The sequence below is a fragment of the Eublepharis macularius genome, chromosome 9 (assembly GCF_028583425.1).
Source record: "Eublepharis macularius isolate TG4126 chromosome 9, MPM_Emac_v1.0, whole genome shotgun sequence".
In the NCBI taxonomy this organism is placed as follows: Eukaryota; Metazoa; Chordata; class Lepidosauria; order Squamata; family Eublepharidae; genus Eublepharis; species Eublepharis macularius.
In genome coordinates this window covers 43,121,409-43,265,587 of record NC_072798.1, presented here as the reverse complement: position 1 = coordinate 43,265,587, position 144,179 = coordinate 43,121,409, and the positions used below count along the sequence as shown (strand labels likewise).

Sequence of the window (144,179 nt, the reverse complement as noted above, 5' to 3'; positions counted from 1 at the left end):
TTTTAAAAATCAAGTTACTAGCTTAGTGGTTCAAGAGAATGGTGTGGATGTAATATATCTTGATTTTCAGCAAAGCATTTGACAAAGCTCCCCATAATATCTGCTAATTGATTTTGTTGTTGTGTGGGTTTTTTTCGGTTTCGTAAGTCACTGAAAATATCAGGTTTGGTGGGAGGGTGCATAACAGATTTTAAATAAATAAAATATGCATGTTGGATTTTACCAGCTTCAAATGCAATGCACTTCTGGATATGGTCTATACCTTCCCCCCTCTCAGTAGCTCCCCTTTGACCACCAACAAGTTGATGCCAGGGAGTCAGGGGAGTCCTATGAATAAAATGCCAAGGGGCTGGAGTGAGGCACTAGGTGAAACATGTCCTCCCAAACACATGCCTCTACTGCCACTTTTTACATCCGTGGAAGAAAGCATGGGAGCAGGGGGAGGAATTTTATTCAACTGCACCCTCCTCCCTGTAGCCACTTGTACCACATAGCATTTTGTCCTCAAGGCTCACCTGACCCTCAGCACCAGCTTTTTGATAGTCAAAAGGGACTGCTGTGGGAGATGGGAAAGAGCTAACCCAACCCAATGCTTCTCCTATATATACAAATATAAAACCCTGTAAGTAGAAAATTAGCAGCAAAGAGAACAGGCTGGCCTAGGACTTAGCACCTGGATGTGTTTATTCAAGAGAACTTTTTACTAAGTTAGGAGGGCTGTACCGTAAGGAAGTGCTCTCAAAAGAGATGCATCAGTAAAGGGATAGGGACTATAGACTTTAATACTACATACTGTCTATTGTTATAAGCATGATCTTACTACATAGTTTCTATGTTGTTGTTTTAGTATGTCAGTCTTAGAATTACTTATACTATGTTTTAGCATTTTCAACTCTATTAGATTTTGCTAGTTTTAAATCTTTGCAAATTACATTCATGTACCCTTTTACATTGTTTATTAAAATGTCTTTGAAATTGACTGTACTGGCTCACACTGTGTCATCTGCCTTGAGTCTCGGTGAGAAAGGTGGACTATAAATAATGTAAATAAATAAATAAATAAACTCCCTTCCCTGTGTGGAAGACCACTGCATCTCCATGCTGGGGAAAACTCTGCTGTTCATTTCTGCCCTTAAAAGGGATGCAGGTGCAGACACTTGGACGTAGTCATAAGGTCATAAGGCTCAAAAGTATCACTGACATCTCAAATGAAAACAAAAAAAGCGTATACAGACTTTGAACTCGCTCCTGAAATATGTATGGCAGACATCTCGATTTTTATGAGCGGGAAAGTGCCTACAACGCAAAGGAGGCTGGCCAGTCTTCTGCCAGGGCAAGGTCCCTCATGATCCAAGACGTTCTTGCCTGTGGCCCAGCCTCCCCCATTTTCGTAGTCGAGAGGCGTACTGAGGGGATGTACCTGCCTGATCCTGGTGGCTTCACCGGGATGCCTGAAAGATATTGCAGCCCGAGCAGCCACGAGGTAAAAGGGGCCTCTTATGAGCCCGGTAAACCAGACCTCGCAGCGGCGCCTCCACCAGCCACCCCGCCCCCTCCCCGCCTAAGAGGCTGAGCCAAGCGACTCTGCCCTCCCTTCCCGCCTGGCCCCAGGCTGGCCCCCGCCCCCTACCTTCTCCCCCTTGCTCAGCACCCGGCAGGGCCAAACCTCCGTCGTGCCAAAAAGGGCATTCCGGATCATGCCAAACATACTGCAATCCTCCTGCTGGGACGCGAGCGCAGAAAGCCTTCCGGCTGGGCTTTTGTGCTCGCACGTAGGCAGCGTCAGACCCCGCCCTCGTAGCGCTTCCCTGCTATGGGACGGAATAGGGCAGCGGTGCCGCAGCTGGATTCGCCGCTCTCGCCCAGGGTCCCCCAGCCTCAGCTGCGGGCGGAGAAGGAAAAGTTGCTGGCTCTTCCATTAGGAAGCAGTGAAACTGGGGAGACGGAAAGTGGCCGCAGAAATATGTGCAGTTTGGAGATATTCAGAAAATGCCTTTCTTAAACTCTGCACATCAGGCTGCTATGAGCACAGGAGTAGGATCTGTGTGGTTTTTTTAAAAAAAAAGCCATGTCAGCTCCATGTTTTAGACTACATACACCACAACTACGCTTATCACAACTACTTGCTAAGTAGCAACATGTAAAGGTTTCACAAAAAAGTTCAATTTGCTCTGTAGCATTAATGGGCCTGCCCCCTAATTATTATTTTCAGAAGTAGTTGGGTAACCTTTGCATCAGGTTCAAGGATGAAAAGAGATGGTGAGGGAAAGAGGGGTGGAATTATACAGCCAGAGACTGAACAAGGGAAAGTCAACCTTTAGCTAAGAACCCTGGAAAAAGGGCATTCTGTGAACAGAAAATGTGGCGCTAGGCACGTGTGTGTTTGTGCAGAGTATGCAGATACTTACGTTTGCAAGAACTGGACAGTACAAGCCAAAATATGTTCTGTGGGGCTCTATAGGGCTTTTCTATGGGCAAGAATATCCAAACTGCACACATTTCTGAATACTGCACATTTTAAATCATGCCCCAGTAAAGATAATGTGAAGTGTCTGAAAGTGTTAATTCAGCAGGCACCATTAGCAACTATTTCCTAGCAACAATTAGATGCAAGTAAATCCAGAACAATTCTGAACACGTGGCAAAAACTGAGATCAGATCAGTGAGGAACTTGCCTGCAGCTTGCATGATTGGAACAAGGAGTATCATTCTTATAAAACAGATCTCAGAATAAAACAGGTGAGTCATGATAATCACAAAAAGCAACAAAACCAGACCACCCACAGACTAGGTAAGAGTTCGTGTATACTTAAGGGACTTAACAGTTATGGAGAAAAATATGTCTTTGTAAATTAATTTGGGAGGTATGGGATGTTGTGGGTATTAGAGAATCAGTTGGGGGGGGGGGCAGACCAGACAGAGGTGGGTTAATTGGCCTGTTGAAGTCCTTGAGTGCTTATAGACTCATGGGAGGTGAGATTGGGGTGAGTGTGTGTGGGATTTTCCAAAACATTTACCCTTCCTTGTGAGTCCTCGCTGGCCTTTGATTTGTTCCTTTTAATAGCAAATCTCATGGCCATCATGTGTCTCTTATGAAGGGAGTGAAAGAGACATGTTCACAAATAAGTTTGTTCCCTAAATATACAGAAATGCCATTCTATGTATGCAGAAAAATACTAGTTTGTAAATTAAAAGGGGGAAAAATCTACCTCCCAGTAGAAGACTGAGCATAGTCCTTGCTCTTGGAATATTGAGAGCAGTTAAGGGGCGGCGGGGTAGAAGAGAGATAATCTGAAGTAGGAAATTGGCCCGCTCATCTTTTACACTTTTATAGTGGCCTGGAGGGAGAGATTTAGGGTCTGGTGCTATTTTCCTAGTAATTTACTGCCTACTGCTGTGATTCCTCTGAGCTTCCTAGAGTTGTTTCTCATGAAGGTGGAGGGTAGCATGTGTGCCAATCTATAATAAGCCTTTCACAGGAGTATTATGATTAATTTATTATGTCTTTAAAGGGGGGAAAGTCTATTGATATAAATGCATATAGTGGCTATGGCTTAGGGAAGAGAGACTTTCTATGGACCTAAAATAGAGGAATGATTGAAATTAAAGACATAGGAATGGGAAAACTAGCAAAAGCTTGGGTTTCTAAGGATAAAATCATAGAACAAGTTAAGGACCTGTTGGAATTCATCCAGAGTCAGGGAGGGTGTGTGTAAAATGCTGTCAAGTCGCAGGCAACTTATGGCAACCTCTGCTGGGGTTTTCAAGGTAAGAGACTAACACAGGTGGTTTGTCATTGCCAAGTACTAACCAGGACTGACCCTGCTTATGAGATCTGATGAGATTGGGTGTGCCCAGACCATCCAAGTCAGGGCCAGGGAGGATATAAGAAACGGATAATATGAAAAAGTGATAAAAAGATATGATGTATAATGGAGAAGGTAACTGCTTAAAGATTACAAAATCATTATTTTTTTTTCTTTGGAGTCCCAGGAGATGCTGGCAATTTCTTTCTATGCCAGTATCTATTCCATTCAGCTCCATACTATGAATTTCACTGATCATTTGGAAGTGTAATCCATTTGGAAGTGTAATCCAAAAATCCAAAAACTTTAGAAGTGTAATCCAAAAAGAAGGGGAAAGCATATAAAAGACACAACTGCAGGAAATTAACAAAGATTTCCTTTCATTTTTCTCTTTAAAAAAGACTAAAGCTTTGTGAATAAGTATGCATATAAATCTGTGTATCATAGTTGTACCTTTTTCCAAAAAAACAATCTGGATAATTTCAAAGCCAGTCTCGCAATGCATAATCAGAAATACTCACATTCTGAGCAAATTGCCCTTCAAATGACCCCTTCAGTTTTAAATTCTGAACCAAGAAAGCTCAGATGATGTGCTCAAAATAAATTTTGCGTAAAATATAGCAGGTGCAGCTTATCTTGACATGATTCAGATCTGTACTTTATTTGGAGCCTGGTAACTTTTTACAGAATCAGACCCCCCAACATATACAAGGAGTAGAAAAGTTATGTATAAATGAAAGGTCCTGGGCATATATGGTTTGAAGAACATTCCTGAAAGCTGTAACTGAAGGGGAAGGAATTAAGTATGACTCCCATTTTCCTTCACTTCCCTCTTTTGTAAACATTGGTTGTGATCTGAGACTTCATGTGTGCATACTAAACTCTGACTCATCTGTGTGGGAAGGAGGACAAAATATGGCATGAACTGAGCCCCCTCCCCCACTATTGGCAAACCTCTGTGGGTGTGTCCATCTAGTCTTCCATAGATGCCATCTGTGCAGCCGCAATGTGCTAAATGAAGATTTCTTTTTCACACATTATATCACTTGTACATATCCTTCTGATCTACAACTGGATCTGCCCTTGCTGAGAAAGGCAAGGGCCTTTACAACTTTAGACAGAAGACAGGTGGATTTGTCTTCTTTTTGTGAGATAAAAGGTTTCAAGCATGCTGAATCATAAGAAAACGCAAACAATGCTTGCCTATATGTATCTACTATGAGGAAAAGAGAAACCAATAACGTTGTACAAATTAGTCAGTCGAATATTGTGCTGTTTTAATAAGGATCAAGGGAAAAGAAGCAGAATCTCTTCCTCATTGGAAATAAGCTAATTCTTCTGAGTTTGTCTCTGTGGGTACATCCTTCTTCTCATACGTGGCAGCCTTCTCAGCTGGATGCTGCTGAGTTTCTGGCTCCGCAGGGCCTTGTATCGAATGGGGAAAAGGGCTCTGCTCAAGCTGTTCAGTCGCTCATTCAGAGATGCCAGCCTCTTCTTAATGGTATGCACTTGCTTCAGGAGGTTGTCAATTGCCTCAGAGATAGGCCCGAGGCTGCAGATAGAAAGGAACAATGCTGACTACTATGTGCCAATATAAATCCTTGAGTTTGTCTACATAAATTTTTAGACACTGGAACGTGAGTTACATCATCTGAAAGGAGATGGAAATCTATAAGCTGTGTGTACCAAATAATATTTACTAGGGTGGCTCATAGTTTTGTTCATAAAATAATGTCAATAGTAACCAAGAAGCTGAATCTCATAAAATGCAAAAAGAAAGATGAACCCCTAGTATTACATTGAAGACTCATCATGAACACCAATGATAGTTATATTGAATCCTCGGACTTTGATATTTCTCCTTAGTTATAGCCAGGGATCTATTCCACATGTTCCAGTATGGTGGTAAACTGGAGATCAAGAACTGTTTTGATAAGAACTGAACTTTACATGATAAAAGTTGCTTGGATCTCCAGAATAATTTGCAATAATTTGCAAGTGCTACAATATTTATAAAAGAGTAGGACTGCAGTTTGGATGTAGTCTTCGGTCATATGCAGAAAAATCTGCCCTAGTATGAAGATGAAGAAGTTACTCACATACATATTACTTTTTGTCAGTAGTGCTTCATTGGTTCAGTATTGTATTTAATCAGTGACTTGTTCTTCTCTTTCCCCCCTTTCAGTCACTGCTTTTTTTTTTCACACACAGATGGAGATTAGAGAGGGGGAAATGGCACATGTCCTTGGAATGCAATGCCTGATGTGACTGCCTTCTTTCACATCACTGTAAGAGTAACTTTGGTGTGAGGACAAAAATAACTGTGAATGGTTTTGTGTTAAACTATACTTAAATGAGGCTCTTAGCTAAGATTGAGTCTTGTTGAAACTGTGAGATTTTGGTTCTAGGGTTGTTGTTGTTTTGTAATATGGTAGAATGTAACATTTAAATAAATAAATAAGCAAGCAAGCAGGATGTAGAGAAAAATGAAATGATCACATAACACAGGAGTTTTATTCTCAGCTATTGCATTGTAAGTGACTGTTCCCACTGCCACTGGTAGCAGGTGTTAACCAACTGATAATTTTTGTGATGGTAGGAGTGTCCCCTGCTGCTATCTTATGATAAAAGTCCTCAGGAGAACACATCAACATGGAAATTACAGGCCGTGTGTGTGTGTAGGCAATAAGATACAGAGGCAGTAAGAGTCTTCTAAATTAACACTGTATGCTGTAGATGAGAGAAACCCTCAGAGATGTGTGATGAAGACATTTTTTCCCCTAATAGGCAGATACTTGGATCCATTTTTTAATTAGGTAAAGCTACAGTGATGTGATTTTTCTCCCCACACTTGCTCTGGACAAGTACTCTCACATGATGACTTCTGGATTTACTGCAGCATAGATCATTCTAATGTTTACTTTCCCTCATGTCAGCCAGGGGGTAGAAAGTTGGATTTCGACCGGGGAGACTTCGGTCTGAAGCTCATTGGGAGGCTGTGTGCCAGTCACTCTCTCTCTCAACCTAACTTACCTCATAGTTGTGAGGATAAAATAAGATAATCCACATGTTAGCTGTTGTTGTTATAAAAGCAATATATAAATGTGAGAATTTAAAAAAAATATATATTAACAGTTAAAACAAAGCAAGCAATATAAAACATTCCTAGAACATGTTGAAAAATAAACTGCCTCCAGGATGTTGCAAGTCACAGACCCCATTTCAAAAGTGTGCAACGAGTTTAGGTAATAGTCACACTGAAGGATTTTCACACATACTGTCAACCGTTAATATACGAAACTGGTCCTAAGACTTGCTGTATCAGTGCTTACTTGTGCCAGTAGCTTGTGTCATTCAGCAAGACATTTTGTTGACATTGCAGAAGCATCACAAAAGGGTTGCAGGTAGTTCAACTAGTGACTACAAGCTTCTTATGGCAAAGTTGTATACTAATAGCCAAGTGTCCCTGATCTGAGGTTATGTAATCTGGAGACTGGAGCCATGAATGGACAAGAGAGCCAGTTTGGTGTAGTGGTTAAGAGCGGTGAGACTCTAATCTGGAGAACCGGGTTTGATTCCCCACTCCTCCACTTAAAGTCAGCTGGGTGACCTTGGGTCAGTCACAGCTTTCCGAAGCTTTCTCAGCCCCTCCCATCTCACAGGGTGATTATTGTGGGGATAACAACAATCACTCTGAGTGGGTGTTGTCCTGAAGGGCGGTACATAAATAGAATATTGTTGTTATTAAGACAGATATGACAGGTTGCTCCCAGGATTGTGCAATGACATCACTTCCAGGAATGATGGAAGCTGGTTTGGATCCCCCTTATGGAGACAGTATATACATGAAGTAAATTAATAATAATAATAACATTCTATTTATATACCATCCTTCAGGACAACTTAACAAAGTATGTCATTATTATCCCCACAACAAAACACTCTGTGAGGTGGGTGGGGCTGAGAGAGCTTCTAGAAGCTGTGACTGACCCAAGGTCACCCAGCTGGCTTCAGGTGGAGGAGTGTGGAATCAAACCCGGTTCTCCAGATTGGAGTCCTGCACTCTTAAACCACTGCACCAAACTGGCTCTATAAATATAGATGAAGGGGGGGCAGATAAAAGGTAAGTTGTTTAGTGGGTTTGAAGGGAAGGGCATAAGGAAAGATGAACATACAGAGTCTGCTAGGAGAAGGGAAAGAGGGAATACAGGGAAAATTGAAGTACCCACAGCAAGTCCTTGCAGGTTTCCCATCACACAACTGGGCCATAGGGGAGAGGTTTCTGGGACTGGGGGAGGTGATGATGGGGGGCAGACAAAGGTGGGTGAGAGGAAGTGAAGTAAGCAGGAAAAGGGGAAGAGGCTATGGCAAGCAGAAAAGGGAAAAAGGAAAGCGTGAAGAAGGGGGAAATGAGATGTCCCCTGCGAGTCCTTGCAGGTCCCCACTTATATTATAAAGTAATACATTTTGGGAAGCTTGTGGTTTGGCCCAAATAGCTTCTTGATAATTATCCTTATTATTCTGGTAATACTGGACATTGTTAACAACAGTGGCAAACATATACAGCACTTTTGGGGTGTCAAAATGCTTCACATATCTTGTCTTAGCACCCTGACCTGGATAGTCCAGGTGAGCCTGATCTTGTCAGATCTCAGCAGCATCAGCCTCAGTTAGTAATTGGATGAGACTTCTAACGAAGACCAGGGTTGCAGAGACAGGCAATGGCAAACCACCTCTGATAGTCTCTTGCCATGAAAACCCTGCCAGGGGTCGCCATAAGTCAGCTATGACTTGAGGGCACCAGACACACATCTTGTCTTAGTAATAATCTTTACACAGCCTATAAGGTTGGCCAGTGGCCTTGTTAACCTTATATTGCAGGTGGGAGGTACAGAGAACTAGCTTGCTTAAAGCCTCCTGATTCTGAACCAAGGAATTCCTGGCCCCCAGGGTTCTCTTAGTTATTATGCTGGAATAGTTATGGGTTTCAGTCTAAATGCAATTTGAACATATAAGTGAAGACAAACCATCACTGAAACCTTTTTAATTTAGCAGCAAACTGTGTTTATTATAGATTTAGCCCGATAACTGCTCCTGCATTAACAACCATTTAGAAACTCATGAATGTCTATGCTCAGTTTTGCATACGCTTTGAAAGTGTCTTTTTCACATGGAAATATTCTCTGCACACAGCCAGAGTTTTAAATGTTGCAAAGTGCAAACAAAGGAATATGAACGATTCCGATATCTTTCTCCAGTCACCTCCCCTTTGTTTCGGTCAGTTACAGAAAAGGTTGATTTCTCTCTTTTATACCTTGCAAATTACAGAGATTTTCAAAACCACCCCCCCCCCCCCACTGCTTTAGCTTCCCAGCATTTCTGGGCAGCTGCTTCAGTTTAGACAGGAGTCTGAATTATCAATGAGAATTTCTTGCTCTTCAGGGGAAGGGACTGTTTAAAATAGATCTTTACAGCTCTGATTTGCTAAGCAGTGAAACTGAAGTAGTTGAATGCAAGCCAATTTAGACCTTTGTGCAGGAGACACAGCCATGGTTACTCAGAAGTGACGCTCAATGAGTTTACAGGGACTTGGTTCCTAGTAAATATAACAGCCCAACTCTATGCATTGTTCCCCAAAGATAAATCTCATTAAATTCGCTGGGCCTTTCCCCCACATAGATGTGTGTAGCATTGTAGCCTAAATAATAAAAAAAATTACTTGGATTGAAGAGGTTTCTCTTTTCCCTATGGGTATGTTGTTCCCCCCACCCCCTCCAGTGGGTACAAAGCTAATGCATTTTTAGAACACGGGGTACTGGGAAAACCACAAAAAAAGTTGTATTTGAATGGTGAAAGTGTCATCATTTAACAAAATAATAATGATGCCTATTGAAGTAAGGAGCCCTTTAAGTGCATTTTGTAGAGCTAGCCACATAGAATGTGTAATGTTTTAAATCATAAGGATACACAGATGGAGGCCGGGAGGGGTTTGAAATGGCACTGCAGCAGACACTCAGCCAAAATAGCCCAGTGCTTTCCAAGCAGGGTGGGTTCTAGAGACTCTGGCAGGGAGTCTGAAGTAGACATTGAACACAGGGATTTGTAATGTTACCCAGATGGTCACTTTTTAAACAGAAAAGTCACTTCCAGAAGGATGATTAAGATCTGAGAAGTGACAGAGCAGGAAGTACTTAACCATTTTCTCTGCAGGAGTCTGACCCACTTCCAATCATGTCGTTAATTTCTTTTTCTTCATAAAACTCCAGAAGTCAGCGAATCAACATGTGACTAATGCGTCCGTCAGAAAAGTCTGGCTGCTTCAGATGTAGGCTTTGAGTGACTCCCTAGAATATGAAAATTATATATTCTAGGCCAGCTAGGGTTGCCAGCCTCCAGGTGGTGGCTAGAGATCTCCCGGAATTACAACTGATCTCCAGGCAACAGAAATCCATTCCCCTGTAGAAAGAGACTGTTATGAAGGATGAACTATACGGCCTTATACCTCACTGAGGCCCCTCCCCAAACCCCACCCTCTCCAGGCTCTACCCCCAAAATCTCCAGGAATTTCCCAACTTGGACCTGGCAACCCAGCCCTGAGGAAGGATGGAGAGGGCAGACTATTTATTTATCTATGTACTTACTTGCCTTGGCCTGGATAGCCCAGGAAAGCCTGGTCTTGTCAGATGTCAGAACCTAAGCAGGGTCAGCCTTGGTTAGTAATTGGATGGGAGACCTCCAAAGACGACCAGAGTTGCAGCGATGGGCAATGGCAGAACATCTCTGTTAGTCTCTTGCCATGAAAACCTCACCAGGGTTCACCATAAGTCAGCTATGACCTGACAACATGCTCTACCATTTACTTACTATATTTATGTTTCTGGAGCTAATTCCACCCCCCCCACACACACACACAAGAGTCTTGAGAGCCCCCAGTCATAAAATGGCATATCAGTGGATAGAGCCAGTCACAAAATGTGTTTGCACAGAGCAGGTCCGGCGTACTCTGGTAGGGAATCTTTCCCCTGCAGTTTTCCTAGAGCAAACCATCCCCGCCCTGAAATGTAACCTGTCCTGCAGGACTAAAATACAGTTGCCTTTCCGTTTTCCCCAGAAGAGGCAAATTGCAGCTTCAAAGCAGAGAGGAGGAGTCAGGGCAACATGTGTGCATATATGAAGGAGAAGGGAGAGGAGAGGGAGAGGGAAAGAGGACAGCTGCTGGTGCTGTCATTAGAGCAAAGGTCCACGAGTCTCCTTCTCCTCTGTCCAAAGAAAAGGAAAAGAGAAGCTGCCGAAGTAGCTTTAAAGAGAAGGATAAGGTAGCGATGATGACAAGAGGGATGACTGGAAGAGGGGTTGAGAGGTATTTTTAATTGCTTGAAAAGTGACCTTTTGCCTGTCCTGCTCTACTGGATCAAAGCAAGGTGTACATATCTGTTTGGCGCTGGCCAAAAATTTTTTTCCCAGCAGGCCTTTGACAAAACAAAAGCATATCCCATAAGGAAGAAGACTGGGGTGGGGTGGGGGCTTACATCGACCCTTACCTGGATAGTTCTGGCAGTAGACTGTTAGGGTGACTCAACAACGAGTATTTCATTTGCCAGAAGATGCTGTTCCCCCACTTCTCCAGCATACGTGTGATACTCTTAAGGCCTTCAGTGTTCACCCTGTCTGCTATAATAACAGAAGTCCAGTGAGGATGAAAAACAAAATAGTGAGGAAAAGCAACTCAGCTAATTAGCCTGTTGTCTTATTTGTATCTGCTACTAAAATATTTAGATCTTCCTAGATTAAAGCACAAATGTGTATTACTGCTCAGGTGGCTATTTTGGTACATTCGGTTTCTGAAAATGTTAACTTTAGTTTCTCACCAAAGAAATGACAGCCTTGCACAGTGGTTAGAGTGTTCCAGCTTGGGCTGGTCACAGTCTCACAGCAGAACTGTCACAGGGTTATTGTGAGGGTAAAATGGAGGAGAGAAGAACAAGGTCAGCCACTTGAGGTCCCCACTGAGGGGAGAGGAGGGGTATAATTAATCAGGTAAGTAAGTAAATTTGATGCCCTTATGGGATTAGGCATAGATTGTTGAAATGAGGGAGGGAGGAGGATATTCAGTCATCAGAAACATGGCGAAATCTCCTTTTCCAGACTTGATTCAGCACCAGTAGCAAGGGTATCTGATCCTTATGCAGAAGAAAGATGGACTGCTACAGAAAGATATGCCTGCCATAGCGATTGCAATTCTTGTGTTCATCAAGTTGATAGAAATGTGTCTGCTTCAGCTTGGGGGCCAGGCAGGACCGGCTCCAGTGTTGCTGGCACCTGAGGCAGCTTAAGGGGTGTCGCTGAGCGCGCATGCGTGCATGCTGGACTGCATGATGATGTCACTGCATGTGACGTCATCACACAGGGCTGGGTGCACGCATGGGGGGCCTTCTAGCCCTCCCGTTCAGTTGCTCTGCGGGCCAGGCATGGCTGGTCGCCCTGGCCGTTGGCTGCGCCTGGCCCACAGAGCAACTGAATGGGAGCCTGCCCGCTCAGCTGCCCCATGCTGCTGCCGCCAGCACGCACTCTGGGCTGGGCACAGCAGTTCCAGGCCGGGCACAGCAGCTGCAGGCCAGGCATGGCAGGCAGCCGGGGTGGTGCACAGCAACGTGCATCCTCCCAGCCCTCCAGCTCAGATGCTCCACGTGCCACCCTGGCCGCCTGCTGCACCTGGCCTGCAGCTGTGTGTTGGCAGCGGCAGCCCAGAGCAACTGGGCAGGAGGGCTGGGAGGCTGTCCACTCAGTGGCCCCGCGCTGCCACTGCCAACACATGCTCCTGGCCAGGTGCAGCAGCACAGGGCAATTGAGCTCCGTGGTGCGTGCCCCCGACCCTGGGCTGGCGCCCCCTCCGGCACCTTAGCACCCGAGGCAGCTGCCAGGCTAGCCTCAACGGGCGGGCCGGCCCTGGGGCCAGGAAGTCCACATTCTTCAATGAGTAATAAAGGGGGGTGGGTAGAAAGTCAAAAGCATTATTATGAGAAAAGGAGAGGGGCCTGGCTGAAGTCTGGCATTCAGTGCTCAATTGTTATGGGGGAGACGGACCTACCCTAGGTTGCAACTATTCATTATGAAGTCCTTGTGTTTGTTGAAGAACCACCTAAAGGATTTGTATTACATACACAACATGAACTTTGTGCTTCCCAGATGCACACTGGCTCTTTTCTGTTTGCAACCACAGCATGCAAGGGAAAGTGGCTGTAGAGCCCCTCCACTGGGGCCGCCAATCTCCAGGTAGGGCGTGGAGTTCTCCTGCAATGACAACTCATCTCCAGACTACAGAGCTCATTTGTCCTGGGGAAAATGGCAGCTTTGGAGGCATCACAACCCTGCCGAGCTTCCTCCCTCTTCCAGACTCCACCCTGCCTAGGCTCCACCCCCACATCTCCAAGAACTTCCCAACCCAGAGCTGGTAATCTTACCCCGCAGTGGTTTCTCAGCTTTTGTCTGCCTTGTGGAGTTGCTGTTGGCTCCATTGTAAAAAAAATCACATTACTTACATGGCAACACGTAATTTTCACAACAAATCCAACAGCAGCTCTGTGGGGCCATTTGAGGAGGTGACAATAGCATGTGGCGGTGAGGCTTACAGTTGCTTCTTCCTATGCTCTGTGATCACAAACAGAAAAGAGCTGTTGTGTCTGAGAGGCACAAAACTCCCATTGCACGTTGTCAGGGCTTGTCACTGCCACCGCTGGGCAGGGCCCCAGCTGGGCCAGCCCTGACATCAGAGGGGCACCAGGGATGCTGCAGGACCCTGCTATGTGGAAGGAGGGGCAGTATACATCACCCTGGCTCCCTCTCAATCCACTCGCTGGTCTGCTCAACCTGGTCTGCTTACCCTCTGCATCCTCCATCATCATCTCCTCCTCCTCCCAGAACTCTCCCCCCCCCAAGCCTCCACTCTCACACTGCTCTGCTCTCACTCCACACCATCTCTCCTTACTCACACCCACCACCTCAGAGCTCTTCCCAGCCACCTTATATAGGGTTTCCTTTCCCCGCCCCGCCCTCCTCCTAGGCTTGTTCCCTCTCCTGACTTAGCCCAGCTGTGCCTTCCCTCAGGTGTTTCCCTCCTACCACTAATCCCTTCTTGGCTTCCTTGCCTTGCTGGCAGGGTGGGGTGGAATGTGAGCCATTCCCAGCTGAGGTCTCCTTGGCCTTGCTCATGAGGAGCTGCCCAAGTAGGCCTTTGAACTGCTGAGCTAGCCTGACCTTGCTCACAAGGAACTGCCCCAGCCAGCTGCTGTGCTGCTGAGCCTTCTTGGCCTTGCTCGCGAGGAATTGCCCTGGCCAGCTTCTGGGCTGCCTGCTCATTGCTGCTGGGTGTGGCTACCCATCTCCTCCCCCAGAATGCCTGTGGCAGCGCCACCTGGAGGGGCTTGGCTCCTAGCAATTCCTGAGCCAGGCTACTGTCCTTTCGCCGGGCGTGGCTCTGGGCTGTAGTGGCTGCTCCTCCTCCTTGGCTGGTAAGGGCTCTGTTTGGGCTGTTGCTGGGTCCCTATTCCCCCTGCCTTGGCCCTTTTCCTCTAGCCTGTTTAGCCCCTCTCTTCCCCCTGGAGGGTGGGACTAGCTGGCCTCTCCCTGCTCCCCCCAGCCTTCTGAGGCTTTGGCCTTTCGCCCCTTCCCCCAGGAGTAGGCAGGTTCTGGCTCTGTTTGCCAGTCAGAATGGTTGAACTGCTGTCTCCCGGCTGCCCCCCGCCGCTGCCTGCCAGCAAGTCTGGGGGCTGGGCTGCTGACCCCGGACACACATGTCACATGAAGATCTTGTTGTGTTCCCAATAAACACAATGACTTTGAAATGTGTAGATAGTCCCCAGCCTCTAAAGCACTTACAGGGCAGTCCTAAACAGAGAGCCATGCCTTCTAAGATCAGTGCTTTTTAAATTTTTTTTAAAAGATGCCAGTACTCATGAAGGTTGCTGCCTTGGGGGCTGAAAAAGGTGCTGGTACTGCAGAAAGTGGCGCTGGTACTGGCGCATACCACCAGGAAAAAAAAAAAAAACCTTAAGACTTCAGTGTACTTAGAAGGATGTAACTGCTTAGGATTGCACTATTAGTCATGCAACTGCAATCCAAATAGTGCTAATTAGTGAAAATTAACACAATATCGAGGGAAGACATTGCATTGGCTCAGTGTCAAGATACTGCTGGGAAGATGTGGTATCACTGCAGGGGAGGTAACCCATTAAGGAAAAACATCAGGATCACCTACAACAAATGTATTTATTTATGTTATATAATGATATTCTGTCAGGAAAGAATTTAACCCTCAAAACCTAGACCTCCAAACCAGGAAAAAACATAAACCATACATATACACAAACTTTGAATGAGTGTGTATGTGTTGTGTGTGTATACACCACTTCCAAGAGGGGGAAAATGCAGAAGCAGCACTACAGCTGTTTCCTTTGGCTCAGAGAGCATTGGAGGCTTAGGGTGCTTTGTAATATTTATCTCTGAAAATATAAGCAGAGCATAACTGAAAACAAACAGTTACTCCAACACCAGGCAGCTGACTCTTGTTCTGTTTTGGCCCTCCTGCCTTATGGCTGCGCTCCCGTTCCCCGCTAACTCTAGCAAGATATTCTCAGCTGTCAGTCTACCTCTCTCTCTCTATCCCTTTCAGTTCCCACTTCAGAACTGTAGTTTCCCCGGCCGTTTCCACATGTCCAATTGTAGCACCATACTAACACATCGTATCGCAGTTCTTCTGTTATACTTTCACATCTACCCGTGAATACCTCTTATCCTCCTGTAATCATTGCGTTTTCCTCTAAGAAGCGATTTTCTATTTATTCCACTTTGTGATGCTTTTTTAGTGCTTTTTTCACCTGTATGAGAATGCTGGGTAACACTTGTTAACGCTTCTCCAGAGACCGCCCACACAACCCCGCCTCCTTGTTCGTTTTCTGAAGCCTAGGGAAAGATTTCCCCGCCCAAGACCAGGAATCCTGCAAGCCTTTGCAGGCTCCTTACAACAGTGATGCTCAACTTTTTTTTAAAAAATGGACACACTGTGCTGCTCTTTCCAGCCATGGGAGGGGGAGGAGGGGGTCCCTCTTCCCCATCCCATGGCTGGAAAGAGTAGACAGCCGCATGGGGCGTTTAAAAGCAGCACTGCTGCTGCTGTCAAACACCCTGCGCCCCTTTCCAGACATGGGAGGAGGAGGAGGGACCCCTTCTCCCAGCACACACCCCAAGTTTAATGTGTACTGTTAAAGATGCAGTTTGCAAATGACTGAACACTCCCCCCCTTTTTAAAAAAAATCTTAGAGTGAGAGCACAATAGCGCAGATCTCGGTGCCTGTTTTTTTTTTTTAAAGGGGGAAATGGGTGGGAATGTGCTTTCCTCAACTGTGACTCGAGCAAATCCACTGCCTACTGTTGCACTTTTTCTGTGGAATGTGAACTTTTGGAAGCACAATGAAGCGCAACAAGTCAAGACAATACATCATGATAACAGGACTGCAGCTAATGGAATCATAGTGCAAAATTAGCAGAATATTTGTACGTGTGGAAATGGCCAAACTATACAATAGATCTTCTGCATGGTTGCCATGGGGACTTACAGGCCTATACCTGCTGCAAGTTCCCCATAGAAACTGTATTTAAAATTGCCACAGGAGTCCAATTCTGGTCAGGAGAGGCTCCTCTTGTCTTCCCCCAGCAAATAACACCGCTGGTGCCATTTCAGTTCGTAAAAATGGTGCAGGTAGAAGGCAGGAGCCCTCCCCCCACAAAGCACATTATTGTTGTGATAAATTATCCCTGTACTTTACAATAGACAGGTACCCAGTCCCTAGAAGCTTACAAAGGACCCCACAAATGCTGTATCTGACTTGCCTTATAGGTACCTCTTACCTCCATCTCTGTAGTTCCACCCCTGGATTTCATTCAGAAACTCCTTCTGACAGATGCTGGGGGGCAGAAGATGGAGAAGCACGAGGAGTGGAAGAGCACATGTGATAGGTAATATCAGAGTTTTCATCTTAAGGCTGTAAGAAGGAATAATAAAAACCCATTGTTTGGTTTTCCATGCTTTCAGACCTATTTCGAATGTGCAGAAATAAGAGGTGGTATAGCCCTGCCAGCATTTAAAGGACTTTATGCAGCATGTTTGAATACTACTCTATAGGCAAAACTTTCTATCTATAGAAAGACAGTAATGTTGTTTGTGTGATTAAAATATTGGAAAACAGACAGAACTCAGCGGCATAGACTGTTGGTGAATTCAGTAATCAATCCTATTGATTGTGGCCCTGGCTCAGTGGAAGAGTGTCTGCTTTGCATGCAAAAGGTCCTAGATTCAATCCCTGGCACCCCCAGTTTAAATAGATCAGGAAGTAGGGCCGAATCCACACTTCCTTTTTGTTTGCGCACCTTTTTCGCTGTTCATGCAGATACTCACACGCTTTCCCATTCTGCGTGTTCCCCGCCATCACTGCACCACGATTGCACCTTCCTTCCAAACCACGTGATAGTGGCGGAAATCTGTTTTCTCCCCGCCTTTTTTTTTTGTGTGCACGGTGCAGAAAGGTCGGTATACCAGTAAACCAACTGTAGTGAACAGCGGTTTACGCGGGAAAAGAAACAGTCACCGGAGCATGCGCATGTCACACGGGGACCATTTCCCTACTGTGTCCCGCCATTTTTAAGAGCGCGAGGAGCCAAGCCGAGCAATCCTGTATTTCCCACAACGATCATCTCCAGTGAACGGCAGGTACGGAAAACAAATATATTCCTGAAAGCTTAAGATGCAGGTGGGAGGTTCTGCCATGTGCGAAAGACAGAATGCATCATCTCGTGGTGTCGCGTGGCTGTGCTGTGAAGAATGCCAACCACAATCTGAGCCATCATCACAAATATCACACTCTGAGCATCCATGTTGTTAACTACTAAAAGCAGAAAACCACTCTGAGCAGCAGAATTTCCAGACAATGCCTTGAATGTGACAATCTAATTTCAAATTTGCCCGCCATACCAACCAGCCAATTGTTAGAAAGTGGTCTGTGACGAGCAAAAAATGAGCCAATCAAAGATGAGGGGGAGGGTACATTGCCATTTCTTAAAAGTCGGAATATCGGTATACCGGAAAATTGACCTTTTTTTTTTTTTTTTTTTAAGGGAAGTGACGTGCACCGTCAATTCTGACGGCGGAGGATGGAACCACCCACTGTAATGCTTTACCCAGTGGCGTGTGGAGAAATGATTGCGCCATGAAGACGCACTGGAAGGGTGAATGTGATGATGCACAGCATGGTAGCGGAATGAACCCGATTGCCACGACTGCACAAGATAAGCGGATGGTGAGTGAGTGTGGATTCGGCCTAGGTGTTGTGAAAGACCTCCGCCTGAAACCCTGGAGAGCTGCTGCCAGTCTGAGTAAACAAAACAGACCTAACTGACCTTGATGGACCAATGGTGTAATTCAGTATCAAACAGCTTCCTGTGTGTTCACAGAGATAATTGTACAATATCGTGATGAGGACAGAAAGAGGAGAAGAGATTATTTTTTTTTAAAAAAAAACTTTGTAAATTGGTATTCTATTTTTTTTTTAAAGAATTTTTATTGGATTAGAAACATATAATAACAATTATAATCACATTCTTTAATTTTTTCTAATTCTAACCCCCTCCCTTTCCCCCCCTTTTTGTTGACTTCCAACAGTTTTCCAACCCCCTATCCACTTTCCCTCTACTCCCTTCATACTTATTTTATTTATTTATTATAATATACTTTCAGATTCTTCTAAGCACTATTTCCACTTCCTTTCACATATAGATTGTCATATAAATTGTCATATAAATAAAATCCTCTTAATCTATCTTCTTCATTAAAACTACTAATAATATTCATTTTGATAACCTGTGTTTTATCTTACTCCTTCTATTCTCTTCGATATGGGACAAACAATTTGCCCCCCTTTATACATCAATTCCAATACTGCTATACACATACTTATTATACACACTTATTGTCATTTACTTAGGCTTCTATTCTATATATTGTTCTTTATCTATACATATACCATAAGTCTAACAATTAGACCTATCTTTAAATTTACGTATGTATGTATATATTCACTCTATGTTATACGGTTATCTTTCCAAAAAATATAGATTAATGTAAATGTAAATTGGTATTCTAGATTGCTTCTGAATCCTCATGATTTATTTGTAAAATTAAACTCCAAAGTGTAATGGCACATCTTGAAAAGTGCTGCCAGTAGGCAGGAACAATCCTTAAGTAAGGCCCCAGAAAAGGCACAGTGGTGTCCTGATGGTAGAAAGGCTGTTTCAGTTATTGAACTAAACTGAACTGAACTAAGCAAAGAAAGCAACTCTGTCTGAAAAGGACTCCCCTTGTTAATGCTACCGTAGCCCTGGATGATATAAGCTCCACGCTTTTAATATAAAGGTAGGACAGGAAATGTTGCCAGTGGGATCAGCTATGGCCCCTCCTCCTAGACATCATAACACCAATAATCTTCTCAAAAGGGCACTAAGGGAAACCCTATCAAGCACATTTCTTTCTCCTGACCATGATAGCCCTGAGTCCTCTCAAGAAAACCATGATGGAAGGGATCCCTATCAGGGTATGGTGGAAATGGAGGTAAAGGTAATTCAGCTAGTATACCACCTCCCTTGAAATTTCCAAGCCTAGCTGGGAAGAGACAGAGACTTTCTTAGAGATACACAGACAGCATGTTATGACTTGGGGTTGGGTACATCTAGGGGAAATGATAGGGCTTTTGTGAAGAATTATGCATTGTTAATTTAGACCAAATAAGCTTGCACTTCCCTCCCTCACAGCTTTAGCAGGCATATACAGTGTGATGCGGCAGATTCTGTGATGGAGCAGCCAACAGTCTTTTCATAGTTAGAAGAAATAATATCAGTAAAATAACATCAATGTATGTGGTGATACACAACAAAGACTGTGTGAAGGTATCAGATAACACCATCATTTTCAGAGCCAGTTTCCCTATCACTCATGCCTGCTTAAGGTCTCCACAGTTTATTAGACTGCAAGAGCAAAGACTTAGCCATGACAGAGTTCTTTGATATTTGTCAGACAAGAAGTGGAGGGAAATTTTGCTTTAGGGGACTACTCAACAGTGAACGTCACAGAATCTTGTCTCTACCACCCTGAAGATACACAACTATTTCCTGCCCTGAGGGACATGGTAAAGGGTATTCCTTTGAACACTGCCAGGAGTTGAAAGATGATTGTAGAAAGATTTAAGACTTTTCCCTAAGGGGTTTGAAATGGAAAACCAGTGGTAGCAATTCTAGCAATCCTAACAACAGTGGTGAGAAGTTTTATATAAAACTGTCTCAGGCAATGCTGGTAGTATTCTTTCTTTTATGCCTATAAATCTTTTCCGAAGCTACTATTTTGGTAGCTTTTGAGAAAAGAACTGTTATGTAAATATCCCTTTTTCAATTCTCTGTAGAGCTTGCCTCAAACCTTTAATGATGATTCTGTCTGTCTCACATGATTTCTATGAACAAGGACATTCTTCCTGGATAAGCTTATAATATTATTTTTTTCCAATCAGCACTCTATAAAATACATTTTAATTGAGTTTAAATCAAATCACCATCTGCAGTTGCTGTTTGATTTCTGGAGGATGATTTGGGGGTAAACAAAGAAAGACAGCACAATTTCTTTCCAAATGCCCCAGGGTCACTTTACTGAGAAATAGCGTTATTACACCTGCTTCAAAATACATAGGCTTGGATCTGATGAAATAGACTTGGAATGGACTTGGACTCATGCTTCTTGTTTTACAAGCTACAATATCATTTGATCATTCCTTAATACAGTTCCTATTTTAGGTCTGCACTAAAGGCCTTCCCTTACTGCAATGATACAGAAAAATAACACACAGTGGAAATTGTGATAAAGTTAGGAGCTTCTAGTTGCTTGGGTTGAAATACAATATTGTTGGCATTTCTTACACATCATGACAACACTGGGAGAAATCCATAAGAGTAAAATAACTCTTTGTAGTTGTTGTTGTACAGGAATAGAGTAAGCCAGCATTCTTTAGGAAGGCTGGAAAGGTGCCCACTGACCATAGAGCCCACGGGTCTTTAGCGCAATTTTTCTTTGGGGAGCCTGTCACAGCAGGTAGGGATGCTTGAATGCCCACCAGTTCAGTTCATGTCCTGTTTGCCAGTTACAGATAGCCAATTTTTCAGTGGACACAGCCCTTGCGCTTGCTGTGTAACAGCTCCACTCATAGATCCAGAGGAGTTAGCTGTGTTAATCTGTAGTTGCGAAATAGTAAAGAGTCCAGTAGCACCTTTAAAACTAACCAACTTATTTGTAGCATAAGCTTTCAAGAACCACAGCTCTCTTCATCAGCTCCTCTCAGTAGGCAATTGTTTAAACAGTTAAATCAGCCACCAATCATATAAACAGGTCATAAATAAATTCTGTGTTTTTGAAAAACCCTACAGTTCCATGTTCATATTCTTCAGTAATCTCAGGCCTTTTTTGCTCTGGCAATTTTTGCTGCTTTTGACTCTTAACCTTGTCAGGTTTTCTTCTGAATTCCGAACACTAAACTGTCCCATCAGATTTCAGTGTGGTGTTTCAAGGGTTCTCTTATGAATTTTCTGCCTTTGCTTTTCCTGCACTGGCAGAAAATTCAGAAGAGAACCCTTGAAACACCGCACTGAAATCTGAAGGGACAGTTTCGTGTTTGGAATTCAGAAGAAAACCAAAGAGGTATGGGGCCAAAAGCAGCAAAAATCACCCATGCAAAAAAGGTATTAATGGCTGCTGAACTATTTGGATCACTAGCATTTTTTCTGTATGTGCTGTTTTGCAACAATCTGATGAAACCTATTTGGAAGGCATTTGAGTTGTTTTGTGCATAACTGAACAAAACATCTGTGACAATCAGATGTGATGATCAGATCACATCTGATTGCCACACTCAAACATGGCATGTTTGACTCTTGAACATGTTTGTCTTGAAATTTGTGGCATCTGAAATCACAAGTAAATACTCCAGAGAAAGTCTTTCTGAAGTCAGGTTTGTGGATAATGTATGTATCAGCACTACATTGTCAGTATTATGTTTAGTCAAACAGGACATCTTTATGGTGATTTCTCTCTATTATTTGTCAAAATCACTTTCCTTTGGTATATCAGTTAAAGAAAATACATTATACACCAAGGAAAGGTAAAGAAGGGTGAAATCACTTTTTAATAAAAATATTTTGTTTTAATAGTGTGTGGCTGACATGGCAAATCAAAGAGGTTGTAATCTCTTTGGATCCACAGTGTCTTAACTGTCAGATGTCAGGCTTTAAACAGTACGTGCCCAAGGAGGGGAGAGGGAAACCTTTTCCTAGGACAGCTTTTATATTATGTCAAAATGTTACCATTAATCCACAGCAACCAGATGTAATCCAATAATTCAGTTTCAGGACTCCGTTCTTAATCACTCTCCTATTAAAATTAAAACAAACTCTCCTCTCTCACGCTCAGCTTTCAGTCTCTAACTGTGGTTGCCAGTCTATAGGTGGGACCTGCTGATCTCACTGAATTCCAGATTACAGTTATAAGTTCCCTGGAGAAAATAGCTGTAGGGTGGACTGTTAGGCATTATACTCCACTGAGGTCTCTCCCCTTCCCAAACCCTGCCCTCCCCAAACTGCACCCACAAATTTCCAGAAATTTCCCAGCTTGGAGTTTTTAACCCTACCTCTAACTGTCAAATGTAACCCCCATTTGCCAAAACCTTAACTCCCTCTTTCCCAGTACTCAGATATGTCTGGCTTTTTCTATCAAAAAGAGTCCAGTAGCACCTTTAAGACTAACCAATTTTATTGTAGCATAAGCTTTCGAGAATCAAGTTCTCTTCGTCAGATGCCTGATACAGAGACTGTCTCTGTATCAGGCATCTGACGAAGAGAACTTGATTCTCGAAAGCTTATGCTACAATAAAATTGGTTAGTCTTAAAGGTGCTACTGGACTCTTTTTGATTTTGCTACCACAGACTAACACGGCTAACTCCTCTGCATCTATGGCTTTTTCTAGGAATTCTCAAATACCAGTTTGGTTCACAGCCTCTTACCCATTTGCAAATAAGAAGCGGATGTTTCAATTATTGGTTTGGCTATTTATCTGCTTGTTTGTGGCTGTTTGGCAGGTTGCTTCATTGTATGCCTTCCTAACCATGCAGAACACCGCAAGTGGCTTTTTGTGCATGAGCATTCTCACTCAGACCAACTGAGTTTTACTCCTCCACCCCCATACTTGCTGCACGAGTGCTCCACTCAGCAGGCAATTGTTTAAATAGATAGTTAATTTAGTCACAAATCATATAAATCATAAATAAATGCTGTGTTTTAATAAAATCCTAGCAGCCCGATTAACCTAGTTTGGCTCAGGCTTGTCAGGCTTTGGGAGCTAGGCCTTAGTTAGTATTTGGAAGGGAGATTGCCAAGGAAGACTGGAGTTGCTACCTGAAGGAAGGAAATGGTGACTCCCCCCACTTATCTCATGCTTGGAACATCCTGTGGAAAGGATTGCCATGGGCCAGTTGTGACTCAACAGTACATTCTTCTTTAATAAAATCTTTCCCTTCAATATTCATCTAAGAGCCAAGCTACAAGTGATGCCTGACATGAGTTGGACATGTGTCAGTTTCCCGCAAGTTTTGATGGGAAGTGTACGCATCCTGTCTGACTGCCACTACCATTGCCTCTGGGGGGCCAGGGGGGGTGTCCGTCCAGGTGCCTGGTTGCCTGTGTCTGTCCTGTGGCCCCGAGCCTGCAGCGGAGAGTGGGTGCCTCAGCCCACGGCTCCATCGAGTGGCATGCACACTTGCCCCACAGCCTTTTAGTAGGACAGGGGCTGAGCTGTGGCCCAGCGGCAGGCTGCGCATGATCAGTTGGGCTGCACCCGACCTCCACCCGCTTCCAGAGCCATGTGGTGTCAGGCTGCAGCCTGGGCTGGGTGGCGCGGGCTCGCCCAGCGTCTGTCTCATCCTTCTACAGCCTGGCTCACCTGGTGTCTTCCTCCCCACCCCCTCTCTTGAAGCCATGCAGTGTTGAGCTGCAGCCTGGGCCAGACAGTGGGCTCACCCAGCATCTGCCCTGTCCTTCCATGGCCTGGCTCACCCAGCGTCTGCCTCATCCCCCCACCCTCTCCTGGAGCCATGCAGTGTCAGGCCACAGCTTGGCTGGTAGCACAAGCTCACTTAGCAGCAACCTCACCCTACCATGCCAAGAGGAGCTGGGAGTGCTGCTGGGGCCACGGCTGCCCATGCTCCCTAAGTGACTGCCTCTGAGGTGCAGCAGCGGATGAGGCCATGGCTGCGGGGGTGGTGGTCCCTGCAGTGAGGGGCTCTGCCCATGCTCCAGCACCCGGGCGGGTGAGCTGGGGAGCCGGAAGGACTGCATGGCGGGGTCCTCTCTTGGGTGTGTTGGGGGCTTTCTGTCTTGCCTGCGGGCAGCACAGCCCAGCAGCCCATTCTGGCAGAACCCTACCCAGATCAACTGTTAGAGCCAAGCTACTAGTCAGACAGGATGCCTACACTTCCCGTCAAAACTTGTGGGAAACTGACACATGTCCAACTCGTGTCAGGCGTCACTTGTAGCTTGGCTCTAAGGAAGTCCTAGCAAGGGTAATGGATGCTGATTGGTTTGAATTGGCCACATGTTTTTGTGCATATTGATTTTTTTCCTGAGTTATATATCTGTTGTTCTTTTTTGTGAGTGCTAACCTTCCTTTAAGGGAATTTAAGTTTTTCTGCAAACCTGGGGGTTTCCTCTAGATTGGCAGAAACATCTGCCCTGGTCTTGGGTGGCCCCACTGTGTAGTATTTTTGATCTGCACAGAGGAGTTGTACTTGGGAAATACATGTATGATACTATTTTAGCATGCAGTTAAAGATTTTCACAGCATATCAAAGGCATTTGTATCTAATTAAATTATAAAATAAACTTCAAAATTCCACAGCCAGACACAGCCAGATGCTATTGTTCCAGTTAGGAGCGTACTGATTTTATATGCATTTTAGAAATTGCTGAACAAATTAGATATTATCGGACTAAGATAATTAAAACAACTGATGTAAGACTGATACTGCCATTCTCTGTATTACTCTTTTCTAATGCTGTTCTTCTAACCAAAACTTTATAAGATGGCTGGTAAGTTTCTTATTACCAAAAGAATTAATATAGTCAAAAACTGAAAAAATAAATATTCTTACTATTTCAATTTTGACTACATAAATGCTTATTTCGAACAGAAATAGTTTGTCTAACTAAAACATTATATATTGCATTAATGACTGTCTACTGGATAAGAAAACAACCACATTTTCTTTGTATCTATTTTTCTACTGTATTCTGTGTTAAAAAAACATTTTCAATGCAAAATAAGGAGTTTTGTTAGGTACAAACATTGGGCCTTCTGATGGTTGTTGTGGGTTTTCCGGGCTGTATTGCCATGGTCTTGGCATTGTAGTTCCTGACGTTTTGCCAGCAGCTGTGGCTGGCATCTTCAGAGGTGTAGCACCAAAAGACAGAGATCTCTCAGTGTCACAGTGTGGAAAAGATGTTGGCAGGTCATTTGTATCTACTCAGGAGGGGTGGGGTTGAGCTGAGTCATCCTGTAAGAGTTTCCCAGGGTGTGGAATGCTAATGGCGGGAGGCTTCACTGTATCCTGAGGAGGTTCTTTTGCATATGGATTGGTGCTTGATGTGCTAATCTTCTCTGCAGGGCTATTGTCGTGTATAGAGTGTTTTGTTAGCCTGGTGTTTTTCAGAACTGGAAACCATGCTCTGTTCATTCTTAAGGTTTCTTCTTTCCTGTTGAAGTTTTGCTTATGCTTGTGAATTTCAATGGCTTCCCTGTGCAGTCTGACAAAGTAGTTGGAAGTGTTGTCCAGTATTTTGGTGTCCTGGAATAAGATACTGTGCCCTGTTTGAGTTAGGCTATGTTCAGCCACTGCTGATTTTTCAGGTTGTCCAAGTCTGCAGTGTCTTTCATGTTCTGCAGACTTGGACAACCTGAAAAATCACTGCAGACTTAGCCCCTTTCTCTGGGGCTAATGCAGCTAACACACATTATCACAAAAGTAGAAAGAAAAAAAACGGTATTTTGATCCACTGCTGCTAGAGTATGATTTTACACCTCTAAAGCTTTGTGCTGCACTCTTTAGCTCCATTGTGCCAATAAGAGTCATAAGAAAGCAACACAATTAGCAAGCAAGGCAGACTGCCTCTTCCCAAAGTATTCAGGGAGGGCCACCTCACCCCACTCAGTCCCACCCTTTTTCTGTCTGTTTGCCTGATTGTCTGTGTCTCAACATTCTGCCACACTCTAAAGAATCTGGGACGGTGCTATGTAGACCAGGCCCTAGCGCCACCCACCCCTCTTCATGCAGTGATTGAAAACGGTGGACTCATCATGGAGTGGAGTTGAAGAAGCAGAGAAATATGACTGGGAAGAGGACTGAAACCAAGAGTGAAAGTAAGCTGGCACAGGCAGGTAGGCAGTACCTGTAAAAAGGGGCCAACTGAATGGAATGTGTGCATGCAGCACATGGACTGCGCCTCTCAGATTGTCCCCGTGTCCCTGGCTGCCATGGCTATCTCCTAGCGCCTCAGACTCCAACGCTGCTGAGGGGGGCAGGTGAGTTTCCTGCATTTGGGGAAATCTCAGGAGCTAGCCAGTTTGGTGTAGTGGTTAAGAGCACAGGACTCTAATCTGGAGAACCGGGTTTGATTCCCTACTCCTCCATTTGAAGCTAGCTGGGTGACCGTGGGTCAGTCATAGCTTCTAGGAGCTCTCTCAGCCCCACCCACCTCACAGGGTGCTTTGTTGTGGGGATAATAATAACATACTTTGTAAAACCGCTCTGAGTGGGTGTTAAGTCATCCTGAAGGGCAGTATATAAATCAAACGTTTTTGCTTTTGTTGTTGTTGTTGTTATTATGTATATCCCAAAATCATGTACACAGTCATGCATGCAACTTGGACAAAGGGTTTTAGGAGAATAGGACATAGAGTTTCTGAATTTCTGAGTATGAAGTATTAGGACAGATAAGCAGGAATGGTGAACTGGAAGTTATGATGTGATTTATCACGACTCTTGCATTAGTTGTTTGTCTGAAAAAGGTATTTCAGATTTCAATGCGGTGTTTCAAGGGTTCTCTTCCGAGTGTTCTGCCTATGCTTTTTCAGCAGGCAGAAAATTTAAACTCTTGAAATGCTGCATTGAAATCTGAAGGGGGAGTTAAGCATCTGGAATTCGGAAGAAAACCCAGAGAGGTATGGGGCCCAAAGCAGCAAAAATCACCTGTGCAAAAGAAGCCAATTTGTGCAGAAATTCATCATGGGCACTTAGCACACTCCAGCTGCCCCATCCTGGTGTGTAGTGCTAGGGGTCCACAGCTTTGCAATTCTGTCTTTGTGTATCTGTGTCTTGTTGTGTATTTTTGGTTATTCTGAACTTTCTCTTGTTCTCTAATAAAAGTTTCTTTCACAGATCACTCTTTTTAGGTTCCTGTGTTAAAACCACCACAATAGTAAACATTTAAAAATAAATGAGATAAATATTATCTCAATGTTTAGTTGGTATGAAATCCAGGACCACTAATCAGCTTGAAACTCTCACTGCCATAAAGTGATCACATTAGCAGTTCCATAGAAGCCATTGAATTCAGTTGGCTCAGCAATGGTTGACTTCACAAGAAAGCCTATATGAGATCATATCCTTTGAGGAAACGTATCGAGCCAAATCTTGCTTGGGAAGATTCTCATTATCTTTTCTGTGGTTTGAATCAGGCCCAGCATTTGCTTTTCAGAAAAAAACATTGCCACTGTGCTAACGCACTCTTAGCAATAAGGATCTATCATTCGTGACACAAGCCACTGAGCACAGTGTCTACTCAAGTTCTGCTGAAGTGAATCTGGACTACAACTGTGCTCTACAGATGTCTCAGTGGAAAAATTTATGTGTTTAAACATAAATCTCAATCTTTTAGAAAGGGGGGGGGGAAGGTGAAGATCTACAAAAGCAAAAGACTAGCAGAGCTGTGTGCTAAATCCCCCTGCTGCTGCAACCAAATGCATTTTATCCCCCAGGCGCTTTCCTCTTTAAGACCAAGGGTTTTCAGTGTGTTGGGTCTAGGTTGTTCAAGCTGAGTCCCCTTTAACCACACAGGACGGAGCTGGGGGGAATGGCTTTAAAAAATAAAGGAGAGCCCCAAAGAGCTCAGAACACCTCTGCGGGGAGGGGGGGGGAGGGCTCCTGCTTCTCCCTCAAGCCATTTCCCCTGTGGAAACAGTGCAGCGGGGAGTTATTTCCCAGTGGAGTATGTACTGCATATAAAACACCAAAAAAGGGAAATACCTTTGCCCTAGTGTTGTTTTTGCACAGGAAAACAGCTGCGGGGAGGCAGGAACTCTTCCTCCTCCTGTGGTGGCATTCCAAGCCCATTTGGGCTCTCCTTCATTTTTTAAAAAGCCAGTCTCCTCAGCTGCTTTGTGGCTATAGGGAACTTGAGTTGGGTCTGAGAAATATTGACCCAGCTCATTAAAAACTTGAATGTGTAGTTTGGCCCTTAGTGGAGGTCTAACACTGGAATTGTGCTCAGGGGAGAGAAAAATGCTGGGGAGGAGGGGGAGGGGCTTAAGGGGGATAAGTCATATTCCTCACTGATTTCGCTGTAAACCAGGGGTCCTCAATGTGGCACCCATGGGCACCATGACACTGCCAACACCTTTCCTGGGGTCTACCAAGTGCTTTTAGAAAGTGGATAGGGCAAGGAAGGGGCTTTTGCCAAGCAAAGCATCTGATTGGCTGTGCATTTCTTAAAAATAGTTGCTTTGGCAACAGCTGCCATCGCAGCACAAGGATCTCTTCACTGCATGACTGAAGGTAAACTCTGTGTATGCAAGAAAATATTTTAAACAATATGTTCATTTTTAAAGGCATCCTGTTAAACAGAACTTCTACCCGAAATGTTGAAGAGTTACTATTAGCGCAATGCATACCCTCACTCCCGGACACTGTGAGTTACTCTACCTCCTGCAGCAGCTATTTTGTGACTGTGCTCATCGCCACCCTCTGTCAGAATTCCAAAGGTACCTGCAGGCTGTAAAAGGTTGGGGACCTCTGCTGTACACAGCTGACTCCACCTCCTCTTTCTGCATGATTGGGGCGGGTCCATGTTTAAACCCTGTCACATTTGATGTCACTCTCATAATGGTGGTGGACACTGCCTGTGCCCAATATGCTTTTAAGTTACTCTCAGAGCCTTGAATGTGGCCTTTGTAGTGATGGCAAGTAGCCATTCTTTTATTGGTTGAATAGCCAAACTATGTATTGGCAGGTAACCAATACTGATATGTGAAAAGCCCATAAATTTCAAAGTCAACCCTACATGTTATCTTTGGTTCTTTGGACCCTCTGGAACATCAGGTCGTCTCTGTGACTTGGCAGGTTTTCCTGGCTGTATCCCTGGGGGTACTGCAGGTTTGAAAATAGCTCAATCTACCAATTACCTTCAATATTCTGCCAGGCTCCACCAAGATGGACTCACTCACTGAATCCTTACCCTTCTTGACCCAACTCTAGGCCCTGGACCTGCCAAGGGAGTCAATATTTTTCAGATTAAAATTGTGTAACTGTTTTTATAGGACCAGAAGCCAGTTTACTCATATAAATTAATTAGTATGTAGCCTAGCATGGTCCAGACTGATGCTACGGGTTGAGAAGTAAGGAAATGAAATAAGTCAAATTAGAGAGAGGAAAAAATATAATGAAGATAATTAAATCATTAATGATGATTAAAATATGAGTCAAATTTTACAATAGCATCACCAACCTCTTCTTTATCTTTGGTAATAAGAGACAGGGAAACCAGAGTAAATCAGCTAACAAATCAGGATAGGATATGGGGAAAGGTTGTCTTGAGTAGATATAAGGATTTGATCAGAGGTAATGTTGTTCCTTAGGAAATTGTAAAGATAGCAAGCAGGAATAAAATATCTGTCTTTACTTATTTACAAGTTAAGAGTTGTACTTATTTAAGAAGGACAGGATACCCAAGAGAGCTTATAGAATTTGAAAAATTATTAGTAGTACTAGTAAATATATCAGGATGTCTTTCAAAAATGTATTTCCTGCTATAAAGTTGGAAAGGAATAGATCTAAAAGTCATGAACTGAAATGGATATAATCTTGGATTGAATGTATGGCGATATGTGGAAGGGATCTTTGTTTTTAGTAAACTTGCAAACAAGAGAGAATTGCTTTAAGATATTACATCAGTGGTATTTATCCCCATGGAGACTGTCAAATATTTATCAGAGTTTATCTGGGAAGTGCTAGTATTGACCTCATGAAAAAAAGTTGACTTTTTTCATATGTTGTGGACATGTGAAAAGGCCCAGGCATATTGGATAACCGTGAGTCAAACTATTGCAGACGTTTTAAAAATAATTCTATTTTTCAAGGCTGTTCTTATTAAACGATGTAGCGATGTTGCAAAATTTATATCAGGAAGTGGTATTAAACCTGTAGGCTACTACTGGAATCATGTATGCACTGTTCTAGAAATCCTGGTATACTCCAGGGAAAGATGATTGGCTAATCAAAATATGGGGGATAATTGGAATGGTGAAGCTCACTGCACTTCAGAAGTCTGGACAGAGATTGAAACTGGTAGATATGCTGGCACCCAGTGTTGCAATATATTGAGCATGAATGGATTGACTAATAATAGGATGTTGATTGTGCACAGTTTTTAAAGCATGTAATTTGTATTTGTAATTAATTGTTTTTAGAAAAAAGAAACCCATGCCCCTTGAGAAAAAGTTCAACTGGCTTAGGACAAGGCGTCACTTACAAGAACTACCTAATAGACACTTATTGATCTGTAAGCCTGAGGAGCCCCTCCCAATCAGAGTTTTAGATGTGGGTGATGTCCATCACTATTTAAGTAAGTAGGCAATGAATGTGGGTTTCCTAGAAAAAAATGAAGGGAGGTTGTAGTTATTAATTCCTCCCCACACTGCCGGCCTCAAGTCCCTGGTTAATACAGGCTGCTGTACTTTCCTCTGCAACAAGACTAGACTTTCCAGCATGTGCTTTCACACTCTCAAATCTCAAGGATTCCATCCACTACAGCAAAATAATGTTCCAAAATATCAGGTTCCAACCTCAGATTTCCCTCCAATTCAACAATTTCTATTCGTTTTGACATTTCTCCCCAAGGTACTATATTTCCAATATATATTTTATTCATACACATGACAGATAAGCAGAGGCATAACTTGAGTAATTTTATATGCATCTGTCCTAAATCCTGCATGTGAAGGAAATGTATTCATCCCCCTCCTGCCCTGCCCGTTTAAATACTGGACCGAATGCTTGTATTTTCCTAGCACAGCTGCACATTTTCAGCCCATTAAGTTCCACTGCCAAATATGGACTCCATTTCCGAGAGGTCACGACCTTCTTCAGTTTCATAAGAAAATGTTGTATTTAGTACAAGAATGTGAGGAAGTCAGTTTTGGGTTGTTGTTGTTATTACTTGCTTTGATTTGCTTTGTGAGTAAAATGGGAGAGCTTCAGTACAATCCCAAGAACTCTATCCTAGAAGTAAGCCCCATTGAATAAAATTGGAGCAGGTCTGCTAAGAATTGCTTATCTGATACCAAATGGATGCTAAAGCTAAAGGAGATTGTTTCAAGAAGATCTCTCCAAATTAGCTGATTGGCCGGCATTGTAGCAAATGCAGTTTAATGTAGCTAACTACAAGGTGATGCACATTGTAGCAAAAAATCCTACCTTGAAATATACACTGATAAGAGTCTGAAGAAATCTGGGGGTTGTAGCAGATAGCTGTCTGAAAGCATTGAAAAAGGCAAACTACATGCTGGGGATTATTAGGAAAGGGAATGAAAATAAAGCAACCAATATTGTAGTGAGCTACGGTGCAGCCTCTTTTGGAATGCTGTGTGTGTGCAGTTTGGTTGCCATATCTCAAAAAGACATTGGAGAGTTGGAGAAAGTGCAGAGGAGGACATCGAAGATGATTAAAGGATTGGAGTGCCTTTCCCATGAGGAGAGGCTGAAGAGTTGGGAGCTAAATGGACATGATGGAGGTTTATAAAATTATGCACGGAGTGGAGAAAGTGGCAGTGAGAACATTTTCTCTCTGTCCTGTAGCACTAGAATTTGGGGGCGCCTGCTGAAATGGAGAGGTAATAGATTGAGAATGGATAAAAGGAAATACTTCTTCACTCAGCAAGTGATTAAACTGTGGAATTCACTGCCAGTTGAGGTAGTGATGACCATTAGCATAGATGGCTTTAAAAGGGGGTTAGAGAAATCCATGCAGGATAGGACCTGCATGGCTACTAGTTATGGTCACTAAAAATCAGAGGTGTCAAACTTCTGAATTCTAGTGCTAGGAGGCAACATTTGGGGACAGCCCTGGCCTCTACGCCCTGTTTGTCGTCCTTCTGGGGCTACCAGTTTGCTGCTATGTGAAATAGGCCATTGGACCAGATGCATCATCGGCCTGATCCAGAAGGGCAGCTTTTATGTTCTAATTACCATGTTGTATTTGAATACAGTCTGAAAAGTCAATGAAAGACTTTCCATTAACTTTAAAAGGATTGGAATTAAGGGTTTCATGATGAGAATTTCAATGATTATAGGAGTATTCCCAGTAGCATCTGTACTCTTTTATACCTTCTGCCCTTCTTAAATCTTGGTGCAAAAGTGTATTATTGCATCCATCCTAATTTAATTGCACAATATTTCACTAAAATATGATACTATGATTTAAACTGTGTTCATCTTGATCATAAATATGTATTGTGTAGATCTGGGGTAATGTCCTTTCAATGTTGGCAATTTTGCCTTGTGATGTGCTGTGATGTGTCAGTATGCACAGTCCTAAGAATGTATATGTTGGTGCAGCAATCCTCAGGATCAGGCGTTATATAGTTTATTTGATAGACAGGCCATAAAGGAGTTACAAGCAAGTGTTTTATACACAAATTTCGGCTGAAGAGTGAAGGGAGAAAAAGCCAAGCATGAACATCTTGTGTTTAGTAACATTGCACAAATGCACAAGAATTAATTAATTAATGCCTCAGAATCAGCTCAACTGATAGATATATCTAAACTATTGAAATATAAATTTAAGTGTGTATGCATGAGAAATTGTAGGGGTTTTTTTTTTAAATGAAGCTATTCAGCTCTTTATATCTTTCAACTTTTAAAGCATTTGCCCAGTTTTCCTCCAATATGATGAAAATTGATACCTTTCTCTGGTTATGTAGTATTGCATACACTTAGTTTACCTCCAATTATCAAGTGATACAGGCTCCTTGCTGCGTTGTTAGTTTCCCTAAATTAGAACTTTTTAAACATTTGGCAATGTGTTGTGTTATACAAACCCAAGAATGGAGAGTTCTGGCAAAACAGAAGATTCAGACAGATATAGCTGTTGCTGGAATGCAGCATAAAACTGGATCTGTACTTGTGGGGAGATAGGATCAATTAAGGAGTTGCTTCTGTAAGAACATATTATTGCCTTGGTCCTTTGGACATGACTCTACAGATGCACAGTAACCTCAGAAGACCTTTCATTCAGGCACATGTACTTTCATGCTCAGAACATCTATTCAAAGATTGTCACAGAAGTTTTCGCTTTCTTTCTTTTTCTTTCCTTCTTTCTTTCTTTCCCTCTGCCCACAATATCATCCTTTCCCACTTACTACATTAATGAAGAAACTTACCTAACATTTATGTGCAAAAGCCCGAGCTATTTCCAATAGTTTGTTCATCACATACTCCCTACCAGCCCTTTAAAATGCTTGAATTTGTCATATATCCATCATACAAAGAAGGTCCAACTTAATCTTTGCCTAGATATGACAGTGAATGAAAACATTACCTGGATTCCACGGGACAGTCCTCCTGAGATGAAGCTTCCAAGTCTCTGTTGCCTTTCCTCCTCTCTCATTGCCATCCCCCCTGGACCTCTGCTCATAATGAGTGACGTGTCCCACTTCTCCCCGTTCCACATGTTTCCCCAGTCTTTGTTTGGAGCCTCTTCCAGCTGCTCCTTTCTCACCCTCCCCTTCCTCCCATTCAAGCTGAACATCTCCCCAACACATGGAAGCCGTATGCAAGTGCAATCATCCATCATTGGTACTAGAGTGAGTGCCTTTTTAAAGCTGATGCTCCAGTTCAGCAACACCTTCTGAGCCACAGCTCTCTTAGGTATCAGCACAGTTCTTTGGCAACCAGCATCATTAGGTAACCCCTCCCTTGGTTTCCACTCTTTCTATGTTGTTTTCCTTGTGGAAGACAGAGCTCCAGCCTGCTCGCAGTGAATTTGTTCCCGGGGTTGTGTCTGCTGGTTGCCAATTAATTCTCGGCTGATTACTTCATCCATGATATATTATGCCAGAACTATTTCTGTCGACATAAACAAGGAGAATTAACTTTTTTTGCCATGCATTCCTCTACTCCCTAGTTTCTGACCAGCCAAACTAAACACAGACCTACACTGTGGTTGAATATGGGACTTCCAAAGAAGCACGAAGTGTTGCAATAAGCCATATTAGTGACTGAGCTGGTGGTGATCTTGCTCTGGATGAAAAAATTAACCAGCACATCCACTTGTGGATTGCAGGAAATGATGCAAGCCCAATAATTTTTGAGGGCTTTTGAGGGTAATTGAATTGGTAGTGTTGCCAGCTCTAGCTTGGGAAGTCCCTGGAGATTTGGGGACAGTGCCTAGGAAGGGCAGAGTTTAGAGAGGGGAGACAGCTCAGTGGGGAGGTAATGCCATAGAGTCCACCCTTTGAAGCTGCTGTTTCCTCCAGGCGAATTGATGTCTATAGTCTGGAGATCACTTTTAATTCTGGGAGAACTCCAGGCCCCACTTTGAAGGTGGTACCCTGTTAATGAGGTTGGTTTAATCTTGTGTTTCTCTGGATGTTCTAATGTTTTAGAATGCTGTTCTAAGCAGAGTTACACACTTCTAAGTCCATTGACTTCAATGGACTTGAAAGAGTGTAACTCTATTAATGTATTTTATTATTTGGTATGTTGAATTTCTTGATGGCTGTTAGTTGCTTCCTTATGAGCTGCTTTGAGTCCTCCCCAAAAAGAAAAAAAAACTGATCAGAAGTATTTTAAATAAAAATGTACTTATAAGTACAACCTCGAGGTTTATAAACATGTCACAAACTTGTCCGTGCATTATGGATTAAATGGCTTATTTCTACCAGTACTCTGGCTATATTCACTTGCTGTCAAGTGTCCCTCCAGAGGTGACAACTGGCTATAATGCTATTGATTTTCATCTGGATTTGGGATTTGTTGTTTTAATAGTTTTATTGATTTTATTTTTGTGTGAGATGGTTTTTTTGTTGTTTTTTTAAGCATTTTTTGTAAACTGCTGCATGTATTTGTAGGGGATAGTTGGCAGGATATAAATATTAGCAATCACAGTCAGCCACTATTGCAGCTCCTTCTATAAAAGCAAAGTTTGCAAAGTCTCCCTCAATGCTTGTATAAATACTGTTTTGATGTCTTACCTAAATTACTTAATGCAGTGTTATATCTGTGTTCAGACACAGTGAGTTAATCTCACAGAAGTGACTTGCATTCCACCGAAGGGTGAACTTATTTTCTCAACTGAAAGAAAACAATTTAGAAACATCAATTTAAAAAATCATTCAGAGCAAGTGGTAGACATGATGTATTATTGTATAGACCCAGGAGGATACATGAAAAGAAGCAAAGGAGCAGAGTACCATAGCTTTATTGGAGTTACAGTTATTTATGCCAGATGGGGCTGTAGTCCATCATTTGTCAATCTGTATCATGCTCTAAGATTCTTCTGAGTAAAATCATCTCTCTGTAAATGTCAGTTATTCTTAGCAACATTTAGATGAAGCTTCATGGGCCCAAAGAATGTTTACTCTCCTACAAGGTGTGTGTGGGGGGGTGTTGCCCAGCTAGGAATAAGCTCACACCTACCATTAATGGTGGCTGTATCTTTATGGCCGAAAAACACTAGAATTTACCCATGTGGCACTGACTTTTTAAAAAGGCAAAAAGCCCTCAATTGGCAAAGAGGTGGGTGGAATCAAGAGTCCTAGAAAATGACATTAATGTGGGTGGGCTAGTATGAAAATACACAGCTGCTCATCTACACAGAATGAGCAAACCTGCTTAGGATACAGTCTTTCAGGAAAGATAGTACCAAAGCAGATTTGAGGAACCATGCAGAGAGGCAGTGGAAAACCAGGAAGTGTTTCCACAAGTGCACAACAGTGGCACTGTGTGAAAGCTGTCAGAAAATCTGCTGCTATTTGGGAGGCAGGACAGAGCAACTTGTCTGTGAGCAAGCAGCCTAGATCCCCACACTGCTGCTTCTGTCACTTCTCCTTCTCTACCACCTGTGTCATTTTCAGTCTCCTCTTCCTACCTGGTGGCTCCCAATGTAGCCCCTTGTAATTATCTCACTGGTGCCTCCTTTTTCATACACAATTTCTCAGTCCCAGAGTGAGACTGCAAGAATGGAAAAGGCAGAGGCAACCAGTCCTTTATTCAGACTGTCTGCTAGCCACACTCAAACCGCTTGCAAGCCTCAACCATTTTAGTTTTTGTTACTACGCTGAACTCTCATGGCACAGCATTATTTCAGAGTGGCTTAGCACACTATGCTGAGGATCTTTTTGTTGTTGTTAGAGCAGTATGGTGGAATATACCTCAGTATATACCTCAGTATACCTCAGTAGAATCTGATAGCTTGGCATAATAGACTTCATAATATAGCACAAAATGTTGTGAACTAGCATGAAAGCATAGGATCCAAACTACATAAAACCACTGTTATTAAGAAGCACTCTTCCTGTTCCAGATATGTTAGCAATTCAGGTTGCCAAAGCAAAGACAATAAGGGGAAAAAAGCAAACATAAATAATTTTAAAGTAAACCCAAACAATAATCTGGATCAAATGGATTTCTCACAGCTGCTTTCATTTCAAAAAGGGCAAACACAGCGCAGTTTTCTTGATCATCATTCAATGGAAAGAAGAAGAAACAAATTCCTGGAAGCATCTGAATTTATGAGAACAGGATGAAAGCCCTTGATGAAGCAGCAGAGATGAAAAATGCAGTCCTCTTGATCAGCAATTCACTTGTTTTAAGACTCAATTAAATAATGTGTTCATGGGTACCAGAAAGTGTGAACTTTTAAGACTCATCAGCCAAGAAGCATCAGCTCAAAGATTCCAAAATAGCCATCTAATAGTAGTCAGGGCTGTGTTTTTGTTATCCTATAGAGACTATTTATTTCAATGAATGAATGTGTGTACACATAAAAGAGTCTGCAACCATAACTCAATCATTTTGATGCTAGTTAATAGATCATGGTTGCAGTACTAAAACTGCACAGCTTGCCACAAATTAAACAACTTCAGAATGAGCCTTTAGAATGGCACCCCAGCATAATTAACTAGCGGGCAAAAGTCCCATTGATTTCAGTGGTGCAAAGTTTTTAACTGTTGTGCTGCCACTTTTACCGACTGGCTAGATAGTATTTCTACTATAATCCATTTCTCCATGCCGTTTGTCTAATGCAGACTATCAGGTTGTGGCATGTAGGTTTGTGTTGTTATTAATTGAATCTGGGCTCCCCACACTGATATTAGCATTTTAAAGACAAAAAGGTTCTTTCAGAATCCAAGTTATTTTCCTTTAAAGTGCTACCCACAACACAGGGAGCCCTGTTTTGAGTAACAGAACTGACGGGGTGTGTGGCTGAAGAGGTGAATCTTTTCTCCTTTTACCTTACGGTCCTGGTCCAAATTGGGGCTGAGTACATGTACCGTTTAGCTTCTACAGTGTGATGGTGATCCACCGTGACCTTCCTCGTCTTTTTTTGGTTGTATGGGCATCTACTTGCAGTTCTTGCAATAAAGAGAACAGAAACTGGAAAACTCTTCAAGGTACAGGATTGTTATGAAAATTGTCTGTTTATTGAAAAAGATTGCTGTTTAAAATTTCTCTGGCTCATCTGGGAGTTGAAATGCAAGATTGATTGGAATATGCATTAGTGATATGCACAGACAGTTTATGCCGATTTGTATTTGGATAATTCTGTTCGTTCAAAATTTTGTTCAGATTTTTAAATAATGTTATTATATGTCTGCAGTTATAATATTCAGATCACGTCTCTATTTAATTCAGTCCAGAACATATTTTTGCCTGAAGATAGTTTTTTGGCTTCTAACAAACTAGGGTGAGGGGAGGGATGGGGTGGACATAAACTTTCCCAGCAAAGCTCCCTTCCAGCAATGTCATACAGAATTTATATGCAGTTCTCTCAGGCAAACATATTCCACCAATAAAGACCTCCTAAGCACCTGAATTTATTCAATGGCTACAGGAAATACTTGCTGTGCATGGGATGACAAAAGGGGGCAATTTTGTTTTGATATAACCATGGGCAAAGGGTTTTGGTTGGACAGGGGCCCTGTCAAGTATTTATCTGCTGAGTCACTCTAATTGCTGCCCTCCCCTTCCTGTTGTTACCCGATAGAAATGGAAAATTAAAGATAACTCAGGAAAATAGAAACTGAAAGCAGAGTTCAGCCACTGATACCATATTGCTGTAAAGCAAATTAGATGTGGTCCTTCAGTTCTTTTAGGAAATTCAGAATCAGAAGTATCTGGATTAGTTACCTTTCTGAGGTTAACAAACAGCATATTTGGATTAGATTTTGATTAGTTGTCTTCTAAATACACTTACCTAATATGCATTTCCATCCATTTGGTGTACGGACCCAGAGGAAGATTGCACTGTTGATACACAGCCACATCTGATTAACATGTATTTCAGGAGCATGCAAAGGCAACAAATGGATGGACCTTGCTGGATCAACGCAAGAATTTGTAGAATGTAAATACTTGTCTGTACTGGTTTTTAACTGTAAATAAATCTGACTGACTGACTGAAACACTTTCTCGCTGTTTTCTGTTTATACTGCATCATCTTCAGTTGGTATAGCACCACTAAATCTTTAATTTCTATAATCAACACTAGATGTAATGTAGTGGCTAAAAGGAATAGGAGTGAGAAGTCCCCACTTCAAATGGCCCCTTTCTACCGTGAACAAGTTATCGTTCCTGCAACCACTGCTCTCTCTCTGTAGAGATGATCAGACTTTTTTTCAGTTTTAAATAATGTTGTTAAAACAGAGAAAAATTGTACAATAACAGCTTAAAAACAATATACATCAGAAGTCAGAAATCAAAACATTGAAAGATGGTAAATACTAAAGTATACACAAGAATTATGAAGTATTTAAAGAACAAATGGTCAACTAAATTTAGAATCATAGAACTACAACTAACGACATATCTACGTCATAAAAGTAGGAACTATTTGGGGTGGGTGAAGTGCAATGTTGCCTCATTTCTTGCTATTATTACAGGCAAGGTTTTTGGATAAACAAAACTCTGTTCTATGTGTATCCAATCTAAAGTTGGAATTGGATTTAGGGTTTTTAATAGACTTACTAGGAGTGATGCATCCCAATATAATTTTATATCTGGGTAACCTAGTCCTTCCTGATTTACTCAGCATGCTAAAACTAATTCTAGGTTTTTTGTTGTTCCATACAAATTCATTAACAGATTGTTGAACTTTCAACTCCTTTGAACTCAAAAGAGTTTGAGAGAGGTATTGGTAAAGTTCTAAAGAAAAATAAATAAATTTAGGTAGGATAAATAATTTAACCAATTGTTTTCTCTAGCCAGGAAAATTGTAGATTGTTCCAATGCTTAATGAGGGACAATGTCGAATGGTACAAGTCCAGGAAATTATGTTTAAACAAAACATTTAAATCAAGGGGGATCTTGATCCCCAAATGATGCCAGAATCTAGAGATCCATTTGTAATTGTAGGCCTTCTTGATCTGGAATGTAGTCACTTGGGAAAGATGTATAGGAAATATTTTTGGTTTCATTCAGTTAACTTGAAGACCTGAAATTGCTGAGAATTGGGTCAGTTCTGTGTCAACAGCCAAAATGGTTTGTCATGGGTTAGACAAGTATAATACTACATCATCTGCAAACAGGCTGAGTTTCATCCCCTTATCTTTTACTTCAATACCAAGGATTTGGGGGTTCTTGCAGATAACTATGGTTAGTGGTTCAATAGAAAGGGGGGGAAACAATGGTGAGAGAAGAGAGCCTCATCTGGTACCCCATGACAGCAGAAAGCCTTTCAAAGATAAGTTGTTTATTCGAATAGAGGGCTTAGATGGTGCACAAAAAAATTCCCCAAATTCCATGAGAGGAGTGAGATTAGGTATTTAGGCTCTAATTTGTCAAAGGCCTTTTCTGTATCAATTGACAGTATAAGGGATTCAATTTTCTTTTTCCTATTATAATTTATGATGTCAAGTGATTTACAGATATTATCTGCTATATTTCATTTTGGCATGAACCCTGTTTGGTCTCGGTGGTCATAATGTGTGATGAATGAGTTTAGCCTATTAGTGATGGTGGCTGTAAATATTTTTGCATCTTGATTTATTAATGAAATTGGTCTGTAAAAACTTGTGTTAGTTAGGTCCTTATCCGGTTTTGGTATGACTACTATTCTGGAAAGCAGCCATGATTACGGAACCCTGCCAGAGAATAAGACATCATTGCAAACCTTGGCTAGTGGATCTATAAAGATATCTGTGTATTTTTTGTAAAAGTCACTTGGGAATCCATCTCTGCCCGGGAATTTATTGTTTTTCAAGGATTTGATAGTAGTTAGATGCAAGAGTAATTTGTCTTTCCTCCAAAGAACACAGGATATGGAGGGGAAGGTCTGTAAAACAAGTAACAAAGCAGAGGACGTGATGTCCAAGCAGACCAAATCCTCTTGAAAAGCAGGCATGGAAGTTCAAAACAATGTACACTCAGAGAATCCACATGTTCCTTTTTCCCCAACTTTGTTCTTCTCATTTCCAAAGTTATAAATGTAATCCATATTCTGTCATGCAGTATAATCATCCCGCCGTGCTGCCCCAACTGGAGCTCCTGGTGGGAGATTGGCAACAGGTTTGCAAGCCTCGGTTTTTCCCATTTCGCCACCACCGCTTCTTCACGGCCTTTCAAACTGCCTGAAAGATGTAGTCACATACAAAGTAAATATATGGATTCCATGCCCACTGGACTAAACTAATTTCAACATAAACACTTAATAAACGGGTAATTTACACGGATTATGCATTTATACACAATTACAATTTACACACACATTTACACAGTATTTACAGCATTTCACAAGGGTTGCAAGATTCAGACTTAAGGACTACTTGTAGTTTTCCTTTCGCCTTAGTCTGAAGAGGTGTGTTCAGACCTCTATTTATGCTTAACATTAAGCAATTCAGAAGCCTGACTGACTTAAAGGGGCCAGTGCCTAACATAAAAGTTTCCAAAGGAGTTCACAAAAAGGAGGAAAAATCCATTTCATGATTTAACCCATTAGGTGTCATGGTGTTCAACTTAAAGATCCACTCTGTTTCCAACTGAAGGAGCACCCTTTGAGCATTGGACATCTTTTTCCCTTTTAAAAAGAGAATCTACAATTTTTGGAAAGTAGGATTGCCACTCCACACGATTTAATGGACCCCACTGCATGAAATTGCTGGGTGAACCATGAAGTCTTAAAAATCTGGCTAGAACCAGGCTTAAGATGTGATTCTTGGAGGAATACAATGTCTGGGGAGATGATCAAGCTTGACTAACTCACAACACTGTGAAGTTCTTTGAAAACTGTAAGTGTTCTGCACAAATGATAAGTATTAGTATTAAATAAAAATACTTTCTTTAGAGGGTGCAAACTGTCATTCAGCTATGTTATTTTCAGTCATACATACTATACACTTCTTAAAGCCCGGGAAAACTAACAGTACAGTCCTAAGGTGAGTTACATCCTTCTCAGTCCCTTAAAGTCACTGTTTAAGGTTAATCTGTAAGAAGGCAGCCAGATGTTAATGATATTTTAAAAGCTATTGGTCCACAGGGATTCTTTTATAGAACTTTGGGGTGTCATAATAATTCCTTTGTAGTTTACAGCCTCTGAGAGGATGAAAATATCCCAAGAACTTTCCAAAAGTTTATAGTTCACAAGCATATTGATCCCATATATTTGTCCACGTAGTCATTCTATGGACATCAGTGAAACAGTATATATATATATATATATATATGAAAAAACCCACATAAAATGTTTTTAAAATGTACATTTAAAATATTCTGCTAGGATTCTACTAGCAAACAAATGATATTCCTCTTTAATCCTTTGAGGGAAAAATTAAAGGTAGTATTTTAAAACCATGTACAACCTGATCTTGTGCATGCTTACTTAGAAATAAGTCCTGTTGAACTGACACTCCTTAAAAAAAACACATATAAGTAAATATTATTCTATTACTGTTGTTGTTGTTGTTGTTGATTTATAGTCCAATTTTCTCACTGAGATCCAAAAATACAATATGATCAACAGTATGTATGTGTGAGGACTGTAGTAAATGAGGAGAGAAAAGCACTCTGCCCATCCTCAAAGGTATTATTTTCTTTATTAAAGAGATGGCATGAATCCAGACCAGGAATATTTGTGCACTTTAATAGAACATGACTAGTGATACATGAAAGGGGATATAAACTCAAATGGAACATACAACATCAAAATGCAGAGAACGATAGATGCAATCTAATAGCAAATTGTAGAAATGATTATCTTGTGTGCCCCTTCATATGCCTGCTAGAGGACATTATGTTTTCATATGCTAATTAAACAGAGATGGATTAATGTTGCAGAAGGAGGAGAAAGAAGAAAAGGGTGAACTGCGAGAAGAGAACGGCCTGGAGAAAAAGGTCCTGTGCCTTTAATACAAAGTGAATGGGATGTTATTATTTACAATGTGATGTTATCCTGTGACAAGTTTTTGCTGCCCATTTCTACACATTAAATCTCTATTAAAGGAACAGGACATTTTTCTTCGGGACTGTTGGCCCCCCTAGGTATGCCCCAGCAACAACTGGAATGATGGGAAATATTGTTCCACCATACCTACCACTTCTCCAAGCTGTGAGAACTTCCAGAGGGAGCATTTTCTGAGTTTGGTGTACTACTTGCCTCTACTGGGTGGGGAGAAAACATTTGGATCCCTCTAACAGCCAATTTACTGTGCAATGAAACAATAATTTGGATAGACTCTTCATGTCTTTCCACAGACATTATCTTTCATCCTTTCATTTGACAAGGGATCAGGGGGAAAACGGTTAGGGTTTATGTCTTTAGGGCATGATTCTTCTGTCACTGCATCAAGGCAGATTAACAGTTAATTCACTAAAGACTGAAGTCCCATTGGCTTTGTGTTAACAGTTAACAACAAGTCAAAATGGTGCTTCATGTTGTCTAATGTCAGTCCTAGAACTGATTATGTTCTGTTTCAGCATTTCTTTAACTCTGTATTGGATCCTTGCTAATGCTATGTCTTTGTAAACTTGTATTTGTTTACCCTATGTCATTGTTTATGGAAATGTCCTTGATACTGATTCTACTAACACCGGGACCACAAAGTGTAGCATCCAGACAAGAATAAAAGAACATGAAAGACACTGCAGGCTTGGACAACCTGAAAAATCAGCAGTGGCTGAACATAGCCTAACTCAAACTGGGCACAGTATCTTATTCCAGAACACCAAAATACTGGACAACACTTCCCACTACTTTGTCAGACTGCACAGGGAAGCTATTGAAATTCACAAGCGTAAGCAAAACTTCAACAGGAAAGAAGAAACCTTAAGAATGAACAGAGCATGGTTTCCAGTTCTGAAAAACACCAGGCTAACAAAACACTCTATACCCGACAATAGCCCTGCAGAGAAGATTAGTACATCAAGTACCAATCCATATGCAAAAGAACCTCCTCAGGATACAGTGAAGCCTCCCGCCATTAGCATTCCACACCCTGGGAAACTCTTACAGGATGACTCAGCTCAACCCCACCCCTCCTGAGTAGATATAAATGACCTGCCAACATCTTTTCCACACTGTGATACTGAGAGATCTCTGTCTTTTGGCGCTACTCCTCTGAAGATGCCAGTCACAGCTGCTGGCGAAACGTCAGGAACTACAATGCCAAGACCAGGGCAATACAGCCCGGAAAATCCACAACCACCATCATGATTCTACTAACCTCATACTATGTAATCTGCCTTGAGTTTCAGTGAGAAAAGTGGACTTTAAACACACAAACAAACATCAAATGTTCTTGTTGTTGTTGTTATTTCCTAGGGAAAGAGATCCCTTTGAAAGGAATGCATTGCAGATTTTTAGAATGGAATTGGGCTGAGTTGCCAGCTGCCTGGAGGAAAAAATGTCCTAATAGCTTTAATGGAGGCTTAAAGGGATGCTATTGACCAGCTGATGTTATTTTCCTACATGTCAGGAAAAGCTTCAGCTGCCTGTTCCACACGTTAAGCCTCTATTAAAAGGGCAAGACACCCCTGCCCCAACCTGTTGGCAACCCAAATCCCAGGCAAGAATGCAAAGGACACTACAACACAGGGCGCGCTCCAGAGCCAGCTCTGTCACATTGAAGAGGGGATGCCGGGGTTTAGCACTTGGACCATGCTTTGCAGCCCCTTGAGAAAAAATATATCTCCGGCTTATTGGAAAGCTATTCCAGAAACAGACAGTCGTTGCCTTTTCTAAGTGCTCAGCGACCCGCTCTCCGCTCCTGCAGCGCAATTCCTCTTTCTGCGCAAGGTGCGCTGAACAAGCGCTATAATCAGGGTTCTTTGCAGAACTACGTTTCCCAGGAATGCTGCACAGTTGTGCGCATGCGCACCTTTAATCGCCAGCATGGCTACGGTGCTGTCACGGGCGCTGAAGCTGCCAGGTAAGGGGTCTTGGCTCGTAGCGCGTTGCGCGTTGGACGCGGGGACGAAGCGCGGGGGAGGCAGTAAGCAGCTGGCTGGCAATCCCCAGTGCGCGAGGAGCGGGAGCGCCGCGGCTTTGCGCTTCCTCATGGGGAGAGCATCCGGGTCCCAGCCCGGGAACAGACCACCACGCACCTCTCCAATCCACCTCCCTCGCATCCGGGCACCAGCAGGTGCCCCTCATCGCTTACCGCGAAGAGATGGTTGATCGTTGCACCTTTTGCAGGGTGTGTGTTTTGGGAGTAGGTCCTTGTGAGGCGAGCAGGGAAGATAAGGGGTTGCCATAGCAATACACATTTTATGTAGCGGCTGCTGTTGGGAAAGGAGCGGGAGCGGGGTGGGAGCTAACCTGGATGGAGGGGAGAAGGATTTATTGGTCTGCAGGGAAATGATGGGGCGAGTGTGAGACTGGAGGGCAAATTGTTATCGAAATGAGAAGGGGAGTTTTTGAAGAGGAGAATGCTGTTATTGGACTCTGTGTTCCCCTGGTTCAAAATCTCACCCTCCTAAAATGTTGCAAATGTTGGCGTTTTTCACTGGGAGCAGAAAATTTACCTGAGGAGCTGGGAACATGGGGCTTTAAAGACTCAGCCCTTAAAATTCACGTTGATGGCTGTGTTTGTCGGGTCAGCCTCCTTTTTAGTTTCCTCATCCTTTTCTTAAACAGCCCTAGCTTTCCCTGTAATTAAAGAACTGTTTTAATGCCTGCCTTGGTTGTGTCAGACAGCCTATCATGTTGTGTACAAAGGTTAATGAAGAATACATTTCTTTTTGAACCATTGTACGGTGCTCCAGTTGTACTACATAACCTGTTCATCATCTTTTGCATTTTAATTGTTGCTTAAAAATAAATGTTGCAATCTTGCCTTCAACTACACGGGCAGTTTTTTTAAACTGACCATATTATAGGTTTGTGCTTTCTTTTTAAATAAAGGATTCTCATTGTGTTTCAGAAACATGTCATCATCACCCGCACTATACAAGCATAATTTGTTTTCATCAATAACATACATGTACTTAAAATTCACATGTGTGCGCATACATACGCACATGGTTAAGTAAGGAAATCCTAGATTTTTAAAATATATTTTCAAGCTGCCCCTCTTTTTACCATCAAGGTGCACTGCTGATACTAGATCAGTCTTTCCATACAGAAGTAATACTATATAAACAGGAGAAAACAAATGTGGTTTATGTTCTATATGCCCACTTGCTGATCAACTAGTGATTTTCTAAGAAACCAGTATTTCAAAGATGTAGGCACAGAAAGTTGAAGAGTTAGGACTTTCATTGCAATTAGATTTTTCATACTTACTTGGCCAGAAAAGTCCCAAATCAAAGGGTTTGATACTAGAAATTTGATATGGGAATCTACAAATTTAACTGTTTTCTTTCAGCTCTAAGTGGGTTTTAAACTTGATGACAGTTAAGCAGTTGGAACAGTTATTTGATCCAGATAGTCATTTTTAAGATGAAGGAAGTTGAATCTGAAGGAAAGACAGAGTATGGGACCACATTAAGTGAGTTGGAGAGAGATCCATCACTCTCACACTGGAAAAGCTCAGCTAGCCCCAAATGCTGCCTTTTTTCTCTCAAGTTTGTCCTGGCAGGGTTCTTCAAATACCTAGCAAAATAGAGCCTAGAAGAGAGGAGATGTGGCACTCTTCCATTGGCTTCATGTGCCATCACACCCACAAGGCCCTACAACAGCTGCTTAGCCATCCACCATGAAACCATGCAAACGAGTGGAACAATTATGCATTCCTTTTTATTTAATTTAAAGAACAGTGTGTTCTCAGTCATATCCCACAGAGGCCTTTCCTAGCTGTTACTTTTCTTCTAAGAGCTTACCTACGTAATCTACAATGTGTGCTTCAAATGCATTTTTCCCTTTGTGTAGACTACCCAAAAGTGCCTCACAGCATAATATCCAGCCAGCATGGCAATCATTAAAGTCTTGGGCTAGGACATCTGAATTCGAATGCCATCTTGGTCCAGTCATTCTTTTGACCTTACATGATAGTTTTGAAGGGGGAAATGGGCATCTGCACTCTGAGCTCCTTGAAATTTTAAAACAATTATAATTATGAAACATATAGCACAGGCAGCAAGTGTTTCTTGTTATTAGTGAACTGTAGGGCACTAACTAGTATTTATTTTATTTACTAAATGTATATAGTATCATTTAGTATCAGTTTCTGTACATATAGAGAGAGAGAACCATTCTTTATCTTTATTGCATTCCTTTCACTGTCTCCACAGGTGATGGCAAGTTTAAACAGATTCTTTTATTTTCATTTGAGAAAATACAGTAATAACTGCAACGTTTCCGCCAGCATAATTCATTGTAAACCTTTAGTTATGGAGATCTACTGCTCCTCCATCTGCCTTTTAAAATCTCCCTCCTCCGTGGTTTTTTAGGTAGCTACTAGCAAAAAGCTTGAACAATGCGATCATTGTTGGTTCTCAAATAGGTTGATTAATTCATTCATTCATTCCATTGTTTAACCTGCTCAATCTTTTAGGCACAAAGCAATTTACTTTAACATTTCCTTATACTTGGCTTATTCCATCCTCTTACAACCATTCCAACATAGCTTTTCCTTTTTAAATAGTGAAAGCAAACCCCCAACCAAATGTTCTCCTTCCCATTCCTTTTTATTTATACCAAAATGAAGAACTCCTTACTTGGCTCATAGCCAACACATACTCCTCGATCTACATACAACCCAAACATTCTCAAAAAGAGCAGCAGCAATCTCAGCAATATAGGCAGTATGGTTTCTCAACATCCAGGTGGCGGCTAGCAATCTCCCGGAATTACAACTGATCTCTAGGTAACAGAGATCAGTCCCCTTGGAGAAAATGGCTGCTTTGGAGGGTGGACTTTATGGCATTACACTCTGCTGAGATCCCTCCCCAGGCTGTACACCCCAGGTATTTCCCAATCCAGAATCGGTAGCCGTAGTAGGAAGAAAAGTATCTTTCCCAGTACATTCTTGTAAGGTTTTTGTTTAAACTGCCTGTACATTTATTACATCTCCTCCTTATGTTACCTTAGACTTTTACCTCAGGAGGACTCTGGTCACAACCAATACTTCCCCCTCCCAAGTTTCAGGTGTTCTCTACTTTACCCAGGCCTTTTACTCAGGGCCGGCACGCCCATTGAGGCCAGGTAGGCGGTGGCCTCAGGGCGCGAGGGCACCGGAGGAGCGCCAGAGGGGGTGTCGGGGGCAGAGACGCGCGCTGTGGAGCTGGCGTGGCTGGGCTGCAGCTGCTGCAGCCAGCCAGCCCCGTGCCGCCGCCGCCACCACACGCCCCCAGCCGGGCGCAGCAGCCGCGAGCCGCTGCTGGGGTAGCGTGTGGAGCGCAGAGCAGCCTGCGCCCGCCACCCCACCCATCCACCGGCCAATGCTCCTGGCTTGCACCGCGTGATGATGTCATCGCGTGATGATGTCATCACGCAGTCCGTGGTGCGCGTGTGCACTGCACGCGCACGTGTCGGGTTGGCCGCAGGCGCCAGAAACCCTGGCGCTGGCAGTGCTTTTACCTCAAGAACACTTTTCCTTGGGGGTTTGAATCCCTCTGCTAACACCATCTGTAGCATTTTGCCCTTATTGAGTGACCTATATATTGCTGCTTCCCAAAAGGTTTTTGCTGCTACTAAAGGCTTTCACCTTATCTGTTTAACTTGTATGGTAGTATGACAGAACCATCAGCACACGGGGTGGCTGTGAGATAAAAAGGGATCCTCTTTTGCTTAACCAAAAATAGAATTAATTTATTTATAAAGAAGTAAGTATGATGGCTGCAGAGTATTGATCAGCATATTGGCTTCAGAATAGCTTCATAAGCTTGGTGGTTTCGAAAAGGGTATATTAAAGGTATATTCACAGACCCAGTCACAAAGACTAAAGACTAATTTTCCACACAGATCTTCACTAAATAAATGCTCCTTTCATCCACATAAATAGATTCACTCAGGCTTTTCCACACAGCTTGCCTGGCCTAGATAGAATACTCTTTCTCGGGTTGCCAACTTCCAGGTGGTGACTGGAGATCTCCCATAATTGCAACTATTTTCCAGGCCACAGAGATCAGTTCCCATGGAGAAAGTGGCTGCTTTGGAAGGTGGGGCCCTATGGCATTATATACCACTGGGGTCTTTCCCCTCCCCAAACCTCCTCCTTCCCAAGCTCCACCCCCAAACTCTCCAGGAATTTCTCAGCCTGGAGCTGGCAAACCTATCTCTCTCAGATACACACAGAGGAACCCAAGTTTCCACACAGTTTGCCTAACTTAGCTGGAATGAATACTTATCCTTGGCACTCTGATTAAAAACTGCAGTTCACTCACCCCCCTAGGGTACAGCTGCCGTTGAATCACAGCATGCTTCACTAACCCATCCAGTTCCCCCCTTCTTACATTAGAGGCCTGCATTTTAACTCACAGTAACAAATAGATCTATCAGTCCCCTGGTTGGGGTGTGGGATCCCTGCTCCCAGCCTCCACCCTCCGCGACCACTCACCTGGCCAGCAGGAGGAAAGGTGTGGGAAATGGGCAAAATACCTTCCTGGCAAGCCCACAGTGGGAGTGCTCCTGGTGGGGTGTGATTATTTCACTTCCAGGAGTGACATCATCGCTCTGGCTGTGGAAATGCTCCTACACTTCACTTGGGCCTGGAAGTGTACACTGGTACAAGGAGGTGTATCAAAAATAGAGTTGTATTTTAAACTACAAATTGAAAACGCTACAGGAATATGAACAAACGTGCATACATCTATAAACAATATTCAATGCACCAATAACAAATGTGTAACAATATGCAGAAAAATAAACAGTATAAGTATATAATTAATCAAAAAGAGTTAACACAGATTGCCAGCCAAACTCCATTTCTAGTATATCTTCATCAGACCGTTTTTATCATATTATTGGCTGCCTTGGTATTGAGTCAGACATTGGCTCTGGGTTGCTGATTGGACTTGATCTTTAAAGTCTGTCATAATTCCTAAAACCATTGATACTTATAGATGTCTATACTAGCACTTATAGTTTACTGCCAGAGGAGCAAGCATGGACTTTCACAGAATGAAAGAGCTATACTTGAGCAGCTGTTAGTAATGGAAATTGTATTCTTTCTTCTCTTTGAGTTAAAATGGAAATGAGGGAAGATACAGATGAGAATTCAATCAACTGTAGGAGAATTTTAAAAACAGATATGTATGAAGCTGATCCTGCCTTGAAAAATTTTTTGTATGAACTCTTGTGGCTGTATCTAGATCCTTTGAAATTATTTACTTGACCATATCAAGGCATAGAATTGAGGGATAAGCATTTTTTATTGGAAAGGCATTGAGTAACTAAGGAAGAAGTCTGTTAATTATAGGATGTTTTGGAAGTCTTTCATTCATAGGGTTGCCATGGGTCGGAAGTGACTTGATGGCAGATAATACACACACAACTAAGGAAGATGTTTAGGGATAATATTTGTGCTCTGTAGTTCAAAGACTGTATTACATATAAATGTAGGCCTTTCCAGTACAAATGATCTCTTTTTTGGTGATGCAATGGTTATTCAGCGCTTTTGGCTCAACTGTCAACAATGGGATGGTGACATGTAGCCCATCAACTATTCCTTGGCATTCCTCCAGAATATAATTATTATTCTGGGTCAAAGGGAGAACATATAAATGCATCTTGAATTTTATTACGGAATCTATACACAGCCAGTACAGATTTTTGAACTGTGGTATATGATGTGCAACCAGCTGACCTATTGAATCTCTTCATGAGATGATAAAGTTGAGGTTTTAAAAAATTGAATCGAGGACCTGAGTTTTTGGATCCCTTTAATCTCTTTCATCCAAGGGCAATTGTTTATGTTAAAATAATAGTATCTTTATAGTATCTTCAAAAGTTAGACGTAAGTGGATGGAATTTACTATTCTTGGCAGTAGCATGCTAGCTTCAGACTCAGAGTCACTTGATTTAGTGTTCAAATGAGATCCCCTGTTCACATAACAAAATACAAAATGAAAGAAATAATAAGAAATTATCATGGATAGTATGTTACCAGAACTGCTCTTTATTATAATGGGGAATTAGCTATAGCAGTCTGTAACCTAATATTAAGCGCGGATCATAACCTATGTTTACGGAGGTCCCGATCCCAGACACTCTAGTGAAAAAGAGGCAGACAACAAATAAGTTCCAAACACGTGTATTTAGTGTGGCGTAAGCCTAACTTGCACAATCATACAAGGAACACACAAGATCTAGGAAATACAGAGTAGGAAATACAGAGACGTTCGCATTAGCTGGTTTCCAACGATGATAGGGGGAATACTCACTTATCCTGGAGCGAAGCAGAGACACAGCAGCGAGGGTGGCCCAATGCCAGCACTGGGACCACAGACGGACAGCAAGGAGGTCTGGATAGGGAATGGCCTGAGCACCGAGTGGTCTGGGAGACCAGCTTAAATACCCCAAAATGTACCCTGGGGCTGGTGCTGTACTTGGTGGTTCTCACAGATTAAAACAAAGGTTCTAATGGGCTACTGAATGGCTTGGATGGGCCACTTTAGTAATCAGATTGTGATAAGTGACACCTCAGGAAGAGGGGACAAAAGAGGGAGGGGGAAATCCAGGTGGGCTGAAAGGATGTTCCAGCGGACAGGGCTTGTCCTGATGTCATCAGCTTCTGGAATGCGGAGGTTTCTTTGAGATGCATTCTCTAAGTGCTTGGGATGGTCAGCACTTAGCTCTTCTCCGGGGCGGCTCCTAAGATATGCAGAGCGGGGCGAGGGGCTCTCGCTGCGGACGTGGTGTGCCCGCTTCACCGAAATGGCTTCTCAAAGCAGTCTTCTTCCTCTGGGTCTTCTGGGTGCCTGAGAACATGGATGCCGGCTGGGCATGGCTGGGGCTGGATAGCAGGCTGCCCGGTAGCGAGGGCAAGCTCGGCGACCGGCTCGCGGGAGGCTCCAGGCGGGAACTGACCAGGGAGCGCCTAGCCAGGCTCGCTGGAGGTTTCCCCGGCAGGCGCCCGGCTGCTAGCAGCGGCTTGGGCCCATATGAGGCAGGCTTCCATGGAGGCAGGGGGAACAGCACACAAAACACAGTCCAAAGCAGGGAACAGGCACGGTCCGTGGCAGATGGCAATGCAGGCACGGGGCACACTTGTGACACAGTCCAAACACACACTTGGAAGTCCAGATACAGGTCAGGGCAGGGCTGCCCAGAAAGAGAGTCCTTTGTGCAGTTATCCAAACATGGAGTCAGTAACTACACAGTCTATAGCAGCAGCAAGGCAATTGACACGCAGGCAGGAAACTGACACGTGTATCAGAACACACACGTGCAAAGCAGTCTTTGTGCAGCAGTGAAACAGTAACGCAGGAAACTTTAACACAGTTCATAGCAGGCTTTAAAGCAGGGGAGGGGGCCTACTTGGCAACAATTCCCCCCCTCGGAGACCCCGTGACGTCAGGCGCGCGGGTCTCCGAACTTGACTTCAAAGGCGAGGTGGTCGGCAATGTCCGGTGGTCGAGCTTCGAGCGAAGAAGGAGTGGGAAGGGAAGGAGGGGGAGGCGTCACTCAAAAATTTAGTTTGGAGAACCACCTAACCAAATAAGTGCAATTTAGATCAGCCAATGGGCTGCAGGTCTCTGGGTTCACACCAGGGGGTGTGCTGAGTGCAATCGTCAGAATAAATAGCAATAATTCATAAGTAATAGCAATTCATAGTAGTAGGCAGCAATGAGCAATTCATGCATATAAATAGCAATAATTCATATTTGTGTACATTGATTAATTCATGGATGAAGGTAGTTCATACGGAATTCATGGTGGGTTAAAAGTACTAAAAACCAGGGGCAATTAATATGCATGGATCAATTCATAGATAAGTAAAACCATAAATACATAGGATTAAAAGCAGGGATAATTCATACAGGGTAAAGTGAAATGTGCAAGCATGGCATAATTCATTGAGGGTAGGCTAATTCATAAATGGTTAAAATCATAAATACATAGATACATAGGGTTTAAAATGATAATTCAGGAAGTTAAAACCGATTTCATAGATGATAGCAGCCATAGTAAAAGCAAGTGCGAAGAAATAATTCATGAGGGGTAAGCGGCGGAAGGGCTCATAGGGGACAGAAAAATAAACTCTGCAATTAAAAGACCAACTCATATAGTCAGATTAAAACCAAATTCATCGAACTTAAAATCAGAAATAAAATAACCTTTGAAAGAGACCGTTCAGGAGGGGTCCCGGTTAAAACCAAATTCATAAAAGGATAAATAGGCTAGAATTACCTCGGCGGAGGGAGTCAGGTTAAAAAGGCAATTCCTAAGGTTAAAATCAAATTCATAGGGATAAAGTTAATAGGGGGTGATAAAAGGGTCCCAGTTCATGGGAAGATCATGGGCGCACTTGCGGTAAATAGATGGAGGGACTAGTTCGGGGCTAAATTCATGGGAGCACAATTCATGAAAGCAATGCAAAGGAATTCATAAAACAATAGAGTTACAAAGATCACAGACGGCTCAGTCCGCAGTACAGCTGCTGGACTGGGTTGCATATATACAGGAGCAAGCAAACTTAGTCCATGTGTTCCAAAACACACTTCCACCCCCCCTTGCTGTCTGCGTCAATCCGCAGAGCAGGGTCGGCAGGCGGCGAGAAGGGCTTCAGACACACAGTTCTAGTCCTCATGGAGGTGGCGCTGCTGGCGGTCGTTTGGAGACGGGCCGTGGGCCGGGAGGCAGAGTAATATGTCCCCCCCCCTAGTCCACAAGAGGGCCTCGGAGCGGTGTCCGGCAGCAAAGCGTCCATGGGGCTGGTTCAGGATCCATACATATAATAAAATATAGTCATAGTTCATAACAACGCAAGCAAATAAACAAGGGTTAAAGGAGGGCGCCAAGAATAACCCTTAAGGCAGAAGAAGGTCGGGGTTATAGTGATCCAAGCGGTGAGACAGCTGGAGTTGCTGGAGCTGTCGGCGGCTCCAACAGCCCAAATAAAGCAGTGAGGCACATAGTAAAACTTGAAAAGCCAAAATAACAATAATCGGGTGCAAAGCCAAATTGTAAATTCCAGTGGCGGTGGGGCTCCAGCCAAAGAGGGTTTCCCACCACGAGTGCTCACCGGTGGTCTTAATCCGCTGGACAAGATCCAAAATCTCCTTGCCGTTGTGGGACACAACCAAAGCAGTGGTATCCCCGTCCCTCTGGATGCTCTGGAGGGTGCGGTGGAGCTGCGGGTGGGTCAGGAGCTCGTGGATTAATTCCAGACCGATGCCAAGGGGAATGGGCTTCACATAACGATAGATGGAGGGTGCCATCAGGATCTCTTCTTGGGTCCAGACCGGTACCGTGTAGGTGAAGTCGCAGGCTGCCACCGAAGACAGGTTGCAAAAGCAGCGATTGACTCCCGGGATCACGGGCTTCAGCTGGAACGAGTTCAGGACCACAAAATCGCAGGCCGTTCGCACGCAGGCACATCCTTTCCCAATGTAGACGACAGCGGAGCTGTTCTCCCGGACGACCTCGAAGGGGCACTCGTTGAGGGCGTCGACTTGCGGGGCTACACAGGGGTGTTGTGGTGCAAAGGCTTGGTCTTGGCAGATGAAGCCGGTCTGGTCTCGATGCTGGCACCCTTGGAGGCTGACGAGCTGCCATCCGGTCGGGGTGAAGCGGGCCCAATGGTCGGGGTGGCTGGTGTAGAGAACCTCGGTGTCGCTAACTTGGAGTCCCAGAGGCACGACTGGATACACGTGGAATGACTCATGCGCACTGGCCGTTAACAAAAATAATTCAAGCTCCTGGGTGGTCGGTGAGAATGAGGAATTTACGAGAGACCACCAGGATTCAAGCTCCAGTTCAATGGGTGACAATTTGGGCATAATCAATCTTTTAATTTCCAGGGGCAAGTGCCCGTCCGTGGCTTGCCGAATTAGCCCCATGGCCACAGCCTGGTTTAATTGTTGGGCTTGCATACATGCCATGGCTATTGACACGTTGCGTTCCAAAGACTGTGTTCCTTTGAGCAGCAGAGAAAAATCTCTTTCAATTTGACTCTCCCAGTTAACTAAAATGGAGCTGATCTCGTGTTGCCCATTCGAAATGGAATTTAGAGACTGCACCACCGGTTTACCTAAGTCGGAGATGCTAGTCGTGACATGGGCAAACTTATTAGCGAGAGTCTCAATATTGACCGAATCCATGATTGCTAAGCCTCCGGCTGCAGGAGCAGTCCAGTCGGCAATGCTTCGTCTGGCACGCGAGAGAGAGGGGGAGGGATCGATCCACAGTTGTAGCCATGCATTCCAACCCTTGCTACCGGCCTCCAGATAGGGAGCGCACTGCGGCAGCCTCTGGGTTATATTTAGCTCAGCTAAGTCTATGCGGATCTCTTTTAAAGACATTTGCGGGCGGACTAGAACTCTCTCTCGAATGTCAGTTTTCAAAACGTGGGAGCCCACTATATGCGTGCCGCCTTGGCTTAATTGTTCATTGCTAGCAATCAAAGGGTCAATTTGGATGGTGTGGGTCTCCTGGGTCCGGATCAGCAGGGAATAATTGCCTGGTTCGTGAGTCAAATTTACAAAGAGCAGCCCAAGCCGGTGAAATTTCTCTACTAGGGGCTTGGTTTGGCATTCGGGCGTCTGTTGAACCAGTATCCAATTGGGTGGGCCGTGTTTGGCTAGGTCTTCCTCCTTCACAATCCAGGTCAGGTTCTCCCAGCGCTCTATAGCAAAGGAGAGAACTGTGCCTGAAGGGGGCGTGATAGTGACTGATGCAGACTCAGTGGTAGTAGTGCCTAGTAGGATGGTCATTCTAAAGGGGTCTCCTGCCTTCCATACTGCGGCCGACACTAAAATAACTTCACAGTATGGTCCGAAAGCCTCAGTAACAAATGGCAAGGTTTCGACATTGGCAGGGGTGGTATATTTGTCTACCACCGGGACTGCGGTGGGGGCTGGCCTTATACGGGGAAGAAACATACATGGGATTGGAGCAAGTGGTGAAACCGTATCAGTAGGCGAGTAACAGACTAATTCTTGAGACAGAGTTTTCACTCCCACACATAAAATAACAAGCTCTGGGGGTCGGATCCACTGCTCTTCGCAACTGCGGAAGTTAGTGCGATCCATGGGGGTGGTCATATTAATCTGCTGCACAACCTTGCAGACCATCATTTCATTTCCTGCCAGGGTGTTGATACATCTCCAGTGGGGGTAGGGCATTAATTTGGACGGGCGTCCCTCTATTAGGGTGCCTGCCAGCACGAGCAAACACAGAGTAGCCAGGTGCCTCATCTCCTGGCCTTCCTTTTCCTTCCTGGGGAGACCTGCGGATATAAGTACAGGCTCCCTGAGTTTCTTGCAGCAAAATAAGTGAAGTAAAGCGGGGGGAAAAAGGAGGGCGTATTTCTGCCAGCACTGTATGTTCGGTGGGGCTCGAACGAGAAGTCCCGGAGCACTAAGCGAGCCTTCCAGCTTGTTGCTCTGGGGAACTCCTATACGAAGATTTCTTTCTAAAGCGTGTATATTTCAGGGGGGACGTCTTTGCGTCGGGCAAGGGTCGGCTGTGCGTTAGGCGGGATTATGCAAACTCGCCCCAGGGGTCCCTGGGTGCCTAGACTATGTGGCCTTCAGGTGCCCCTTGCTCGGTGGCGGGCTGTTTTTATTTTGCGGGCTGAGAGCTATCGGTCCGGCTCGGCCTGGCCTTGCCGTTTCAAAACGAAAAAAAACTAGCGAGCGGTTTCCAGCAACTATAAGGGTTGCTGCAGACGGGGGCCCTCGCTGTAATTTTCAAAAATGGGCTTTCGTCATATGTTTGCAGGACAACCAATTTTTGGAGGGACTCCCTCGGGAGGCCCCGTTTTCTGGTTTAAAAAAAGTACACCGGGCAAAAAGAAGAATACACTGAGCAAAAGAAAAATGCACTGAGCAAAAAAGAAAAACACACGGAGCAAGAAGCATACGGGTGTGGGGTACTTTCGGGTTGCCCTCCCTTGGAAGGCCTGGCAGGGCTTCACTATAACTTCGATATGTCTCCCCCCCTTCTTTTCCCTTATACGGTACGGGCAAGGGAAAAGATTACGTGGGGCGGGCGGCTGCTGGCGGAAAGGGCCGAAGTGGAGCCGAGGGCGCTCGGCAGCGTTTATCGAAAAGCGGCGGAGACGGCCGAGATCTGCCGGCGCCACTGGGTCTGGGTTGTTCGGGGGTCATCTTGGCGCAGGGGATCCTGGCTATGTAAATGAGGCACGCTGCCCCTTGTGCGTAGCGAACGCACCTCAATAACACATTCCAGAGGTAACATATTTACAAAATACTGGCGGGTCTTTTACCTTTGCACTAAAGCGTACTAGATGGTGGCGCCGTATAGCAACTCACCATGACGAATATGAACATTAGTAAAAGAGGGATGTTGGGCTATCTGGGGGTCCTTTTCCAGGGGAGGCACGGCCCTCAAAGCCAAAGCCGACCATCATGCGAAAGCGTGGGTCTGGCAGGTGAGACCCCGAATCTACGTAGATGCGGGATCTTCACCAGCACGGCGGGTGAAATGTTTTCAAACAAAGAAATCACCTTTTTTGGTGGTTTCAACGTTGGAAGACTACATTCACTTTTGGGCTAAAGCCTCTCCAAACACTTTCACACACAGCAACTCTCTTTTGCCTGTGCAATTTTTTCCCGAACATGCGGCTTACAATCCAATTAAGAATCACTCTCGGTGGTGGTCCTATTTGGCTTTGGTTGCCGTGTCTTCCCCAAGGGTCCCAACTGTGGGGCCCGCCTAATGAAGTTAAAGAATAGAACTGGAAAAACTTTTGACATTCACACCTATATCTACATATTCTACTGTTTCTTTTATACTAAGGCTAAAAAGGTCTGGTCTAAGGGGACACAGGGTATCTCTGGCCCAGGGTGAAGGGATATCTGGCGAATCACTGGGCAGAGGGGGGCTGGGCTGGTGGCGGCTCCCCCAGGGTCATACACAGGAGGGGCGGTTTGGAGCGGCTTCCCTTTCCATTCCTTTAATTGAGAGGCGTGAAAGTATTTTAGCCAAGTGCCTCCTGTCTTTCTCTGGATAGCTACCTGATAGACGGCTGGGGAGACTCTTTTCGTGATGGGGACTGGGCCCTGCCATTTGGCTGCTAGTGAATGCGCCTTTTGCGAGAACTTCCTGTACAGAACGAGCTGTCCTTCCTCCCACTGCCTGGGGTTCCTGACCCATCCTAATTTGCGGTCCATATCTTTTTGAGCGGTGCCCAGCTTCTGGGCCACTTGCATGTGGACAGCGTGTATGGATGAGAGCAGATCCTGGACCCAAGCGTCATTAATCACTACGGGCTGCATATCAGAAGGGAGCTGCGTATCTAGCCAGAAGGCTTCCGGGAGCTGCATTCTTCGCCCTGTCATTACCATATGGGGTGTGAGCCCGTGAACTGCGGTGGTGCCTCTGATGGCCATTAGGATTATGGGGAGTTTTTCATCCCAGTCTCTCCCGGAGGAGCGAACCATTTTGCGGAGAGCCTCCTTGAGGGTCCGGTTGGTTCTTTCTATGGCACCCGAAGCTTGAGTGTGGCCGGCTATATGGAAGCGTTGCTGGATGCCTAGCGCCTTGCAAAGCTCCTGGGTGACTTCTCCGATGAAGTGTGAGCCTAAATCGGAGTCCATGACTCTCACGATGCCCCATCTTGAAAAGACATTGTTGAACAATAGTTTGGCTGTGGTGGCTGCATTGTTGCGCTTACAAGGAAACGCTTCGACCCATTTGCTAAAGGGGTCTATGACAGTGAGACAGTAGCGATTGCCGCGAGGAGTGGGGGGAAGGGGGCCGATAAAGTCAATTTGTATGCGAGCCCAGGGTCCGTCAATTCTCTGATGCTGGAGGGGAGCTCTAGGTCCGGTGGGGTCTGCATTGACCATAGCGCAGGACAGACAGTTGTCTACCCATTGCGCTACTTCGGTGCGCATGCCAGGCCACCATCCAACCTCTTTTACCCTTTCCAGAGTCAGGTCCTTGCCTCGGTGTCCCTGCTCGTGGACAAACTGAATTAAATCAGCCCTAACTTCCAATGGCACTACCCAGTGGCGTTCACCGGCTGCATCTACTGCCCAAACTATGCCTTCCTCTTCTCGGATCATTAGTCTTCCTGTCTGATCTCTTCCTGCGGTTAGGAGGTCAGCTACTTCTGGGTCAGATAGCTGTAGTTGCGCTAGGTCTAGTGTTCCCGTAGTTCCCTGAGCCTGGCCGCGGGCTTGTGCGCGAGTGGTGACAGGGTGTAAGGGGCAATCGGTAGCTGGTTCCGGTAGGGGAGCATTTTCAGTGGCGGCTGCCTTGGCTGCGAGGTCTGCCTGGTCATTCCAATAAGCGGTCTCTGAGTTTGTCTTCTGGTGTCCCTTGACATGGGTAACCTGCGTTGGGCCTGAGCGGGACTGAAGGAGTGCTGCTACTTGCTGCCATAGCTGTAGGTGGGCTACGGGTTTCCCATCACTTGCTCTCCACCCCTGATTCTGCCATACCGGGAGCCAGACCGTGGCGGCTTTGGCCGTCCAATCCGAGTCTGTGTAAATGGCAAGCGGGCTTTCTGGGGGCTCAAACTCAAGCACTGCCAGAAGCGCTTGCACCTCAGCCGCTTGGCTGGAATGGGGGCGGGCTGGACCTTTGAGAGTATGGGCGTCGCTCACTCGCACGGCGCCGTAGCCTGTCCGGGGGGAGCCTCCAACGTGGAAGGAGGAGCCGTCGCAGAACCAGCATGTGAAGCCGTTCTGTCGGGCTTCCTCTAGCGGGACTCCCCAAGTGACTGGCCAAACAACCTGCGGTGGCGGGTCCAGGGGGCACTCGTGCTCGGTCCCAGTTACTAACAGGCCATAGGGGGCTGGTGGCTCGGTGGCTTCCTTTTTAAATTCTACTCCGCGGTTGACTAGGGCCAGGGTCCACTGCGCTATGCGGGCGTTTGAGACTTGCCCGTCTTGTATCTTTCCAGACAGAATATATTTGAGAGGCGTGTGAGTGGTTTGAACTATTGTACGTGAACCTCCTATGATAAATTCCCAATGGGTCAGACTCCAAACTAGAGCAAGGCAAGTCTTTTCGCATGGGCTGAACTTGGTCTCTACTGAAGTTAGATTGCGAGAGGCATAGGCTACTACTCTAGCGGTTCCCGCTTGCTGCTGGGTGAGCGTGGCTCCTATGCTCTTGTCTGATACTGCTAACTGAATAAAGAATGGCTGGGTGACATCCGGATGGGCTAGGGCCGGGGCTGCGGCCAGACTGCGCTTCAGCTCGGCTAAGGCTGTCTGTTGCTCCGGTCCCCACTCCCAGGGGGTGTTCTTCTTGAGGAGAGCATAAAGGGGGCGAGCCTTGTCTGCAAAGGACTCGATGAAGTCTCGGGAAAAGTTAAAAGTTCCTAGAAGGGCTCTGAGGGAGGGGACATCGGTGGGTGCAGGCAGCTTGGAAATGACCTCCATTCGCTGGGCGTCCGGGGTGCGACCCTCGGGTCCCAGGGTCAGACCCAGGTACTTGACGCTGGTCTGAACCAATTGGGCCTTTTCCCTGCTTGCCTTGAACCCAGTCTCGCGGAGGAGTTCCAGGACTTCCCTGGTGATTTGGCTGGCTAATTCTTCCGTGGGGGCGTGGACTAAAATGTCATCCACGTAGCTCAGTACGTGGGGCCTCGAGGAGGGTTGGAGGCGTTCCCACATCTGAACCACATGGGCATGACAAATACTGGGGCTGGAGTGGAATCCCTGGGGTGTCCGCTTGAATGCGTATTGCTGGCCGCGGAAAGTGAACGCGAACTTGTACCAGCAAGACTCATGCAACCGGATGGAGTGGAAAGCGTTGGCCAGGTCTATGACCGAGTAGAACCGGGACCCAGCGGCAATGGCCGTTAGGATCTCATTGTACTTGGCCACAACCGGGGCAACTGGAGGGGTGGTGGCATTCAGGGCACGGAAGTCGACCGTCATTCTCCAGGTCACTCCATCTGCTTTTAGAACTGGCCACAATGGGGTGTTGCAGATGGACTGCATCGGGAGTATGACGTCCCACTCAAGGAGTCCTTCTATAGTTTTGGCTATCCCTGCCTCAGCTTCCGCTGGGTACTTGTACTGTCGTTGGGGAGGGGGGTCCTTTCCTTCAATCAGGACGCAGGCGCCCTTCACTATCCCACACTCGGCCTTGTCTGTCACCCACACTTCGGGAAAGTCCTGAACCCAGGGGTCTCCTGTGATGGGGGCGAGAGGAAGGGGGGCCTTAAGGGCTGCACATCGATGGACTGCATTGACAAAGTCTGGGCCTCCTGGGATGCGCCACAGGAGCCCATTTGCTAGGTCGATGGTCAGTCCTTCGGCACGGAAAAATGGCATGCCCAAAAGTCCATCATCTTCTCCCCGGTTTGCGCATGCCGAAATCCGGGTGGCCAGGTTCCCAACGGAGAGGGGGATATCCTGCCAGACCTGGGATTCCTGCATGCCGCCTCCAAAACCGGCGAGCTGCATGGTGGTGGGGGTCTGAGTTCCCTTAGTGACTAAGGTGGGCCGGAGTATATTAAGTGAAGCTCCGGTATCTATGAGGAGAGTGGCAGGCTTCTTCTTTTCCCCGGGAGTCCCGATCCCTGCCTTCACTGTCGGTCTCCCCCATGTGTCCGGCTTTAGTTTGGCAACTATGCCCACGGAGGGAGACTGGGACTCGGGGCAACCCTATTCTGATCCTGCACACTGGTCGGTGGAAGCGGCGCTTCCTCTAAAGGGGTTGTTGGGGCTCGGTCGTTCCCGGACCGCAGCTATCGGGGGACTCGAGAAGGGAGGGTCTGGCGGTAAAGGGGGCGCTGACGGAGGTACTGGGGGCTGTTGCTGGTCTTCCCACTCCATGATCGCTTTCATTAGAACGGACGTGGGCTTTCCATCGAATAGCTCCATGTTCGCTCCAATGTTTTTGAGGCGCATCCATAGTTCCCAACGGAGGGGGTCCCTGGACTGGGGCGTGTTGCCGCGGTCCCGGTAGCCCTCGTGGTCGCCCTGCGATGCTCCCCAAGCGTTAGACTGATCTGGAGGCGGGTAGACCTGATGATTGTACGGGTGTGATGCTCGAGAGTGAGAAGGGGCTAGGGGTGCCTCCTGCAATCGGGGCTCGTGGGGTCCCTGCTGGGAGGAAGAGCCGTAACTCGGGGTGGGCGCAAAGGAAACTCCCGGGCGGTAGTCCCTTGGTCCTCTTCCCCGGTTAAAGCTACTGCTCCTTCCCCTCAGGATCCCTCCCCTTGCCTCCGGGTACGGGCTGCGTCCCTGCGGTCGGTATTGAGAGTGGGGGCCATGATTGGCATAGGTGACTGCACTTATCGGCTCGCTCTCCTTTCTACGAGAGGCCGGGGACTTCACATGGCGGATGGCGCCGGTCTCCCGCAACAGGCCAGCAATGCTCCTGATGCGGGATTCCAGCTCTCCCCATGTAATGCTCCCGGGCTCTACTCCTGCTAGGGCCAGGCGAGTGGTGCTGTTGAGTCCATCTATGACTGCCCTCCTAAATTCTAAGTCGTCGAAGTCCGGCATGTCGCTCAAGTCTAAATCTACCTCGTCTGCTAGTTCGGCTAGGAGCTGTTTCCTGGCTAAATATGCCTCTGGGTCCTCTCCGGGTTTTTGAGATTCTGCTATGTATAAGGCCTTCAAGCTCTTGGTAGGCCATAGGAAGGCGCACAATTCCTTCATGGCACCATACTGACTGCGGGTGGCTAGTCTCCGGTTAGAAATGTATGCATTAAGAGAGGTGACTATTTCAGGGCTGGCACAATGGCGAGCCAGCTGAGCTACATCGGAGCCACTGGCGGAGGGCTGGGACATGGTCACGTGAGCAAACCATTGTATAGCTGAGTCTCGGTTCAGGGGTCCCATGCGGTCAGCTATGGCTTGGAGCTCATCGGGCCTCCAATTGCGGGTCTCTTTAGCTATTCGGTCTGTCTTCCAGCCATCATCGTCTGTGGTGACAATTTCTTTGGTAGCTATCGGATGGAGGGGCTGTGGAGCTTCCTCGGGCTGGGACGAAGGAGGTGACCAACTGTCGGTACTACCTTCAGGGAGGGCCAAGAGGGCTGCGGGATGCACGGCTGAGATTACGGCCTGCTGCATCCCCAGGTGCTGTTTTAGGGCCTCTAGCTCCCTCTTACAAGCGGAGTGGTCCGCAGAAGCTACCTTGGAGTGATTGTGCTCTGCCATGAACTGGGCGGCATGAGTTAGTTTAGCGATTCTTTCCTGTCCCTCGATTACTGCATGCTCAGCCATATCGGCACGAGCGGAGGCCGCTTCAGCCTTGTGCTGGGCGTCCTGAAGGGCAGTGGTCAATCCTTGTTTTTCCAATATGAAATTGACGCGTTCAGCGCGCCACTCAACTGCTTTCTCCTCATGGTCTCTCTCCTGTTCGACTAGTTTGGCCCTGAGACTCTGGATTTCTAGATGCAGGGCGTCCTGTTCTCTCTTGGCTTTTTCCTCTAGCTCCTTCCTTTCTTTGTCTTGGGCCAATCTGAGCCTCTCTATTTCCTGCTCACTATCTTCCTGCGCAATATGTAATTTATTTATCAGGGACACGCTGTCCTGTAAGGCAGTAAAAAGTGCCCAAGCTCCGTATCTGTCCTTCTTGCTCGACTTGGGCTTCTCTTTCTCACAAAAATCTTGGAAGGCACTTCTGACTATCTGGAGCGGGTCGGGTCCCTTAAAGGAACCGGCTTCCCAAGGGCAATCTCCCTTCTTAACTAGCCACTTCTCCAGGCGGGGCACGGTGGGGTTTGCCCGGTACATTTTTACTTTTCGTTTAAGGCTGACCTCGGGGGAGGTTAAAGAGTAGATCAGCGACACCAGGGGTGGGGCGATTAAAGCTGCTCAAGGGTTTTAACAACTTCTTCCTCTCTATGTTCCTTTTGGGAGGTTTATCCTTCCCTCAGGTCCTCAAGGGTTTTTACCAGGGGGTTTTAAGGTTCTACTTTTAGGTTCACAAGGGGATTTTTAAGGGTCCTACACTCTGTTCTTCTCCACCGGGGGAGAAGGGAAAATTCCTATTCCCGTTTCAAGCTTGCCTACAAGCCACGGGACCAGGAAACGTTTACTGGCTCAGAAGGTGCTCTCAAGCTCTCTAAGCCCAAGAACCAAACGCTCAGTGCTCCCAAGCCTCTGCCTAGAAGCTAAAGCTCAGGGGTCTCCCAAGCCTGTACCAAAGCTCAGGGGTCTCCCAAGCCTATGCGCTCAGAAAACCAAAAAGCGTTCCCAAGCCTCTGCTTGGAAACTACAACTAAGGGGGTCTCCCAAGCCTATGCTCAGGCAACCAGAAATGCTCCCAAGCCTCTGCTCAGAAGCTGCAAATGCTCTCAAGCTCTCTGCCCAAGAACTGTACTCAAAAGTGTCCCCAGGCCTCGTGCTCAGAGACAAACGGTTAAACTGTCTCCAAGCCTTGACCAAAAGACTAAATGTGCTCAAGGACTGCCTCTGCAAGTCCCCAAGCAAAAGTGCCCAGGAGTAAAGCTTACTGTACTCCCAAGCGAGGTGCGCTCAAGAGTTCTACCAACTCTCAAGCGAAAATGTGCCCAAGAGTCCCACTAACTCTCAAGCGAGGTGCACCCACGAGTCTGACTTAGAACTCGCAAGCGGAAAGGCGCCCAAGAGTCTACCTTAAAACTCTTAAGCACGGTGCGGCCGGCTGCCGCGGGGCTTCAGGAACCTGGCTTCAGATTCCCAAAGCTAAACTAAACGAACGGACTATCGATCCCTTCACGTTTCCTCCGGAGCGGGGATTGAAGCCTAAGTGCTGGCAGGAACGGGGGTTTGGACGGACTTAGGAGAGACGGGGGAGAGTTTTATATGTGCTGCTTCAGGAAGTATATATATGCGTATATATCTAGAGCCTACTTCTGGGATCCCACCCACATAGACGCGTTTAGGCGGCCCGGAAAGTGGCCAGGAACTTCACCAGTTCAGAGGTCCTCACCCACAGTACACCGGTTATAACGGCTGGAGGGCCTCGCGGTGCACCACAAAAGGCAAGTAGTCCAAAGCTGGCTGAAGGAGGAAATGGGGAAAAGCCAACCCACAAGAGAGAATTGCTCGCTAGAGCCACACACACTCACACTTTTAATTCCCTGAGCTAAAATTGCGCTCTTTACACTGAGGTCTGGAAAATTTTCCTCTAAGTCAGTTCGCTGAAGACACGCGTGTCGACTCACGTGTATTCACACGAACCGGGTTATGCCCGCATTCTCCACCAGTAAACTGTTACCAGAACTGCTCTTTATTATAATGGGGAATTAGCTATAGCAGTCTGTAACCTAATATTAAGCGCGGATCATAACCTATGTTTACGGAGGTCCCGATCCCAGACACTCTAGTGAAAAAGAGGCAGACAACAAATAAGTTCCAAACACGTGTATTTAGTGTGGCGTAAGCCTAACTTGCACAATCATACAAGGAACACACAAGATCTAGGAAATACAGAGTAGGAAATACAGAGACGTTCGCATTAGCTGGTTTCCAACGATGATAGGGGGAATACTCACTTATCCTGGAGCGAAGCAGAGACACAGCAGCGAGGGTGGCCCAATGCCAGCACTGGGACCACAGACGGACAGCAAGGAGGTCTGGATAGGGAATGGCCTGAGCACCGAGTGGTCTGGGAGACCAGCTTAAATACCCCAAAATGTACCCTGGGGCTGGTGCTGTACTTGGTGGTTCTCACAGATTAAAACAAAGGTTCTAATGGGCTACTGAATGGCTTGGATGGGCCACTTTAGTAATCAGATTGTGATAAGTGACACCTCAGGAAGAGGGGACAAAAGAGGGAGGGGGAAATCCAGGTGGGCTGAAAGGATGTTCCAGCGGACAGGGCTTGTCCTGATGTCATCAGCTTCTGGAATGCGGAGGTTTCTTTGAGATGCATTCTCTAAGTGCTTGGGATGGTCAGCACTTAGCTCTTCTCCGGGGCGGCTCCTAAGATATGCAGAGCGGGGCGAGGGGCTCTCGCTGCGGACGTGGTGTGCCCGCTTCACCGAAATGGCTTCTCAAAGCAGTCTTCTTCCTCTGGGTCTTCTGGGTGCCTGAGAACATGGATGCCGGCTGGGCATGGCTGGGGCTGGATAGCAGGCTGCCCGGTAGCGAGGGCAAGCTCGGCGACCGGCTCGCGGGAGGCTCCAGGCGGGAACTGACCAGGGAGCGCCTAGCCAGGCTCGCTGGAGGTTTCCCCGGCAGGCGCCCGGCTGCTAGCAGCGGCTTGGGCCCATATGAGGCAGGCTTCCATGGAGGCAGGGGGAACAGCACACAAAACACAGTCCAAAGCAGGGAACAGGCACGGTCCGTGGCAGATGGCAATGCAGGCACGGGGCACACTTGTGACACAGTCCAAACACACACTTGGAAGTCCAGATACAGGTCAGGGCAGGGCTGCCCAGAAAGAGAGTCCTTTGTGCAGTTATCCAAACATGGAGTCAGTAACTACACAGTCTATAGCAGCAGCAAGGCAATTGACACGCAGGCAGGAAACTGACACGTGTATCAGAACACACACGTGCAAAGCAGTCTTTGTGCAGCAGTGAAACAGTAACGCAGGAAACTTTAACACAGTTCATAGCAGGCTTTAAAGCAGGGGAGGGGGCCTACTTGGCAACAAGTAGATCTAAATAAAAGTAGGGTGTAATGAGGTAGTTAAATACATTGAAATGTAAGGAAATCTTTCTTTGTAACTGTACTCTGAAAGCAGATAAGGTTTGTTTTTGTTATTGAACAAAAAAACAGAGAAGAGGACACAACAACCTGCATAGGAGTAAGCTTAAAGTTGTATCACCATTTCCATCCTGTGAGGATTCCCATCCTCTGAGAAATCAGTTTCTTTATATGTGGACAATTTTTAGGGGTCTCGAACCATCCAATGATTCCATAATCCCCCATCAGCTGCGACTGATTATGTCTCTCCAATGTCTCCATCTTTCTTTTCAGGCAAAAAGAGCCCAGATCTTGGGGAGTATGACCCCCTTACTCAGGCTGACAGTGATGAGAGCGAAGATGACCTGGTGCTTAACTTGCAGAAGAATGGTGGGATCAAAAATGGGAATGGTTCCCTGGGGGAAGTGCAGGACGTGGACTCTGACGTGGAAATTGGGATGACAAAGCAGCACCTGTCCAAGGGAACAGCAGAGGAGTATCCAAGTGATGCGATTGGTGCCCTAGAGCAGAAGACAGCTAGCTCCTTGATGCCATACTTGCGTACTGCAGTCTTTTTGCTCACTGTGGTTGTCTCCATGATCCTTGTGCTAGTGTGTGCTTTTCTTATTCCTTGTCCTCCTAGAGATCTGCACCTACATAATACCTGGACTCGCAGCTTGGGTCAGGAGGCAGGTAAGAAACTTCCACCAAGGCCATATGTGCTCTAACTCATAAAATGTGTGTCCTTTGGGGAATGTTTTTGTGTGCTTGAGTGGAGAATAAAGAACCTAGTTAATTGTCTTTCATCCACATCAAGGAGGCTAATGCTTCTAAATTGTAATGCTATCCAAGAAGCTAGATAGATGAAAGAAGAAACAGAAACTTGCTGTTGAAGACTGGTTATCGTACCAGCTTTTCCACTGGTACATGAAAGAGAACCTCCAAAACCCTATGCAGAGAAATATAAGACCCATATGAAAGAAAGGCAGTGGAAAGGGGTTCCAGTGGAATGGGGTTGCAGTGAAGAGGGGAATCAGGCAAGATTGCCCCTCTGTCATATTCCAGTAGAAAAGCTGGAGGTTTGAATAAGTAAGTGAAATGGAATCTTCTTCCTTTTTACCAACACGGTATGCAGCAATTTCTATCCACTTAGACATAAGTAAGAATTTCCTTACACTTGCTTGTCCTGCTGCTCTAAGCATTAACTCTCCTTGCTTTTATTTGTAAAATATCATTTAATATTTTATTCAATATTAAATACACCTGTTTTAAAGTGATTTCTCAATTTAATAAAAGCCAAACCCAAATCAGTTCTACTCTATTAAGATAGTCACTGAACTAAATTCATAAGTCTAGCAGTATAAATATTTGTGCTGTGGTCCCCAATTTGTCAAGCACAACATTCAAAATCTGAATTTTAATGTTATTTATTTATTTAATTTATGATTGCAAGAAATGTGTAAAACACCTTAAAGGAAAGCATTTTTAAATCCTCTTGAAACATCATAATCCAAGATAACTAATACTCAAGAACAGATATGTATTTGGCAATGTCCTCTTTTGGTTGTTGGGGGTTTTCCGGGCTGTATTGCCGTGGTCTTGGCATTGTAGTTCCTGACGTTTCACCAGCAGCTGTGGCTGGCATCTTCAGAGGTGTAGCACCAAAAGACAGAGATCTCTCAGTGTCAGGTGAGTGGTGACACTGAGAGATCTCTGTCTTTTGGTGCTACACCTCTGAAGATGCCAGCCACAGCTGCTGGTGAAACGTCAGGAACTACAATGCCAAGACCACGGCAATACAGCCCGGAAAACCCCCAACAACCATCGTTCTCCGGCCGTGAAAGCCTTCGACAATACAATGTCCTCTTTTACTCAAAAGGTAGCTAAGTGGGAACTGGATCATTTTTATCTAGAGATATGTACCAGTTTTACAGACTTGGGAAGCCATTTGACCCATTAGATGGTTGTTATTTCTGGTGACTCAGTTATTAGATAAGAACATTGTCTTGAAACTTAAGGATGTTTGGGGCTTTCTTAAAAACAGCAAAGCACCAGGCTTGGTTTGGCTTATACTCGAATATGATAAATGTTTGATTTAATATTACAGAACTTAAGATTCACAGTTAGTAATTGCATGAATAATAGGATTCCTCACGATGGGATGAAACAAGACATCCCTACTCCACCCCCTACCTGGTAAAAAGCCATAATTTTATACAGTCTGTAGAATCAAGATTTTAAAATATGGACAAAGCATTTAAATCTGGTAATTTATGCATATATAAATAAAAATCAACCTGGGTTTGTAAAGGACATATTACCTCACAGTATTAGCAGACAAATCCATCTTCTTGTTAATATGAAAAGAAGCAAGTTGCAAGGAGTTATACTATACCTGGATACTCCAAAAACATGAATGTGTATGAAGTTTTGAACGTGTACAAAATTCTGGAAGAATTTCAAACAAGTAATCTGTTTGTAATATGTATTGGTACAATTTATCCTTATAAGTGGTTTCCAAACTGAGAGTTCTGAGTAGAGATGGGCACGATCCAAAAAAAATTAACGATCCAGCTGATCGTGGATCGGCGCCGGTGACGATCCCGAATTAACGATCCACACCGAGCATCTCCTGTTCCCGATCCGTGGATCGTGGATCGTGGAGGCCAAAGCGGGCCGCACTGCTATTCCCAGCTATGTGGGAAGGTGGGTGGTGGCGGCGGCGGCCGGGCCTGGCAGGCACGGGGAGGCGGCGACGAGCCGCCTCCCCTCAGGTCCCATTCAGCAACACAGGAGGTCTGTGTTTGGCCGTCAGAGCTGCCTATCAGGGTTTGCAGGGCTACAGAACACCCCCTTCCCCCTCCCTCCCCTGGGTGTCTTCTCCCAACTTGTGACTGCTTTGCTGCTCCGTGGTTGGAAGGAAGCCCTGCTGATCAAGGAAAGCTGGGCTTCCATTCGGGTTTCCAGGGCGACAGAAGGCGGGCAAACAGAGCTCAGGCTTTCCCCTGGCTCCGTTGCCAGGGGAATAGATTGTTGGCGCCTGAGTGTCTGGATCCCCGATCCGAGCCCGACCACAATGATCCAGGCCTCTCCTGATCGCTGGATTGTTGACCGTGGACTATCACGATCCATCGTGTCACAAACGCGCGATTGTCATTATCATGGGTTTTTTTCGATCGTAATGCAGATCGTGCCCATCTCTAGTCCTGAGTTAGATAGAGGAATAAGACAGTAATTTTCCCAGCTCTTGTCGTTTGTGTGCTATGTTCTGTAAAGTAAATTCCGGTTTATGGTGACAATATATAAAATTAAGAACCTCCAGAAATCCTATCATTAACAGCGTTGCTCAGGTCTTGCAAAGTGAAGGCAATGGCTTCCTTTATTAACTTGATCTATCACATTTTGGATCTTCCTCTTTTCCTACTGCCCCTTCATTTTCCTGGCATTATCATCTTTTCCATTAAGTTTTGTTTTCTCACAACGTGACCAAAGTACAGTAGCCTCATTTCAGTGTCTATGGAGAATTCAAGCTTGATTTGATCCTAGAACCCTGCATGTACTTTTATTTTATTTTATAAAGGGCCACCAAGGCAGTTAACAAAATTAAATCATACACAATAGAATCACATTTTAAAACCATTAAAACTGACCAAAAAGATTAACACATCATTAAAACAATTAAAACCAGAACTAAAACACATACAAGGACATCAAAACAACAATTAAGACATTTAAAACAAACCCAACATTGGGCAGGAAGGAGGCATCACTAAGAAACCAAACAAAGCATAAAAGGCTTCACCAGCTGGTGGAAAATGGCAACAAAAGGTGACAGATGAATTTCCCTGGGGAGAGAGTTCCAAAGTTGGTGCCACAATTGAGAAGGCTCTCACTCAGGTTGCCACCTAAGAAGGCAGGGGCACCTGAAGCAGAGCCTCCAAAGATGCTCTCAGTGTCTGGGAATGTTCATAAGGGAGTGTGTTTTCGCCGTACCTACACCACTCCACTACTCTGCCCCTTGACCAGGGCCAGATCGAGGGGGGGCAGGGGGGGTAGTCTGCCCCCGGTGCCACCAGGGAGGGGGCTCCGGGAGCAGCTGCCAGAGGGCGCAGGCAACAGCCCCCCGCGCATCGCAGCCCCCCATGCTGCCTTTCACCTGCCCCGCAGGACAGGGGGCGGCCAGCTTGCCACGCACCCCCTGTCCTGCAGGGCAGGCAAAAGCAGCACGGGGGGCTGCGGGGCTGCCAGAGCCATTCGCCTGCCCCGCAGGACAGGGGGTAGCTGGCTGCCCCCTGTCCTGCGGGGCAGGCGAATGGCATGGGTGGCCGCGCTGCCTTTTGCCTGCCCTGCAGGGCAGGGGGTGCGCGGCAAGCTGGCCGCCCCCTGTCCTGCGGGGCAGGCGAAAGGCAGTGAGGGGGGCTGCGAGGCTGCCCGTGCCATTTGCCTGCAGGGAGGCGAATGGCACGGGCGGCTTCCCAGCCCCGCACGCTGCCTCCGCCGTTCTGCCCTGCGTGATGACATCACCAAAGTGACATCATCACGCAGCGTGGGGAGCACGCACACGAGCGAGGTGGTCAGCCTAGGGTTGCCCCAGGAGTGGGCAACCCTAGATCCGGCGCTTCCCTTGACTGGAGGTGCATTCTAGCATCCCTGGAAGTACCCCCAGGTTAGCCATTCCCATCCTAGTAGCCTAGTACATGGTCAGACCCCTTGCTACAGGGGTTCCCCTCTTCTTTCTCTGTCTTCCTCTGATCTAGACCTTCACCAGGAGGGCTTCCGCCTGGCTTCTGCTCTGGCTGGATGGTTGGCTTGTCCTGCCACATCTTTCCTGGGAGAGGTCAGTTCTTGTCACAAGAACTAGAAACATAATAGGAGTGGAGTACAGCTGAATTAGCATCATCATGGAAAAGCAGTGGAACCACAGCTACTTCCACAAAATGTTAATAATGTCTGTACAGCTGGGTCATTCCAGTCTTTCTTTGGATAGGCAGAATGCGACTCTTGAAGAACAAGCTTAGTAAACTCTATTCAATGGGGCTTACTCCCTGGAAAGTGTTCTTAGAGTCGCACTATTAGAAAAGTAACTTGTTTTGCTTCATTCTGCAGGTGGAGTGCTTTTTCAACCCGAACTTTTTGACGTAAATGGGGATGGTCTGCCTGACGTTCTGCTGTCCTTCACAGCTTTGAAAAATGCCAGTGTGTTGGGTAAGCAGACTCTCACCTCACAGAATCATGAGCTGCTCTGATCAGGCAAACATTACATTCTATAGCTAACAAAAAGGGGGTCGGGGTGGGGAGAAGAGCAAACTACTAAGAAATTAGATTTCTGTATATATGGCCGTATTAGTCTATCATGCCACATTGTTCCCTTCTTTCATGGACTCTGATTAGTCAGGGATGAGGATATTTAACAGCTTGAGAGATTATTGGACATTATTTCCACAGGTTTTTTATTTTATGCTTCTTCCCTAAGGGCTCTTCTGCACAAACATGTTTGTAAAAAATATAATGCTTGCTTGGTTCTCATTTATAGCACGCATCTGCATGGGCCAAACACCATTTATATTATAAGTATATCTTGTTTTCTAAACAAAGTGTTCTGTATTGTTTTTGACAGCTATAATATATATCTCAGATAATGCACTCATAGTCTTTGAAATAGCTTTGGTGATTGTGCCAGTGTTACTGGTACCATGTCAGAGAGGAGTGTGACATGGTGTGTTCTGTCACATTCTGTTATTTACTACTCATGTATTTATTATGTAAAAAACCCTCTTTAAAATGTTCATACTCACATATTCCCATAGTCAGCTTCCTTGTGTGTTTAATGCTTATGCTGCTGAGTGTATAACTGTACTTACGTGGTGAGAACGGGGCAGGCCGGCCATTTAACTTACAGGGAAATTTCTCGGTGGGCTCTTGCCTTAGAGTGCTGGTGGTGGCCAGGGGGGAGCAGAGCTGAGCCCCAGCAACTCTGCACAAACCTCAGGGGCTGCTTGGCTCAGACCCCCCCTCATCATCATCAGTGGCCGTTGACATCCAGGTCTGCCGTTACCTTTTTCTGCACTGCTTCCAGTTTGGCAGGCGATGCCATGAGTGAGCTGATGCCCACTGTTAGCCCGACTGATGTAAGTAACTCTGCAGGCCTGGCACGTAGCGCCGCAGAGGCCACTTCGCTCAACTTGCTCCAGGGCCGTTTTTACCTCCCATTCCACTCCTGGTTGCAAATGCAGACAAAATAGCGCTATATATAATTCAGAAACAGTTTTTGTGCTGACTATATTGCATAGACACAATGCAAATTGGGCAAAGAATACTTCGGGTGCATAGAGAGAATCTGTAAAGTAACATCACATCCAAAGGCGAGGAAGTGAAACTGGTGCCTTTCTTAAAGAGTTGTCACAGTGAAATTGAACAAGAAGTTTCCAATTGTAAACATCAGCTATAAGGAAATGCAGTCTCTTGGGTAGCAAAACTGGGCTGTATGAAGTGCAAAGAAAGGCAACTGTGATATGATTGCCTTTGGAAACGTATTTACCTTGTTAAATAAAATAGCCCCCAATCTCTGTCAGAAATGGTTAAACTCTAGTTTACTTATGTGATTATTCAGTATGATAAATATTTAAACATTCATAAGCTGTACTCTTCATCTAAGGAAAATTCAAACAAGAAGCAGAGGGGAAAGAGCTGGAACAAATCTCATTTCTGTTGATTTGGGAAAGAGATTTTCAGTACGGCCTATTCCCTTGGGCCTTGGCTGGCAGCCTGAGGATGAATAAGCTTGTTTTCTTAATTACTCTGTAATTGACACTGGAATTACAAGCTGTCAAGAAAACTTAACCAAAGCCTTGCAATGAGATTGCTAGCTGAAAAACTGAAACAGCTCAGTGCTGTCAGATACGCATATGCCTGAGCCATTCCTGCACTGTTGCCCTCAGCTTCAGTTAATGGACAGCCAGCAGGCCGATCAATACTACAACATGCATCTTTGAAGATACAGTAGCCTTGAAGTCTGAATAGCAAAGCTAAGTCACACGTTCCCTTCAAATCACAAAAGCACACAGCCGCCTCTTTTATGTTTCTTCAGGTGTCTCCAAACCATGGGTAACTTTGATGGCCCTTTCTGGGATGAATGGCAGCACCTTGTGGTCCAGTCATGTTCCAGAAGATATTCGGAGTGTGCAGTGTAAGGGCCTGACCTTGGCGTCCTTGACAGAGCCAGTCTGTCTCGTTACTGGAGTCTCTAAATTCCTCAGCCTTCTGCGTGCCTCTTCAGGTAGGTCCAGCTGTAGACTGGTGATAAGCTTAGAAATAAATTGGTCAATGGAGACAGCAGAAACACAGTGGTTGGTTAAAATAGTTAGCTAGTTCTTAAATGGTTTAAAAAAAAATTATGACAGAACAATCTAAATAGCCATTATAAAGTACATAGTTCAACAGTTTTAAACGTTGCATTTATTTTAATGTGGCTGGTGGTATTTTAGTGCTTTGCTGAGATTTTAAATAGTTTTTAGATTTTGGATTTTGTAATTTTTTTATTGATACTGAATTATAAAAATAAACAATATCAAATATATATTGTAAATAACATCTTGGTGTTTGTAAGCTACCTCAAGAGCCTGTGTTGGCTGAAGATTCTGGGATATGACTTTATAAAAGTAAACAAATAAGCAATAATAGTGTGTGACTTTAGAATTTTGTCCAAGTTTTGGATCCTAAAATATAGAAGTATGTTCTCTGAATCAATGACTGAAAGTCCAAGTCCAGAGTCAGCCTTTTTAGTGTTGACACCTCATTTGAGGAATTTGCTCCCTGGTACAGTTTGCTTGGTGCCAACTGTTAGGAATTTTTGGCATTGGGTGAAACCATTTGGTGAATAGAGTGGTGCAAGAGTGGGGTGGGACTGGTTTTTATATTTGTATTAGCCTGCTGTGCTAAGTTGCTTTGGGGCTTAATATTTCTGCTTTGTGCTGCTGTGTTTTAGTTTTATTGCTTCTATCTACTTTTACTGTGTTTGCCGTTTTTGTTTTATTGATGCTTTATAGGGTTTTATGATAATTCGTAACTATGTTGTAAACTGCCTTAAGAGTTTTTGTGCTATGATGCAGCTTAAATATACTTTAAATAAATCAATATGTGGATGTGGCTCTCTGGAAAACTCATGTCAATTAAAAACTCATGACTGTGGGAGGTGGTGGGCCCTCTTTCTTTGGAGGTTTTTTAGCAGAGGCTAGATGGCCATCTGACAGCAATGCTTATTCTGTGAATCTAGGCAGATCATGAGAGGGAGAGCAGGAAGGGTTTCATCAGTGCTTAGTTCTCGTGGCCCCTTCTTACATACCCAGAGTAAGGCTGATCGCCACCTTGGGATCAGGTAGCATTTTCCTCAGGCCAGTTTCGCTAGGGATCCTGATGGTGTTTTGCCATCTTCTGGGCATGGAGCAGGGGTCACTGGGGGTGTGGGGAGGGGAGATAGTTGTGAATTTCCTGCATTGTGCAACGGGTTGGACTAGATAACTCTACAGGTCCCTTCCAACCTCTATTATTCTATGACTGTGGTGTGGCTTCCCCTTTCACTCTAGGCTGGTGTGTCCTGCCTTGCCTTGCTGTGGGAGAATCTTGGCCAATCTGGTCTGAAAGGTCTTATCTTCATTTCAAGAGCACCTGCTGCTTCCTAACTCTGCCAAGGAATCTTTCAAGTGTTACTTTTAAAAAGAATTGACATTTACAGCAGTGCACAAAAAGGTCTTCGACTTCAGTATGAGCTGCGGTTTCAAAATTGGTCTCTCATGTAGTGATGTTAAAAGTCTAAAATGCCAGTGTTTTGCAGATGGAGAATTCAAAAGGAAGCAAAAAGTATATATCTTTAAGACCGGAGGCAAGACCAGACAAGGAGCTCATAGTTCTGAGATTGCTCTGTCAGCTCTTTTTTTATAGCGATTTCTACCTCCCGCATCCCAGCCAATGAGTCTGTCATTCGTTCCCCTTCCAGCTTGCTGGCCTGCTCAGTTGCTAGTGCTGCCATCTCATCCTCTTTCTTTCTCCTCCATCTGGGAAACAAACTACCTGCAACTGGCTACATGAGACAGGAGGGATGTGTACAGTTTTCATTTCTGCTACCAGTTTTGCGGTGCTTTGGTTTCCCAACCAGATGAGGAGGCAAAGGAAGTGGCAAGAGCAGACAAATGAGCGGGGTGAAGGACAAGAATGATGGATCCAGGTCTGAGTTATTTATTTATTTAGTTTATTTATTTCAGATTTCTATTCTGCCTTCCCCGTGAGCGGGCTCAGGGCGGATAACAACATATTGCTGGGGTAGACAAGGCAACTGAAAGTGCATTCCAAGTGCTCTGTCTCTTTTCAGCCTAAGTCTCATAAGCTGCGTTTCTCAACAGTGACTTTTTTTGCATTTTCTTATCTTTTTATAAGGATCTCCTTAATGCCTCCTCCTCCTAACCTTGAAGTCATTGTGTGTTATTCTGCAGGGGAACAGATTTGGACACTGAACAGATCCCACCTGCCTAGTGAAACATTGGCTGCCCCTGCTGTAACTGTACCAGATGTGGATGGAGATAGGGTCAGTGATTTAGTGATCCTGGCCCTTGGAAAAGCACAGGTATGATACATATGGGAGGTGGTAATGTGGACAACCTGATCTGAACTGAGAAGCATGGGTAGATGAAAAATAGTCCTCCACACAAGTGCTTTCCTAGCCAGGTGTGGGCTAGACTTTTGTTTCCCTGAGTTAGGAAAGCTTAAATAAATAAATAAACTATTGTAATTATCCAGTTGATTTTCATCAGTTTCCTTGAAGTATGATACTCTGTTTCTCCCTCATCTTGACAATCTGACTAATGATTTGGGGCTTTTAAGCCTAGACCAGTGATACTCACTCCATGGCTCATGGAGAGCCATATTCACAATTACTATCAACTAAAAGTGCCATATGACTACTGTGTGCCCTCTATGCTACCCCACCAAATGCACAAACACAATAACAGAACTTTTAATCTTAAATATTTAACTATGACCAGGATTTTTCTGAGCATGTAGGGTTACTTCACCATTGGACCTGTGCACTCGTGACTTCCCTTGGTGCCTTCTCTCCCTGGCATGAAGCTTACAGTTCAGGCTACAGCAGGAGCTCTCAGGCTTCCTGCTACAGAAGCCTGCTGTGAGCCAGCTGGTAGCATTGAGAAACTTCACTTTGCAAAAAACCTGTTCCCCCTTTGCTTTCCTCTCTACCTTCTCACGATCTCCTCAGGTAAGAATGTGAGATTGCCCAGGCGCCTGGAGGAGAGCAAGCTGGCCATGAAGAAAAAGAGAGTACAGCCATTCCTTCCCCCCCCCCCCCCGCACTGTTACCAGCTGGCTCTTTTCCTGGGTGCTGCTGGTGTTATTCTTCTCCGTGACAAGATTGTTGTCCTCCAGGCTGCTGTCTGGGTGCTGGGATAAGTGTGCAGAGGCCACAGAGAAGGATGGGAAGGGAGAGGACAGGCCTTTATCATCATCCCTGGCACCTCAGGGAAGCTTACAACTTACCCATCCGCCAGTCCCTCCAGCAGTGGCTATTTCAAGTGGGGACCACCTACTGACCACAATTCCCACCTTACCATGGTCTTGCCCACTTTCTGAATGATAGGGCAAGTGCCACATTGGAGAATGGTGCTCAGAAGAGCCACATGTGGCTCCCAAGCCACTGAGTAAGTATCACAGGACTAGATGTTATTTGCAATGAATACTATGTGAGCCACTAGCTAGAGGTTTGAACAAAAACGTTGTAGAATGCTGGGTCATGTGGGTAGGGAATGGTATTGTATTGCCTCGTGGAACCAAGAAGCTTTTGTGTGTGCAAATCCATGCCCATAGTTCCATGTACCTTTCCTGTCCTTCATAGAAAGACCTATATTTTATCCTTGTATCGGGTAAAACTGGGATCCCTATGGGAGGATCTGTGAAGTACGATATCAATGGAAATGGAAAACTGATTGGTCCTCAGGCTCACATAACCAGCCATGGAGCAATCTACATCTTGTTTGGCTTTGGTAAGATTTCCTCTCCTTTCTAGTTAATCTTATTTCTAAGCCATGTTGAAACTAGAAAACTGGTGAACTTAAGCCGAAATGCTCCAACAGGATGCAGTAGTGTGAAAAGGGGTATCTAGTTGGCGGATTGTGCCAGATGTGACTCGAATCTAGGATGCGTCACTAGCTAAGTAGCTTGTCTGAAAAATGAGGAAGAAACCAGTAGATACATGGAGGCAGATAGCATAAAATTAGAAGGCAAACAGTGCTGCAGACAATAATGAGATGGTGACCATTCTGACGTAGATGTTCAGGACTCAGGGCTTCAGTACATGGAAATGAACTTCCAGGTAGCACAGTGTAGAATCTTGCTAGTCAGGCAGAGTCTGTTGGCAAAGGCTGTGAAATTCCAGCAAGTGTACCTGGGAGTTGATTCATTCCTGGAGCCCTTCTGGAAATTAAGAAGTTAAGACACTCTGGCATCCATTTAGAAGCCAAAATAAAGCTTGCATGGAAGGAAACTAGCACATATTGAAATTTAGAGCCATTTGCTACACTACTTGTCTCCCAGTCTTTCTGTATAACCTCTTGCTTGTGCAATACATCCACATTTTCTTTGTACTTGGGAAAACATGATTCTTCCAGCTGTGCATTATACTATTATACTGAATATGGTTGCATGAGGTTATTAATATACATTTTCTTCATGATATAATTAGTCATGTATAACATGTGAACTTTGTTTATTTTAGTTTCTTTTAATTGCTATTTTTCAAAGCTATGAATTCCTTATTTGCACAAACCTAGCACAGTAATAGTCATGCAATTATATTCTTCCCTTTTTTTTCAGAGTGCCTCTCCTTGATGGGAGTGCACATTAGCTAGGATTAGTTTTTTACAAGGAAAACCCAGCAAAACAGCTATTCTTCCACAAGGTAAATCTCACCACTCATACTCTGGACAAGATATCGCACCATTTTCTAAGACAGACATGCAGGGTGAGATGTGATTGGAGTTTGCTTTGGCTTATTGTGCAGAAAGGCCCCGAGTCCTGCCAGTTCTTTTTTGAGAAGTCTTGAAGACCAAATGCAAGGGGCTGTATGGCCTACTAGACAACCAAATTCATTGAAACAAGCCTTGCAGGATTATTGCAGATATCTAGAATATGGTTAGGTCACATTTTAACTGATTATGCAGAAAGACTGTCACAGAAGCAAAGTAGCCAGGATTCCCCTATGGCAATTCTTGTGCCTTCACCATATCAAGGCCTCTTCCTACCTTGCATAACTTTTCCCTTTGTGACTGATGTTTCCAACACACCCAAACCTGACCCTTTTGCTCCTTCCTTTTGCCTAGGTAATGTCCAAGCAGTTGCCCTGCGTGATATCTTTGCTCAAGCCAGAAACCATGATAGCTTCCCACCACCACTGCAGCAAAAAGAGCTGGAGTGGGAGAAGCTCAGATCCTTCAATTTGTCAGAGCTCATTGGCATTTACAGGTGGGACAGAGTCTTCTCTCCCCTGTGAAGAGTGTTGATTTCCTGAGTCACAGCATGATGGGCAGTTGGATGGTAGAATCTCCAATTGGCTGTACATCTATCAGGAATGTTTTGTATTTGTAATTCTGTGCCTCAAGACAGAGGAGAACTATTTTTAAGCAATAACTCTAAACTAGAAAACTGTAAGTAAAGGGTACATGCAGAAATAAACATCCAGGGCATTTAACAGAAGTAAGAAATTATAATAGGAAATATGGCACAGAACAGACAAATTTTCTGAGGAACTCCCAAGAACAGACTTCAGAGATGAATTAGTCCTGGAGAGGGCTGTACAAAATGCTTTCTGACAAATTTTGCTAGTGCTTTTGGGTTCACAAGTGTTTTGCCTGGGGTGGAACACACAAATTTGCACTGAATTTTACTTTATTCCAAATTGTGATGGCTGCTGTACTCATGGAGGTCAATGAGCAAAAATTCCTGAGTGTGGTTCTTTCTTATATTCTCTGGCTGAGTCTGACATGAATTTTGTCTGAGACATAGGCCACGTAGTATAACACAGGGGCATACTTGGGGGACTCCATAGAAATTGCTGTTCAGCATTTGTCTTATGTGGTTTCACATGGGCTGGAGACCTGCTGTATTTATGAACCCCTAAGTGAAGTAATTTATGCACAGTTGCTTCCATTTATGTTCTGCGTCTTCCAGTGAAGGTGTTGAGTTTCTGCAGACAGTAAAGTCTCTTGATGGCAACTGCAGTGACCTCCTTATCACTACTGAGCATGGTCTGACCTTACTGCGAGGACAGGATTTGAAACCTCGTTGGACTCTGGAGCAGCAGGACATCGACAGGTCACTTCTCTTTCTTCCCCTTTTTTGTGCTGAGCTGAAACACCTTCCTCTCCATGCTTCCTCTCCTCATGCACTTCAAGAGAAAGCTGAATCAAGGACATCTGCATTGCCCAAACATTCAGGCATGACAATAAAACACAGATTATAAACTACAGTTTGATTGAATAATGGCCTATTGAGACATGTGAGTGCAGGCTCCCCAGCACACTGTGGTTTGTTGGTGAGTGCTAAACAGGGGTTCTAAATCACACTTTGTTCCTGGCTGCTAAACTGCAATAGTACTAGCTGTGGTTTACTTCTTTGTAGTATTTGTGCATCAAACACATATTCAGCCTACATTGGTCCTCCATGCACCCTTCTCATTTATGAAGTGTCCATTATGGGCTGTCCTGTGTGGGCAGCAGAACTCATGTTTCATTTTTCACATACCATGGATACAGAAAAAACATTTCTAGTGCCCCATCTGTCACTTCATCACTTGTAGGTGTTCATCCCGTGATGACTTACAGCTGTGAAACAGTCTCCTTAAACACAGTCATTTTCAGTAGAGGTGATGTGTCCATTCATGAGGTGCCAGACATCAGAAGAATCCACCTAATGTTATTGATGGAGTTACTGGTGCATTTTTAAAGGGGTGGAAGATGATTGTAAATAAGGCATTTGTCTATTTGGTGCATTTTTGTCCTGCCCTTTTCCCAAGAAGCTCATTGTATCCTCACATCAGCCCTGTAAGTTAGGTGAGGCTGAGAGAGAATAGCTGGCTCAAGGTCACCCAGGGAGCTTCATGAAAGTATGATTTGACACTCTAACCATTAGACCACAATGACTGTAAACACTGCATAGGTATGCAAAGGGCAAAACATAGTAATGAACAACATAATATTTTCACCAGCACAGAATTTTCCTTCCTTATGTATCACTGTCTTCTTTCTTTTTTCTTCCTCTGATTCATCAATAAGTAGTCCTTTATGCCAGAATATGTACTTGATAAATGAGTAGCCTGACCTGTTTTGGAAGAGCCTGGATTTATAGAAACGCAGGTGAGTTCAGGGAAACAGGAAGGATAACTTCTTCATTCAGGAGAGCAAGATTCAGATCTAGTAGCATCTGCTGGACCCGAATCTTGCTCTTCTACTACAGACCACCACAGCTGCCCACTTGAAACTGACTTGTTCATTCAGGATGCCTTCCTTACCTCTTCTTAGTTCTGACTGTTGCTTTCTGAATGTTTACAGCCAGCCTTCCCCTGGCTACTTCAACGATGATCAAACCCTGGACTTCATGCTTCAGGCACAAAGTGGAAATGGCATAATGAAAAAGGTATGTTTACTAGTTCTCTGTGGACATTGTATGTCACTTATTAGCTATATCTGCAGGTAGTTGTAACCATATTTCTGAGCAATGATCTAAGGAAATTAACTATGAGATGTTTTGCACATTACACAGAGTGCTCCACACACATTTTTGACTGCTCCTTGTATGTAATAAACCAGTAAATTACAGAGAGAGAGAGATGGATTCAATTGAGTTTTCTGTCTGCTAGTTTATCACTGGAAGAAAGGCATTCAGTTCTATCATCTTATTCTGTGTAATGCATTGAATGGCTCCAAATGTGAATAAGAACGTACCATCCTGGCGTTCCTGGGAAGATTACAAATAGGACAAGGAAAGGATGGCCCCAACATGTACTGATCAGAGGCCACTGAATATGGAAGGTCTATTTTTTACTCTTCCCTGCCCCTGTGTCTTTTCCCTGTATGTTTGTTACCAGCGTGCGCACTCTGGGTTCTCTGCTTTCAGGTACTGGTGGTGGATGGCAAATCAGGCTTTCCAGTCTGGAACTACGAACTGCCATGCCACATGAAAAAGTCAGACGCACTGTCGGTGATGACTCTGGATAGAAAATCCGTCTTTCTTTTCTGGGCTAATGAGAAGCAGCCTCTTTTAAAGAGCTTGGTACGTGAGAGTCCACTTCCTATGTAAGAAGGAGGCGTTATTCAGTTTCTAAATCCCAAAGGAGCCGTGCCTCAGATCTGCCTGGGTTCCATGCCATTTGCCTTGGAAGCCGGGGAGTGATAGGCAGTGAAGGGCATTTTGCATGTGTTCAAATGCACTTTTTAAAAACTTCACATACTTGCAGGACTCATAGCTGATGTGGAAAACAGATTTCTGTCAGGAATCAAACCCTGGCATTGTATATTTCCTCTATCATATGAAGTTTTTACTGTCTGCTTGTTTTATTGATCATTATTAGAAGTTTCTACATGATAGTTATATGAATTTTATTTATATTTCATTGACTCACTATGTATATAAATATTCTTTAAAAATAATAATCAAGCCTGCTAGCTAACTGGTATTGTTTCAAAGCACTGCTGCTCTAGATGAAGAGTTAAACTTGTCTCAGCGAAGCAGCTGTTCAGGGCACTTTGATATTATGTGAAAGCTCCATTTAGAATAATGATGACATCTGAGTTTTTAATAGGGTTTTTTTTGCTCTGCCATGGGACACAAATGGGGCAAATCAGTTATATGATCCCTTCATACCTGTTTTCTTATCTCTTCAATGCTTTTTAACACTTGCAGTGTGTTACCTAGCGGTAACACTTTGTTTCCACAACTTTTTGTAAGAGAAGTAAGGGCACACTACAAAATAAAGATGCCCCCCTCTGTTTTTCATTTTGTTTCTGTTCTTAAAAATCTAGTGCATGATAAGAATAAATAAATTTATAATTAGTTTCAGGTCAAGATTAGGAAATCCCAATAGGATTTGATATGTTTTGTATCAATTCTCAGGAACTGTGGATAATTTTATGACCTTTTTTTAAAAAAAAAATAGGAACCCAGCCCAAGAGTTCATCATCTTTATCTCCTTCATCCTACTTTCCCTGCAATCCTCTTGGACCTTAGCAATACAACAGGCACAGTGACTGCTTCATCTAGTGAGTATGCATGTGTGTGTATAAGTCTTTGCGAAAAGAACACCAAAGAAACTTAAACAAATGCTCCAATTCCTCCTATTTTGTTCTGTCCAGTGACTGATTCTGCTTCACTTGCCTTCCATGTTTTCCTGGGTTGTTGTGAGGGTTTTGGACTTTGGGCTAAAACTTTGTCTTTCCTCTTAACCACAGTGCTTGGTTGATGACTGTTCAGCACAGACCAAAGAGACAAGAGGACTGCAAAGTTTGTCACCGTCTTCTCAAAGCAGCAGGCAGTTATATGATGGGTGTTCTAAAGGCTTGGGGGGGTGGCAGCTGGTCAGAGAGTAATAGCTTGCTGAGCTGTTCGAAGACTGGGAGAAGTTGCATGTGCTGGGTTGTTAACAGTGCCATGCAAATGGACTTATGCAGGGCTTATACACGCAGGGCTGATTCTCAGCTGCTTGGAGCAGCAGAATGAGGAAAGGTAGCCCATATGCCACTCTCTGGTTCCCATGTGGCAGTTGTGCTGGAGGCATTGATGGGTGTGGTTTGCAGCTGTCATTGCTGCCTGGACCCATGTGGGATTAGAGGAGAATTTTGTCCGTGTGAAATCTGTATTTTGAATTAATGATGAATATGTTTGCTGGTTGTCAACACTCTTGAAAAAGCAACACCGAAACAGGAGTCCAGCTTGCGCCCTGTTGAGCTGTTGATAGCTGCGACCTTCTCACAGCACGTCTTGCTTCTCCACTGAGGATCTTCTGCCAGGGAGTTGGCTTCCCCGCCTCCCTGCAGCTTCTGGGATCCCCTTAAGACTGAAGGAGAATTGTCCAATATATGTTACTAAACTGCTTGGAGAACTTGTGACTGTGTTCTGATCTCATGCTATTGTGTGTTACTAATCATAAAGGTTTTGTATATATTGCTATGTGTTTTCGGTACTTTGCCTTTGATATTACCGCAGTAGGTTGTTCTTTGGACCCACACCGCCAGCAGCCAGATTCTATGCGAATCCCTGAAGCACTTGGGTTGGTGGACGTGACTTACACCCACTGTCATCTTCAGGACCTGTGCTGCCTCTGGTCTGGCATAGGACAAGCTCCTGAAGTGTTGGCAGTCACCACTGGTGTATGAAAAGCCTGTGGGTGCAGCTTGCACCCACCATCTCCTCCTGCTCCTGTACCTCCATCTGCCAGGCCTGAGCTGAGCCCTGGGGCACCACTGGCATTGCTGTGGCTCAGTTTTTTCCTGTTTGAGGAGGCAATGGGCAATATAACTGCTTGGGGCTGCTGTGGGGAGAGCAGATTATGAATATAAATAAATAGATCTCTTGAACGAGCTCTGAATGCATATGACCCTGTGTATGGGAGGTGAAAGAACACTAGGAGCGAGGCCTTTGAAATAGAAGTGCCTCAGCCTTGAAACTCAATTCCCACATTTGGCTTGCCTAGTGCTAAGCTTATCTAGCTTTAGTTTGGCAAGCAAAAACTTTCTCATGACCCAAACATTTAGATTAGGCTCCCTCTCTTACCCTTTTATATACTGGATGGGTGGTTTTAGATTCCCTAGATTAATTATTGATGGGTTTTGATATTTTTAGGCTGCTGCAGCTGTGTTTTTAATAGGAAAGGTTTATTAGGCTGTTAATATTGTTTTAACAACATTGTTAAACATGGTTATTTGGCTGCTGCCTAGATCTTTAAATTGTGATGTTGACATTATTGTGTTCTTTTATTTTACAAATTGTCAGGGAAGTGGTATGTTGCAGCGTACAAGTCTTTTAAATCTGTCGGTCAATCAGCAATGGGCATAGGAGTCTACTGATGAAACTGGAGTACAAAGGGCCAAGCTAGACATGATGGGGCAGATGAAGATCTCCCTTAAAAAAAACAAACCCAAAGTGAATAGCAGCCCAACACCTGTATGTTTTCCTCCTAGGGCAAACAGCAGATCTGGTAAGGGCCATTTAATCCAGAAATTGGTAGGAGGAAAAGGGTTACGTCCCCCTTCTCCACTGCTGTGGCTCGAGTTTGGTTCAAGAACAACCCCATCGGCCGGCTGCTATTAACATATTTTTTAAAACAGGAGATTGGAATAGTGAATCTTTACCTGACCCACAGGCTCCTAATTCAAGACCTGAGATACCTGACACCAAAACCATTTCGGATCACTGGAATCCCCTTGGGGCCCATTTTCAGCAGCAAGTGCTGGTAGGAATGAGCAGAAATCCACAAACAAGAACTCTATCTGTAATACTTTTTATTGGACCAATCAAACTAGCACAAAACTCACTGCAAACTTTCATGCTTGCCAGAGGTCTTTATCAGGCTGGATGTTACAAAGTTTTAAAAGATAGAAGGGTAGCAGGTAGAATCTTCAGGCCGTGATCTTGAGTTCTGATTTTACCAGCATCCTTTGTGAGATGTCAATAGGCAGTTAGCTTCTTCACTTGGTTGCTGAGGTGCAGAGTCACAGCATGGTCTCCGAGGAGTCGGCATTCACTTGCAGAGAGAAGAAACATCCGGCTCTGTCTTGTTTGCCTGGCATGGAATGCTAAGCTAACTCTAGTGGTTCATCTCACTGTTTGCATGTTTCTAGTAAAGCAACTACAAAGGTTTGGTTCGGTAGATTTTGGAATTCTGCAGCTGTGTTTTTCTAGGCAGTTTATGCAATTATAGGAACATCTATTGCCTACTTGTGTCATTGTTATTTACCACACTGTCAGAATTATTATTATTAAGGTTAAAGTTTCAGTCTCATGAGCTTTTAATCTTTGTATTTTATAATTGTTTTTTTCTGCTCAGTTGTCACAGCAGTCACCAGAATCAGAAATGTCAGTGTGATTGCAACTTACACATAATTTCTGCAGAGACATTTATATTCATTGCAGAGTTTCAGATTCTTACTGAATTCCAAGTAGATTTTATTTGTAACTTGAAGCTGAGATCCTATACATTGAGAAACAGCCAATAGAAGTTAACCTGATTGTCAGGCTTGATTGGGATGTGATGAATTACTGAGCCTTCACTAATATTTGCTTTTCTCTTTGCATTTGCCAGTTGGAATCAATGATCTTCAAAAAGATGCGTTTTACATCACCGTGACAACAAGCCCCACTTCTGAACACCAGCCAGGATTTCTGTCTGTCAGCAAACTCCGCCTGAGGTGGGCCATGATGACTCAGAGCCGAGTGGTATCCCTGAAGGAGACCAAGCCCAACGTCAGCCAAGGGGAACTGAGACGCTTGCTTTCCAGGATCAAGTTTACTGATTTTACTCACAAGGTAAGATCATTTAAACAGTTCCAGTAAAGCCATGCAGACCAAAAGCAGAACTGGCATTGCTGTCCTTCTGGAGAGAAAGCACAAGAATCTCTGGGCTTGAAGATCTGGTAAATTACAGAACAAAGTGCTGAAAGAAGATTCAGAAGTATGTGGGAGGGGCAGAAAGATGGACCCTTTGTTTTGTCCATGGTTGCTTTGTGGTTCCTTTGCACTCCATGGATGCTGCTTAGGTAAGGCCACTGTAACTTAGAGTGGATCAGCATGCTACCCTTAACAAAATGTAAGGTGGGTCCCACAGTGGATTCCTTTGCCATGATTTTTGGACAAGTGGGTAGTCCATGAGCAGCAGGTCAGATTCCAGAGTGATGCTTTTCACAGTGATCAAAGGAAAAAATGTGTTTGTCCGTTAATCACAGAGCATTTTTCTGTGTATGAAGGCATGATTCACTGGAGACTTCTGATTTCTGAAAAGGGGATTGCATACAATTAAACTCTATTAAATAGGATTATGGGTTCTTTACCTTCATATAAATTACAGATAGGTTTAAGTTTTGAAACATAACCAATGCTAGCAGTCAGTAAAGTCAGGCACACACTGAAGCCCAGACATAGTTTATGGGCTCGCTTCTTATCTCACAACCTTTGTGGTTCTGGGGGATTCTGGGCATGTGCTCAACTTGCATGAGAACCAACTACTGCTTCTGATCATCCTGACTTTATTTATATCCCACTTTTCTTCCCCAAATGACTTAAGACATCATTCGCTTCTCCATTTTCTCACAACCACCACCCTGTTGTTGGGTTAAGCTAGAGATTGTGACCGGCCCAAAGTCTCCCAATGATCTTCCATGGGAGACTGGAGATTCATACCCAGGTCTCCCAAGATCTTAGTCCAAAACTCTGTCCTCTATGCCACACTGGCTCTTTGACCTTGTGCGAGGGGATAGTTTCTCCAGGGTCCCTTGGAGTGGCTCATTGTATGCAATTTCAAATCTGGTGCAGTGAATGTGGTGCAGAGTATTTGGTTTTGCCTCACAGGAGATGAGATCATCTGCCCTTCTTGCCTGAAGACTTACAAACACCTGCAGCCAGCCCTGATATGCCTGACTTTGACCCTCTCTCTCCTCTCCCTTACCACTGCCCAGTTCTAGGCATGTGACTCTTCAGGTTTTCTGAGCAATGGGATAAAATTAAGGTCCTCCATAGCAACAGGCCAAGCTAGTCAGAAAAACTCTGTGATACGTTCTGTAAGTGAAGAATGGAGACTGGAAAAAAAACAGCAGCTAATCATACTTCTGGAGGGCTGGAGAGGCTGCAATGGTGATCCTCAGGCATCCGTATTTGAAGGAACGCTGCTGGACCCCTTCACTGCTATTCCCTGCCTGCATGCTTCCTTCTGGGTTGATTGGACGTGTAAATTTATGCTGAGGCACAAGTGTGTATATTATATGCAGATATATAGAAATATATATATATATATATTTATGAAGTGCTTCAAAAAACTCCTATTTGTATCTGAAATGCATTATGATGGCCTCTCCTTTTTGGCCCACACACAATTATATTTTTCTCCTCATGGGTTCCTTCAGCTTTTCTACCTCCTTTGTGTTGGGTCACAGATGTATCCCATTTGGTTCTTGCACCCTTCTGTCCCCTGATCTATCCTGGCCTCTTGACCAAAGCTGGATTGCATTATGTTGAACAATTGTGTATTCTCCTGCATTCATTTGGCAACTGCCTCTCTTTTCATCATGCTTTACAGTTTTCTTTAACTACAAGATAACAAAATCATCAGTGTGACACAATGTACATTGTCTCTGTTATGAAAAATGAACAGTTTCTGCCTGAAAAACTCCAGTGTCTTGCACTTAATGCCCTCTTTTGATGCCACTGGTGTCTCTTCAAGAAGAACCCGGATTCTACCACATTGCTGAGTAACTGGCATCTAGCTCTGTTGATGACCTTTGGAGTAACAGTTGCAGGAAGAGAGGGTTTATGGCTGGGCCATCAGTGCATTTTTCCTGGTATACTCATTTCCATATATTGGCCTTAGAAGCAAAGGGTGGCTAGATGATGCAGAACATCCAGTGGAGGATGTTACCTGCACAGGCTGCTTCCAACATGAGGAAGTGGCTAGGGTCCCCAGTCTCGTTGAGCCTGTGGGATTTTTAGAATTTTGAGAATGGGGAGTGGAAGCCACCACAGAATGGCTGCAATGGAGACTCGGGTCAGTCACAACAATGGTTGCCAAGAGATTCTGGGGCCAGTCACAAAATCTTGGGAGGTTGTGAGCCGAGCATCCTGCTACAATAGAGGCAGCTGTTTCCAAATGAGCATTTCTTGCAGACACAAACTGATGCCTCCTGGGTTGTTCTGAAGCACCTCCTGATCCAGCGAGATGGAGGACTGCCAGAACTGGCTGTTGGCTTTGGGGGAGAAGGAGACTCACCCACAGCTGGGCAATGTGGAGCTCACGTGCGTCATGTCGAAGATCACTGTTTTACCATATTAGGCCCCATACATACAACCATAAAGGTTATATCATTGATATTAGCTTCTGTCAACAATATGTACATGGTCAAGCCCCACAATACTTATTAGCAAGTATTAGAAATTACAACTCTTGTGATCCAAGGAAGAATGGAGTAATGGCTAAAGGTAGTCGAGGGAATAGCACATTACAGCCTCTTACCATTAATATTATATGGACTATATATGACTAACAGTGCAGTCCTAGATGGATAGCCGTGTTAGCCTGTCTGTAGCAGTAGAAAAGAGCAAGAGTATCTGAAGACGTGAGCTGCGGCTCATGAAAGCTCATACCCTACCACAAATTTTGTTAGTCTCATAAGTGCAGTCCTAAGCAGAGATACACTTCTAAACCCATTGAATTCAGTTAGAAGGGCGTGACTCTGCTTAGGACTGTACTGTAATTGTAGCCCACATAAACCCATTAGTGCTTTTTCCCTTCTCACTAGTGGTTTTTGGCCATGTCAGAGGGCCAAAGGCTGTGTACAGCTGATAGTTTTGAAAAGAACTACTTCCTGTGTTCAGTGTAATAATGGATCTGCTCATCTTTGTGTGGTAAAGTGTTTGTCTCTCCACTGTAGGATTTTTTTTAAAAAAATGTTGTTGATCCACAGATCTCTGCCTCTCTTTTAGGGTAACCTGTCCTCTTTCCAACTGTTCAGTGCTATTTTTACCCTTTCTAGTTTCTATTAGTAGTGAAATTGACTAGATCAGAAAGGATCTTCCGTCTGGTCTAGTAAATGTCATCCCTGCATAGGAGTAAGGAAAGTGCCTGCAATCAGAAAAATAAAATGAACAAGCTCTTTTGCTCCCCGAGTCCCACTACTGTGGCAATACTTTCCTGTCTTCCATTGTTCTCTTACAAGCTCTAATGCTGGATCAGGGCTAATAACCATGGTAACAGTAAAAGGAACAGTCATTCCTGTTGCTCCACAGAAATAATCATTCGTACACAGCCATTTTCTTGTAAATGTGTCTCCATCATTATCTCTTATCCTCAATCCGGCAGGAGGGGCCTTGACCTTTCCTTGGTAATTCCTGAGCATTTGATAGAGTGTGTATATGTAGAATGTGAGTTTATGTAAATAGATTTGTAAATACTAGCACAGGCCATAGCAAGTGCACTGAGACCAATTCCTAGACCTGTGTTTATAAATAAAGGCAAAAGCTAAAGACATGAGGACTGGTTCTAGAATTTCCTTCTCTATGATGCAGTCCTAGATGGCAAAATTGGTAACCTTCTGAGGCAGATCATACTCTGCCTGTAACTCATAGACTTGATTTGTGTTGTTTGGTGACACTGGGCCCTCCATAATGTGAATTGTTTATCCACAGCCTGTCCGCACTTTAAATAAAGATCTTGTCTCTGTATTGTTTGAACTGTGAGCTGTAATGGAACAAATAAATATCATGTATAGCATTTCTCAAGTGTGTGACTTCTTTGTCCCACCTTCTCTGAGCAAAGCACAGGGGGGCTTGGGAATTTGATGTCTTCAGCTAACTCATAAAATTTCAGAATGGGAAGCAGTTCAAAATGAAAGATGGTTTTTTTTTAAGGGGAAAAGTGGGTGGAAAGAAATTAGGGACCTTAGAAGATGTGGCTCAAACTTTTTGGTTTTGCAAGTTTTTGTAGCACTTCAGAACTTTAGCCCAAGGGGGTAGGCAGTGGTTCTTTGGGTCCTTTTTGAGGTTTGAAAATGGCACTTGGTGGGGGTTCAAAACTCTCTCACCCCATGCTCTGCAGTCCTGATCTGAATTAGGCTCCTGTGTGCCAGACAATTATTTTAAAAAGTGTAGGGAGCTCCAAACACAGAATTCCCAATTTACATCTGGTTTAGCTTTCAAGGAGAGAGACTGAGCATCATTGAAACTGCAGGCTGGGTATTTTTACAATAAGATTAGGTGCATGAAAATGAGAGGCAGCATGAAGGGGGTGAGAATGCCATCTTTCTATTTTTATTCTGCTCTTCCTCCAAGTTGCTGATGGCTGTGTACATTGTTCTCCCCTCCTTCATTTTGACCCTGCAATAACCCTGTGAGGTACCTTAGGATGAGAGAGACAATCCAAGGGCAACCACTGACCTTCCCTTGATCCTAGCTTTCCTGGCTCCTAGTCTAGCATGTTTGCCATCCTATTACACACCTTCCTGTTCCTTGCCGCTTCCATATGCAGATTCTCTCCATTTCAGCTACAAAATTGCTGGTCTTTTTTGGAACACCCAATCAACCTTTCCCCATCCTTGATACACTCTTTCCCCAAACAAATTATCAGTTCCTGAGCAAATTATCAAACAGTCTGAAGGGGAGTTCACATTACCCATGGGCCCATCCATATCAGCACCATTTATTTCCCTTTCCACACAGCCACCATTACCCCTGTGCTGCTGGAGGGCTTTTCCAGTTTTTTTTTTAAAAAATGGTAATTTGCTAGATTGCTGTAGAGTCATAATGTTATACTGGCCTCTTGCCACAGTGTACTTGTTTATTGAGTCCTAAGCCATGGCCATCATGCATCAGTCTCTGGCTGGCTTTGGAGCACCTTCTGTCAGCTTCAGAGAAAGTTGGGTGTTGAGCACCACCACGTTCCATCTTCTCTAGCTCTATTGTCTTGGAAGCTGGTGCTGGTGCTACCTCTTCCCTCAAGCCTTTTAACTTCCCTCTACCCACAAGTGCTGCCGGAGCACGGCCAAACCTGTGAGGGACCAATAGTGCTCTTCAAGCAGTCTCCCCCAGCCAGTTCCCCACCATGATGCCACTAGACTGCTGACAGTCAGATGGCTGGCTGTTAAAGGGCCAGTTGTCATTGTTTAGCTAGCTGGCAATTGGATCTTTGTACGCTGTGTCCATGGCCCCAATGGGCCTGGTGGATTCTGTCCCCTGACCCAGTTTCTCTGAATTCCAAGCTTTCATTTAAAAAAGTCAGTATTTAGCCTTTTCATTGTAGAGGTATACCTTTCCCCTTATATCTCTGTAAGAAAAATGGCTAGAGAATGATCTTTTAAAAAATAAAAGCTGGGAATTAAGACAAACTACGGCATTGTTGCAATAAATCATCATAATGCTACAGCAATTATTCATTTTTTTAAAAAAAGCTGAAAAAGCACTCTTGAGATGCATGCTGGAGCGGAGGGGGGGAGACATGAAGGCTAAGGCAAGGATTGTGCAGGGGAAACTGCCATGCATTTGAAACAGGGCCAGGGCCTTTTCAGTCCTGGCCCCAACCTGGTGAAACTCTCTGTCTGAGGACACTCAGGCCCGCCAGGATCTTGTATCATTTAGTCCTTCATTGCCGAGCCTTCCACCGGTCTCCCTCTATGAGGTGTTATGGAGAGTCCACTGCTGGCTGCCCCAGAAAGGGGTACAGTATTCTATCTATCCGCTACTACCTCCCCTTTTTTGTATGCTGACGGGCAGGAGTGCAGGAGCGCCCGTCTTGGAATGGTTTTATTGATTGCTGTTTTTATGCTGCGATTATTGTTTTTATGTTGTATTTTAATCAATGCTGTACCTTGCCCTGAGCCCACTTGTGGGGAGGGTGGGTTAAAAATATAATAAATGAATAAACAGCAACAAGAGCAACACTGTGGAAGCAGCCTTTGTTTGTTTGTAAACTTTTTGATTAAGGAAGTTTAAAAGAATAGTGTGTTTAGGGTATAAAGGTATAGAGGTTTAGAGGTATAAAGTTTTCTTTAATATCCCTAAATTTCCTAAAACTTATGAAAATGCAAGTAATTCACTAATCATTTGCTACACTTTGCCCACACACATAAAGAAGACTCAGGATTTATTATTTTTAATCCCACCATTCCTCCAAAGAGCCCCAAATGGTGTACATGATTCCCCCACCCCTTTACAACAACCCTATGAGGTAGGTTAGGCAGCAAAAAAGTGACTGGTCCAAGGTCACCCCATGAGCTTCATGGCTGAGTGAGGATTTGAATGTGGACTCCCCACTACTAGTCCAGCATTCTAACCACTACACAACACTTCCCTGCCTAAACAGTTACTAAACATGGAATTGGTTTATTATGATCCAGATGTTGGGCAATTAGAACACCTTTTCCACATAGCCACATTTGGTATCAGCCCCTCCCTGATATTCCTCTGAAGAACAGCTGTACAGCCCCAAGCAAGTTAGCACGCTGATTACTCTGTTGGGTTGATGCATTCTTCCGTGCCCAGCATAGTCCCCTGTGCCTCAGATAGCAGCCACTACCGGCCTCCCTATCACCTACCCCAAATGGCCCCAGCAGAATCAGTGAAAGAAGCCAGAATCCCAGAGAAAGGGAATGTTTTGTTCAGAGTTCTCTTGCAGTCCCACTGAACTGTCTCCAGTCTAACAGGGATCTTCCCCCAGTGACTTCCCCAGGACCTTGTTCAGCTCTGTGTCTGGCTCCCTCTGAAGCACCTTCTGCTGCAGTTCCGAGTAGAAGTCAACACTTTCAGAGACAGAAGGCAGCGGTTTTTCCTGAGACTGATCTCTGTGGTGGTACTGTGGCTGCATTAAGCATTGGTGGTGTTGAGACTCATCTGCATTGAAGCTCCCGTCGCAGCATTTCTGATGATTGCGTTTGAACTCCAGCACTGTCTTGGTGTATGTGTTGAGAGTTGTAACTGCAGAAGCCATGCAGCAAGTGAAGGAGGCCCAGGCCATGCTAAATGAGAGGAAGGAGGAGCATAGAGTTTTATTTCACAATTAACCAGAATGGGGAGCAAGAAATGGCGCTCATGTATACAGACGCGAGGCACAGTCTCAACAAGTACTGCTCTAGGCTGGCAGAGCTATCCTGATCACTGCATACATCTTCCAGCTCTTCTCCCATTAGACGCGCCCTGTGTGAACAGCTGTGGAAGACTCTTGGTTATGACTAAAACAGAGTCCAAGAGCCTCACAAATAACTATTGTTTCTGACTTCATTTCTGATGACCATCTGACAAAACAAGCTTTAGCTATGAAAGCAAGAATAAAAACTGATCTGAAATGGGCCAGGGGAGCTATTTGTCCCATTAGGAAAACAGAGAGCAAGAAATTACGTTCCCTGGCATAACTCCCCTCCCTTATAATTGTTGGTTACATGAATTATGGAAGCCGGCATGCAAAGATACTTTGATATGCATTTGCTGACTTTCCTCCCCGCAGCTTCAATATCAAATGAAAATGAGATGCCTCCACTAATGGTTACTTCCGACTCAGATTGAGGAAGTCAGCCGGGAGCCACATGGAAGCTCCTGGCAGTGAGAAATGGAGGTGAGGAGGAGTTTAGGGGAAGGGAACAGCTTTTTTTCAAACCTCTATGCAATTTAACGTATTAAGTAAGCATCACCATCAATAACTGAAAAATGAAATTGTTATTTCCATTGATCTGGTAAGTTGTTTAAAAATGTCTTAGTTTTTTAAATACAAACAAACGGGAAAGTCTTCCTCTCAAAGACACACAAAAAAGGGAGCCGCCAGGCTCAAGGAAGAACACCAAGGGGCACCAATATGAAAAATTCCGTTGTTAATACCAAACGCCCATACAATAATACAATACAATATAAATGCAATACAAAAGGCCAATGTAAGGCAAAATTAATACATCCGTGAGGTGGCTTAAATAAGCCCGTATGCCGGCAGTCCGTAAATGAGTCCAACCGGCTAAACCGGGGAAAGGCAGTCAACACAATGCATCTGTCAAACTGAATTGCAGAAAAAGGGTGTGGACGACGAGCTGGGTCGACCTGTTCACTACTCGTTTCAGAAGTGCATTCTTCTTTCTTCAGGCCAAAATCTATGTGAACAAATCACAAAAGGAAAATTTTCACGCCTCCCCAAACATTTCAGCAAACAGTATATTCCCTGTGTGAGACTTACTAACAAGGAACCGCTCTACACCTTCCAGTTCGAGTCCTTAGAGTAAGTATGACGAATCATTGGGATAAGGGATCTAAGCCCCTCCCATGATTTATACAAACGCTGGTCCGAATTCCATATAGGTTAAAGTGAAAGTCACCGAATTCGAATCTGCTGCAATTTTGATCACAAAACTCCTGCGACGCTATACAATGCATCCTAATGCAAAAAATACAATCAATACAATAAATGCCTTAAAAAGCACTGAGACTGAGACTACGTTACCTACTGCTTATGAATACTAAAACTATGTGAATGCATAGAAAGATTCAATATGCCAAAACCCTTGCTGAATGTATGATGGTAGTTCCAAACCATTGTGTGAAGAACGATCATAAAAAAGATGAATAATCCAGCTCATTGTTTAAACCACCAGGAGACACTGTACGGAGGTGGAAGATCCAACGCGCCTCCGCTTGTAATAAGAAACGGTTTGCATTGCTGAGTTTGTTAACAATTTCCAGGACCGTAAAAACTAGTTCTCGCTCATTACCATGGTGGGTCATAGCGTCACAGGAGTTTTGTGATCAAAATTGCAGCAGATTCGAATTCGGTGACTTTCACTTTAACCTATATGGAATTCGGACCAGCGTTTGTATAAATCATGGGAGGGGCTTAGATCCCTTATCCCAATGATTCGTCATACTTACTCTAAGGACTCGAACTGGAAGGTGTAGAGCGGTTCCTTGTTAGTAAGTCTCACACAGGGAATATACTGTTTGCTGAAATGTTTGGGGAGGCGTGAAAATTTTCCTTTTGTGATTTGTTCACATAGATTTTGGCCTGAAGAAAGAAGAATGCACTTCTGAAACGAGTAGTGAACAGGTCGACCCAGCTCGTCGTCCACACCCTTTTTCTGCAATTCAGTTTGGCAGATGCATTGTGTTGACTGCCTTTCCCCGGTTTAGCCGGTTGGACTCATTTACGGACTGCCGGCATACGGGCTTATTTAAGCCACCTCATGGATGTATTAATTTTGCCTTACATTGGCCTTTTGTATTGCATTTATATTGTATTGTATTATTGTATGGGCGTTTGGTATTAACAACGGAATTTTTCATATTGGTGCCCCTTGGTGTTCTTCCTTGAGCCTGGTGGCTCCCTTTTTTGTGTGTTAGTTTTTTAAATGGCTGCAAGTTGGAATATAGGGTAGGGAGAGAAAATCAGGAATGGAGCTTTTTTCACCCTGGGAAAAGTGTTGTGGGCTCACCTGTGGTATTTGACAATCCTATCTAAGGACCAAATTGCATTCATATTATATGTTACATTCTGCTCACATCCTCCACAGGTCACCTGCAAGGCCTTTCGCTGAGACATGCCTTGCAAGTTTTGTGCTCTGAATTCAGTTCCCAGGAATGCATAGAGGGTGCTTAAGCAACCTACACCCCCACAAACTCTGGACACCATTTTTCCAACTTGGAAGGGCCCTGGAAAGCCACTATTCACCTCAGTGGAGAAACTTACAGGTACTGATGGCTACAAGTAGGTTTTCCTAATGGGACAAATAGCATCCCTGGCCCATTTCAGATCAGTTTTTATTCTTGCTTTCATAGCTAAAACTTATTTTGTCAGATGGTCATCAGATACAACTACACAAATGGATTCAGAAGGAGGAAAAATTGTGAACAGTGGGGGTTAAAGGGTCATGGAATGCAAGAGGCACATCTTGTGACATTTCTATGCGAAAATCAAACGTACAAGTTAACCACAGTGGACATTAACAATGGTATTGGTTTAAGCCCTGGTTAATACAATTACATCTACTATTAAATTCTAATTCAACAATTATTTATGCTATAATCTGCTAATCTTTGAGGTGCCACACAACTCCTATTTGTTTATAAGGACGGAGAGCAATTGTAATACCCATTAAAATGCATTCTGCCATGGATTTATCCCTTGCTGTGAATTAATGTATATAAATTTGAAGGAAGTAAAAGCAAATTATATTCCAGGAAACAACAGGTTATTTTCCAAGTTATTTTCATGTTGTGCTGTTTAGGATACAGTGGATAAGGGGTCAGGCAGGAAAGCTGTAATATTAGGAAGAAGTACCAACTAGGACAGGGACTTCCCACTCTATAGGAACTTGACACCCACTGCCATCCTAAGCAGAGATACACCTAAATGAAACTATACTAAACACTTTGACTTCAATGTATTTAGAAAGCTGCTTCTCTCCTTCGGACTGCACTGTTACTGTACCAGATTGTTCCATCTAGAGCAGCATTTTCCATCTTGTGGGTCACTCTCTCGACTCAAAAGTGGATTGTAAAGCCTATGAAAGAGGATCTTGTAGTTTTATTGATTTGTCCATACTCTATTTTTTAAATGGGTCACCAACCATACCAAGTAAATTTGGAGTTGTGGGACACCATATCAAAAAGGTTGGGCGCCATATGTAGAGTAGCATTGTTTTCAATAGCAGCAAGCCAAATATCCCCAGAAGTACACCAGCAGGGCATGAAGGGGTTCGTGCCTCCCTGTTTGTCCCTTCCAGTACCCAGAGGTATACTGCCTCTATACACGAAGGTTCCATTTAGCGATCATGGCTATGAGCCAGCAATAGATTATTGTCAATTTGCCTCATCCTTGTTAAAGTCATCTAAATTAATACCTTTCATCCTATATTGTTAAGCATATGTTATGTAAAGAAGTCTGTTCTATTGTCATTCCTAATCTTGCCCATCAGCTTTGCTGGCTGACTATAAATTACAGTATGCTAGTATTATGGAAGGAGGGAAAATTCTCCTGCCTCACTTCTCAATGAATACTAGTTGCTATTTTATAACTACCCCAGGCAGAAATCATTTGGGGTGAGATACAAACCTTTGCTAGGGTAGAATTGTATTTCAAAAATGAGAGTGGGATTAACTGGCATCTGCACCACTTAATGGGGTTCCAGCAATTCCCTTTTGTACCATTATATTCTCTGTATTTATCATGTGTGAAAATTACATGAATGGAGTATAGCTACATCCTGCAGTGCAACTGTGAACAAAGAATGATGTAGACAAAGATGTCTAGAGCTTGAGTAATGTCACATGTGGGAACTGCAGTGGCAAAAGGGGGATTTACAACATTGGAAATGGACCCATTTGGAACTCAAAGAACTTGTCTACTTTTCCATGGAAATATTTAGCCTCTGTCCAAGGTGTTTTCCACATGGGGGACAGGCTTGTGTAATTTTGCTGCTGCATCTGTCAATATGATGGGCTTTCACATGGCAACTTTCCCCATAATTTTCCTGCTCCAGTCCCTGCTATAAGGGCTGTTTCAGTTTTTTTAAAAGTTGGCAACTGAATATCATTGTAACAAAAAAGTAAGTCTCTAGACCCTTTCATTGCAGAAATATATCTTTCCCCTTATATCTCAACAATGAAAAGGCCTTTTTTAAAGAAAAAATGAATGCTGGGAATTCAGAGACTGATTTATACTATTATAATAAGATATTCAGTTGCTGACTAAGGTAGGAAATGGCCACTGAAGGGGCAGGGGCAGGGGCAGGCAAATGACTGCCATGTGGGTGGGACTGAGAAAATCTAAAGTTTCCCGCCCAGATAGAAACCATCGAGGTTTTGCTGTGATCCTCAAAAGCAGGTTTGGGAAAGATCAGGGGACAGCTAGGGGAACCCCAGGAGGTCAAATAATGCACCACAATGCTGTGGGGAAGCAGGAAAACCACTGGTGAATAGGGGGAAATAACCCTTGAGGAAACTGCCCAATATAACAATTCCACTATAAAATTCCTCTGATGGAAAGCTTAGCACATGTCTAATTTCCCCAGATCCTCATCATCTTCAAATGGTGGTCTGGGGAGGGGGATTGGAAAATTATACAACTGAATCCCCAAACAACTCATGGCTCAGGGTGCTAAGCAAGATGCCTCTTCCAGCTGTTAAACTAGGGCCGAATCCACACATCTCAAGTTTTCCGCTTTTTTCCCACCCATTATTCGCTTCTCAGAGGGCTGTTCACATACTCTTACCTCAATCCCGCCATTCTCTCATGTCTTTCGTGTTGCACCTCAGACGAATTTGTCATGCGTTCAAATGCTTCTCTTGCACGGTTCTCACCGTGGATGTGGACAAATAGAAACGTTTCACAAGGAGACCGCCCCCTTCAAACCACCCCACTTCCATGTTTGCAGCCTTTCCGGAACACCATCCCTCTTTGCCGTGCAATTATCAAGCTTTTCCACTCTCTCCACAGCATGCCTGCCTGCCCACCCTTTCCCTTTTTTTTTAAAAAAAAGGGGACTTTCCCAGCATTGTTGCACAATCCCGGCCATAAATCTTAATCGGGGTGCTCCAAAATCCCCGCGGAGACATCAAGTGGTGGCGTCATTTCCATTTCCATGTCATTTTTAGAATGCCGAACAGTCGGAAATATCGGTGGCTGTTAAAATTAATTTTTTTTAACTGTTGAAATTACCGTTATAGCAGAAATCCATCATTCTAGCATTACATTCAAGCGTCAAATAATTAGTCTGCCCATTTGGAGAGTTTGGATCACCCCCACCTTAAATATCAGTTCAAATTATCCTGCCAGAATAATGGTCCAATGGATTTCAAGGAAGAAGGCATAGAATAACATTAACCAATCACAGGCATCATAGGGGTGTGGCCTCGCCATAGCAATTTAGCAAAAAAAACGCTATAGCGGAAATCTGATGAAAAAATGAAAAAAAAAAAGAATGTGATGTCATCACCAGCGGCATTGGATCTAAACCTGCCACATGATTGTATTGCTGGAAACACACATACATGCATGCATATATCCATATATTCACAGCTCAATCAATCTCACTATATCTCTACATGAAATAACTCAGCAATCACTATACATATATCAATCACATAGGCCTTAATCATAAGGAACTAAGGATATACTGAACCAAACAAAATGGAGTCTAAATGAACTTTTGAATGGAAACATGGCAATAAGCTAAGATCTAGGGGATTTTTGCTGATACATGATATTCATATGAGTAATGATAACAAATATTAAGGGATCAGAATGACCAGACCGTTTTACAGATGTCACGATCTCAGCACAAATTCTGCAAATGTTACAATTTTTAGGTGATTTCCAGTGCCAGGAATGACTCTGAAGAATCTCATTGGTGAATTTGAATGGGTTGATGTAAGCCAAAACTGTATAAAAATGAGCAAGAAAACCATGGAGTCTAAGAAGCTAGGAAGAGAGAAAGGAAGGAATACCTCCTTGCTATCTCTCTCCTTTTCCTTTTCAGATTGGCAAAACGCTCTCCCATTCTTTCCATCAACGAGAATCTCTGGGACATCTCCAGGATTGGTAAGATGATTTACTATGCCTTGTTCTTGTTGTATTGTTGATCAAGCTATTGCTATGCTAAGACCATGCTGTACCATGATACTTAAAGTCTATGTAACCTATGCAGAATGATTTAAATAAAACTTACTGAAATTTATGTCCAGGCCTGTGTTGTATCCTTGCTCTCTCTTCATTTGGGAAAATCTGACTCAGCTGAAGATATATCAAAGATCCCCCCCTTTCGCATGGTAAACTGTTGGCTAGCAACCAAGCTAACACCGTATTGTGCGATTCTACCAGGGATGTGGACGAAGTATAGCGCGAGGCAGCGGCAGTAAGAGAAGGGATGTGAACACAGACTGCGACATTGCGGGATAGAATCCAGCGCGATTAATGCACATGAAAAGCGGAAGGTAGGGAAGTGTGGATTCGGCCTAGCAGTCCCCAGCAATTAAGTACAAGTGTAAGGCTTTCAGGTCTTTGTCATTGCTAACAAGCCAAGTGATGAGTACAATGGCAGTAAATAGAAAAGTATCACAAGAATGGGCATCCAGGAGCCGGGTCTTGTAAGCAACAGGTGATTATCCAGACTGAATTTAACATTAGTTGATGATATGCTTTACATTTATATTGTAAACCACTGAATTAATGTCTTGAACAGGGCTGATACAAACAAATGAAAATTAGCTCTGGTTTTTAAAATGAGTTCAGAGCTCATTTCTCTATACATTATATGCACTGCCATGCTAAGAAGTGGTTCTCTGAGTGGCAAGGATGTAAAGGCCCCTATGCAGGGCTGATCTGAGTACTCCTGATGTGCGCCCCCCCCCCCCCAGCTCCCTGTCCCCTGGTTTGAGCTCCAAGGGACCTTGCAACCCCCAGGTTCAATCTGAACAATTTCCAGCAAAAAGATCTTGGTGAAAGGGCTGAGAAACATTTCAGCCCAAGAACACTGGAGGATCCATCAGGGTAGATAGGGAGCTAGATGGACTAATGGAAATGAATTGACATAATGCAGTGCCATACATTCAATATGTTAGGAAAAGTGGTAGAACATATTTCAGTAAGTAAAAAGGGCACATACTAGAAGGCCCAACCATAGTCCCATGAATGTGGTCTCCAGTCCTCTGGCCCCAAGTTAACAGTTGCCTGGAAAACTTGAGTGTACATCATGTGTGCCACCATCCCAAGCAGGCCTAAGTGGAAGCAAACAAAAGAGAGTTTTGACAACCGTGTTCCTTTATGCTGGGCCAGTGTTTGAGACTGCCTGAGTCCACTCCAAAATTGGTGTGGGCAGGGACAGGGGGAAGAAGGAAGTTGTTGTAACTGCAGCAAAAGAGAGAGAAGGAATAGGACTGATTAAAACTGTGGCCCTGTTGGAAACAGTGCTGCCTTGTTATTCTTAAATCTTTCATTAAGGACACAACAGAAAGAAAAGCTGAAAGTGGTAGGGGAAGATAATAAAAGTAGGTTGGCTGGTGGGTCCCCTTACCCTCCCAGTTCCTCCTTGCTCGCAGGCATGCGTGATGACATTACTTCCGGGGTGACATCATCACACAGGCCTGGGAGCACACCCAGGAGGTCTGTTCCCCCACCTCCCCCTCGCCCAGGTGAGTAGTGGCGGGGGGGGGTGGAGGGGGGGGAGCGGGAGATCTCTTGCTCCCTAGTGAGAAGGAGAGAAGGAAGCAGGAAAAATGAAGAGGCTATGGGGGCTGCCAGGAAAGGGAAAGAGGAAGTCACGGGGAATGGAAAATGAGATGGCCTCTGAAAGCCATTTCAGGTCCCCCGCTTGTACTATAAATTTTAAGCAGACAAGAACTCACCTGACAATACTGAGGAGACGGCAGCAAAGGCATTGAGCTTGAGCCCACAAACCGGGTTTCCTGTGTATATCATCTCCACCAACAGGAGGATGAAGCTAATGAACAGCAAGCTTATATAAACCATCTCTGATCCAAGTGACAGCCAGAGGATTCCTATTGTGGACAGTCAGATGAAAGAAACCACCCAGCGTTACAGTGTGGCAGAGCAAATTCTCTTCCTCCTAGCCTCTTTAAACTAGTGTGTGTGTGGCGGGGGGAGATTTTAGAAAGGCCTGCACAACTTGTCCACCCCCCCCCCCAATTAATGAAACACACCAACCTGCCAGATGTTTGACAGAATACCCTATTTGTGCTTCCAAGCACGTAGTGAAACCAAGTAGTTTAGCAAGCCCCTAATGAAACACCATATATGGCTGGTGGACTGTGTTTGCCGCAGTGGGTTACACGTGCTGAATTGCCCTGTTCAGCTAGGATTCCAACATGTCTCTGAGGGTAGGTGGATGAATGAAAAAAAATAACTTGACAATTTAAGGACTTTCGGGCATTCGTAAGCTTGCAAGCAGAAGCTGCCCTGACCTGGATGGCCAAGGCTAGTCTGATCTCATCTGATCTTGGAAGCTAAGCCGGGTCAGCCCTGAACAGTATTGGGATGGGAGTCCACCAAGGAAGTCCAGGGTCCCTCCCTACATACAGGCAGCCAATGGTAAACCACCTCTATTTGTTTCTTGCCTTGAAAACCCGGGGGGGGGGGGGCGTGCCATAAGTCGACTGTGACTTGACAGCACTTTTTACCACCAAAGAAGAGCTAGAACTAGAGACTTGAAGAGAAAGAGGAGGTGCAAGCTCCACCAACTGTAACCTTGACCATATACTGTGTACTGATTAGAGGTGAAGGAAGAATACACTAGGAGTTTTTGCAGGTCTCCATTTGTAGTTAATAAATACAATCCCTTTCCTGGACCTCTGAATCTTTTCTTCAAAGTATTTGTGTGCTTTCTATGATGTTCAAAAATGACTGGTCAGTCATATTTTCATTGCTATTTTACGCATCAAAACTAGATCATTTTTTACTGGCAATTTTGATGAAACCGGAAACAAGAGAAGCCAGGAGTCTTTACAGCAAAAAAAATCATGAAATAGACATTTTACAATATTGCTGCTGACTTCAAAGCACCGGCTGAAGATGAAAAATAGTTTGTGCCCCCAATGCACCCTTCCCATTTGGTTGCAAGGTCATGCCTGTCCAAAAAAGTGTTTTGGCCAAACAGTCCAACCAAAACCTTTTGTTCCTACCTCTCTCAGCTGGAGGTGAAAGTTCAATGAAGCTGCGACATTTCTCATCTACAAGAAATAATAATAATAAATTCTCCAGGCAGTGTGCAAGAAGGAACGGTCAGTTTACTTAAATTACTTCCTGAATCTAAACTATATTCATCCAGGGTTTTTCTAGATTAGATTCTTCTAGATTCTAAGAGTAAGGGGATGTTACCCAGAACATGTGAAGGGCCAATATATATCTATCTATATTGCAGACTGCATTTTCCTGGTTCTCCCAAGAAAGACCCAGCTCCATTTTAAGAAACTGGTCAGTTGTGTGGCTTCAGGAAGGCAAATGTGGTTTCCACATGGGAACCGTCTTCTGGGGTTTCCTTGTTGCTGATGCAGCTGCTGATACAGCACAGTGGCAACATGGCAAGTTTCCCCACAGTCTTCCTGCCCCACTCTCCTAGTAGCAGCCACCACCACCCCACCCTCCAGGCCACTGGGGCTTCTTTAGATTTCCCAGTTGCAACTTGGTGGCAGGCAATCTCCCAGGGGTTTGCCTCGCCAGCCAATCACTGGCAATAGACAGAAGGTGACAAACTCCCCGGTGATCACCTAACACTGGCAGGCAACCTGGAAAAGCAGGAACCGGGTGCACTCCTAGCAGGGAGCAATGACATCACTTCTCAAACTCCTGCAGTGGTGACGTAAGACACTGGAATATTCTTTGGAAGGATTGTTAGGATTGGAGGGGGCCGTCATCTGACTTGGGGGTTGGGAACTATAACTGTAGCACTGCCCTAGAGGTGGGAGGTTCCAGAGATTTCAAAGGGTAGGTATGAATCTATGCTGGGAAGATTTGCAGTTACAGATCTCGCTACACTGAGGCCTGCGCTTAGATGTAAGTTGGCACCATTTGGAGGCTTTAGGAAAGTCTTATGTAGTATAAAACTAGTTTTATTGTTTTATGTCTGTGTGACTTCTGATATCTGTTGTCTGTTGTCTGTATTGATTTGTTTGTGTTGCATGAAACCATATAAAATATTTTTTAAAACATTTGTCTGGTTGCTTGTGTTCTCACACCCTGGGGTCTGGGGTCAGCCTGTGTAGCTCCTTGAGGCTCCTCAAAGTGATGTCATTGCGCCAGCCACAGGCATACTCCTATGCTTCGCTGTCTGAATGTGCTCCTCATGAGGCATACTCCTACCCCTCATGAGGCATACTCCTATGCTTCGCTGTCTGAATTTGCCCCTCATGAGGTGTGGGAGCATGCCCATGGTCGACATGAAGATGTCACTTCCCGTTACCGTGATTCTTCCCAATATGATGTGTCCACTCACAAGCATGACACATGACAAGAGATCTGAATGCTCTCCTTATTTTTGCCGCCTACAAAATGGTTTACTTATGCATTTAGTTATATAATCAACTCTCTTGATGCGATGCCAGAATATACAGAAGCCAGTAGGTGGTGCAGCCTCAGGGGCAGCCACTGCTGGCAAAGGCCAGCATTTCACACCTGCTGTCTCCTCCATTGCAACAAGCTGTCTCTCTCTCACACTCACGCACACATACAGAGGGAATCAGTGCACAACTGTTCAGTGTTTATTCAACCAAACACATCTGAAGTGTCATACTGAATAATGAAGTAAAATATGTTTTCAAATAAGTATTTTTGAGTAAAAATCACAGAGCAGGAAAGGAATTCTAAAGAAAAGAATGTAAGACTAAATGAATGGAATCTCTTCATGCAAACAGAGAACTGATGATAAAACAGGAATTTATCCATCCCTCTGCCTGCTTGGAAGAGCATTGATGGGAGCCCCCTGCTGTCTAAACAGCCTAGATACATTTTAAGTCTACCACTTCAGAGATTTTTCTCAAGATAGTAAAAAGGGATTTGAGGTGCAACTAGTCGGGAAAGCCCCTCAGAGGGGAGAAGGTGGTATAGATTAGAATGCCCTCACGCCTTCCCTGGCGAACATCTGGTTTACTGAACTCTCCTATTCTGCATAAATACTTGGGTTACACTGATATATTTCCTGCCCACAATCAAATTCAAGTCTACACAGGAGTAAGTCCCTCTAAGTTCAACAGGATTTACTCCAACTTATCGGTATGCCTAGAACTGCATGCTGACAGTGCAATCCTAAGCAGCGTTATACCCTTCTAAGTCCATTAACTTCAATGGCCTTGCAAGGGTGTGACTCTGCACTGGACTGCACTGTTAATTTCTTAACTTAAGGTGGGCCTTCTAAACTCATACAACACAACTGTCACCTCCTTAATACATCAGGAAGCACACGGAGAGGGAGACAGGGAACACTGGATGTTAGTTCATTTGAATGTGTGTACATTTATAATTTCCCATTCCCTTTTCTTGAAAATAGCCAGTTCTTTGGTGTTCAGACTCCTCTCCATTCAGTACTAGCAGCATATTCCACTGAGGCAACTGAATAAAACTGCTAAATAAAACTGACCACACTTGATTCATCCTCTAATCATAAAACCATGAGGTGAAGTTAAATCGTGTAGGTTTCAGGGGAAACGTGCTTTCCAGGACAGTATTTAACACCAAAGTTTTACAGGCTCAAGAGGGGGCATTTCACAACAGAAAAAGGCAGGATTGCCTGGGCAATCCTCCACAGAGTTACCTTGCTCCTAAGTCTATTGACTCTGTTTATGTTGAAGAGCTTCTCCCACCTACCCACACTGTTCTCCCTCTCCAAACAGCAGCCCCAGCAGCTGCAGTTAGAAAAGAAAAATGGCCCAGAAAGTCACCCCCATTTCCACTGTCCTCCTAAACAGGCAGCCTTATACATAACCGGTCTGGGCCTTCCAGACCTCTTGATAGGCAAGGAGAGAGATGTGGCCCTTCTTTCATCTTACTGTGCCCTCTGTGTGTGTGTTATTTTCTTTCTTTTTTATCATTTGAAGATGAAGGCTCCTTCCACTCTACAAAGTAGGCTAGGCAGGCTGGTTGTCACAAGAGGGAGGGAGAAAGGGGCAGAGCCCAACTGGCCTCTGGAATTTTGGTTGCCCCCCCCCCCACAAATGGCACAGCAGTCCTTCCTTACAGTGGAAAGCAAAGCCTTTGTCTTTCTTCATGGACAGACAAGGGTGGGGAGAGAATTAGGCACAGGCAAAAACCAAAATAACCCTCTATATCTGGGGTTGCCAACCTCCATGTGGAGCCTGGAGATCTCCCAGAATTACAACTGGTCTCCAGACTACAGGGATTAGTTCCCCTGGAGAAAATGGCTGTTTTGGAGAATGGACTCTGTGACATTATTCTCTGCTGAGATCCCTCCCCAAACCTCAGAATCTACCCCCAAGATCTCCAGGAGTTTCCCACCCCGGAGATGGCAACCCTATCTGTGCCTCCCATGTTCTAAGGCAGCTATATTTACAGAAGCAACCTGACAGTGTTACACACCCTTTTCTAATCCATTCTTTCAAATCTGGATAGGGCAGTTTGCCTAGGCAACCTTCAATGCTCATGCCTCGTCCTTTATGTTCTGAAGAAGAAGCCCACACACCCCGTTTTCCTATGCACTGACACTAAACCCCCCAAGAGTGAAGACATTTCCTCTCTGGAGTCATTACCTGGTCCTTCTATGTTCTCCTCGCAGGAAACCCACATGCCCGCATGAAAGTACCGGAAGGCAAAGCGATCGTCGCCAGTCTCCCAGCTGTAGTGCACCACATCCTGGGCTGGAAAGGAGGAATTAGCAGTCACTCCATCGGGCGGTATGGGGACACCAATGCACTTGGTGGTCTTGCTCTTCCCGCACAAAGGCTTGGGGACTTTCTGAGTTCCCACACACCAATAGCTGCTCAGCAGGGCTGTGGTAGACAGGCTAAGGGCCAGCAGGTTCAGCACCACAGCAAGGGCAGCACGACGCCAAGGCAGGGTCCTCGTAAGCTCCATCTGCAACCAACAAGCAACCATATGAGACTCCCCTATTGCCCTGAATGACTCCAGCTTTTCTGCAGAACCCAAGACTTTACCAGCATTCTGGTCATAATGGAACATGTTCACAAGGAGTGTCAAATGAAAGGCAGAAGCTCTATCTCTTCAGCCTTTTCAAATGGCATTCAACAAAAGGTAATGGGGGAGAGTACAAGATAAAAGAGTTGTCTTGAAAGACAGCATATATGAACGTGTAACGTTTGTGGGAGCTGACTTCGCAGTCCCATATTCCCTGAGAGCCAAACTACAAGAGATGAATTACACAAGGAGGAGCACGTGAAGGGAGTCGCAATGTTAGTTGGGAAGCTGAGTTTTAAAAGAGATCGGAAGGCTTTGTCAATTTCCCCTCTACAGAGCCAGGGAGATCAAGAAGGTTTGTTTCTTTCCTCTTCACCTCTTAGAAGAGGAGGTGAAACTGACAGAGCCTTAGGGAGGAAAAGAGGAAATTAACAAACTCTCTGAGCAGTGATCTCCCTGGCTCTGTAGAGAGGAAATTGAAATGGTTGGGGTAGCCGAGGAACTACCCACATTGTAAGTGCGGCAAGGTGGTTAAGCAGCGATTATTTGTAGCAAGTAATGCTGATCATGCAGCTCTGTGTCAGAGGCACATAATCATATACCTCATCATTCATAAACTAAGAGAACACCCTCTTCCTTCATGCTCACAACTATCAGTAATCTAGATTGGAATCTCCATTCCATAACCATGCACTGAAATTCTAGATTGAACCTTCTATTTATCTACCATGACTGGTACAATTAGTTGCCAAATATCATGAGTTCACTCATTTGCAGAAAATGATCAGGAATATTCGATGGACAGGGAAGTTGAACACACACACAAACACATGAAGCTGCCTTCAACTGAATCCGCTCATCAGTCCATCAAGGTCAGTCCTGTCTACTCAGACTGGCAACTGTTCTCCAGGGTCTCAGGCAGATCTTTCACATTTCCTACTGCCTGGTCCATTTTAACTTGAAATGCTGGGGATTGAACCAGGGACCTTCTGCAGGCTAAGCAGATGCTCCACCTCTGAGCTTAAACCTTTCCCTTAAAGTTTGCTTAGATGAATGGATATTTTATAGATCCATAATATATTCACCACCCTATTTTTTAAAAACAGGTTAAATTCTTTGTATTAAAATGTGAGTAAAAAGGAACAGACACAGAACTTCAAGACACATGGTGGTATCTTGCATGTGTACCTGTGTTCCCTCCCCTGAAGGCAACTAGCTCTTTGAAGTGGCAATTAAAGTTGGAAAAAAATAGTGTGGGGAGGATATTCTGGAGAGAAAGGGTTAACCCTCCTGTATTATGGCTCTGGCCTGAATGGGCCCCATACTTTAAAAATCCACAGCATTTGTTCAGAGATGTTCTCCACAGGTCACATTTAGCTTTCTTGACCCTCAGTCTGAATAGGGCTCTGAGAGAAAAGGCCTCTGTTCATGCCATTGTCAAAGGGAGGGGGATTCTTTTTATTATTTAAAAAGGCCATCCCTACAAACTTAACATTACAACTACCAGGGCAATTTCCTTTCCAAATGGCAGACACCTATCTCATTATATTTGTACCACCCTTCCTTCAAGAAGCTCAAGATGTCATACCTGGATCTCCTCCCCTCCATTAAAAATCTGACAAATATCTCTGACAAAATGCTAGCATTATTTCCTGTGTGTCTCCCTCCATGGCTATCCCCACTTTTTCACATAAACCAGCAATGACCATATAGCATATTGGAAATAATCAGAGAGTCCACTGAATATTTGTATGTGGGCTGCAAAGCTACTGAGAAATGTGGGGCAAATGCGGCATCCTAGTCTGTGAAGGATGAGTAGGGGTGCTACCCACAGATGAAGAAGTGCTTTCTGGCTTGTACATACCCTGAAGAAAGAAGATGAGTTCGTTTCCAGACTCAGTGCTTGGCAATCCAAGTAATTGCTGCAGCACTGAGGCTGAAGCTGCCCCAGTAAAACTTTTGATGGTTTCACAGCACTGAACAGTAAGAGGTCTTTCTGCATTGGAAGTAGCAACTGCACAGAAAATTGGTCCATGGAAAGTAACAATCATGAAGCCTTTAAAAACAAACGTCTATTGATAGCTCCCTTAGGAAAAGACTGAAAGTCAGTCATGTTCCTGAAACTGATTCTCATTCTGACTGAGAGCCGAGCTACAAGTGACGCCTGACACAGGTTGGACACGTGTCGGCTTCCCTCAAGTTTTGATGGGAAATGTAGGCATCCCTGTCTTGCAGCTGTAATGGAGAGCCAAGCTGTAAAACCAGGATGCCTACATTTCCCATCAAAACTTGAGGGAAGCTGACACATGTCCAACCTGTGTAAGGTGTCACTTGTAGCTTGGCTCTGAGATCTGTGGGGTTGGTTGTTTAACAAGCATGTGCTTAACACATGGCTAGTCACATTCATATGAAATCTGAGAGGGCTCCAGCTCTAGTCATGTCATGTGCAGCTAGTAACTCACAACAACCAGTGGCTCCAGAAGGTGATACATATATGCATCAAAAAATTCAATTAATTAATTAAATTAATTAATTAAATTGCTGTTCATTTGGATTGCAAGATTCAGGTCCAGTAACTCCATAAAGACCAACTAGATTTCCAGTCCTTCAAGTCATCACAGAACTGAATCAATTGTGTGGATTTGGTGGGGCAGAAGAATAATCCCGAGAAACAATGGCCCCCCTCCATGGTTAAATTAGCATATTGGATTTTTTTTCTTGTACTACTGATGCTAATTTTCTGCACTTCACAAACCTGCTGTATCAAGCTAATTACAACATGTAATAATTTCCTAACTCGCTGGACAAGAAAGAAAGACAGAACAGATGGGACAGAAAGAATGGAGGGAAAGAAGATAAAGGGTCACTCTCAATGGAAACATTTTTTCTTCTGCACAAATATACCATGCAGGAATACACAAGAATCCACATGGATTTTGCGGTGGCAAGGTAGGGAAGAGGGATCTGTGAGCAAAATACTATAGTCTTTCCTGCTCTTGTTCATGGATCTTTCCTCCAAGACCCATGTGGTTTTTTTACTCCAACACCAAGCTTGCTGCACATATTTCAATACGTATAATTTATAGAAGGAGTAATGTTATTTCTGAATCAGCCCCAAAGTAAGAAGAATCAGACTGGGAGACAGTAAAGTTGGCTAGAGAGAAAATCCCAACTCTTTTGTTTGGAAATCTCCTGTCTATTACAATAGCCTGATAACACACGATTGATTACAGAGTCTCGTTCTTTCCCAGTAACACCAAGAATATAATTTACCTTTCTGGAGGCTTCTCCAGTTCCTGCAGCTTAACGTGAAAGCAGCATAGAAAGGGGGATTCGGAAACGGCCTGTATTTTCCCACATCTTCCAACTACAAATGGATGGAAAGTAACAAACTCATCCTAACCCCACATACTTTTTCCCTCCTTCTCCCAGCTCTGCTTTCCCACCCACCCACCCCTGTTCCTCTGTGATTATTAAATGCCATCCAGCCAAGTCAGCATCTGTTTGCGGGAAATGGACATTTTATAATCCACAATGCAATCACAGCACAGCTGTTCTGGAAGATTAAGGAAAGAACGATTGGTGTTGCAGGCTGGGATTAAGCAGGAGAGGTGACCTCTATTCACTGGGGGACCACATTTCTAGGGAAAGCACTGAGGTGTCCATTGGTGACTGAGTTGGCAACTGGTTCAGAATCAGGATGAGTTGGTGGGTCTCTCTCAATCCAGATGCAATCAACCCGAGGTACAAAACCCCGGATGGCCGCAGCTGGTGCGAATGTCTCTCTCTATCTATAACCTCACTGGAGAGGCAGTGAATTCAAGAGGACAGCAAAGCTAAAACCATTTCGCATACTGAGAGTTATTCTTTCTTTCTGATCAAAGCTGAGGCTCGTTGCCATGAATATGCACACCTCTGTATGCTAATGAATGTATTCTGGGGGACAGTACTGAATTTAAAACTTCTTGAAAGCTCCTTATTTTAATTCAAAATAACTGATGTGAAGACAAGGGAGAGATTCTAAATCAATGGTCAGACAGCAAAGAATTGCATTAATTGCCAACCTAGAATTTATTTTATGTTAGATTACACAGGATCAAAGAGTCCTTAAAGTATACATCATCCATTACATAACTGCCCACCCGGAGCAGGGACTGTTTTTGTAATTTGGTTTGCTCAACTGAGGATGGATTAATCTACTGTTCTGAGAAATCAGAGCAGCTTATTGGTTTCCCTGAAATTCTGCCACCTCAAAATTGATTTTTTATAAAATGATTTGAGGCACAAAAATCTTGATATACAGTGAAACACGCACCCCCCCCCCCACACACACAGATTTGTAATAATTACAGATAAATGTCTAGTTATTTTTTTAAAAATAGGGCATAATCCAGCCAAATTAAACACTAAATCTCATTAATTTCAATGAGAGATTTAAGCACATTTAACTCCTCTATTAAAACATATGCAAGTTAACTCTAGCTGGCTCATATACACTGTTTCTCAAACAGTTCAGGGCACTCATGTTAAGCGATTAATCATAACCATGTTCTTAAAACCCCAGTTTCGAGAATAATTTGATTACATAAAAGTTGAAGCTTTTGAGTAAAGAAAATGTGAGCTCTGCATGCTATCCTTCATCAGCCCCTGTAGCTTCCTCGGCAACAATCCACAGCTGACAACATTTCACTCCATGCAAAGAAATGCCTTACCTGCTCATTTCTGCATATCAACTCTCTGCTAAAGATCTAGGTGCACAATGGGCCAGGGTTTTTTTGTAGCCAGTTGGAAATGACTGCATGAGGAACTGAATTGATAAAAAGTAGCAAATAACACGGGCAACAGGAAATCCCTAACCTCTCAGTGACAACACTACCTGATCATTGTCAACTTTACTGGTAACAGCCTTGCAGCCAACTGTGCTGAAATTTGGGGGCATTATTTGCTCTAAACCTTGACCTTGTTTTTCTTTGGTGGCAGTGGCAGTGGGGATGGTGATGGTGGTGGAAGGATCTGCAGCTTTGAACTGTTGAACTGGGAAACTACAAATGGGCCACCCAGTGTGGCATTCCATCCGTGACTGTTTTCTCTCCAGTAGCAGATGACCGAGAAGAAGGACTTTCATGTTAAGCGAGAAGGCCATTTCACACCAGAAACAAATCCTTATTTACAGTGTAGTAATAATGAAGTAGCACTAAGACCTTACACAGACAGTTACGATGAAAAGTAAATCCATTGTGCCTTTGTGTGTGAAGTAAGCTCATGATCTTACTACTCCAAATGGATTTTCAGTGTCGTGAAACTCAGAGATAGATAAAGCCTCCTATGGTCATTTTAATCCTTGGCAATGTACCAGTAAGGTACATTGGTAACCATAATTCTGACACATGGGCTGGTTATTCAGTTTAATCCTGTGCCCCTCCTTCATGTTTACTGGTGCCTAGACCATTGTTTCTTTTTTTCCCTTCACAAAAAGAGGTGGATCACCACACGATGTTACTGGAGTAATCTTCAAATGTGAGGGGTGCATACTGACCAAAGTTTTCATATGCAATGGGCTGAACTCTAAGCTACTACACCTGCGCTTGTGGACCTCCACAGAGTAGCCTAAATGTTTAAAAGTATTTCATGTAGCATCCTCGACTGCTCGACTCTACATTTGCACATTTGATGTATACCCCGAACATAGTTGCTCATGCTTCAGCCTATTGGACGGTTCATCCTTAGGCATGTTTACTTCAAAGTAAAACCCACAGAACTAAGTGAGACTTACTCTTTGTTAAGTGTGCAATGATAATGCCCAATGATTTGGTTCAGAGTTACAAGGTTTGCAAGGCCCATAGTTGGAAAGAAAAAATATGAGTTGCAAGCCTATGGCCAGTAGCAGTTATTTATCCCAACGGCAGATGGCAACCTTTGTCTGCAATGCCATTGGAGGGAAAAAATGCTTCCGCTGTATTAAAAAAACAAAACCCTCCCACCTCATGAAGAGCAAACATTCTTCCCCCAGTTTTAGCTCACAATCTTCAATCTAGCTTCATGATCTACAAATATTTTAATAAATAACTCTGTTTTTTAAATAATTGTTTCTCACTTTGTGAATAAATTCTGCCTCGTTCCCCCATTTTTCTCCCTGATCTCCATAGCTTATAAATTCTGCATTATTGTCAGGCTCTACGATGGCATCAGAGCCGGGGGAGGGGGGGTTGCCCTTCAGGTAGGCCTGAGTGCAGCTGGTTCCTTCTTCGCTTGTTCCCTCTCTCCCCATACTCCACACAGTTCCACAACCACTTCCCTCCTGGCCTGTCTGGATAGGCTGCCTTGATAAGACAGCCCTGGGGAAGTGCCTACCCCTCACTTCAGCTGCACCCTGTGCCCTCCTCCCATTCCTGCCTGAAGGGCCGCACACCCAACTCGGTGCTCCTGGGAATCCCTGGGCCTAGCCCCCATCTCCTGATTGCCCAATGGGATGTGCTTTGCTGGCAGGGCTGCACCAAGTGCTGGGATGATGGGGCCACTGTGCCGGCACTCACCCCTAAACCAGATGTTAATGGTGGTGGCATTTCTATGGCTGCCTAGGGGTCTGGGCCATGCCCGCCCGGCTGCTCTGCTTGCAGCCCTTCCTGTTGCCCGATCCAGATAGCCTGGCGCATCCAAGGACACCTTGCAGGCCAGGCTGCACTTGCCACTATTGGTGAGGGATGCTGCAACTGGCAGGGAAGCAGGTCCAAGGTCACCCCAGCCATAGGGGCCCTGCTCGCTGGGTGTCTCAGTTTGTCTGCCTGTCACAGTGGCCCTGCAGCCTCATTTGCCTGCCTCCAATAATGCAATGGCGTGTCCTGGCCCCAGGGAGCCCTCCCTTGTCGCCGCTTGTGCCATGGTTTGTCCTGCTGTCGGCAAAGGCAAGTCCAGGGGGGTGCTGGTCCTGTGTCCCTAGACAATTATGATCAAATATATCTAATTCTCACCTTGGGCAAATCTGTGGAGACTGGAGCCATGAACAGACAAGTCAGATCTTTCTACAAATCTCAGGAAAATCTGAAATCTATTTTTAAAAAAAATCTGAAATCTAAAAAACAAATAATAAAGTAAAATAATTGGTGTGTGTGTAGTTAAACTCCATCAAAATAATATAAGCAGCACCTGTACCTTTAAGAAATGTCTTTAGGGGCCATTGCTAAGCAACCACAACAGTATTGCCAGCCTTCAACCTTGGTTTCTGTCAGGGCCCTTTCCAGAGATGTTTTGGCCTTTGAGGAAGGCCTCATTGGGGCCAAGCCTGTCAGCAACCACTGGCCAAATTGCTATCACCCAGCTTGCATGACTCAGCTAGTCCTGGCTGCAGTGCTTATTATTGTTCATCAACAGCCACACTACAAAAGCCAGTGCTGTGTAGTGGTTACTTTCAGCCTAGGACCTCAAATCCCCATTATGCTCTGGAAACTCTCTTAAGTGATCTTATAAGGTTGACAGTTTCCCTCGCCCTCCCGGGATGGGGGAGAAGACTCAGCACTTATCTTTTTGGTGTCCTTGCACACATGCTCCTGGGTGTGGCATGATTATATCACTTCCAGGAAGTGATGTAACCATGCAGGGCCTGGGCACACGCCTGCACTTTACAGCAGGCCGATTTAGGCCCCAAACAGGTCCAATTCAGTCCATTTGAGGCCCAAATCAGCCTGCAGCAAAGTGCAAGAACACTCCTGGGGCAGTGCAATGACATCACTCTCAGGAATGACATCATCACGCTGCCCCAGGAGCATGCCCAGGAGGCCTGTTCCTCTGACTTTCCCCCCTGCCAGCCAGGTGAGTGGTGGCACAGGGTGGACCTAGCAGCCCTATGACCTTGGGCCAGTTACATATTCTCAGCCTAATTTATCTCACAGGCAGGGGCATATTGACCATTAAGAGCACTAGGATGCCTCCTAGTGGGCTAAAGGGCTCCCCACCTGGGCCTGTGACAGAAGACCTGAGCTCAGCCTGCCCAAGCCGAAGAAGGCAGTGGCACCTAGGCTGCCCGAGATGAGGCAGGAAAGTAGGTGGCACTTGGCCTGTCTGAACCCACACAAGGCAGGGCAGCGGAGGTGATGGCACCTGGCCCACCCAAGCTTTACACGAGGTTGAGGAGGCAGTGGCACCTGGCCCATCTGACCCGCACAAGGCAAGGCAGGGGAGGCAGTGGCACCTTTTGCACCTGAGCCCCATGAGAGGTGAGGCAGGGAGGAGGAGCTGCCTGGCCTAGCCCACAAGAGGCAAGGCAAGGGAGGCAGCAGCAACTGGTTTGGCCTTCTTAAGGAAAGGGAGGTGACAGCATCTGGCTTGGTCTGTGCAAAGCAAGTAGGACTGCCAGTCCCCCAGTGGGGCTGAGGGATCCCCTGCTCCCAGCCTCTGCCCCCTGCTGCCACTCACCTAGTTAGCAGGGGGGAAAGACCTTGGGAAAGAGGCAGCAGGCCCACTCCCCATGGGTGCGATAACGTCACGTCTGGAAGTGAGGTCATTACGCCCGCTGGAAGTGTGAGTGCACAAAGCTTGAGCATGAGAAGATCCCCCAGGTAAATGCCAGGTCCCTCCTCCCATCGGGAGGTTAAGGGAACCTGGCAACCCTAAAAGCAAAGGAGGCACCCACCTACGCCTATTTGAGCCCTGTGTGAGATGAAGCAAAGGATGTGGAGCCTGGATTGGCCTACCCAAGCCCAATGTGAGAGGAGGGAGGTGGCGCCCAGTTTGGCCTGCCTGAGCCCCTTGCAAGGCAGTGGGGGTGGCTTCCAACCCACCTAAGCCCTGCACGAAACTAGGGAAACAGTGTGTGGCCTGCCCAGGGTGCCTGGCCCACCAGAGACACCATCTTGCTTCTTTCATTCCAAGTGAGTTCACCTTCTGTTGCTTTGCACAGCCCTCAGACCCCTTAGTCTTTCCAAAGTAATCCCTCAGCATATGAAGATATGATTGCAAATGTGAAGAAAGTACGCTGTTTATTCCTTTTTTATATACCAGGGATATCATTTAATACCTCCCTTTTCATAAGGAAGAAAATGAGGTGACTGCAATACTAAAGGCAAAAAGACGTTTGGGACTTTTAAAGGTCATTCTTAAACTGGGCCCAGCACACCCTCTGCATTGTGTGTTTTTGCTGATCTCAGGGGTACTTCTTGCAATGTTTTGATGCTGATTCTTAATCAATAGCCCTAAGAGGGGGAGAAAACTGGTGCTTCATAAAAACGGAAAACCAGCATTGAACAGGCAAAGATGCACGTGAACATTCTCAGGCAATATGCACAGTCCACATCCACGCCATATTCTCTCAGCTCATCAAATGCAACATTACCTTCAACATACAGCTTCTTTTCTTGCCTACTTGGGTCAATATATTCCAGATATCCCAATATATTCACTGACTTCTAAATGAAAGGCTTCCTTCCAGTGTTGAGCATTATATCAAGAGTGGCAAACCACTCAAAGCTGATGACAGACTGCAAATAACAGATTTTTTTTTTTTTGCTTGAGCCTTAATAAATTCTGTTCGTAACCTTTGTTTAGCTCTAATTTTTCCTTGGCTATAAATTGTCTATTTTTAATGCAACTATTTTTATTTATTATTTACTTTATTTATACCTCGCCTTTTCTCCCCGGTGGGGACCCCACGTGGCTTACATCCTCCTCTCCTCTCTTCTATTTTATCCTTACCCAGTGAGGATCAAGGTCACCCAGTGAGCTTCCGTGGCAGAGCAGGGATTCAAACCGGGGTTTCCCAGATTCTAGTCCGACACTTTAGGGACAAACCGCACAAGACAAAATACACTTGAATTACACTCAAATACACTCGAATTACAAAATACACTCGAATTACCTGTGTAATTCGAGTGCATTTTGTCTCGTGTGGTGAGACCCTTAATCACTACACTGCACTGGGTCTCTGTTATGGGCAAATGTTATTGGGTTTTACACTATTAAAATGTATTGTGGATCTCACAGCAAAAAAACAAAAACAGATAGAATCATTTTCTGAATTTTGGATAATAAAATCTAAATCATAAACATTGGGGATGCATTCTAATATTCAAATGATGTCCTGCAACTTCATCCATCTGCACTATATGAAAGCGTATGCTTGAAAGTGAAAAATGGGAACCCTCAGCCATTTCTCCCTGCCACAAAATCTAAATAGGGAGGACTGACCAGATGTCTCAAATTCTCTAAATGTGTCACCTCGTTCATGAGTTAATTCTTTCAAAAGTTCGTTCATCCTGAATTATGTCACAGGCACAGCAGGATCTGCTCTATTGCAAGATGTGGTGCATCTCAATTTAGAAGTGTTTCTAAAATAAACTCTTGCTGGGTTGGTTGTGCTTCTTATGGGATATTAATGGCATTATAAACATTCAACCAAGGCACAGAGCTCTCATCTTTTTACTGATTAAAATATCAGTCATATTGTATCTGCATACCAAAACTTGCAAACACCCTCAAATGAAGCTTTTCTATCAGAAAAGAGTTTAAATGATAATTATGTTTCCTAGCTAAATATGGCTAGTGGGAGCCAGATGTTCTGCATCCACACAACCTGCCTGCTTTGACTCCCCCCCCTTTTTATTTGGAAATGAGTCATGTTGATCCAATGCCTAAGTGTACTTGGCATGGGATTCGTCATGGGCAAAAAAGGTCTGCCAAATAGAACTCAAAATACTATCAAGGAGGACTTGATCATTTGCCACTTGTTGTGACTTAAGTTTCAAAATCATGTATAGTTGCTAGTATTTATATTTGTGTATTTAAAACTATACGATGGGGAAGAGATTCGTGGGTTAATGCATAGGGGGACACATAACGTTGCTTGCATTGCACTTCTCTTGGTTAATATAGACAGGAGATTTAGAATCAAAAAGAGTCCAGTAGCACCTTTAAGACTAACCAACTTTATTGTAGCATAAGCTTTCGAGAATCACAGTTCTCTTCGTCAGATGCATGTGCTTGCATCTGACGAAGAGAACTGTGATTCTCGAAAGCTTATGCTACAATAAAGTTGGTTAGTTTTAAAGGTGCTACTGGACTCTTTTTGATTTTGCTACTACAGACTAACAGGGCTAACTCCTTTGCATCTATGAGATTTAGAATGGCAGCTATGCCTGTTCTCATTTTTTTTAAAAATGAAAATTAGTAAAAAAAACCATAAAAGCTCAACTCAGTCATATTTCCTCTACAGCAGGTAAGCATTTTCAGTAGCTATGTCACATTAATGGAGCGATAAACTGGGAAATAAACACACAAACAAATAAACCTTTTATAATAATGTCCCACATGTATGGGCCTTCTGAGTGCCCTTCTCCTTGATCACTTGCCAGCACAGGCGAGAGAGGTAACATCTGAAAGCTTGGGAAGGGGGGAGACTAGGCTTCCAACATTGTGTCTCAACATGCAAAGAACCTGAAACTGGACTCTAGCAGGACAAAAAGCTCTTTAAAAATAATTAAGTTACCTAACGAGGTTGCAATCCTAAGAATACTTTGCTGGGACACTTCTGCCATTGAATAATATGGGACTTACTTCTGAATAGAGATGGGCACGATCGGTATTACGATAGAAAAATACCCACGATAATGGCGTTCGCGTGATCGGGACCCAGCAGATCGGTGCTGTCCACGGCGACCAATCCAGCGCTCGGGGGGGGGGCTTCATCGGGGCTTGATTGGAGCGATCGGTATCTGATCGGAGATCCAGTCACTCCAGCGCCAGTAATCTATTCCCCTGGCAAAGGAGCCAGGGGAATGCCTGAGCTGAGTTTGCCCTCCTTCTGTCACCTTGGAAACCCGAATGGAAGCCCAGCTTGCCTTGATCAGCAGGGCTTCCTTCCAACCACGGAGCAGCAATGCACTCACCAGTTGGGAGAAGACAGCCAGGGGAGGGAGGGGGAAGGGGGTGTTCTGTAGCCATGGGCACTCCAAACGTTTTTTGCTCTTTTAAAAAATGGGGCTTTGTAGGAGGAATGGCTGTTTTTCTGTCTGTCACTCTCTGTTTTTAAGCTGCTTTTAAAACACTGTATTTTGTGGGAAAACCTCATTCACGGCTCTGTGTGTGTGTTTAAAATATGCTTTTGGAAGACTGGCTGCTTGCTTTTAAAATTGGGTGGGAAGGAATGGAGGATTCTGTCCGTGCTTTTTTTAAAAGGCTGGCTGAAACATGTTGACGGGGTGTCTCTCTCTCTATTTGGAGAGCCAGGGACGGGTTAAAAACTCCCCCCCTCTGTTCTAAGTGTGTGTGTGTGTGTGTGTGTGTGTGTGAATGTCCCCTCCCTGAGGGGAGGCAGCTCGTTGCCGGGTTAAAAACTCCCCCCCCCCGCTCTAAATGTGTGTGTGTGTGTCCTCTGCATCTGTGTGTGTGTGTGTGTGAACATCCCCTCCCTGAGGGGAGGCGGCTCATCGCCAGGTTAAAAACTCCCCCCCCCTCTGCTCTAAGTGTGTGTGTGTGTGTGTGTGTGAACGTCCCCTCCCTGAGGGGAGGCAGCTCGTCGCTGCCTCCCCGTGCCTGCCGGACCCAGCGGTCGCCGCCACCACCCACCTTCCCACATAGCTTGGAACAGCAGGGTGCCCCTCCGCTTTGGCCTCCCCGATCCCCGGATCGGAAATGGGAGATGTCCGGTGTGGATCAGTGATTTGGGGTCGTTGCCGGCGCCAATCCCCGATCAGCTTGATCGGTAATTTTTTTTGGATCGTGCCCACCTCTACTTCTGAATAGACCTGCTTAGGATTGCTAACAGCGTAAACTTAATTGCACTGTAAATATGCCCTTCACCCTCGGAACAGCATAGGAGAACTGCACTATGCTTTAGTGAACCACCAATTCTATTGATGATGTCAGTAGCAGCTCTTCCAACTCCTGCCCTCAGCTCTGACCTCTTTGCAAACAACACACCTAATACCAAGGAAAAGGGCAAAGAAGGCTGCTATGCCTAAAAATAGCCCTGAAAAATGAATGGCCAAGAATGAATGTGGGCGTAGAAGGGTGAGCAACAACCAGCATTCACTCACTCAGCAATAGCCCAACTTCATGGCCACATGTTATGAATGACTCATAGTCATAAACTGCAAGTTGAAAAAAAAAATCACCGTCTCCATTATTGCAAAAAAGGGAAGACAGAAAGCCACAGATGGTTGCTGAGACCCTGGAGACCGTTTGCTGACTGTGCAGCATACAAGTAAATGGCTACATGACTTGTTGAGTCATGTCACAACGTCTTAACAAGTGGTATATTTTTAATATTCCAACAGTATGGGAAGTGAAAACAATGGTTACAAGAATGAGGCCTTCACTGTGCTTGCTCCAAGGCTTCAGAACAACTCTCTCCCTGATGTACAAAATAATCCGCTTCTTGATGTGTTCTCAGAAAGAGCTGCCAGGTGCTACTTTGGGGCGGAGTTTTGGACTGGTTGGCTAAGAGCATATTCTGTGAGATATCAGGTCTCCCATCTCTTGAAATTTCCATTAATAGCAGTAATGAATTAGGGAGGTGATTTGGACTGGGACCATGTCACTGGGGGACTGAGCGATGAACTCTTTCCTTCATGGCATTTTCCCAATGAGAATCTCCCTCCATACTTCAGTTTGCCCAAATTAGCAGATCTATTGGAGAAAATAGCATAGAAGATGAAGTTAGCCCTTTCTTATCCAGCACCATGGTCCTCAGGTCCATCCATTGTACCCCCAGTAATGGCAATTTAAAGAGATGTGAGACGATCCTATGGATGCTCTCCAGTGTCTTTGCAAATTGAGCCCTCAAGCTGTAAGTGTTTTGTTGGCCTGTTTATCTATGACTTTAATAGTTATTTTGCTTTGAACTTTAGAAAAACAGCATTAAAATATTTCAATAGAATAAATTACAGTCACAAATACATAATACCCAAATGTGCATTGCAATAGGAAGGGAAACATTCCTTTCCCCTGATTGGGTGAATAGAAGAGAGCCAGACACACATTCAAGTAATCGCACAGTCAGCTGTGCCTTTAACAGGAAGTGATCACCCATGATAAAAGCTCTGGGTCCATAATAACCTGAGTCAGCCACATGGTGGCTATGAGATCCAGAGTTTTGCTAGACGAGGCCATCTCAGTATGGACATTGAAATTATGCAAAATGACGACTGCTGGCATCTTCTGCATGGCTTTTTGCATGGGCAATTTTTGCTGCTTTCTGCCTGTGCAGGCAGAAAATTCAGAAGAGAACTCTTGAAATGATACATTAAAATATGGAGGGGGAGTTAAGCATCCGGAATTCAGAATAAAGCCTGAAGAGATCTGGGGCCCAAATGGGCAAAAATCGCCTGTGCAAAGAGCCTACCTCTCCCAGCTCAGCTTTGGAGCCCAGTTGTAAACTAGATGGATAAGGGAGCAACTCACTAATAATCTTAGCTAGGCCCTGGAGCCAAGCACAATCAGAAGTGGCCTCAGAGGGAAAACTCATGGTGGATTTTCACTAACCATAAGCTTCTGGAAGCTGTATTTGTTAAAATATATATAAATAGACTTGGCCCTCCATAAAATAGTAGGAGTAGGGTTGCCAGATGGGGTTGGGCGTAATCGTGCACATGCTCACGGGCAGTATGATGACTCACTGTAGGAAATGATGTCATCTTGCTCACCCTCCCCCCAAATTCTGGTTGGGCTGGCTGGCCGCTCCTGGGCAATGCTGTGCTGTCGCAGGATGCTGTGCGGACAGTCTGGGCAACTGATTGGGGAAGTGGAGGGGCTGGGGCCAGGCCAGGTGTTCACTATATTGGGGACAATTGCAGAGGAATAAACTCAAAACAGAATTTGAGACTATTCTAGATCAGGAAAATATTCCACGTAAAGGCCTAATCTCTAAAATATATAAAATTATTATGCAGCTCAATAAATCCAAAACACATAATTTTCAATCCAAATGGCAACAAGAATGCAATATTAACACAGAAACAATGGAAAGAAATTTGGTTATCAAAATTATTTAAATCCACAGCTATATCCACAAAACTTCAGACCTACAAAATAATGACAAGGTGGTACTACACACCAAAAAAATTAGCTTTTATTACATCATCCTATTCACCTAAGTGTTGGAAAAAATGTGGCGAAATTGGATCATACGTCATTGTTAGTGGCAATGCCCAATAATAAACAAATTTTTGGGCAATGTATTGCAGCAGATCAAACTGATAACAAGTTATAAGATCCCTTTGAAACCTCAAATAATTTTCTTAGACTTTTGGCAAAACTTTAAAATCCCAACAATAAGACGTGACCTCATAGCCATCCTTTTAGTGGTGGCAAAAACATTAATTGCCTTGTACTGGAATAAACAAATATCTCCTACAATAAGCCAGTGGTATTCCAGAGAATGGGATCAAATTATTATAGAAAAAATTACTGACAATCTTCACTTATCTACTACACTAAACATCACAACACAATTCTGGGATGATTGGACGACATTTTTTTGATCGTATCAGTAAAAATGATCTCCAAACTCCAAACCAACTACTTCAACATATTCTCTATTTATAACATAATATAAATAGCAACAACATACTGTCAAAAGTTGTGTTATATATGATTTTACTAAGATCAACAGAAGCAATGTATATAGTCCATCTAATAAGTGGTATTCCCAAAACTGTATTTGTTACCTTGCTGTTCATTATTATTGGATTATCATTGTATTCTGTATTGGTATGTTCAACTTAATTAAAAAAAACAATTGCAGAGAAGAACGTGATGAGTGTTGGAGCTTGCTCTCTGATGCGTGCGCTTTATTATAGAAACTCCATGCTCAGATAGGAAGTAGGAGAGATAGATTCCTATCTATCTAGACTAGGGTTGGGATTGGAATGGATTGCAGGACAAATCCTGCATCCATGGTGCAAGATAGTTGTGTGACAAAGAGAAGAAGAGGATGTCATGAGGAGGAAGTCCTGTGATTAGCAGTCTACATATCAAAGGATAGTTCAGGTCAGTAAGGAGTAAACAGATGCCACAACCTCTCTTTCTTTCTAACTTTCTGGTTTGTCCTCCTCTGAAATCTGAAGAAAGGGACAGCGTTAATCCTCCTCTTCTAGAAGTATTGTTGGTGGACCTGCTGATCCTGGCTCAATGAAGGGATGGCAATATGACTTACTGAAGGAAATTCAGTGATCAGTTTAAGGAATGTATTTGAATATACAGGACTTCAGAAAGACTTTTTTTTGCGGGAATGTCAAAGAAGCATTTTTGAAGGAGTCTTTGGAACAGTACATAGGATTAGCCTCCCTTCAAAACCCTCTGATCAGGAGGACCAGAATCCCGTTGGATTGATGCCAAGAGCTTCCCAATGACTCTAAGGTGTGAGTCAAAGCCTGCATCGGAATATCCTGCATTTAAGCATAAAATGCACAGGGATAGGAGAGAGGAATACGGTATTCCAGAGATGAGTGGCTGTAAATAGATCAGGAATGGTTAGGTGGGTGAGCATCCCTCCTCCTCCCCTGTCCCAGAACATTGATCCAATGATTACTCTGCAGCCTGTAGTTCTGTTGCTGGGTTAACGCCAGTATCAAGCAGCTCTTCTGCTGGAAACACCCCCCCAGTGGTTTGAAACATGTCTTCAATTCTCTCACCAGTCCCAAAACAGCAGTGTGAAGCGGAAGCTTCCTGCCCTTCCATTTCCTTCTGCATCCAGCAAGATTAATGCACTGACACAATGTCCAGAATGTACATGAAGAATGAATGAGGGCCAAAAGCAAAGCAGGATAGCCGGGAGTAATTTTCTAAGTTAGTCCCGCCAAATACAGCAAGTTTACGAGTGGGTTCTACTGCAAAATGCCTGAGAACCACTGGATTAAGAGACAGTGACTGGCCCAAAGTCAAACTTCAACCACACATACACATTGTAAGGATCTGCCAAGCAACTCTCAAAAGACTTCACTGCAGGCAGTAAAAGAACTGTATTGAAAAGCAGCTAGTATCATGAGCTTACTCTGTCTTTGCCAGGAATAACATTCCCATGCGAGCATCAAGCATATATAGGCTTTCACAGCACAGGCAAATTCTAAGATCCTCCCTCCAGTGTCTAATGGTCAGCTAGCCTCGGCAGGAAAACATCTAAGTGGGGAAACAGCAGAACTGATGTATGGGATTTTCAAGGTCGTGGTGTCTGGGAACTACTGGGTGCAATTTAAAGGAGTATATAGATAACAGCTAGAACAAAGGCCTCCCTTGCATAGTTTCACATTGTGGGTCTGAATGGCAAGGCAATTAATAGTTGCAGTCCAGTCAAAGATAGCCTCAGCATTTAACCATCACCAGAGCATCCAGGAACAACAGGATGTTGCTGTGTATGGCAGGTGATGCTGAGCACCTGACACTCATCAATAAAAATGACTGATAAGCCTATGGCTGCACACTAGCTCCTGAGGCCCCTGGACTACTGTTCTCTTAGCCCTCGCAACCCTGCCATCAGTTCTTAAATGTCTGGAAGCAGAGACTTGGGTGAGACCACATGTGGACATACAGAAATTATTTGGTTGCGAGGGAGAGATACTTTGCACATGGCCAGTGGCAACATTAGGGGTTAAACCTTGGGGAAACCTGTCACAAGTAAATTCCTAAGTGAAAATATTCTCAAGTAATATAGAAGGATGTTTACTGAGGGACATTCATGGGGAAAATGTGAAGATATTGTTACTGAGAGAGGGAGCTGGGTGGGGTCTTCTAGGAAATGGGCTGCTGTTTTCATATGCATAGCAAATGTGAATTCTTACTCAGCCCTTAATTTATCAAAGTGTGCCATTGGGTGAGGCATGGTTGCTATAGCAGTGATTTGTATTATGTAATTCCTCCTCTACTTACTGTGGGCCACTGGGTGTGTAGGGCTGGTATTATCATCATTATTGTACAGGGCCTCTCTCTCTCTCTCTCACACTCTCTCTCTCTCTCTCTCTCACACACACACACACACACACACACACACAGAGCACCATTTTGCCACAGTTATACAACAAGCACCCTTTTCTTGACTTGTGCAATTATAGCAAATAAACACCAACTTCACAAGATGATCTCCCTGTAGGGGAAAAATCTGTTAGTGAATCAGCCCTTAGTTAACCAGTACCCAGTTATCCATGTAGTAGAGCTTGTACACACTCTTTCTCGTTCTGCTTTACAAAAATTTGTCACTTGCTGGTAGGATTGCAGCTGATTACCAAACACCTTATGACATTCTTGGCCTGGCTGTTTTCCTATGAGCTGACCCTTACCTATTTCTGGATGGCCTGGCGTCACTTTGACTTTGGTCACATCCCTCTCAGCCTTCCTTGATCTTGACAGCCTTATTGGCTTTTACATCACACACCCAGCCTGTCTGATTTTTAATGTCTGCCCGGAAGAGGGTGGCAAAGCAGCTCATAATGACTGTGCCAGTGTCCTCTTACTTTATTGTCGTGAATTTCTATTTTTTCAACAGAAGCATTGGCTCTGAACCAGAATAATAATCTCTTGCTTGCTAAATTCTCAGAACCCTGATGATCCCGGAGGCAGAATTATGCTCTGTCTCTTCTCATCCCCCTGATGATAGTTCCTTTGTTCAATGCCAGTGGAATGGATTTTTTGCAAAAGAAAATACAGGAGTCAGGTATAATTTGTAGGGTTGCCAGCTGACCAGGAAAAAAGCAGACCGATTCTCCTCTTTTGCCTAAATCATCATAAGTTAACGTCTGCATAACAAGTTGCAGTTAAATGCACAGGGACAGAGCTTGGAAAAAGGTGGCAACACTAACCTGGAATAGTTAATTTCTGCTGCTGTTTGATCATAATTATTAAAGGTATGGATGTGCTCCAAGAAAAAAATCATTATAATTTTGGATCTGCAATTTGGAGGCGAACTTTTTACCATGATTGCTGATTATCAAGAAGGACATTACTTGTTTGGGATTCAAATCCATGTTTTTTTTCACTTTCCAGTGTTTGGAGACCATTATTTTAAATGAGGAATGTATTTGAGTTTCAGGGCAGCTGTTTATAAAGATAATGGCACCACATTTGCACAGAACATAGTCCTCCCTCCAATCTAAAGATCCCTTAAGTTTCAAGCATATTGAACAAAGGGGTTTGATTTTACAGACCCCTGAAATAGGTGCCTTTCAGCACAGGTGCACTTCTCTTTACTGATTCCTATGCAGGGGAATGGCGGTCAAGTGGTGGCCTATCAAGAGTGCACCAGCTGGCCACTGGCATTAAAAAAAACACCGTCCGCATTAATTTCATGTTCTTACTCTTACAGTGACTGACAATACATATTTTTAATCTTGAAAACTCTGCTCTTGCCAGCCTTCCTTGTTGTGTCTGTTGTATGTTTCCTTTCACAAACTGAGGATGGCTTCCTTTGCAGAAAACCTTCCTGACTTATCCTGCAGCTCTGCCACTATTCCTTATGGGGTACATTTTTCAGAAGGGGGAGTTGTAGTGGCTGTTTTTCAATCAAATGACACCAAAATTACAGCAGTTACTGCTGCAGGGGAACTAAGGCTGCCTTTCCACTATAGAGCATGAAAAGTTTCCAACAAATTGGACCAAAAAGTCCAGTTCTACCGGCCCCTTAAAAAGTGCTCCCAGCCATCGTATGTGCAGAAGACAAAAGTGACCCACCCCCACAAAAGAGGGAGGGAAGGAGAAGGACTGAGCCAGAACTGCAGCTCTCTCAGGACTGCAGTCGGCTTGCACCAGCTGGGAGCCGCCTTCTGCAGGCTACTGCCCAAGAAATCAGCAAAATCAAAGAAAAAAGAGAGAGGCCTGCTGCACTGCTGACAGTAAGCACCCAAACATGAAAAACAAAATATTTTTCAGGGAGAGGGTTTCATCATTTCCAAGTATACTGGATTTGTGTTACTGTTTCAGAAAAATCACCCAAGCAGCAATTTTTGTGTATATTTTCAGCTTGGGAATTATGTCATGCATACCCTTACTAAAGATACCTTACCAAGCTGACCATCCAGTGCTTTAAATATTATTTAGATGTCTAACCATCCCTATCAAATGGCAGGTACTGCCTTAACAAAGCATTACCATAAAATATCACAATATATTTTCTCAAATAGAAGATAAATTATATCTAAATATTCATTTTTGAGGTACACTAATAAAATAAACCTTAAAATTATTTCCAGGTATGTTTTTGTTCTTGGGATTTAATATGCTCAATACAGTTACTTCTTCATTGATGCTTTGTAAATAAAGGAATCAACAAAATCAGGTTTACAAAATCAGAATTTTTTTGATCAAAACATACACACGGCCAAACGTCATCCAGTTCAAGTTAATTTAAGGTGACCTTTGAAAACACGAGGAGCTAAATCAAAGATCTTCTTGCAAGAATGCTGCTGGTGCTAATTATGTTACTAAACCTCAGCTGCTGGATAAAAGGACCCCTGTCTGCATCACAATTTCTTATCCTCAAGCAATATCCACAAGCACACCTAAACCATAACAGGGTTGCTGCAGGTATTTTAATGTATTTGACAGCTTTTTGGTGTTCATCAACAGCTGAAGCTTTTCCTTGCTAGGTTGTGACTATTGGGGTCTTACTGACATTGAACCAGAGGTACCATGATGTGAAGCTTGACCAGTGTGGCCTCTACCACCAGCACTCTCCCTGACAGACTTAACCTACATGGCTTCTGAATATAGTAAGTTCAGCTCTCATGAGGGAAATGGGGGGAAAGTAACTTTTATCTGCTTTTATCTTTTATCTATAGGGGAATAAGGTGGTTCAGAAAAAAGAATAAAAACTAATTACAGATGTGACAAGTTTTGCTGGGCCCATTAATTTATAAGATTACAGTTGATAATTTAGGAGTTCAGAGAGCAGTTAACAGGCACGTTTTCCCCAGAAACTAGACTCTAAGCCACCATCTTCTAGCAAAGGATTTGTTTCAGCCTACTCCTCTGGAGGCAAAATCTTACCTCCACCCCTTTAGGATTTTTGTCTGTCCTTCAAAAGGTAGCCTTGGAGACTTTTGAAGTCTCCTGAGGTAGGACCTCTTCAACCTATCACTCTGGAGTTGCAAGCTCTATCTAACTAAAAACCTAGAGAGACTCCCCATTTGGCTGCTTCAGCCCTTCCAGGGATCCCAATTGGCTGCTAGCTGTTCTGTTCACACAGGACTAAAGGGGATTGGTGCCCACCCCCACGGGAAAGGGCAGGACATTTGCCCCTCTATCACATAGGTCTGCCCTGGGGGAACGTGTCTGCTGCTTTCATATGATCAAGGGCCTCCTCATAACCACCTGAACATACATGTGCAATCTATAGCCTTTTAGCAGTATACAGCTTTGAAATGTGTAAGTGCCGGGATTGTAAATGGACTGCCTTCTCCCATATGATTCTACTCATCTGCTCTGGTCATCTTCAGGTGCCCTGCTTTGGGTGCCCCTGCCATCTGGGGCTAGAAAGGTGGCAACCCAAGAAAAGGCCTTCTTGGTCATGGCACCAAAACTTTGGAACGCCCTCTCCAGGGAGATTTGTCTGTCTTCCTCTATTGTCTTCTGTTATCCAGTGAAGAATTTCTGTTTTGTTTGGCATACCCCCAATAATTGTTATTGCTCTTGCTTCCTGGTTTTGGTGTTACGTGTATGTATGATTTTATTGAATCATATATATATATATATACATATATATACATACACACACACACACACGCGCACGCACGCACGCACGCACGCACACACACACACACACACTTTATTTTAATGCTGAAATGTTTTGATGTTCACTATGATGAGGATCCTATTTGGGTGGAAAGGCATCACAGAAATGTTTTAAACAATGAATGAATGAATGAATGAATGAATGAATGAATAAGCTGATGGTAGAGCCAAAAGGCATGCCCCTGATTTCATGTATTTATTTCTAACTTAATGAATTCCTGAACATGACTGATCTGAAGCATTTAAATGTGTTTCAAGAATATTATGACTGATTGCATGTAATAATTAATTGGCTTTCTGAATTACTCCCCCAACTACCATGTATCACAATTGGTTCATTTGTATGATAAAATTGGTGGAGTTATTTGGTTGTATGATGAGGCCACTATAGGGCCAGCCAAGCTGCACTGGCCTCTTCCAACACTGGGTGGAAAGAAAAAACTAAAAGCTATTCTAATGAGTCAGGGATGGGTGTTTCCCGAGTTGGTAGAGGACCAGGTCTGAGCCACAAAACCAAAGTCCTGAGTCCTGACCAACTCCAGTCATTCAATAACTAGTCCTAGCAGAGGTAAGGAGGGTTGCCTGGGGGGAAAAATGTGTACATCTTTGTGTCTTCCTTCTTACTCACTGCAGTTTCAAAAAGATACGACATTCATCCATACCTTTGGTTTCAAAATGATGTTGCCCTTTGAATCAGATTACTACCTGTAGCAGGACTCTTGACAGTGTATAAGAAGCCAATATTCAGCAGGTGAAGCTCTGTCAATATACTGATACAGTATTTAGGGATTCTTGAAAAGCTACTAGTTTTGCTTACATCCCATTTGCCGGTCATGATGAACAAAGAGCTGATTTTCAATTATCACTTTGCTGTTCATGGCTATTCAGCAGGTGCTTTCACTGTATTCCTTTCTACTCATGCAGTACAGCGCAACTGGCTTTTTGTGCTGGCTTGTCCTCACACAGACTGAGTACTACTACCACCCACCCCCACAGCATAACTGTGTTTAAATAGACAATTAGATCACTCAAAAATCATATGCATCAGTCATAAATAAATGCTGTATTTTAATAAAATGTCTAAGAAGTCCTTTGCAGTGCTAGTGGGGGCCAGTCAGTTTGAGTTTGCAATATCATTGGGCATGTGTGGTTTTACAAAACCTGATGCAAACCTGTTCGGCAGGTATTTGCAGCTGTTCAGCACTAGACATGGGCACAAACAGCATTACGAATAAAAAAACCACGAACAGGCCGCTTGGCTGCTCTCAAATGGGCTGTTTGGGATGCACCACTCCAGCCGAACAGGTGGTCGGCGCAAGCCTTGTTTGTTGTGCTTGGCCGCCGTTCGGGAAGCTAGACACTCAGGCACCTTCAATCTATTGCCTCGGCAACAGAGGGGGGGAGTGCCTGCTGCTTTCATATGATCAAGGGCCTCCTCATAACCACCTGAACATACATGTGCAATCTATAGCCTTTTAGCAGTATACAGCTTTGAAATGTGTAAGTGCCGGGATTGTAAATGGACTGCCTTCTCCCATATGATTCTACTCATCCACTCTGTCTGCACTCCCTCTGTCGCCCCGGACACCCCAATCAAAGCCCAACTTATCTTGATGGGCAGGTCTTCCTTCCAAGCGTTAAGCTGCAAATCAGTAACAATTGGTAACGTGGGAGCAGATACCAGGGGGGGAGGGAGGGAGGGAGGAGGGTTTGTTCTGTAGCCATGGGAACTCCAATCTCATCCTTGCAAACCCTGTTAGGCAGTTTTGACTGCCAACTATAGGCCTCCTGCGTTTCTCCATGAGTCCTCAGCTTATAAAAGGGCACTGTGCTTCCAGTTCTGGTTTCACTTTCAGCAAGCAGTGGAGCGGGACAGAGCTGTTAATAGCGTTTGGGAGAAGAGAGTGGGAGAGTGCATTGGATCTGGGCTTTTTTCTGTGTGTGGTGGGTGGGATAGAGAGCTATCTCCTCTGGTTCCAGGGCTGCTGCCAGGCCCTGGGGCCAAGCTCAGTTGGCACCTTGGCTGAGGGCTCACATTACTCTCAGTGCCTGATCTGATCAGGTCTCTGGGAATGTTGTGCTAGGGCTCTACCCCCTCCCTCCCTCTTGTTCCAGAGCTGCTGCCAGGCCCTGGGGCCAAGCTCAGTGGGCACCTCAGCTGAGTGCTCACCCTGATAATCAGTGCCTGATCTGATCAGGCTTCTGGGAGTGCTGCTGGACTAGGGCTCTACCCCCTCCCTCTGGTTCCAGGGCTGCTGCCAGGCTCTGGGGCCAAGCTCAGTGGGCACCTCAGCTGAGGGCTCAGAGTGTTGTCCCCTTTTCTTTCCTCCTTCTTGTTTGCTGGCACAATGAGTCTTCGGGTGGGGGCAAAGGGTGGTCATGGGGGGAAGTGCAAAGATTGTCCTGGTTGCCCCACGGGAAGAAGTACTGGGCAGGGCTCTGCGGCAGCAGAGACTCCCGCTCCCAAAAAAAATCACCTGTGGTGGTTGTGGAGGAGGCCAAAGAGTTCTTTCCACCGGGGGAAGAGGAACCCTTTCAAATGTTTGAGGTGGAGGAGGCCGAGGGATCCATGGAGGAATGGTTTGGGTTCGATGAAACATCCGTCCCCATCCCAAATTCCTGGTGCTGTCCCTGCCTGCAGTTCACCCCTCACTCCGCCTTTCATTGCCTGCTCCACAGTGCAGCCAGCAACCCTTCGTCCTCCCTCCCCCAGAAGAGTTAGCAGGCCATGGTTCAAATCGGCTGCATTGAGGCACTTCCGGGCCCTTCCAAATGACCCCCGTGTGGTGCGGTGCCGTGTCTGTGATGGGCTGGTGCGCAGGGGCAATGACCTAAAGCACCTTTCATTGATGGTCCTGACCAGGCACCTGAAGATGCACCACCTGAGCCTGTGGTCTCTGTCCTTGGCCAGCGAAACATCTGGTGGGGGGAGACAAGAGGGCTACCAGCGTCTCTGAGCTGGGATCAGCGGGATGGTCACCGGAATCCACCCCAATCAAGAAGCTTTGCCTCAAGGGTGCTGTCGGTGGGAGCAGAATGGTCAGGCAGGCCACCCTTGGGGAGGTTGTTCCATTGGGGTCAGGGATAGTGCCATTGAAAAACATGAGGTCAAGGGCTCAGGAGGTGGGCGTTTGTGTGTTGGCGGAGACGATTGCCCTGCAAGGATTCCCCCTATCTGCCGTGGAGGGCGTGGGCTTCCACAGGCTGCTTCAGCACTTTGCCCGATGGTTCTCCATGCCGTGGGCGTCGAGCCCTGCCTGCCCTCTACCAGTCTGTGCGAGACATGGTGCTCAGGGAGCTGTTGGCTGCCAAAGTCCGTACCGTCCACTTCATGGCCAACCTCTGGAGCAGCTGCCATCACAGGTACCTTGCCGTCACTGCCCACTGGTGGCAACCAGAGGACCTCTGCCACCCCAGGCCAAGAACTGTTCCCCAGAAAAAGGCACCATGTTTGACACCAGGCTACAGGGTGGTTCTTCTCCAGGCCCGGGGGATGGACAAGGTCCATATGGGGAAGAACATTGCCACCACTGTGAAGGCAGCTCTGAGGGAGTGGACGGCAGGGGCGGAAGGGTTTGTCCGTGGCTTCATGGTGACGGATGCCAGAAACAACATGTTGGCAGCCCTGAAAGAGGCATTCCTCCCTGGCCTGGTGTGCATGGCACACAAGCTGTACCTGGTGATGAGGGATGTGCTCAGGCTGGGGAACAAGCCAAGGGACAGCTGGGACAAGGGAATCTTGTGGACGTACAACCTGCTGGAGAGCCACCGCCACATCGCTTCCCACTTCTCCCACAGCATCAATTCTTCCCGCAAGCTGTTCCAGAGGTAGGGGGAGGGGGGGAACCCTGAGCACCAACTCTTTCAGGACCTGCCCACCTGCTGGAACTCCACCTACAACATGATATGTCGTCTGGTGGAGCAGAGGGGCCCGTAGCAGGACATCCTGTCATCCACGGATGTTCTGAGGAGGGGAGAGGAGCTGAGCCTCAGCTCCATGGAATGGAGAGTCCTTGGCCAGATGTCCTGGATGCTGAAACCCTTTAAGGAGGCCACCAAGCTCCTGTGCTCCTACGAGGCCAGCCTGGGTCAGGTCATCCCCCTGATCCACGGGCTCGACCAGTTCCTGGCCAAGGAGCTCGAGCGCAAGAAAGAGCTGTTCCCCAGGGTCCGGGACTTTGTGAGGAGGATCCAGGCCAAGTGCTTGCATCCTTTGCGTCACGAGGCGCTGTACCAAATGGCCTCCCTCTGTGACCCCCGTATCAAGGGCAGCATCACCATGTGGGTGGGTCAGATGCTGCGCTGGAAAAAGGAGCTCCGCAAAGCTCCTATCCTGTATGCCTATCCCATACTGCTATGCACCTGTCTATTGAGAAACCTATCTATCCCATGCACCTAAACATCCAGTACTCTATGTCCAGCCGGTGCGTTTGTGCGGTGACAGCCTCTGCACCATGTGTGGTGTGTGGACAAGAGCATTGGCTCCGATGCCATAATTTCCCCATCTGGTGGATATGTGTTGGTGTCTCTGACCCACCAGGGCATGTGTTTGTGTGTGCAAGGCCTCTGCACATGCCATCATGTCTTGCTGGAGAGTTTTCTTTGCAGACTGTTGCTGGGTCATTTGGTTATACGGTGGGCGGCTGCAGGCATACTGCCTTGGCGGAAAGTAGCCTCAGGGAGGCCTGGGGGGCGGGCACATGGGGGGTGCTGCTGGCCAGTGGCCAGACCCCACCCCCATGGGAGGGGAGGCAGCCCACCTTTAGGTCCACCACATGGGGCCAAAGTGGACTGGGGAGGGTGGTTTGTATTGAATGGGAGTTTCTGAGGGGCGTCGAATTTGGGAATGTATAACTCCGAGATCCATACTGCAATCTTGACCAAACTTGGGTGATGGCTGGAGGAGAGCCTGCTGCACATTCCCTGTCAATATGGGCTCTCTAAGTGCTAAGGGGGCCGCCCTGGCACCGACAAACACCGAACACAGAACACGTTTGGGAACGGGACATGTTTGGGTCCAGTCAGCTGTTCGTGTTCGTCATTGGGAATGAATACCGAACAGCCTGTTCGGGGTTTTTCCCCCATTCGTGCCCATGTCTATTCAGCACTAACCAAGAAGACTGGGTAATTGGTTCATGTCTGATCAACACCTTCAAACACAACTGTCACATACATTCATGGCAAAAATTGCAGCAAACAGTATGAGGTTTGAGAAGAGCCCACGTATGGTAGCTCATCACAAAATCCTTTGCAAATATTGCCTGCAGAACTACAAGCATCTCTTTATCACACCAGGATTAGAACTTTGCCTTTACTTGGGAAAAAGTTGAGAGCCAAACTACAAGTGACGCCTGACACAGGTTGGACACTTGTCAGCTTCCCTCAAGTTTTGATGGGAAATGTAGGCGTCCTGGTTTTACAGCTTGGCTCTCCATTACAGCTGCAAGACCAGGACACCTACATTTCCCATCAAAACTTGAGGGAAGCTGACAAGTGTCCAACCTGTGTCAGGCATCACTTGTAGCTTGGCTCTGAGACAATCAAAATTCTGAAAAGGATACCTCCGATTCAGCACTGGGAGATGAATTCCATAAAAAAAAGTCATGCATCTGAAATGGGAGACCTTGATGCCATCACAAAATGAGAAGGGGTGGCTACTGGCTAAAAAGATTCCCTACCCACATTAATGAGATGACAGATTTGGAAGGACTTTCTCAAGCGAAACATCTTGGAACAACTGCTCTGTTTTTGTGGCTGTGTAAACAAGCTCCCAGCCATCTGAGGGAAACACCTGCTCTGGCCCAGGTCTGGTTTGAAACTGTTTGCCTTGTGAAAGAGGAACCTGCAGAGGAATGCTGAGAATGAGGATGGGTCGGGAGGAGACAGAACAAGAGAAGAGCTATATCCCACAACACTGCAAAGCAGAGATGGTGGTGAGGAATCCAGTTGTAGCCTGCATGTTGCCCAGGAATGTGTGGACTGCAGCCTTAGATGTGATAGAAAAGGAAATGTCTGTGTGCACAAAAATTAAGTTAGCCAGCGTTCCCCTGAGGATACTTCAAAAGCTTCCTTGCCCACCACAGTTCTACAGTCAGGGTTGCCACCATTTTTCCAGCAAGACTCCTATGCATTTTAAACCTATGTAAGCACTAGAAATTCACTAGAGGAAAGCTTCCCTTATGGTGCTGGTAATAAATTCATTCCAACAAAGCAAGAGTCACAGAGATTTCCCTGCAAGCTTTACTGTTGTTGTAATGTTGCTGGGGCTTGTTTTCGTGAGACAGAGATGGCGTAAAGAAAAAAGGGGGGAGGGGGGCTCTGAACATGCATGCAGAAATGTGAGAAGCAGTAGGGCGTGGCTGGTACACAGCAACATTATACAGAAGTGTGTGGTATTGTGCAGTTACTGTGTTGAAAGAAACTGGAAGGGCTGGTTAAGGTGCCCCAGAAATCTGCAAAGAGGATTCATTTGCTCCTGCAAAGCAGCTGCTGCTAGGGTGGTGACAACAAGTGAGACAAATGAGACGACCAAGGTGTCACACAAATGTTACAGTTGTGGCAGGGAATAAAGACATTGCCAAAGTACAGCATAGTTTGACATGTTGAGAAGCAATATAAATATAATAGTGGGGAAAGGCACATACTGTACAATTGGCCTCTTTCCATGACAGTTTCACCGGAGGTTTGGTTTTAGTTGAACAAATATTTGAAATATTTTTTACTCCTTCATCAAAGCCAAACCTAAGCTTCAAAATGTAAGATGAGACTCTAGTCAAATAAGATGTTAATTACAGGAGTACCATCTCTACCTCATCAAAGATTTGTACCTAGGATTGAAGTTGCAAGAAAAATCAATGCTACAGTCGATCATTTAAATGTAGTATTCAGTTTCTGGGACTTTCTTTCATTGGCCAAGCAACATGAGACATTTGTTTCACATAAGCATATAATATTTTTTGTTTGTAATGTGTTTGTTTGTAATGTGGTGTTTGTTTGTATTTTTTTGTTTGTTTGAATGTGGTGTTTGATCAGGTTCAGCTATCTTTCCCCACTGAAACAGGGTCTTTTAACCCATGAGATTTATGAGTGTTCATTTGTGATATATATCCTTTGAATACCGATAAAACCATATGGCATGCATACTCAGGGCATAGTACTGTAATTTTCAAGTCCACATATAAACCTGATCTATTTTAAGTATTGCATAAAATGAAACCTCTCTCTTAATAAAAGAGAGAAAGAATGTAGCTGGAGTCCTATGCGTTAAGGTCAAAAATGGTTTGATCATCTATGCATTTTCCTGAGGGGTATTAAGGATTTTCGGATTTGCAGCCTGAAACTGTAAGTAAGGGTCATATAATAACACTATGATGTCATTAAATGTACACTGGCTGTTTGTGGAATGAAACACACATTGCAGCGTCTTGCGAGTGAACAGAAAGGTGAGTTTGGCTGGGGGAAATGACATGATTCTATGCATAGTAGCAGCTAGAGTGTTCAGACTTGGAAAAGTGTTGAAAAATATTTCAGGAAGCTGAAAGGTAAGAAACTCAGAGTCATGGTGGCTGGATGACTTTTGGGGCCAAACCAGACATGAAACCAAGAGATAAGTGAATGAATTCCCCACCATTTTAAAAATGAAACTAATTCCTGAGAAGAGATTCAGATTGAAGTCATATAGTGACTGAGGAAGTTTAATCCTCACCTTATCCAAGATCACATCTAGTTTGGCCTTCAGAGAACAAACAGGTAAAGGAGACAGAAGGCTGGGGAAAAGAAGGGCACTACAGTTAAGAAAGGAAAGAACATTAAGACGGGATGGCTGCAGAAGGTGCCCTTAATTGTTTATGCACAGGGAGAACATATGTTGGCCCCACTCCTGAGTGCATGTGGAAAGTAAGCATTCAGAATCTGAACCAAGCACACCTTGTTTGTGAACCTCTAGAGGATAATTATCTGGCTTGGTGTTGGAGACGGCCCTCCATTTGTCGCTGACTTATGGTAAATCCTGCTGAGGCAACAGATGAACAGAAGTGGGTTGTCATTGCCTGCCTCTGCAAAGCAATCCTGCCCTTCGTTGGAGGTCTCCCATCCAAGTAGTAACTAAAGTCAACTCTGCTTAGCTCCTGAGATCTAATGAAACTGGGCTTCCCTGGTCTATCCAGGTCAGCGCAACTATCTGGGTTGCCTCCCCGCCCCCCAATCTTCATTTTCCCAATCAGCCTGGCTAGGGAGAGAGTGCATCACTATGCTTCTGCGTGTTTATTTTACGAGGGAGAATCTTCATAGCCTGTAAAACCCTTCCTGCTTTCTGTCTTCGGAGAAGCTCCCTTAAGTGAGTAATTACGTTCCCTGAGAATGCCATCCCAGCTGGGGGAGGGGGGGGGTGACAGGTGGGGATGGGTTTCCCCTTGCAACAAATGTAAACATCACACAGATGCCATCACAACACTAAGGACATAACAATCATATTAAAGTTCCTGAACAAAGCCATTAATGAACATAATCTCAAGCTTAAAAACAAACACACACAATTTCTGAGCCCAGCTGCACTCTTGATCTCTGTTAGTTTTCCATGCAGAGCCTATGTGCAATACAGGCTGTGTGCGTGTGGGTTCCTGCTCTACAATCTGTGTCACTTGGGCAGGATACAGAACGCACAGTGAGCTCCTACTCAAAAAGAGAGAGCTTTATGCAAATAGGCTCTACACAGATGGCCCAATCAGGTTTGAGCTGGGAAGCTGGGAGCGGGGCCAGCAAGTGTGGCTCTACTTCTCCCTTCCAAGCATTGATTATTCCCACATTTTGGATGTCTGCACAATGCTAGCAAAAGCTGTAAATGACAAAAAGTGGGTGGGGGAAAAAGAGAAATGTACAGGATAGGCCCTAAACTGTTGTGAATATGGTGTTTTATCAGGTTCAGCTATCTTTTCATGGTCTTTTAAACCATGAGATTTACTAGTGTTCATTTGTTAATGCAAAGGCAAGAAAGCAGTCAAAGTCATGTTTCTTTTAATCCATTGCCATGCCAGATGTGGGAATCTTAAAGAAGGTCAAAAACACATCAACCCTTTGAAGGTTCTGTAAAAATGAGAGACAACATTGACTTCAAGTCAAGGGATCTGCATTCTGTGTGCTCCTCTGCCATCTCAAGGCTTGGTGCAGCTTCAAACATTACAAGCCAGTTGCAACAGAGAAGTGGTGTCTATTTGCTCTTTGGACAGGGAGTTGTGTATTCCCTCAAACAAGAGAGCCACATGCCCTGCAGCTCTGGGCCTGGCTAAACGTTATTGTTAGCACGATTTTGAATCTGAGATGGTTCTCACACGTGTCTCTTCTTCACAACATTGCCATAGAGATGTATGCATCCTTGGGTTTTAGACTGCACGGGAAGTGCAAAAATGATTTATTTATGTTTAATTTATATGCCTTTCTCACTGAGATCCAAGGTGGATTACACAGTGCAAGTGAAAATGCAATATAATCAACAGACATTCATTGAGCAAAGTACAATAATGAGCAGCAGTTTGGACATCCAATGAAAGAGATACAATAGGCTTTGGAAGGGGTAAAGTTTGGAAAGAAAAATCATAAAGCCATGCACAGAGATGAAGTCTTTCTGTAACAAAGCGTAACTAATTTACGCAGCATGTTTAGCAATATGGGGGCTTTCCTGACCTCCTCAGGCAGACCGTTCCATAAAGTAGGGGCTTAAAAAATTAAATGTGTGTGCATTGGGACAATTTCTTAGTGACTTTTGAAGGCTGTCTCCAGTCCATGCAAAATGGGACCAACAGCATCCATCCTCACACGGTGCTTGTGGGGGTAACCATGACAAAAGTGGGAGAGCACCACATAGACCTTTCACAGGAATTATTAGCAATAGTAGCAGGATTGGCGCCTTATTTATGGGACCAGGCTCTGGCTTGGTACACTGTTATGACACCCTCGGGAAAAATGGCAACATACTCTTTCCTCTCAGGCAGTTGCTCAAATTCTTTGTTGTTGGGGAATGACTTAAATTTGTATCTAGAGAAAATGATTTCATTCCTATCCTGATTCTAGCCAGCTATTTGGCTAGAATCAGGATAGGAATGAAACAAAAACTTGGAAACAAAAACTTGAGTTTCACTTCAGGAAATGTTTGTCTCTTTCTTAATGGAGTCCCATGCGTCTTTAAAAGGGTGTGGGCTGTCAAACTTCTGAGAGGAAAATGGATCTCCTGGAACTTCCGTCTGAAAGGACAGGACTGGGCTGGAAGGTCGCTTGAGAGTACTTCTCAAGGACAAATCAATCATCTCTGAGAATTTCTGACAATTTGCTCCAGTGGTGATGACAACTGTTAAGTTAGTGTCCCAAAGAATTCTTTTTTTGTTTTGTTTCTAAAACAATTTTTAAAAATCTACTGTATGAGCTCAGAAATGGCAGCTTTGATTATATTTTTAGAAATGTGGCTATTAAATTGAAATGTCTTTGCAGTTGTGCAATATGGTCAGTTGCTGAATGCTGATCCCATTTCTGTCATGAAGAAATACATTCCCAGATTCTCCTCTCTGGGACCACAGACTTTCCTGGGCTGGGATTTTGAGAGTGTGGCATTTCTAAAGGTCTTTTGGAACAATTAGTTTTGAAGTTGTGGTAAAAAGGATCCTAGCAAGAGTGGTATCTATGAAATCCAGGTCAGATTCTACAATCAAGTTGGTAGGATTAGACAATCCTGAATTTATCTGGTGGTTATTCTTTATGGGGGAAACTATCCAGGGGGCTGGAGGGGCATTTTTCAAGCATATTCCACCAAATTTCCAGGGAACCTACTCCTTCCTGTCCACTAAAGACCCCTCAAAGTTTAGGAATATTGGACCCAGGTGTCCGATTCTATGGTCTCCTGAACAAGGTGCCCCCCCAGCCACTTTCCATTGTTTCCCAAGGGGGAAACATTCCAAGGCTTTCCAGGCAGAGAGAAACCTTAAGAAAAGGCAACCCATGGCAAAAAGCCAGTCCCAATGCTTGTCCCACTTCCAAGGCAAACTGAAAAACAAAGCCCAACAGTACTAAACTACAGCAAGGGAACCAATGTCAAACCAGAGAATCCCAAACTGAAGCAAGGCACAGGGTTTAAAAGGTGTCTGGCAGTGGCTTGAAGGGCTCTTTTGGCACTCAGGAGAGGGTGAAAATGGCTGGATGGGAATACATGGACATCGTTTGCAAAGAAAAGCAGGCAGCAGAGGTGAATGAGAGGGCAGTGGCATGAAGTGGCTTGAAGCACTGAGCTCCATGGCAGGAGAGCAGTGTGAGGCTGGTGGGGGACAGGAGGCTGAAGGTAAAGAGACTTGGAGAGGAGCCAGTTGAGAGCATGGTGAACTGTGATGACACAGGCTGTGGGAGATGGTCTCCCCCCCCCCGCCCCCGCTGGTGCCTGGAAAGTAAGAAAAAAACTAGCCTCTAGTATTTGCTGGATTAAACCTAATAAACTCAGCTCATAATCCCCATCCCCTTTTCTTACCAAACCATGTGGTAATTCTACAGCATAACTCATAAGGAAAGAAAAAACTAGCCTTTTAAAGGGATGGGGAAGGGATTGTGGCCCTGCCATTTTGAAAGTGGAGCTTAGCTGTGCTGCCCCTTTTTCATAATGGCTGCAGGCAGAGAGTCCATGTGGATGGTCTGCCTGCAGCCAGCCTGAAGTTTCCCATTTGAGCCCAGGGAAATGAAGCTTTTTAAAATGAGGTTTTTATTATTATTTTTTCCAGTCCAAAGGAGGAACAAACAGGATCCAAATTAGTCCTATCAGGATTGGGACAAAGGAAGAAATAGAAGCATGGAAAAAATCAAATCAAATTTATTTCATTTTCAGTCCCTTCAACCATAGGTTGGTTAGATTATGAATAAAATGAAAACACAACATATCCATCAAACAATAAATTACAGAATAATATCATTAATAGAACACTGAACATGGAAGTTGACAAAGGATCCCAATATTACACCTCGCTTCAGTAAACAAAGGACAGTGTAACAGCATATGTGAGATGATCTCTAGTCCTCCAGAAGTACAAGGACAATTTAGCTCAATCCAGGGAATACCTTTAAGCCCTAAGCCTTCGGCTGTTGGAAGTGAATTACATCTTGCCAAAAAAAGGATCAAACTTCTGTGTTTGGAATTTTTTATAGTAACCAGATAATTAGCAACTGTAAAGGAAGTTGTAGGAATAGAGCCAAAATACAAAGGAGAACACTTTCTATATGAATCAGTAAGTAACCCAGACCAATCATGTGACAAAATTGCTTTTGTTATATTTTTCAATAAGTGATCTGAATAGTAATAAAATAGGTTTTAATCTAACAAAAATCCCAGTTCACACAATTTGGCAAAAAAGATATTTGCACATGATGATAAAAATAAGTCTTGCCTCATTAGATGTATTAATTGACTTGGGGGGTTCTAATAAGAATATTTTTAACCACATCTTAATGGCATATTTCCATGTGGTTGATTGTACGGATCACAGTCCAACTTCTAATCTAATTACTGAGTCGGAGACACAATTGGGAATGCCCAAGATAGTTCAGAAGAGTCTAGCTTGCAGCCTCTCAAGTTCTTTAGCAATTACATGCTGCCATGATGGTGCCCCAGATAAGGTTGCGGGTAATATCTTAGAATTGTATAGTTTGAGCGATGCTGGAAAAGACTTCCTGCCTTTTACAAAATAAAATTTCTTCAAGGATATGGACAGAAGCTGAAAGCTACTTATGATATGTTTTAAATGACTTCCATGTTACTAGAGTGCCAAAATAGATGCCCAGATATTTGTAAGAAAGAACTTTTTCTAACTCCATTCCTTGCAACCTCAAAAGACGCCCTACCTTCCTGGGGTCTCCAAACAGCAGTATTTTAGATTTATTCTGACTTATACTAAGTTGCTCCATTTCACAATGATTAATAAATTGATTGATTTGCAGTAAAATCTTAAACAGAGTTACCCCAGTCTAAGCCCATTGAACTCAATGGATTTAGACTGGAGTAACTCTGCTTAGGATTTCTCTGTTGGTTTCTTAAGCCCTGCCTAGTCAATGATAGTAACAAGACATCATCAGCATAAAGCATTCTATTAATTTGATGTTCCTCTAACAAAGGGGCCATTACAATTCACTTTTGACAAGAAAGGATTTGATAATTTAAGTAGTGTGCAAAAAGTTTTGCAGCCCAAATGCAACTCGGTTGCGCTTCCTTTGCCACAGACATACTATCTGTCAAAATACGTTTACTCGACCGCCTAACCTGTAGAATTGTCCATCCAAGACTTCAATTTGAGTTCCAAATGCATGGCATACAGTATGCCCAGCACAGAAAGCAAACTAATGGGCCTGTAATTCGTGGGATCTAAACAAATACCCTTATTTTTATAGATGAGTATCACAACTGATGAGTGCCAATCTACAGGGATTTCACCTGCTTGATCTAACACTGTGAAAAAACCAGCCAAGAGTGAAGCCCACGAAGTGGGACGTAAAAGGAACAGTTCAGAGGGAATGCCGTCTGGACCTGCAATCTTGCCAGGTTTTAGGTGATGTATCAGCCTGAGAAACTCATCAGGTTCAACTTCTTCCCATATTTCTGTAACTGAGGTTAAGCCGATGTTTCTGCTCGGAGATCTTATCACTAGCCTCAGTACTTCCACTTTCTTCCCACATTTCTGGAGAGATTTCCTCTTCGTTTTCAAGATTTCTCTGTTGTCTATTTAAATCGTTAAGGCTTTTCCAAAACAATTGAGGGTGTTTTGATAGGGCACAGTTATTTAATTTTTGTTACATCAGTCTTGTGTGTCTTTGCTTTTTCACACGCAATAGCCTCCCATAAAGTTGTTTTTGAGAAATATAACCTGAGATATGATGGCGCATGCAGCAAGCTTTCATTCTTCGATAGTTACTCTTGCATTTTGATTTAGCCTTCTGATGTTCACTATCAAACCATTCCATCTTTCCCACCCTTCTTGCCACATGTGAAGCATGGAATAAGTACCCTGTCACGTGAACCTTAAACTTACCCTCAAATTTGAGGTAGGTTCTTAAACATGAAGTGATAGAATGCGGCCATACACGGCAGCCACGTGTGGCTTTGGCCGTAGGGCCGTACTTTGCCTCCTCGGCGGGAGGAGGAGCCAGCTTTTCCCGGCCATCCGGGTCTCTCCAGGGGGCGGGGCGGAGATAGAGCCATTCGGCATCTCCGCCCACCTCCACGCAGTTGCTCCGAGCGATCGGTTGGAGCAGGACCTTTTGGAGCCTGCTCTGCCGTCGCTCGGGGGACGCGCCTGCAGACGGAGCAGCTTGGAGCGGCAGCTTGCTCCGCTGGTGTGCCGGCTCCAGGGACTGCGTGGCTCTGCAGTCCGGGCTGCTTGCTCCGTTCTTCGGGCGCTTAGGCCCCTTTTTGGCAGCGCGGCGGAGCGCGTCTTCCCGGCGGCCTCGCACCGGTTCAGCGGCCGCGGAACGGTTTGGGCGCTTCGCGCCGATCCTTTTGGGGGGTTGTGCGGGGGGCTAGAGGGGAGGCGTGATTGCCCCTTTATCTCGGCCTACCCTGCTTCGGCCGCCTTTAAAGGCCCGTGACTGGGGGTGGGGGGTGTCCGGCTTGTCTGGCCTTATACCGATCCCCTTTGCGCTGCATTTCGGCCGCCATTTTGGGCTTCGTGGCCACCATTTTATTTTTATATTGTGCGTTGTTGGGGCTGCTGGAGTTTGTGGCTGCTCCAAACGCTGTTTGGGTCTTGTCTCCCTCTACCCCCCCCCTTTTTTCTCAGTGCAAATCCGCATCTATTCTGCGGTTGTGGGGTGGGAGCTTTCTCTCCACTCAGGGCCTGCCTGTTGTTCTGCAAGCAGCTATTGTTCTTAGCTTTTCAGTCTTAATCACCTTGGGTGTGCAGGCAGGATGGCTTCCAGAAAAGGGAAGGGGCCGGCCAAGGGCAAGCAGCCTGCTAAGAAACAGCTTGCCAAACGGCCTCCCCCTGCAGTGTCGTCCTCAGACGATGAGGACGATGTTAGTTTTCATGCTGCAATATTGAAACGCTTGGAGGCTCTTGAAAGGGGCAAGGGGGCGCCTGCCACGGCTGGTTCATCTGCTGAACGCAGTAGACCAGTTAGGGCTGCTTCTAAAGCCGCCTTCAGGAGGGAGATTTTGACTCGTTTGTCTGCTCTTGAGTCCACTGCAGGTTCGGCGGAGGCTGGGCCAGCATCTGCAAGGGAACTCCCTGCAGAGGAGGATGTCGTAGCATATGATCCTGAACCTGGACAGGCCGAAGGCGGTCAAGTGGCAGTGGCGGTGGAGCCTAGTGGTCCTGATGGTAAGTCTACCTTGCCGTCACAGGCATGCACTTGGCCATGGGGACCCTGGGGTCAGGCTACCAATTCTGGGCGGTTACTGATAGAGCATTGCGCCAGCTGGGATTGGTGGGTGTCAAATTCGGCACTCATTCATTTCGAATTGGGGCTGCATCTACTGCGGCGGCCATGGGCTATGCTGATAGGACCATTCAGAA

The 144,179-nt window shown here is 44.6% G+C and overlaps 3 protein-coding genes across 5 annotated transcripts in view; 1 reads left to right on the top strand and 2 right to left on the bottom strand.

The window, feature by feature from the left end:
- HEBP1 (heme binding protein 1) overlaps positions 1-1,746 on the bottom strand; it is a 10,297-nt gene extending 8,551 nt beyond the window's left edge. Inside the window, exon 1 of one of the 2 annotated variants that reach the window (XM_054989002.1) lies at positions 1,631-1,746. In XM_054989002.1, the coding sequence (XP_054844977.1) occupies positions 1,631-1,708 (78 nt within the window). In that variant the 5' untranslated portion in view covers positions 1,709-1,746. The remainder of the gene's footprint in view (positions 1-1,630) is intronic. The other variant, XM_054989003.1, reaches the window with a different exon arrangement.
- A 43,061-nt stretch (positions 1,747-44,807) lies between these two features.
- Positions 44,808-90,105, top strand: FAM234B (family with sequence similarity 234 member B). 2 transcript variants are annotated; one of them, XM_054989272.1, is made up of 13 exons: positions 44,808-44,845; positions 66,876-67,274; positions 71,688-71,786; positions 73,669-73,857; positions 76,067-76,197; positions 77,479-77,626; positions 78,962-79,103; positions 79,809-79,952; positions 81,188-81,272; positions 81,753-81,908; positions 82,792-82,894; positions 85,933-86,156; positions 87,302-90,105. In XM_054989272.1, the coding sequence occupies exons 1-13, from the start codon at positions 44,809-44,811 to the stop codon at positions 87,305-87,307; spliced, it is 1,863 nt and encodes a 620-aa protein (XP_054845247.1). In that variant the 5' UTR covers position 44,808; the 3' UTR covers positions 87,308-90,105. The 2 variants fall into 2 exon arrangements, with proteins under 2 accessions (XP_054845247.1, XP_054845246.1); XM_054989271.1 differs by having other exon boundaries at positions 87,195-90,105.
- Positions 90,106-93,021: 2,916 nt separating this feature from the next.
- Positions 93,022-110,286, bottom strand: GSG1 (germ cell associated 1). Its single transcript, XM_054989022.1, has 6 exons — positions 110,224-110,286; positions 106,566-106,890; positions 102,990-103,037; positions 101,697-101,849; positions 100,958-101,069; positions 93,022-93,340 (listed from the first exon to the last, which is right to left on the bottom strand). The coding sequence occupies exons 2-6, from the start codon at positions 106,888-106,890 to the stop codon at positions 93,022-93,024; spliced, it is 957 nt and encodes a 318-aa protein (XP_054844997.1). The 5' UTR covers positions 110,224-110,286.
- Positions 110,287-144,179: the final 33,893 nt, after the last annotated feature.

What these genes read in the sequence shown, in the direction of transcription:
- GSG1 (XM_054989022.1), bottom strand. Translation starts at nt 106,890, where the DNA reads ATGGAGCTTACGAGGACCCTGCCTTGGCGTCGTGCTGCCCTTGCTGTG. An exon ending in GGAGAACATAGAAGGACCAG is followed by an intron (nt 103,038 to 106,565) that starts GTAATGACTCCA and finishes TATTTCTTGTAG; the next exon opens with ATGAGAAATGTCGCAGCTTC. An exon ending in CGTCTCCTCAGTATTGTCAG is followed by an intron (nt 101,070 to 101,696) that starts GTGAGTTCTTGT and finishes GCTTCCACTTAG; the next exon opens with GCCTGCTTGGGATGGTGGCA.
- FAM234B (XM_054989271.1), top strand. Translation starts at nt 44,809, where the DNA reads ATGGCTACGGTGCTGTCACGGGCGCTGAAGCTGCCAG. An exon ending in AGCCTCTTTTAAAGAGCTTG is followed by an intron (nt 81,909 to 82,791) that starts GTACGTGAGAGT and finishes AAAAAAAAATAG; the next exon opens with GAACCCAGCCCAAGAGTTCA. An exon ending in CACAGTGACTGCTTCATCTA is followed by an intron (nt 82,895 to 85,932) that starts GTGAGTATGCAT and finishes TGCATTTGCCAG; the next exon opens with TTGGAATCAATGATCTTCAA.